General features: G+C 37.3%; 8 protein-coding genes, 3 long non-coding RNA genes, 1 other non-coding gene and 1 pseudogene across 30 annotated transcripts; 8 read left to right on the forward strand and 5 right to left on the reverse strand.

The window, feature by feature from the left end:
• The first annotated feature begins 25072 nt into the window (after nt 1-25072).
• On the forward strand, nt 25073-31017 carry LOC147502687 (uncharacterized). Of its 6 annotated transcripts, XR_015221775.1 has the most exons (15): nt 25073-25502; nt 25574-25740; nt 25810-25875; nt 25950-26015; nt 26092-26167; nt 26242-26319; nt 26472-26569; nt 26928-27001; nt 28226-28310; nt 28412-28569; nt 29310-29352; nt 29721-29786; nt 30214-30244; nt 30326-30403; nt 30589-31017. XR_015221775.1 is itself a non-coding variant. In XM_086607512.1 (14 exons), the coding sequence occupies exons 2-14, from the start codon at nt 25630-25632 to the stop codon at nt 30703-30705; spliced, it is 1116 nt and encodes a 371-aa protein (XP_086463638.1). In that variant the 5' UTR covers nt 25073-25502; nt 25574-25629; the 3' UTR covers nt 30706-31017. The 6 variants fall into 6 exon arrangements, 4 of the variants coding, with proteins under 4 accessions (XP_086463638.1, XP_086463641.1, XP_086463639.1 ...); XM_086607512.1 differs by lacking the exon at nt 30214-30244; XR_015221776.1 differs by lacking the exon at nt 26928-27001 and having other exon boundaries at nt 25212-25502; nt 28215-28310.
• A 92-nt stretch (nt 31018-31109) lies between these two features.
• LOC147502688 (uncharacterized) lies at nt 31110-38576 on the reverse strand. Of its 2 annotated transcripts, none has more exons than XM_086607511.1 (15): nt 38170-38576; nt 38001-38086; nt 37400-37554; nt 36982-37046; nt 36692-36865; nt 36490-36538; nt 35348-35617; nt 35114-35247; nt 34327-34516; nt 34104-34163; nt 33773-34024; nt 32662-32920; nt 32339-32544; nt 32145-32195; nt 31110-31896 (listed from the first exon to the last, which is right to left on the reverse strand). In XM_086607511.1, exons 1-15 carry the CDS (start codon nt 38379-38381, stop codon nt 31606-31608), a joined length of 2454 nt encoding a protein of 817 aa, XP_086463637.1. In that variant the 5' UTR covers nt 38382-38576; the 3' UTR covers nt 31110-31605. The 2 variants fall into 2 exon arrangements, with proteins under 2 accessions (XP_086463637.1, XP_086463636.1); XM_086607510.1 differs by having other exon boundaries at nt 32145-32231; nt 38170-38521.
• Nucleotides 38577-40170: 1594 nt separating this feature from the next.
• LOC147502689 (serine/threonine-protein kinase STY46-like) lies at nt 40171-53247 on the reverse strand. Of its 5 annotated transcripts, none has more exons than XM_086607517.1 (15): nt 52786-53247; nt 51579-51693; nt 50210-50325; nt 49957-50070; nt 49476-49548; nt 48482-48592; nt 47529-47579; nt 46153-46298; nt 45961-46065; nt 45176-45249; nt 44640-44833; nt 43336-43431; nt 41317-41397; nt 41133-41183; nt 40171-40936 (listed from the first exon to the last, which is right to left on the reverse strand). In XM_086607517.1, exons 1-15 carry the CDS (start codon nt 52974-52976, stop codon nt 40781-40783), a joined length of 1674 nt encoding a protein of 557 aa, XP_086463643.1. In that variant the 5' UTR covers nt 52977-53247; the 3' UTR covers nt 40171-40780. The 5 variants fall into 5 exon arrangements, with proteins under 5 accessions (XP_086463643.1, XP_086463646.1, XP_086463645.1 ...); XM_086607520.1 differs by having other exon boundaries at nt 53019-53246; XM_086607519.1 differs by having other exon boundaries at nt 52859-53246.
• Nucleotides 53248-54312: 1065 nt separating this feature from the next.
• On the forward strand, nt 54313-59713 carry LOC147502690 (putative pentatricopeptide repeat-containing protein At3g15130). Of its 8 annotated transcripts, XM_086607529.1 has the most exons (12): nt 54320-54861; nt 55015-55132; nt 55221-55279; nt 55758-55822; nt 55918-56011; nt 56095-56175; nt 56260-56371; nt 56445-56614; nt 57109-57166; nt 57261-57984; nt 58069-58466; nt 58553-59713. In XM_086607529.1, the coding sequence occupies exons 1-8, from the start codon at nt 54634-54636 to the stop codon at nt 56564-56566; spliced, it is 879 nt and encodes a 292-aa protein (XP_086463655.1). In that variant the 5' UTR covers nt 54320-54633; the 3' UTR covers nt 56567-56614; nt 57109-57166; nt 57261-57984; nt 58069-58466; nt 58553-59713. The 8 variants fall into 8 exon arrangements, with proteins under 8 accessions (XP_086463656.1, XP_086463653.1, XP_086463655.1 ...); XM_086607530.1 differs by having other exon boundaries at nt 54313-54861; nt 55921-56011; nt 58069-59713; XM_086607527.1 differs by having other exon boundaries at nt 54319-54861; nt 57238-58466.
• On the forward strand, nt 57580-58236 carry LOC147502691 (putative pentatricopeptide repeat-containing protein At3g15130 pseudogene; annotated as a pseudogene).
• Nucleotides 58610-60576, reverse strand: LOC147502692 (uncharacterized). Its single transcript, XR_015221777.1, has 2 exons — nt 60211-60576; nt 58610-59772 (listed from the first exon to the last, which is right to left on the reverse strand). It is a non-coding gene; the product is annotated as an uncharacterized LOC147502692 (long non-coding RNA).
• An 864-nt stretch (nt 60577-61440) lies between these two features.
• Nucleotides 61441-62687, reverse strand: LOC147502693 (uncharacterized). Its single transcript, XR_015221778.1, has 4 exons — nt 62349-62687; nt 62191-62247; nt 61902-61961; nt 61441-61632 (listed from the first exon to the last, which is right to left on the reverse strand). It is a non-coding gene; the product is annotated as an uncharacterized LOC147502693 (long non-coding RNA).
• A 5857-nt stretch (nt 62688-68544) lies between these two features.
• Nucleotides 68545-68616, reverse strand: TRNAD-AUC (transfer RNA aspartic acid (anticodon AUC)). The gene has a single exon. It is a non-coding gene; the product is annotated as a tRNA-Asp (tRNA).
• Nucleotides 68617-78795: 10179 nt separating this feature from the next.
• LOC147502695 (uncharacterized) lies at nt 78796-80973 on the forward strand. Its single transcript, XM_086604589.1, has 4 exons — nt 78796-79085; nt 79191-79459; nt 79506-80378; nt 80498-80973. Exons 1-4 carry the CDS (start codon nt 78796-78798, stop codon nt 80971-80973), a joined length of 1908 nt encoding a protein of 635 aa, XP_086460715.1.
• A 34273-nt stretch (nt 80974-115246) lies between these two features.
• LOC147502696 (uncharacterized) lies at nt 115247-115999 on the forward strand. Its single transcript, XR_015220044.1, has 3 exons — nt 115247-115437; nt 115549-115622; nt 115905-115999. It is a non-coding gene; the product is annotated as an uncharacterized LOC147502696 (long non-coding RNA).
• A 7454-nt stretch (nt 116000-123453) lies between these two features.
• LOC147502697 (uncharacterized) lies at nt 123454-124155 on the forward strand. Its single transcript, XM_086604590.1, has one exon. It carries the CDS (start codon nt 123454-123456, stop codon nt 124153-124155), a length of 702 nt encoding a protein of 233 aa, XP_086460716.1.
• Nucleotides 124156-124378: 223 nt separating this feature from the next.
• On the forward strand, nt 124379-124789 carry LOC147502698 (uncharacterized). The gene has a single exon (XM_086604591.1). It carries the CDS (start codon nt 124379-124381, stop codon nt 124787-124789), a length of 411 nt encoding a protein of 136 aa, XP_086460717.1.
• Nucleotides 124790-134350: 9561 nt separating this feature from the next.
• Nucleotides 134351-137812, forward strand: LOC147502699 (WAT1-related protein At1g68170-like). Of its 2 annotated transcripts, XM_086607532.1 has the most exons (7): nt 134351-134880; nt 135011-135073; nt 135920-136036; nt 136221-136476; nt 136546-136704; nt 136806-136957; nt 137280-137812. In XM_086607532.1, exons 1-7 carry the CDS (start codon nt 134681-134683, stop codon nt 137554-137556), a joined length of 1224 nt encoding a protein of 407 aa, XP_086463658.1. In that variant the 5' UTR covers nt 134351-134680; the 3' UTR covers nt 137557-137812. The 2 variants fall into 2 exon arrangements, with proteins under 2 accessions (XP_086463658.1, XP_086463660.1); XM_086607534.1 differs by lacking the exons at nt 134351-134880; nt 135011-135073 and adding an exon at nt 135576-135825.
• Nucleotides 137813-144179: the final 6367 nt, after the last annotated feature.

The raw sequence follows: 144179 nt of genomic DNA on the forward strand, positions 1-144179 counted from the left end.
CCGAAAAGGCTATGCCCCGCGGGGCTCTTTCAAACATGTAGGATTTGGAGCAAGTCCAAACAGTGTTGGAACTTAACTCCGGTGACAACTTTCGTCAGCATATCAGCAGGATTGTCATGGGTGTCTACTTTCTCAAGTGCAACATCACCATCCTCAACGACATCTCGTATAAAGTGATAACGGACATCAATATGCTTTGTCCGACCATGATGAACTTGGTTCTTCGCCAAATGAATAGCACTCGACTATCACAATACCAAAGCAACACATTTACGCTCCGATACCCAAATCACCTAGAAGACCTCGAAGCCATAGTGCCTCTTTCAACGCCATATACTCGCCTCGATTAGTAGATAGAGCAAGCTGTAGCACATGTAGCATAGACCTCAACTAACCCGGTGCACCATGCATCATAAACACATAACCCGATGAGTCGATAAATTCGTCTATCTAGATCACTGCATAATCAGAATCCACAAACCCAGTGACATAACAAGTGCCTCCACCATAAGCTAATCCACATCCAAGGTACCGCTTCAAGTACCTTAGTACCCATTTCGCGCCTCCCAATCTTTGTTTCCCGGGTTTTGCCATATACGCTTACAACACTAAGCGCACGTGAAATGTCCGGGCGCAGTGCACACCATAGCATACATCAAACTACCAGCGGCACTTGCATAAGGAACATTAGCCATATGCTTTTGTTCCTCCACCGAACTAGGAGAGAACTTAGTGAAAGCCTAAAATGCCCAAACTAAAGGTGTAGAAACCGACTTTGCATTCTCCATACCAAATCGCGGAAATTACTTTTACGAAGGTATTTCTTCCGAGATACAACTATCCGTCGCTTCTTCCTATCTTTGTCAATCTCCATGCCCGATATCTTCTTGGCTCCACCTAAGTCTTTCATCTCAAACTTCGAGCTAAGTTGAGATTTCAACTTGTCTATCTCCACCATGCTTTTGGAAGCAATAAGCATGTCATCCACATAAAGCGGGGAGATAGATGAAGTCGTTACCACGAAGCCTTCTAAAGTAGACCGTGATCATACTTGCCCGGGTGTACTCATGTTGCATCATGAATGTGTCGGCTTGTACCATTGCACCGGGCGATTGCTTTTAACCCATACTGATTGACCGATTCAATTTGCATACATGATCTTCTTTCAAGAAACGACAAACCCTTCGGGTTGTCTCATATAGATCTCTTCTTCCAAGTCCCCATGCAAGAAAGCAGTTTTCACATCAAGTTACTCTAATTCCAAGTTGAAGTGAGCAACTAAACTCAACAACACACGAATGGACGTATGTTTGACCACCGGGGAAAATACCTCATTGTAGTCGACGCCTTCCTTCTATGAAAACCCTTTGCTACCACTCTTGCCTTGTACCCGATCTTGTCGGTTCGGGAAGGACCTCTTTCTTTCACGAACACCGTTTTGCTGCCGATAGTCCTTTTGCTCTTTGGCAATAAAACTAGGTCCCATGTGTGATTTTTATCAAAAGATTCCATCTCTGCTTGCATAGCTACCACCCAATCTCTGTAATGAGCATCTCTAACGGCTTCCTTGAAGCTATCCGCTCATCATCTTGATATTCGGTGCATATGCCACTAAATCCACGACCATAGTGTTTCACCGGCTACTCATGCCCATACTTGTGCACTTCTTTAACTTGTCTCGTGGCTGGGGTCAACCACTACAAGTTCGCGGATGCTCATGCTCTTCTTCCTGTTCTTTGTGTGGTTCCATGATTTGGTACCTCATCATGATCTAACCGGTCATCTCACAGATCGGACAACTTCAAGCTCGGTAAAGCGAACCCTATAGACTTCACCATTACGCCCGACTACTTCCCGAACTGCATTGAAGATAACACGGAAGTCTCATCAAAGGTAACATCTCTGGCGACCCGGGGAACTTGTGGTCTTCTAGACACCACAATCTGTATCCCTTTACCCCATTTTCGCGAAGCCTAAGAATATGGCCTTCTTAGCTCTAGGATCTAGCTTGTCCGTCCTCACATGGTAGTAAGTCGTCGATCCAAACACTTCGCAAAATACTATAATCGGTGGGTTGCGACCACACCTCATAGGGTGTCCCCGCAATCTATGGTGGTGCTTGGTGACCTATTAATGCGGGTAACATGCCATGGACATTTGCATCGCCCAATACTCTTTGCCTTTGGGCATTAGACAATAAACATCTTGCTCTTTCAAGCAAAGTTCTATTCATCCTCTGCCATTCCATTCTGGCGTGTGCCTGGTCGATCGATTAATGTCCGGCAATTCCCATTGCGCCGCAGAACTCTTGGAAAGGTCCATAGGTATACTTTCGATTACCATTGTCGGACCGTAATGTCTTTACCTTCCTATCAATGCGATTCTCAACCCTTGCCTTCCACTTCTTAAATGTCTCAAACACTTCATCTTTCGATTTCATCATATACACCCACACATACGTAGTATGATCATCAATGAATGAGACATAATAGCGGTTACCTCCCTTGGAAGCCACCACGGAGGGTCCCTAAACATCCGTATGCACATAATCAAGGATGCTGTTTGTCGTGTGCTTGCTTGACTTGAACTTGACTCTGCTGCTGCTTCCCATAGACGCAATGCTCCACGGAACCCCATACTTGGCTTCTTCAAGTTCTTCAAGAACCTCGCTTGCACAACTCGGACAAACCGCTTTTCACTCATATGCCCTAAGCGCGATATGCCACATCTTAGTGCACTTTCGGAATCATTACTACATGCACCTCGCTACATCGCTTTATCACCGTACTACCAATCGTGAGTATACAAGGTTCCATATTTTTGACCCTTCATAACAACTAAAGAGCCATTAACAATATTTAGGACTCCACCGCCAGCCACAAGCTTGTGGCCTTTGGAATCAAGGTACCAAGAGAAATAAGACTTTTCTTTAGCTCGGGAACATGTCTCACATCGGTTAGAGTCCTCACTACACCATCATACATCTTGACCCGTATAGTTCCGATTCCTACCGTCTTACAAACAACGTCATTACCCATTAAAATGGAACCACCATCAATGCTCTCATAAGAAGTAAACCACTTTCTATTCGGGCGCATATGATAGGAACATCAGGAATCAAGAATCCACCTCTCGGTCGTATAGTCTTGTGTGGACACCAGAGGTGAACTAAATCCTCTTGAGCACTGAAGCATAATTTGCCTCAAATTTTTGCCTTACCTTTCTTCCGACCATCTCTCTTGTTCTCTTTCTTGGGTGAGGACAATTACTTGCGTAATGTCCTTTTTCATTGCAATTGTGTAGCCTTGTACATGTTTTAAAGGCTTAACGACTTGGACCTAGAATTATCATTACTTGAATAATTACGTTGGGATTTAATTTCCTCTTGCCACTAGCCCCTCGACTTGCATCAATGCTATTCTCTGCGTGTCTTCTTCATCAACTCATAAGAAAGAAGTGCACTGCACTCAACTTCGTCAAGATCGGCGACTTCTCTCGTTTATAAATGTAGTCATTAGATGCTCATAGCTTTACGCAAGGAGAATATTAAACATGCAGCTTGATCCTCATCATCCATCTTCATACCAACATTCAAATAATCCGCTAGGCGTCGGCGGAACTCACTAGCGTGCTCTTGCATCGTTGAACCATCGACCATCATGTACCGATAAAGACTGACAAAAAAGGTACATCTTGTTAAATCATGCTCTTGGTCATATACATAGACTCTAGTTTGAGCCAAATACCGGCGGCGGTATTTTCTCCCATCACTTATACATGACCTCATTAGCAAGACATAACCGGATTGATGAACAGCCCTGAAGATCGAACTCTTCCCAATCATCATTACTCATACTCACCGCCTTAGATTTAATCCCCCTTTAAAGCGCTTCAGGTAAACCTTGTTGGATAAGGATGTCCTTTACTTGGACTTGCCAAATCCCAAAGTTATTCTTCCCATTAAACTTCTCTACTTCAAACCTTGCGTTTGACATCTTGGGAGCCATCTTTCAAATTACACAATAACAAAAAAAACAATTTTACCTCCGAATTTAATCGAACACCTTGTCTACACAAATTTCGAAAGCACTAAACTCAAAATCCCAGTCGGTATGCCTAAGCTCCGATACCAATTGTTGTGAATAAATTAGCTGCGGAAACAAGCGTTACCATTACACCAAGCGGATCAATCTTACACAAAGATTGATCTTTCTCAATAGACAAGACTTCAACACCCTCCAAGCAATATCCAACACTTCCAATATCAAATAACAAGCATATGAAATAAAACAATCAATGTAAAGAAGAACAAACCACAAGGCCGAGATATATCGTGGTTGTGAATTTGCCTACGTCCACCTCGGGCAAGGAAGTTCCAAGCTTTTACTAGATGTCGGAGTGGCGATTACAAGTCTCTCTCAATTCACTCACAAAGAATGAACACTCAACTCACAAAAATTGTTCTCTTGTAATCACTCTTGGAAATTCGTAATAACTTTGGCGGGTCGCTAAATCAACTGAGTCATTTATTGCTTATAAATATTATCTTCCATATCGCTCGTTCATCTCTTTTTTCAATTTGTAATGTATTTGAGTATGCGGGGATGCAATTTTGTACTCTACTCTCCACTTGAATGAAAGCTTCTGATTGTATTGTGGAAAAAGGCTGTCTTGGGATACAACTCATTGAATGCAGGTTTGGGTTAAATACTGAACCCTAACCTTTTTCATAACAAAAAGAACAAAAACATTACATTTACTGCATTCACACTTCTTAACCAAATTTGGAGCTTCTTTGTGGTGCTTCGATTTCTTGCGAGTTTAGTTAACTATAAGAAAATAAGAGGTCGGATCTCTTAACACTGCATTTGACTAAGCCTTTCCTATTTCTTGCTCTCAACGTAATTTAATTGCTTGCACGAGTGTTCTTTGCATCATAGCATTGTCTTGATTACCTCCATCTCTATGGAATCGGAAAAACTTGAAATGCTTATTGCTTGCATCTTTCCTTGCATTACCTTTGTTACGATAATAAGGATATTTAGGTCATTCGTAAGGGTATTATAATCAACTGCTTGGGGCATATATTTGGGGTATGTATATATTTGTATTAGGTTTCTAGGGTTATTGAACAAGTCAATAGAATGTAGCCTTTAGATTTGTAATACCTTAACACTATTGTCTTTGCATCAGGTGTTGGTGAGCTCTTACTATTGATTCTAAACATGCACATTTCATATATTCTTCTAAATGTTGATTCGCTAAACCATAGACCTACTAGGGCATTAGGTTCCATGGTTATGACTTCAATTAGTTACCTGGAGTAAAGTATTTTACTTAGTTCATGTTCAAGAATTAATATGTTGCAAAACGTTGCAAACTAGTGATAGGTAGAGCAATAAAAATAGTGAGATAATGATTGTAAACAAAATCGATAAGTAAGATTAACTACTAATTGTTTACTTGGACTCGAGATTAGATGCCATTACTTGGGATTTCATTGCTTCTCTTTTTCGGATTCCACTCTTTTCTTCGAATTTCCTAAGAATCATATGAAACGAAAATTTGAACCAACTAACAAAATCCATATTCAACCAAATACTATATTTTGGAATTATTTATGTTCGGGTTACACACTTATCCAAAAGCTTGGTGCCTAAGTATCATCTAAAATAGATCATCATATTTGTCCATCACTATCCAAAATGCTATTGTAGCTATTGGACTCCACCCTACTAGAAAATTTTCCTAACTCATTACCATTCATTATGTGTCTTGCCGTGGTGCAACATTCATTCCTCCAAGGCTCCATGGAAGCTGCAAATCATTAACACTCAAAACTCACAAAGCATTATAACATTAGTAAAGTATGCCATTAAAAACGCTTCACTTAAAATTAGTATATACAAATAATTGTATATATCAATATGTTTGACATACATGATAGTATGTCATATGAATAGTCATATCCAAGAAAGTATGTCATGAGTATCAAATCATACTCCTAGGGTTAGATTCTTTACAAAATCCCATGGAATGTTGGTGAATTCAATGGAACCATTATGTTTTATTTGTCGGATCCCAAATTCAACTCTGTAAAGGCCTACCGAGCAGCAGATAAAAAGGCTTAAACTATCTGCATCAAGTATGTTGAATTGTTTTATTCGAAGTTTGGAATGGAGAAGGTTGAACGACTTGGACTTGGCATTTTATGATGAACGCATCAGGAAGCAGCCCGCGGTGGCTGCAAAAGGATATCTTCACTGGTCTCTTTATGAGGAAGGCATATTGGTATTTAACATTGCCCTCGAATCTTGGACGAGGATTGGGCTACCCTTGGACTAAATCCCCACCAAAGTCGCATGTTTTGGGTTTAATGGTACTATTGCTATTATGTTCGTGTTACGGGGTGAGGAGAACAATGCTCTTGAGAAATTAGAATTTAGGGTTTTACATGATTACGACAACAGGTTGTGGAGTGGAACTGTGGGCGAATATTCGTGGGACAAATTGTATTCACTATTCACTATATTACCGTCACCCTTTTTTCGTTGACCTTCCCGAGAAAATATTGCAGTTTTGAATGCAACGACGGTATCCTGGGGTGCGATTTGAGTGAAGAGAAGTTGTTATTTGTCAAAAGAATCCCAACCATCGGCAATCACTCCATTCTCCCATTCATGTGGGACATCAATCTTTGTAGTTTATTATCGATCACGGTTTCTTATGCTTGTTCTTTAAATAAACAATGTAGCCCGTTATACACCCCAATAATGCGGTTATCTTTGCAATTAAACGAGAACATAATCAATTTGTTTGTTTGTATGAGTCCTAATCAAATAGCAGTCATAATGAAATAGCTTAATCAATTTATGCAGGTTTGGTGTTTAGGGGACAACGACGATGACTTGGTGCTTTTGGTGGAACGACACGATGTGTGGACCGTAATCGGGTGTAGAATGGAGAGTACTTACACAAGCTCCCTTTATTTTAGGGCTAAATCTACCGTCTTAAGATGTATGATGCAGCCCTCACATCGGGCCACTCATCCGAGGGTTGTGTGTGTATTGCATCACGGCATCTTGATCCAAAGGCCCTCACATCCCTGCACGATACATCTTAGAGACCATAGATGCGTGCCATTGATGCAATACACGCTCACCCCTTGTGTGTGAGTGGCCCAAATGTGAGGGTATACGATACATCTCGGCGCCTGATGGATTTAGCCTAAAATAAAGCCAAAATAAAGTTTTGGAACCGTGTTAGACGGGGTTTGTGGGCGAGTTATCATTCTTTGTCATGGGAATGCGAAAGGTTTTGTCGGTTTTGAGGTTTGTGCGGGTAGGGGTTTTGCCTTTTCGGTTTGTGAAAGGTTTTCGTCCCTTCATTCTTCAATCAAAGGAAAGGCAGAGCGCTAGAAAGAAAGAAATTTTTTCCATCCTTTGCTATCAGGTGCGTGCTTTTAATAAAAATTTGATCTTTCTTCTTCTTTTTATTTTGCAATGTCAATGACCAGTGATAGTTTGAGTGGGGAAGTTTATGTTGATCAGTGGATTGAGAGAACTTTGAGTGATGAAGATGTTAGGGTTCGTAGTGGAGGTGAGGCTTCATCGTCTTTGCCATTGGTACTAATCAGGCAAGTCCTCATCCTACGAGGAGGAACCAGCAGGTATATTCACAATAATTTTAGATCTTCCGAACTCCTATGGGATTAAATCAAGAATCAAAAAATTCCAGGTAAATTTTCTTCCATTAACCAATGCAGATTTCCCCCCCTGACCCTCCGACCGTGATAATTTCCCGCAGAAAATTTCCTTCCCCGAAATCACTGAAATTTCACTCCCTCTCTCTCGGTCTCCCACCACGTCACCAAACTTAAGTAATATATCATTTTGGAAATCATTTTATTTTGGAGCATTTGTACATCTTTATAGAGCTTTAGTGCGGGCTATTAAATCGTTGAGTACTCTTGTACTCCCGAGTATCGGTGAGTACTGCTACCGCATAGCTTAATCCGACTAACAATTTAATCCCCGATCTGTCGGGCTCAAAAACTCCCAAGTACTTTCGGCCGATTAGGCCCGATTAACCAGTAATTGTGTTCACTATTTCAATGTTAAACATTGAACTCAACATTTGCTGATTCGACCAACCCTCGATTATGTAAAGTTCTACACTTTAATCATATTTATTTTAGTTGATTGAGTGTTTTAATTGTTTATTGATTGATTGGGTTCTTAATTGGCTTCATTATGTTGGTATTTCAAAGTTAAATATATTTAATAATTATTTGTAAAGAAATGTAGTGTTATGAAAAATCATCCAATTAATCCCCGACCGATTACACCTACTCACTACTCGCTCTTCAAGCGAGTAGCGATTTAACTGCACAGTTTTTAGTAGAGGTAGGGTGGTTGATTGGTACCTCAGAGAGTTATAAAAACTTTTTATTTCAGGTTTAATATGGCTCAGACAAATCGAAGTGGAAATGGTCTGAACTTTCAAGAAAGAAATCAACGTATCATGCGTATCATGCGTCGTTCTAGGCAATCTAGGTACGAGGCGCAGATTCTTCTTGAATCAATATATCAGATAGAGGCAGCAAGAACGGCCCGAGCTGAAGCGCAGAGCCATCGTGACTCCTCCCCAAATCGTGATGATCAACTTAGTAGATGAAGAATTAGTTTGCTTTGGGCCATGGTAAGGATCAAAATGGTGGTCCCTTTTCAGGTTGTCATTTTGGTTTATGGATTATGAATAGGATAAATGAACTATACGGACTTAGTTGGTAACTTGGTAAACACATGTATTATTGGCGTCATTTTCTATGTCGTACTACTTCGTCGGTATTAAGGTTATCAACCGATCGATTAAGTAAATATGTCTTTTATTTAGAGCGAAGGCAAAAGGTGATGAACAATGTTCAAGTCCCATCAACTAATGCTAAGAGGAATCGATCAACGCGATCAAGCAATCAATCCAATGCTAGAAAACTGCGAAAAATCCTTGGAGAGGGTATGGAAGAGGCAATTCATGGCATGGAAAGCATTGCGGTTTTACGAAAAGGGTCGTAATATGAAGAAACAAATTCTTTGGTTCTAGTGTTGAACATACAGAAGAAGCAAAGATCATTATTGAATTAGAAAATGTGCCTGACCTAGATAGCATTACTTTCATTAAAGCTTTAGAGCTCCTTGATGATGACAAAAAAGCAAGGGTGTTCATGGTGTTAAGGCTCGAGAGGCGTAGGGAATGGTTGCTATATCATCTAGCCAAAAAATGATTTGGAATGTGGGAACTAAAGTGGTGATCCATTTTGTGTTTGTTGTTGAAACTGCATATCTTTTCAGGGGTCATTCGGTGCTTTAGTTAGTTTTTTACCTATAAATTTAGAATGTGGATACTGGATGCTAATGTGATTATCCATTGTATATGGTGCTGAAAATGTATATTTTGTTCGGATCATTAGTTGCTTTGGTTGTTTATGAGTCCCATTTAGATGACTGCTGGGCAGACTCCCACAAAAAAACAATTATTAAAAGTGTGTCATTGGTTTCAAAAAATCTATAAAAAAAACAATTATTACAAGTATGTCATTGGTCCCCAAAAAATTGAATTCGAAACCCCAAACTTAAATGACGACCCAGCTAGGTCGTTTGGACTAAGTCCCAAACGACTTGACCACCGTTTGGGACTTAGTCCAAACGACCGACGCCACACGGTTAAGAGCCCAAAAAACAGAACTTTATATTTTTTCAAAGTTCAAATCCCAAATAACATGGCCACATCGTTTTGGACTAAGTCCAAATGGTGTGGCCATATCGTTGGAGACTTAGTCCAAACGGTGTGGCCATATCGTTGGGGATTTTTCTAAGTCCCAAACGGTGTGGCCATTTTTTTCTAAGTCCAAATCCCAAACAACATGGCCACATCGTTTTGGACTCAGTCCAGACGGTATGGCCATGTCGTTTGGGATTTGAACTTTGAAAAAAATTTAAAGTTCTGCTTTTTAGGTTCTTGACCGGTGTGGCCGGGTCGTTTGGACTAAGTCCCAAATGACTTGGCGAAGTCGTTTGTACTAAGTCCCAAACGACTTGGCCAAGTCGTTTAAGTTTGGGGTTTTCGAATTCAACTTTTTTGGGACCAATGGCATACTTGTAATAATTGTTTTTTTTTAGATTTTTTGAGACCAATGGCACACTTGTAATAATAGTTTTTTTTGTGGGAGTCTGCCCAACACAAATTGGGGTCCGTAAGTAACAAATACTTTAGATTTTAGAATGTGGGGACAAGAGTGATGATCCATTTTGTCCATGTTGCTGAAAATGTCAATTTTGTTAAGGATAATTTCATGAGGATTTCATTACTCATTAGGTGCTTTGGTTTTTATGACTATGTAATTATTGGGAGATACTCATGACTTAATGAAGTTAGAATTTATTTTGGATTTGGTACTTCTTGTTGTTATGTTCTCTCTCAAAAGACCTCAAAGAAACCATCTAAAAGTTTTCTCCAAAGAAAAGACTCTCTCACAAAGGAAAGAAAATGTCATATCTAACTCTCTCTCAACTCTCTCTCTCTCTCTCTCATTTTCTCTCTCTCTCTCTCTCTCTCTCTCTCTCTCTCTCTCTCTCTCTCTCTCTCTCTCTCTCTTAAATTAGATGCCATTACATGAGATTTCATTGCTTCTCTTGGATTCCACTATTTTCTTGAATTTCCTAAGAATCATATGAAGCGAAAATTTGAACCAACTAACAAAATCCATTTTCAACCAAATACTATATTTTGGAATTATTTATAGTTATTTATAAGTTCCTGAAGTTACACACTTATCCTAAAAAGCTAGGTGCCTAAGTATCATCCAAAATAGATCATCATATTTATCCATCACTATCCAAAATGCTATTGTGTTAGCTATTGTATTGGACTCCACCCTACTAGAAAAATTTTCCTAACTCGTACCATTCATTGACGTGCAACATTCATTCCTCCAAGGCTCCAAGGGAGCCAAGAAAATCTCAAAACTCACAAAGCATTATACGTAGTAAAGTATGTGATTAAAATTCACTAAAAATTAGTATAGACAAATGTATATATATCATTCTGTTTGACATACATGATAGTATGTCATCCGAATAGTCATCCAAGAAAGTATGTCATAAGTAACACCTTTCGAAGGTACTATGTTTCATAACGTTATATGTGATTATAAAGAACATACATAGTATAGTATGTCATGAAAAATATCATAGCGTACCATCATACATAACAAACTACATACCCAACGCAGTACGAATGTATTATGTAAAAATAATTAATGGAGCGATAATTAAGAGGATAATTAATTGTTAGATCTTAATTGTTTATAGTTTATATGGGCTTATAAATAAGAGTAATACTCGTCACACTCCGAACTATGATCAATCACTGTTCATAGTCCAATTGTGATATGAACAAAGAATGTTCATAGCTCATAATATGATTAACTCAAAATGATTAACTCTTAATATCATTGTTCATAGTCCAATTGTGGTAACTCTTAATATGATTAACTCAAAACCAAAACAATCACTGTTTATAGGCGAAATACCCTGATTACCACAAAACTTGAAAATTTTCAAAAATGGAAAGTTTTGGGATAACCACATATTAAGAAACTACTAATCAAAATATAACTAACTGGTACCGCCAAATAAAAACGGACTCTCCTATCAAAAGATATAGCAAAACAAAACTTTCCTAAAACGGCAAAAAGCGTGATTTTGAATGCCTAAACGATGGATTTAAGGCCGAGAGGGTGGTGCCCACGCAAAGCGATGGGGTTATGCTTATTTTGACGTTTCGATCAAATATGGCGGCGTCCATGTCTTTTTCGACTTTGTTACCCGCTTTTCAGTTCATTGACATATGCCAAGTTCATTGACATATGCATTGGCAACCCTCAGATTGCATCACATATGCCAAGTTCAATGACATATGCATTGGCTAATGCATCATCAATGGTTGTTCACATGAACAATTAGTGTTCATAGGTCATGTTAAGATATGAACAATGAGTGTTCATAGCTCATATTGGGGTTTGAGCATTGATTGTTCATACCCCAAATAGGTATGAACAACCACAAAGATAATCACTTTCATATATCAAAGAGGGGTGAGGAAAAATACCAAAATGCACAAAGCATGTGCACCCTTTTAACATATCATAGATTATGTATTAACCTACAAACCAAGCAACCTAGCAACCAAAAATACTTACATTTCACAAATTACATCTTATTTTTCTCTTGGACAATTTCTCGAGTCTTATTTTCCACGGTTTCTACACATTCTCTTCTGGATTGTTTAGGGCTATTTCTCTGGGGGATTTCCATCTCTCTGCTTTCTTCTTCCTCCCTTTTGTTTGAGAAATGTTGGGATTCAAAATCAATATCTGAAATAAAGATTTGGAAGTCAAAATATATATTATATATATATTTTTATCAAATTAAACATTATAATAAATCAAATAACATTAAACACTAAACCTATATCAAATTAAACATTAATATCACAATCATAACCTGTGAGGTATCAAAGAAAGACTCTTCAACTTCATTATCTTCGTCTCCTTCGTTCGAAGCTATATTCAACGTTGAGACATGCTTAGCCATTTCATCCATCTTTTCTATAAAATATGAATAAGCCTCAACACTACTCCCCGCATTGTAAGTCACTTGAGAAGCAACCTTGATACAGTGAGCCACTCTCAAAAGTTCATGGTTTTCATGGCCGGCCACTAATCCAATATGAAACTCCGCTCTATACGTGTTTGTCTTTTGCATCCACCGCTTCAAAAGAAAATGCCTTGGAATCTCTTCGATTTCGTAACGCTAAAAAATCTTTAACATGTGACCACAAAGTAACCCCATAAACTGAAAATACTTACATTCACAGTCTCCCTCTAAGGTTCCTCTATTGAAACTCACTTTCCAAACAGACTTCTTCTGCGGGTCTCTGAATTTCACCATGTAGCTTCGGTTCCATTGTTGACAATCTCGTCCCCATCAATTTTGTACTCCATCTTTGCCTTCTCTAATTGCTCCTTAAATATATTGAATGCATTAATCGTATAGACCTTCGCAGCATGCATAAGGAGGAAAGCATCTTTAGCCACAATTCGTGAACTATGCTCAGTGCGGTAATCAGCATCTCTTTCATTCCTAGCAATCAAAGCCAAAGATCTCTCATTACCATGTACAAACTCCATCAGCATAGTGGTCGAATTTACGAATTGGTCGTAACGAGAATTCATCGATTCACTCCTCCCAGTCATATGCATACCAGCAAAAAATGTGTCACTGAGATAACAAGGAACCCATTTCTCCCGCATATTATACATTTCTGTCAACCAAGGATTTGCAGACAACTCATTCTTCTCTATTATTGTACACCATCTTCTTTCAAAAACCAGCAATCTTATAATGAGGGAGAGACCCTAGCAAAAGGCCGGAAGCAATGGTGGGAGAATAGACCCAATTTTGTTTATAGGTTAGAGAATCAACACTCTACTTATTTCAGATTTATTTCTAAAAATTTAGGAAATGTATGTTGGAGTGGTCTACCGTGGCCCTCACAAAATGTATCTTGTTTTTTCTTTGCTATCTAATACAATTACCCCTTTAGCAAAAAAAAATACGAGGAGAGAAATAGTATTATTCGGTCGGTTGCCGATTGTCTCAATTTTAGTAAAGGATAACTTCTCTTGAAATTTCTGCATAATATGCCAAAAGAACGAACGATGGACGAAAGTATCGGGGAACACTTTTGCAATGGCTGCGATCATCGCTCTATCCCGGTAAGTGATGATTGCGGTTAAGCGCTACCACCCATGGCTACAAGCCGGGGCCTTAAACAACCATATGAATGTATCTTCGTGTCTCATCAAGTAACAAATACAAGCAACCAAATAACTGAATCATTTGCATGCCGATTGACTCCGATAAAAGGGGCAAAAGGCATAGAGTATGCATTTGTGCGTTATGTGGTATCAAAAGAGACAACATCCCGAAATACTCATACTGCTTTTCGAGACCTCCCATCAACCCGAGAAAAAGTTTATCAGTGAGTCCCATTTTGATCTAGATCAATAGCGTAGTAAAAACCGGAGATTCTCGGCACTCTTACGCAAGATAAAATATTTAAACGCGGCAGTTGCATCACCTTCTTTAGGCATCTTTCTAGTCAAACCATAATGATGGTTCCAGCAATCCTTATTTGTAATGCTAACCCAACTTCTTCCCCAAAAAAAAAACATTTTTTTACTTTACCGACGGGTAAAACCGTGTTCACCAAAAATCCTAGCTCATACGTAGTAAAGTATGTCATTAAAAACGCTTCACTAAAAATTAGTATAAACAAATAATTGTCTATATCATTATGTTGATGATAGTATGTCATCCGAATAGTCCATAGCCAAGAAAGTATGTCATAAGTAACACCTTACGAAGGTACTATGTAAAAATAACGATGTATGTGATTATAAATAACATACATAGTATAGTATGTCATGGAAAATATCATAGCATACCGTCATACATAACAAAGTACATACCCAGCGCGGTACAAATGTATTATGTAAAAATAATTGTAAATCTGCTTTTAATTAACATACATAGTATAGTATGTTATGCAAAATTTCATAGAGTCAGAGTAATGCATGTATGCGCGTGGTCTACTACCGGTACATAAGAATTAAGGATAGTTTTATAAACAGAAAGTATATCATACTTTATGCCAAATATATGCAACTAGAAATGGCATTGTGGAAGCATGCGACATATGCAAATGAGATGTCAACGATTGGAGTTTTACCTTATAAAAGTATGTCACTTAAAGTAAGTGACATATCGACCGTCGGTTTTGTAAGAAGTGACATAACATATAAGTATGACAGTTATAGTGTCATATCTACTCAGAGCTTATATACCGACATTATATGGGACGACACTAAATAAGCTATGCACAACACTATATAACAAAAGAAAGTTTATATACGACAATGTATAAGCTGTCCAACAAGAGTATGAACATTCGTTGTTCATAGTCCGACAAGAGTATGAACATTCATTGTTCATAGTCCAACAAGAGTATGAACATTCACTGTTCATAATTCAATGGTATGAACACTGAATGTTCATAGTCCAACAAGAGTATGAACATTCAGTGTTCATAGTCCTATGAACACTGAATGTTCATGGGTCAATTTGAGATACCCCCCTGTTTGAGCCACTAGGAGTGTGAACACTTAAAGTCCACTATGTAGTATGGAGGACAATAGAGTAGCATTGAAGATAAGATAAGGGTATAAAATATATTTCGACCAGTTATAAAATTTTGGCAGAGAACAACAAATTCTAAGAATATTCAACTAGTATATCATACTTTATGGATGGTACAATAAAACAATTGTTTAAGAGGATAGTATGTCAATAAGAGTTTTATACGTTTGGTAGTAGTATGTCATAAGCGCTACAATCACTGATATATATGACTATATGTCATACTCAAATGTTATGTCACTTTTATAAGCTATGTCAATAAGAGTTTTATCGTTGGGTCTCATAAGTTTAGCAATCACAATTAGATATATGTCATTTTCGAATATTATGTTACTTTTTTATAATATATGCTAGTATGAGTTTTATACTGTTGGTAGTATGTCATAAAGTTTACAATCACTAATATATATGATACTATATGTCATACTCAAATGTTATGTGAATCGTTGATAGATATGACACTATATATGTCATACTCGAATGTTATGTCAGTTTTTATAATATATTCGTTTGGTAGTATATCATAAGAATCACAGATAGATATAACACTATATTTGTCATACTAGAATGTTATGTTAACATATGACATATTCCTCTGCAAGCGCTCCAACCTTCTGTTTTGTTCATAGTCCAATTGTGGTATGAACAAAGAATGTTCATAGCTCATGACTATGAACAATCATTGTTCATAGTCAATTGTGGTATGAACACTCATTGTTCATAGCATTGAGTGTTCATAGCTACCGAACTATGAACAATCACTGTTCATAGCTACCGAACTATGAACAATCATTATTCATAGTCGAATTGTGGTATGAACAAAGAATATTCATAGCTCATGACTATGAACATTGATTGTTAAGTAATGCAAAGATATCTGAGAAACATATCTGGGAAAGTAGAATTGTTCATAGTTCGGTAGCTATGAATAATAAGATGTTCATAGTCCCTTTCTCCCCACGACATTACAATCAAGAATTGGTTTCTTAATCTCATTCTGTAATTAGTACTAATCAGGGCAAGTCCTCATCATAACGAGGAGGAACCGGCAGTATATTCACAATAATTTTAGATCTTCCGACCTCCTAGGAGTTATGTCATATAATTTTAGATACTCACTGATAGATATGACACTATATATGTCATACTCGAATGTTATGTGACTTTTTATAATATATATACATTTGGTAGTATACTACAATCACAGATAGATATGACACTATATTTGTCAGACCAGAATGTTATGTAACTGTTTATGGAATATTCCTCTGTTTGGCGCTGTAAGAACGAACAGATCCATTTATGAACCGACATATGTCTGCTGATGGTCTTGTCTCATGGTGAGGGACAACCCCAACATCCCAACAATAAGAAACAACAGAATATACAAACAATGCTTGTCAATATAGCGTATAGAATATTGCTCTATTTCATTGATTAAACCAAAGAAAATAAGAAAATAACACCATAGATATCGCTACAAAATAATTTAGAAGCCAATCTTGAAATCTTCACCATTGTGCGATATTACAAAAATGCTTACAAAAATCTTGTTAGAAGATTAGCAACAACTGCTCTAAAGCTTAGCAGCATTGTACTCCTCTTTCCTAACGTCAACCATCCGTAATACGGAAAAAGACTCTCCCGTCGTCACTATAAAACTTTCCAACATTGAATTTCTCCGAAACCTTCCTCCCAACCTCATCCACGGGAAACGTTATAAGTTCAACAAGAGAAAAATAGTCACTCTAATGGTACAATCTAAGTTTAGTTTACTCCCTACTAGAAAAATTACGTCGGTAAAAATTGTGTCGTCATACCTTCCAAATCAGGACACCTACACTTTGTGTGCTCCGTAGATCGACACTTGCTACATTGCTTGGTCTTTCGAGATCCTCCTGCTTCATTACCAACTTCCACTACGCCCACCAAACAAGCAACATTACTTTGAACCCCATGAAAATAACAATAAAGAAAGATTTTCTTATGTTTATAAAAAGAAGATAACGCGCAAAATTATCACTTACATCCAGTATCTTTATTTAACCCGTCATCATCCTCAATTATACATAATTATATAGAATGTTTCATGTATTGTAGATGGGTGACAATGCAGTGAATTGCTAAACCCATATGTCACACGGTTATACGGAATGTCTCGAGGACTCTCGTGTAAATTATTCATGGTTATTTCATATTTTCATGTATACTATTATTAGTCGGTTACTAATGGACGGTGATGTCCTTTTTTTTAGCAATGTACTGGAAGACATTGTCAGTATGGCATTAGTGCTGAGTTATGAATTTCTTTGTTGCCTTTCCTACTCTCTTAATCTTACTTCAGTTTAAGGAACATCTCCAGTTTTTCTTCAGTAGTTGGTAGATTGTTAGTCGGCTAACCAAATAGATCATTTCTATGTTTCAATTGCTCGAATTTAATATCGGCATGGTATCTGGTGTCACACTGTCATTCCTTTCGTTCAGGTCTTATGTGTACGCTTCATCCCAGCGTTTCTGGAACACAGTTCTTTTTCAAGGATGCTATTTTCAAGGCATGATCCAAATATTGGGCCTACTCGAAATATATTGGAAATATGGATATTTTAAAATGGTCAAAAATGGCGATATATAGCTTCATTTGCGTTTTTGGTCAGTAAACGAAAAAAAATATTCGCGGGTAATAAACTTTCAACATCAGTTATCGGATAACAATTTTGGTCCATGCTTTCAAGGAACTATTTTCAGGCAATCTTACCTTGGATTGTCACGTTTGTTAACTCGCGGGTAATAAACTTTCAAGATAGATTCTCAACTTTCGTGTTAACCGAAAAAGATTCTCAACTTCTAAGCTCCACTGTCTCTCTCTATGAACAAAATTCAATCTGTGAGATTGAGTTCCATGATTAATAGTCCGACAAGAGTATGAACATTCATTGTTCATAGTCCAACAAGAGTATGAACATTCACTGTTCATAATTCAATGGTATGAACACTGAATGTTCATAGTCCAACAAGAGTATGAACATTCAATGTTCATAGTCCACTAGGAGTATGAACACTGAATGTTCATGGGTTAATTTGAGATACCCCCCTGTTTGAGCCACTAGGAGTATGAACACTTAAAGTCTACTATGTAGTATGGAGGACAATAGAGTAGCATTGAAGATAAGATAAGGGTATAAAATATATTTCGACCAGTTATAAAATTTTGGCAGAGAACAACAAATTCTAAGAACATTCAACTAGTATACTGCATGGCAGTGGGGAGTGAGCGGAGCTACGGGGAGAGAGAGAGTTGGGTGAAGGAGAAAGAGTATTGGGGGCGAAGAAAAAATGAGAGAGAAGTTGAGGACAGAGACAGACACCAACCAACTTGGTTTTTGTCCGCATACCCCCCCTTTTGCCAAGATCGTTCGCTCCGCTCACTCGACAAGCATGAAAAATGTCATAACTAAATCAAAATGAAAGAGAGATGAACTTACTCTAAGCCTACGATGGTTGGCAATGAAATTTCTAGTGGAGGAGTTGTTAACAATGGAAATTGGTGGCACTTCGTTACATTTTCTTTTTCGGGTTTGGGTGCTTGATCCTCCTCGTGTTCGTGGAGGCATGTTTAAAATGACGGTTTAGAACATTGATAGTTAGGGTTTAATGATAATTGTAATCTCCATGAAGTCATTGCTACATATGATATCCCAAACTTTATAAAAAATGTTATAAGAGAATGTTTGAAAAACAAAAGTTTGTGCAAAACGTGATTAAGAAACATTTGTCAGAGATTAAGATGTGTATTGGACTCTGGGTTGCTCGTTCCATTGCCAATTCACTAAATTAATGCAAGTTCAAACAAGTGCCAAAATTAGCTATAAAAACATGATTCAGAGTACACTGCAGAGAATCATAAACATACTCTGACTTATGTTTACAAGAGAAAAAAAAAATCTCTTTGCATTTACTGTATGACAGGAATATCCTTGCTAGTTCGCCAGTCCTAAATTCTTATTACGAATTAAGATAGCTTGTTCTAGAACCCATCAGCCCCTCGTTCACTTTGTCTTTGTAAAGGCAACCGGGTGTTCTTTTGTCACAACACAAGTGATAAAGCTCACCAAGCTCGACGCCTTTGGTTCCTACCTTAAACCGACAAAGCACTTACCATATTCTTGCATTTTAATGTTATTTACAGAGCACTTAACAAAAACTAGTTAATACCATTTCGACATATTATAATACATTCGCGCAATTTATGGCCGGTATATACACATACACAAAATAGATATTAAAGCCAAAAAACCCTCACAAGACAAGGATAGTTATGAAAGGTCTAAATCCATAACATTTTTGGAACCCTTTTATACCACTTCACGATCCTTGGTTCCATTATAGTTGCCCAATCCCAAGCTTCGTCCATGCAAATGACTCCCCCCCCGAGCAAGTGGCGGAATAGGACTATCATCTTCAAGCACGAAGTTTCACAAAATGTGTGCCTCCTCCAATGTGGCCTATTGCCGCTTATCCGACACGAAGTTGGATAAGGAGCAGTCCACAAAGGAAAGTATGACATACATTCTTTCTCTCCAATGACGACAAGGACACACCGAAAAGTATTAGCGGCTAAAAATCTCATTGAAGGAAGTTCAAACCATTCTTTGGGGTTCATCGATATGGAACGTACATCGTAGATTTGTCTTGATCGCTTCTTTCGTTCTTCTCCACCCATCATTGAAGTATAATCTGCCTCATGGGAAATCAACTCTGTCAACATAAGAGCCCTCCACGGTAATCCATGCATCACCTCCATTAGACCCCTAAGCATCGTGCAATCGCTTAAATCCACAATGTCCATTCGGTTCAACATCTTGCCAATCCACAATGAAGTCTCAGATCAATGGATTTAAGTCACGTAGCCCATCATCCCAATTAGACCCAATTTCAGGTAAATCTACAAACACTTGAATATGAGTTCTTCTTGGTTTTCTTTTGCATGGTACCAACTTCTTGGCTTTACTATTCTTGCTTTCTTGAGTTACAATTTGTTCCTCATTTGTTTTGTGCATACTCAAAAGTGAAGGCTCTCTTTGTGTCCCTTTTATCTTTACAAGTCTTCACACCAATTTTTATTCCAAGTGGCCTACCCCTCACATTGGTGTTGACCCGAGGCTCTCGCCTGAAAGTTGCCTTTGGATCACCTAGTTCTACACACTTTTTCAGCATCAAAACCTTTTGTTCATCCGGAGTTTAATGAAACTTCTTTCCGAATCGTGCAAGCTCGGGCTGAATATCAAAGAACCCATTAGGAAGATCAATCGGAGTGCTACTAAAGCTCGTCTCCACCTAGGGTGTATCAAAGATAAGGGGATGCTTCCCCTACCAATTAGAACAATTTCACATAACTCATGCGCACAAGGAAGCCCATACATACTCTTTTGTAAACACAACGACAACGAATTTCATCGTCCCAACTCTAACGGACCTTATTAACTCTTTTGCTATCAAATCCAATGCATCTCTAGAAATGTACCCTCTAAGTTGCACATATGTGTTTTGTTTGTAACGATGATCCCGAGAGATTCAAGCTCCTATTAAAAGAACTTTCAATTTTGTCACTTGGTTTGTCAGGAGATTATTAATCAAATTAAAGTTTCGGCAGAAGTTACCATTATTGCTAGAACGCAAATGCCTCTTCAAAGAGGAATGCATACTTTCAATTCGGTTACTGCTCGAAGTACCAAAATGCATATGGAGATCTATCCAAGCCGAGACAAACCTTTCTTTGTACTTCGAAAGCCACTGGTATTCTATGTATTCCACAACACCATAATGATCTCTGTACTCAAGTTTAAAACAACGTAGGTGTTCCAAGTACTCAACTTCAAGATTTTGTTATCATTTGTTTGAACATAAACATAAATTGTTCATACTCAACAAATTTCTCAAATGTTTTTTTGGCCTTTGTCTCGATGTTCCTCCTGATGTGAACTCGACACAAGAAGTGTGCAGCTTCAGGAAACACCATAGCTATCGCATTCATAAGTGCCAACTCACAATCAGTCGTAATTATCTTTACAGAAGTAGCTTTGTAGTCCAGAATATCATGCAACCTCTTCAAAACCCATAGGTAAGAACCTTCTTTCTCAATCTCCAAATACCCAAAAGCAATACAGAATGTCTTCATCGTGGATGTGAACCTAACAACTTCAAACAATGGCATCTTGAAGACATTCGTCTTGTACGTGCAATCCATGACAATGACCTCGGGAAAACACTTTGCCAAATGAATTGATTGGGGATGTGCAAACAACAAATCTCTACATTCACCTGTTATTGGATTATCCCTATGAAACTCTGTGTACCCAAATTCTTCTAAATTTCTTAGAAATTCTTGCATTTGGTTTCTTCCACTCAACCGAACCAATTGATTCTTGTGACGATAATTATATAAAGTGCTTTTGTTTGACAAATTATTGTCATCTCTCTGTTTCAAGAGGGGTAAAATTTCACGCGGTTTAACACCACTCAAAGACAAATCTGAACAATCAATTTTTCTTGACTTTTAACCTTCCTAATTTTAATGCACGACCTATAAGATGCTCCCCAATAGTATGATTATGAGTTCCACACATAACACTCAAGATCCATCCACCTTCATTTCAGAATTCCCCTTTCAACACAAATGGGATGACCACATTTCTTGAACTAGATTGCCTATATTCTTTGTTTTTTGTTCAATATTTTCGGCTTTACGGATGGTCTAAATTTTCCACTCCTTTCGCGAACTCAAGAAAACTCTAGGTCTTCAAGTCCCGAATTATCAGACCTTGATATCACAACCACAACTCCAACGGTCATACCAACCGCCGAACACCATCGGATCAACGAGTGACGATCTTCAAGACTGCGTAAACCCTTGATCTTAGATACTATTGATTTAAAATTGTTTTTGCTAAGTTATTGATAAAATAAATAAAAAATACAAGCTTTCAAATTACATTATTACCTCAATTGTTGTAAATGATTCGGTCATATCGGGATAACTAATTTCAATATTGTTGTAAAGTTCATCATCGAATAATAATAATTTGATTGCGGTAGTGTTAAAACCGACTCCATGTCACTTTTAACACTAATCAAAGTTATCATTTTGATTTTGGCGGAGAATTTATCTTGAACGTTGCTTCCAAAGACATGAGTCCATTCTTAAAGTGAAAATTTGGTGGGAATAACAACAATTTTGTGGGTGACTCAAGACTAACCTAAGAGAACAACAGAGGGAGGGGGAGAAATTTCAGAGAGCATGAGTGGTAGGAGTGTTCGTGGAGTAGTAAGTACGGTGAAGAGCTCGTTTGAATTACAATGGGGTGTGGAGAGAGTTATTTAAGGTTATAATGGTTATATTAACAAAAAATGGGGTGTGGATAGAGTTGAGAGTTATTTAAGGTTATAATGGTCATATTAACAAAAAATGAGGTGTGGAGAGAGCAGCACCATTTTTTTTTGGAATAAATTTGCCGTGTGTAGAGAGATAATCGGGGTGTGACGAGTATTACTCATAAGTTAATATTTCATAGAGTACAAAGTACGTGACCTACTACCCGGTATTGCATTGTAAAAAGCATGGATATATGTTATAAAAAATGTCATATAGGATGTAGTATATCATACTTTATGGTATATCGTACTCATGTTCTACAAACAAAAAGTATATCATACTTTATGGATGGTACAATAAAACAATTGTTTAAGAGGATAGTATGTCAATAAGAGTTTTATACGTTTGGTAGTAGTATGTCATAAGCGCTACAATCACTGATATATATGACTATATGTCATACTCAAATGTTATGTCACTTTTTATAAGCTATGTCAATAAGAGTTTTATACGTTGGGTCTCATAAAGTTTAGCAATCACAATTAGATATATGTCATACTTTCGAATATTATGTTACTTTTTATAATATATGCTAGTATGAGTTTTATAGTTGGTAGTATGTCATGTTTTACAATCACTGATATATATGATATTATATGTCATACTCAAATGTTATGTGAATCGCTGATAGATATGACACTATATATGTCATACTCGAATGTTATGTCACCTTTTATAACATATGTCAATAAAGTACGTTGGGTAGTATAAGAATCACTGATAGATATGACACTATATATGTCATACTCAAATGTTATGTCACTTTTTATAATATATGTCAATTAGAGTTTTATACGTTCGGTACCAATAATCACAGATAGATATGACACTATATATGTCTTACTCGAATGTTATCTCACTTTTTATATGACTAATAATGTTATCTCATATATGACACTATATATGTCATATTAGCTTTTCGAATCACGATAGATATGATATATATATATCATACTTTCGAATGTTATGTACTTTTGTTACTTTTGGTTGGATTAACTTGTTGACCCGGAATAGTAGTTTATGTGACTTTTTTGTTGCATTGACTTGTTCACCCGGTTTGTTCCGGTTCTACCCTCGCAAATGTGTGGCTAGAAAACGCACGCACCATTAGTTTCAGTACATCTCGCGCACGGTAGATTTAGCCTTTATATATTGGAACCTAATAGGTTTATTCGCTGATTAGAATTATTGTTATTATAATAAAACTTGCCGCCTTAACAGTAGAGATAATCGAGTGAGCGAAGCGAACGATTTTGGGAGAAGGGGGGCTATGCGAGACAAAAACCAACTTGGTTGGTTTCTGTCTGTCTGTCCTCAGCTTCTCTCTTTTTTTTTTTTTGCCCAAATACCTTTCTCCTTCGCCCACCTCTCTCTCCTCCCTCCCCATCACCCAACTCTCTCCCTCCGCCGCAGCTCTGCTCACTCCCCACTGCCACGCAGTATACTAGTTAGTAGTGTGCTCTTATGGTCAGTTTGGACTTTGGATGTGTAGATATTCAAGTGAGTGGAGTGAACATTCTGGCCCAGAGTATAAAATGTTATTTGGTTTCTGTCTGACTGTTCTCCATATCTTTTCTCTTTTTCTTCGCCCCAAACTCACCTTTATTCTCCCTCTCCCTCTCCACTGTTAGGGCATCTCCAATAGAGAGTGGAAAAATCCACCTCCACATAGGCTCCACATAGGCGCCATTAGGATTATACACTCTAGAGAAATCCCAAATACATAAAGTGTATATTTACTATTTGTGGCTATTCCAATGGTAGGTGGAGGCAAATGTGTAAAAATAGATAGCAACGGACTTAAACTGTCACAGCCCATTCAAAATAATGTAAAATAACTGATTTGGTCCGTCGCAAAAGCTTAAAACAAATAGTGGTCCACTTTCAAACGTCATTCAAAGCAACGTCCGTGTTTTTAAGTTTAATATATCACTGAGCGACGGACTTAGACCGTCGCAAACAGAAAAATAAAGCTTCAAACGTGTGTTGAAGTGACGTCCGAGTTTTTAAGTTAAACAGACGTTATTTTAAGTGACGTCCGGGCTTTTTATTAAATTTTGGGAGAAGGGGGGTTATGCGGACAAAACCAACTTGGAAATCCTCATCTCTTCCTTCTCTATTTGTCTCTCTATACACTATTCCACTCCTCCATCTTCCTCACCCAAAGCCACCCCCATCGGAGATACCAAGTTTTTTGATATTTGGGGTGTAAAATTTCCACTCTATATTGGAGAGAGTTTTTTGATATTTGGGGTGTAAAATTTCCCTCATTGGAGATTGGAGATGCCCTTAGCAGTTATACTAATAAGATTGAGGGCGAAGAGTTTGGCCCGAATAGAATTAGTCAAATGAGCGGAGCGAACGTTTTTTGCACGGGTGGGGTTTGGTAGGTTTATGTCTGTCCTCAATCTCTTTTCTCTTCTAAACACTTTTTCTCTCCAATATCTCTCTCCGTCAAGTGCGGCCCTGAGTTTTTAAGGGCCCTAGCCAAGCACTTAATGAAGGCCCCTAGTTTTGAGATCGAACAAAAAACATATATAGAGAGTTGATTAAAATGAGCTGAATTGATAGATTGGAGAAGAAGAAAGGAAGAAAGTGCCTTTCTACAGTACGTGAGCAAACTAGTGGTTTTGTTAGTCGGCTCTCGGCTACCCTCAGAGCCGCCCCTGTCTCTCTGCCCAGAACTATCTCTCTCTCCTTCTTCTTCACCCCGCGCTCTCTCTGTCTCACTCAGGAGCTCCTACTGTTTTGCGGTATACTAGTATTTAGTAGTGTGCTCTCATTGGGCTTTTAAAGCCCGGATTTCTAACTATTGGGCTTTAAGGCCAACGTTACTTCTTCCTTCCAGGAGAAAAAGAAAGAAGAAGAAGAAGAAGAAGAATGAGAGGAGGAGGAATAGAGGCGAAGAGTTTGAGAAAGGCAGTGGTCCCCACATCTCTAATACCAAATCCATCTCCAGCTAGCTTTCAATCCAACCGCTTAGCTCTTCATGTAATAATAATAATCTCTCTCTCTCTCTCTCTCTTAATTATGAATTAATCTTATTTTTATTAATTACAGGTTAGTCCAGATAGTTGTTGTTGTTCCATTTACGTGGCTTCTGGATGCCATACTTACAATTTGGAGGTACTGTAAAACAAATAACTTTTTTTTAAAATTTTTTAGACTAAAATTTTACTTGGGTTAAATTATTTTTGTAGATTTCAGTTGAAGATTCTTCGCTGACCAAAGGAAAGGAGAGTCTATTGATTCCTCAGCCTGCACAGGTGTTGTGTTGTAATTCTAATAAATTTCAAACTTGACTTAACTAATGTCAATGTAGCTTATTTATTTGTTTTGAAGGTCTTGAGTTCATCAATTGTTGACCGTTGTCCGCATCGTTCCGAAGTCCAGAGCGTGGTTCTTTCTGAAACAGATTGTAGGTGATTGAGTTTTAATATTCTAATGTACATGCATTTTAGGTCCAAAGAGCTTCTAATGTATCTTTGGCAGGTGATGGCTGTTTGGTTTTGGGCACTGTTGATTCTCATGGCCACCTTCTCGTGTCTCGACTGGTTACAACTAGTCCAGGTACCTGGTAACCTTTACTCTTTCCTTTATTTTCTTTCTTATATATTTAGGCAATGCTAGCCTCTAAAAGATTCTTATGTTATGGCCCCAAGAACTAGAGGATTTGGGATGTTCTGAGGACTTAGGTTGATGTGTGAACTATTATATTTCAGATTTTGACGGGGTTACCTACTCAGTGTTACCTCGGGATAGTGGTGTAGGAGAGGGTAGTTGGGCAGGTCTCTGCTTCAGTCCAAGTCAATGGTCCACGGTAAAGTTATTTCCTTCAAACAACTGCAGATTGCTACATGTATCGTTTCCTGCACTATTTCATTTCAGTGTGAAGCAAGATTTTTCAGTTGCATAGCTTCCAACATGTACTTCAATATACTAATTCTCGTCTTTCATGACGTAGATGGTACATGCATCTTTCATTTTCATTTTCTAGTTGTTTTAGAACAGTTCATTTAAAACTTTCAGAACTAGTAGTCTGATTGCTTTTAGTACTGTATATGTTACATAAGGCATGTGACATACTAGTTAGTTTTGTGGAGTAGGATGATGTTATGGTCAACTTTCTCTATTCGTGTGAGACGTGCATGCATTTTATTTAAAATATGTCTTTTCAGGCAGCTGTGGCACACAGCTTTGGTAAAAGTATTGATGTTTACGACCAAGAGATCCATATTAGGAGTTTACACACGTAAGTGTTCCCCACAGTGCTGTAGTAGTAATATATCTCTTTTATCATTGCCATATTCATCCTTATATCGATTCAGTTGATTAAGTTGCTTTAATCTATACGTCACATTATGCTCACATTCTCTCGTGAAAAAGTTCCAGGAGTAGCCATCATTACCATCTGTCCTCTACTATTGCTTTTGATGTTTTTTCGGATAAAAGTCATGGTTTCAGAGTTTCCCAGTCAAAGTCTCCAGGTTTAGACTTTCGATATGAACAACAGTGAGCACATGCAATAATGAGTATTTTCTGTGTCATATCTCTTAACCCCCTTTAATGAATGAAACTTATTCAATTTTATGTTAATGAGTTATTTGCCCATCACCGTTACAGAACATCTGTGCATGGTTTTTGCTGTCTTTGGAGAGTTGTGAGCTGAATTTCATGGAAACAAATCCAAACTCAGATTATGACACTATGTTTCTACTTCACCTTTTGGGACTTTGATGGGACTATCACTAAAAACAATCCCGACTCAACATCTCGAGGCTCTAATAGATTTTGTGATGGAATATTAGAGGACGAGCAGTGTCATTTGTTGTCTTATCCACAGATTTTTACTGATAAAGTAACTTAGTTTTACAATTTAAAGTAATGGTTGTGAAAAACTCTGCAGTACTGGTTCAGGTTCTGGAATGAGTGTAGGCTGTGTAGCTAAAATCAGGGATTTCAGGAGTACGTTCTAGTCTCATAAACCTTCCAAAGTTACCGCCAATTATCTGTGGTAGGCAAAAGCTACAGGTCTGGAATTAAAAGGTACTTAAGTGACACAATGCTCTGAGGTCCCATTTTACACTATTCTGGTTATTGGGAGCAATGATGTCTTATATTCGTCAAGTATGGCAATTTTCAGATCCTTGATATATCCCTTAGACAAAATCTATCGTTCTTGATCATTCTAGGGTTTTATAAAGATGTTCCATGTCCAAAATGCATGAAAGTGTCTGAAATAAACAAACAGATAGTTGTGTCTCAAAATCTATAATGTCGTAAAAGAGGAACTTACCATTATTGTGAGATCTCTACACCATTATTCTATTAAATTTCTTTACTAGTTCCGATGATGTGGCAGTTTCTCTTTGAAAGCTTTGTATGCTGTTAGAGTGAGCGCCATATTATCTTTTTTACATGTCTTGGTTTCTTCAAACTTCCTCTTTTCTCTGTTGATGACATAGTTAAGTTGCAGCCTTTGGTATCCATCTTCACTAAGCTTTTTGAATTCATTCCCTGCGAGTGGAAGTTGTTTATTAGCTGTTGCTGAAGGTTGCCAGGTATGCCTTCGGCGTATTTAGATCTTAGTTATATTGATGTGCATAGGGATTATCAGTCACTAACTTCCCGATCAAATGTTGTGCTTCACTTTGAAGTGTAGCTGTCTATATGGGACTTAAGAATAAAGGAGAATGGTGGTTGTGTACAAAGAGTGTGTGGATCTATGGGAGATATAATCTATTCTGTTTGCAGTGCCTCAACTGGGCATATTGCGGTAGGAGGAGCTGATCGTAGTGTAACCATATATGATTCTCGCAGGTAAGTGACAATGTTGTACTTTTCTGAAGTAGGTTTTTGAAACATTTTTTTTTTTGTTTGGCAAGTCTGTTTTAAATGAGATCAGTAACTCTTTGATGCTGGCGGGGTTCGATCCCCAGACCTCTGATATCATCACCCAAAGTTACCGACTTTGCTAGTCGGCACCTGCGGTTTTTGAAACATGATCGTCCATAGTATACGTTTGGAAGATGATTAAGTAACACTCCTTTGTTTGGTTGTTTGCATATTCTAATTAGGTTTCTTTTTCTATATTTAGAACTTTATAGTTGTGCATAGTAGCAAGTAATATACTAAAAACCTTTAGTTTGGAAGGATCACCACGCCTGTAATGTTAGGACTCATGAAACTTTGTCCTGGATTCTGATATCCATTCTTTTGAAATACAAAGAAGTTTTACCATGCAGAATCAATCGTTATAATAGAATAGTTCTGAAGAGCACCTATCCTTACCAGGGGATCTATCATTCCCTAGACTCTACTTGGACCAATGTCTGCATAGAAATGTTTTTCCACGCTAAATTCCATGTGATTTGAGATTAACTGTTATTCAACAGTGGTTGTAGTGTACATACATCTAAAGCCCTTGTTTAGTCTTCCACAGCTACGTCTTTAATATCTGTTATGAGCAAGAATGTAGTACAGGCAAGAGTGGGGAGTGTTTAACCAATGTACTGTTTGTATCCCACGTTTTACTAATGTGATTGACATCTTGGATGCAGATGGTCAGCCTTATCAAGATGGATGAATTGCTCAAAATATGAGGTGAGTGGATCATATTATGACAGTAGTCTTCTTCCTTTTCTGAGTCTGTAAAATGTTCAGTGTAAGCATAGTACATAGCAACCATGAGAGAGGCGGAGGGCATATGATATTAGGATCCCACGTCCTGCTCCCTTAGCAAGGCACGAAAGCGAGCAATAGAAACCGAAAGAAGTCCCTCTGCTTAAATAACTTAATTCTGTTTAGAGGTTCGCGTGTAGTCATGTTTGGCTGACTACATTCTGCTCTTTCCAATCGTTAGTAGTTGCAATGACGAGTGCTTTGTGCCAAATATATGAGTGCAACATATCCTCTGCTGCATCAAAATGTATCATCAGGTATCAATTGATTCTTTACTTCATCTATTGCAGATAACAGGACTTGCTTTCTCATCACTTGACTCCGATTACATATACGTACAAGGTGTTGATTATGAGGTAATTGCTTCATTTCTTTCAATTCTTCATGTTGACTACTTTGGGTTAATCTAAATATCATATGCAGTAGGAAATCATAATAGCATCCAGGCATTCCAGGGCTTGTGCAGTCAGAAATATTAATAGCATCCAGGACTTTTGTTGAAATCTTAACTGCCTAATTTGTAACGTGGTTGAAGGATTGCTTATTATACTTCAAGTGAATGCTGACGAATGAGTTAGAACCAGAATGCATGTTGCAACTTGTCAAAGTTGCTGCCTGTCCGACTAATATCATTGCTTCTGACTGGCAATGTGGTTCAAAAAGGGCCTTTTGATATGACACCTTCTGTATAATTACCCTCCGAAAACAGAGCATTGGTTACCATATCATATATGTTTATAGGTAACTTCATAAGCATAATGTTATTATATGATTTTCTCTCAGCTTGTGCTCTCTACCTAAGAAGGCAGAAAAGGTAGTCTCCGTTTTTGAATTGGATGGCATGCGCTATTTGACCCTCCTGTAATTTCTTGTAACACATGTACCGCACATGCAGGTCTTTTGTGGGAATTGGAGAGATAACAAGAAGGTGTTTTCATTTAGAGGGGACTCTAACTGGTTGGGATTTAGCAAGGTTTGTCTTTCATAGTGGTTTCATTCACTTTTCGGATCTATGATACTGAATTTGGAATTGGTATGCTTGCATCATACAGATATAACTTCATTATTTTAGATAACAAGGAAGCATTCTATTATTAGATCATTAATTCAGAAGTCTACTTTGATATACATATCTAAATATCCTCAACACTGCTGCAGTGCTCCAGTAATGATACTCTGGGCGGCTGGTGTGATTCTGGTAGTATCTTTGTCGCTGACGTTGTTGAAAAAGGGCTCCAACCAGATAACGGAACTGCAGATGGATTTTCCTCATGAATGCTTATTGGGGTCCCCTATTCCTTGGGTGTCTAACACATTTCAATTGTTGAATTTTTGTAAACGTATTCACCAATTATGAAAAAATGCTGGTGCTTATGAGGTTATATCAGCTGATCGATTTTTCATTGCTCTCAACAGCCTAAAGGAGATGGGTCTTGTTATTGGTAAATGGGAAACTTGTTATTGGCATCTACTTATATCAATGTTTCGAGGTTTAAATTCATGGACAATGATTCTACTGGAGGTGTAATAAATATAAAGCAATTGATCCTTAAATATATAAGAAAAAAAAAACGGTTCACAAGTGCAGTCCTGCTGCAAGAGGGTGATGTACCTAATTTTATTTCCCGTCTATTCAGATACTGTCAGTGTACCCAGAGAGAGAGAGAGAGAGTTCAAAGGAATAGAAATTGTCTTTAGTATTGAAACAAATTTGTTATTGTACAACAGAGGCCACCTAAAGGCAACGTCTTTGGAAGAACATAAAATTGAGATTGTGCTTAAGCCTTAACACGTGTTTTGTACAAACCTTTATTCTCCTGGGAAAGAATGCAGAACCTGTCGTACAACATCTAATCTACCAATGTTCCGTGCAGAATGTGATCTCCTAGGACTTGAATCAAACCCAGAACAAAAATCATTTATCCTATCCACCTACAATAATTACATTTTTTGATCTGTAACTAATGGAGCCATATTTTACAACCGCCCTTGTCCATGCAACGATGTTTGGTAGCCAGTGATATTAATAAATTACATTTACCCACTGGCTGCCACCTTGTAAGATCCCAACTTCACTTCATGTCCTCGAAAAAAATAAGACTGCTATGAGAAGTTGATAGGAGAAAAGCTGCATGACCAACCTATAAAAAGGACAATCTTCAGTTCTTCACCCCTTCAACGAAAAAGTTCTGGGAAGGACCACATTATAAACCTAGCAAAAATATCAGTCTCCAGGAACTCAATGTGCGCAGCACGACCAATCATGGTGTTCAAGTTCCTGCCATGAGAAGATGTGTCAAAGTTGACATCACAGCGTACAAACATACGCTGCTCGGAAGAAGGGGTTCGAATTTGGTCCAAGCAATCGTTAAGCATCTCCATGAAGATTTTACCCTTCTTTGAGTAGTCCCATGAAGAAGCCCTACACATTTCAATTCTGGCAGAATGATATGGAACATAACCATCCTGATTCATGAATCAAGGTAGCAGCATTAGAAAAGGCATGGAAGGCATGACTTGTGAAAAGACAAAGCCACATATCCACCCCTCCCCTTTAATCTCGAGGGTAAACAAATTAATCGAATGTTTTTTCTGATTATGATCTGCCTCTCTTTGAGTTGGACACGTTTTTCGGCCTCAAGTAAACATAAAGAACTGCTACCATTTTTGCGGAGAGAGATTCAAAACTAATATTGAGATGGAGAATATGTTACCTGAGGCGATGATAAGAGAATTATGTTCTTGAAGTGGTCCAATGTTTTTTGCTGAAAAATAAAAAGATAAAACTTTCGGTGATAAGCCTACAAAAGTAACAACTGTTCTGAGTTTTTTATGAGACCGTAGTTGTGCATTACTTGTTATGAGCGCATATAAAAGAACATCATTTTGCAGAAAATAATCTTATTACCTTGCAAAGCCTGAAGAAGAAAGTATTTTCGAGGTCTGGTTCATCAGTAAAAGTCAACTGATGGATACATTGCGATCCTTTGAGCTTCTTAAGAAGCCACAACCCAGAGTTAAATAAAGAGTTTGAGCTATACAAATAACCCAAGTGCGGCCCAGATATAGAGACATACGTATAGAGATACTTTAAGAAAGGTTCCATCCTGCTCTCTGAGATCAGAATAAAAAGAACGGGAAAATAAGTATAAGATTTTGAAAATTTAAGTAAGTTTGTATACTTAATATAAACATAAACAATGCCAACTAAGCCACGGATGCGTAGCATACCTGTCAAGGCAGTTCTTATTATGACGTTTCCAATTGAATGCCCAACAAAACTAAGTTTGATATTCCTGTAGCCACCAGATCTTGAGACTTTATCTATTTTCTTTTTAAGAAAAGCGATAACTTCTTCGGCCAACCTTAAGCCCATTTCTCTGAAGTCACCAGATGTTCTGTCTTCATTTACTTCCGACATGAGACAATCTACTCCAGGATCTATCAAAAGCCATTGGTTCCGTACAAGCCGCAAATCCAAATGATGCCCCTATTGAAGTATCAGTCAAGTTTGAAGGAATTAAGGAAATCAGTCTCCTGAACCATATTTTGGGCTATGCAGAATGTTGTAAACGTAACATAAACTTCAAAAAGCGCCAGATAATAATATTAATACCATGGAGGCTATATGTAGATGGATCAGAACGCAGTAAAAAAAATGAATCGATATTTTGCAGACATGATCAACATGGTAAGGTCATCTCCACAAAAAATCAGCCATTAAGTCATTGTAGAAGTGAACTTTTTGGTAGGGGTGTCAATTTGGGGTATATCAACTCGTTTGATATACATTGCAATCATTTTTTGCCAATGTTGAAAATTATCAAACGAGTTGAATTTTTGTAGAGATATTATTTATGGTTAATAGATCATATCCACAAAAAATTAAGTTTTAAATAATTTTGTAGGTTAGTAGATCATATCCACAAAAAATTAGGTTTTAAATAATTTTGTAGGTGAAGTTGTGGGTTGTTTTAGATTTGGTACTTATTTTAAGGTCCTTTTAGGAGCCGTGTATATATATATATATATATATATATATATATATATATATATATATATATACTGGAGAGGGATAGAGCCACTCCCAAAGCATACAAGGCTATATCTCATCCTGTTCAATTAAGGACTGATATTTTGTAGATATGATCTCCCCACTATGAATAAGATGCTCACCAAATTTCGGTTCATTTAAATATGTCTAACCTAATCAAATGTTATTATAAAATCGGAAAATTCTTGACCATTAGATAAACGTTCAAAATTGAACACTAGTTTTCGCAAGGTTATATATATAAGGCAAACAAAAATTTGTAACTAATCACTGGGGAAGAAAAATTGCCTGGAAGCCATGCACAAACACAACAATCTTCAAAATGCGACCAGTTTTTTTGGCACCAAAACTTGGTAACTTATTTCCAGAAACCACGGTTTCCATTCGTATGCTAGAGGTATCTTGCCGATCCAAAACATTGAAATATGAATTCCCACTCGTACTACGCAAGGGCATGTTGACAACTCGATCCACAAGTATTACAGGAATACCCAAAGGATCCCCAAAGATATGCATGTCTTGAATTGAACGGTTGTTAATCTGCAAAACCATGTAATATAAGAATATCCAATGAAATTACCAAAAGAAAAATAGAACACTCTAAATGTATGACATGTACCCTCATTTGAGCAATGCTTCGGCGATGACGCTCAGCACGTGTAATTGCAGTCTGGGCTGGCTGCACAAAGAACATAAAATGCTGACCTGTCAAATTTTCTTTTATCTTTATAAAATAATTCTCTGATCGACAACAATCTACTACATCGGAATTACAAAAAGTTAACAAGCATTTCTTGTAATAATATATATAATAAATTTTGGAGAGTTGTTAATGTAATTACATCATCGTTTAGTTTGCGAGACATCAAAACTTTTCCACGGACAGTATGGTGAGAAGACTCATCAAGTCCACTTCTTAGATAATGATGTGGCATCTCAACTTTAGAGTAGACCATCCATATCGACCACTCAGCTCTCCTATCACTGGCCCAAGCATCACGCAGAAACTCGAGGATCTTGGTCTTATTAACCCTAGAGTGAACATAATAAACGAGTAACTTAAATGATGTTCCAATCAAAAAACCAGCAATGCAACAGAATACTGAAAGAGCTTTGTGCATGAAGGGATTTTAATTGATTTTGTGCATATACAAGGCAACATTTTGAACCTAAGGTATATAGTCAAATCCAGTTGGCTCTGGAATTGGGCAATCAATAAATAGTACAAATGTACAAGAAAAAGATTTTTTATAAAAGCTTATAATCACTGACCACAGTTCAGATACCAATGTAGTACAGGAAAACATACAAACAAATGGGTAAATGACAATTTCATGGAGAGTGCCAAGCACATGAAGTGGAGTGGAGTACATGTGACGTTTGAAAGGACTGGAGCGTCATAGGCAGCCCAATAATGGAAGTTCATTTAGATGGTATTATTAGCATCAAAGTGTCAATAGGAATGGGGAATGCAGTGGAATCATTTCAACGTTGTTCAACACATACAGTGAATACAGGAATTTGAGCAAAACCAATGACCATGGTCAATTACTAAACTATCAGAAAGCATCAGCATTATTAAACTAGAAAATGCTTGTGTAGATAGTAGATGTCTTTGGAGTATATTACCTGTGAAATTTAAGGAATGTGTTCCATAGAACTGAAAGTTGATTGCCTAATGAGTGGAAAGCATCTAGCATTTCATCCTTAGAAACTGACTGGAGCATCCCATCACTTTCGAAATCAAGACTACCATTTGATATCTGCACAAAACAGTTGCACAGAAATTCAAAAAATAAAACAATGTCGGCATCACAAAGCAAATCAGGAGTACGGAGCTTCCTCAAAAGTGAAAACATGTACCTGAAAACCATTTTGGGGTTCACTTGTCACCTGTCTCGCTCTTATTCTGAACTCAGAAACTTCAGCATTCACAGCATCAAGATCTCCTTTAGTAATTGAACCAATTAACTTATTGTCACCCACACTGGAGGCTATATCAGTCAGATCAATTGCTCGACCAATCGCTTTGCTAATTTTATGTAGCTCATCTACAAGTATATCTCGTGCAGTCAGCATCGCTTTCATAAATGCAATTGATTTTGGATGAACATAAATCCCTTCACCGGATAGCTGCAGTCAATTAATTTTTCCACTGTTTATGGAGGATGAATAATGAAATATAGCAAAAGAGGGGGAAAAAAACACGTGGAAGATTACAAGACGTGGCAGATGGATCATAAATTCTTATGTGAAGGAACTTGGACCTATAAAAGTACAGCTTTTAGCTTTCATGATTAGCACAAGTTCAATGTACTGAATATTTTCAACCATATTAGTCATATGAATTACAACTGTGTCTGTTCACTTGTTAAGCACTAGGGCACACACTGACGTGCATACTATGAAGGTTCCCTCACATAAGAAAGTCAGTGTGATTATGAAATTTTATTCTTAGTTACCACAGTTCCACTGAGATCTTCCACCATTTTACCAACATTTACCCAGAATTTCCAATATTTTCACAAGTATTACAAATTTACAATCCACTTTAAATAATTTGAATTGTCTACAACTTAAAAAGTGTACAGGGTTTGTTTATCGATAAGAAAATGTTGCGTATCAGATCTAGACGAGTAAATTCGTGGTTAAAACAGAAGAATCCACTCGGTCAGATAACCAAATATTAATGCTCGTCTCAGGAAGCATGCCTATCATAATGCACACACCCATGTCATTCGAATCGTGTGACATATCTTAACACCGCTAATTAAGTATTCCAACATTTTCTTTTTTCATTCTTTTAAAATTATAATGAAAGGAGTATAGCTATTATTCAACATTGTAGCACAAGACAATCAGTTTCCATAAGGATTCTATATAGATAAACTACTAATAGAAATAGGGTGTACATGTGTGGGTGTGTGCATGAGCAACTACACGGACACACAATATCACAAGTAGGTATCAAAATAGATGAGGGAGAACATGAGAAAAACACATACCTTGTCATTCCTACTAAATAGTTCATAATCTTCCGTTGTGCCAGAACCACTGAAATATAAACATGATGAAAAAATAAATAAAAAAATAGTGAGAACAAATTTGTCGATGAGCTTTTTAATAAAAGGAAACAACTATGTATCTTTTTTTCTCCTCCTTATAAATTTTCATCAAATAATCTGGAAGATTGGAAAAATGACAAACCTATAAGTACCAGCTTTTAATAAGATGATGTGCACACTTAAATCAATAAGCACCGAGTGGAAGGTATCAAAATGCACTGGGCAATATGAATGCAAGCCTAAAAGAGCTTTTGGAGGAATTCGGAATTCATGGACAGCAGCAGAGATTACATCTGCGGACCCCTGCAAATCAGACCTTAACAAGTACTATAGTCACTATGTAGGTTTGAAAAGGAATAGCTTCTGTATTTTCCCATTATTAACCACTTAAGAGATAAACAAGTAGGAATAGTATATAAAATATCAACTTACCCAGTTTCCAATACCGGGGTGTACATAAGCTCAAACTTCAAAATGACTGCAGATGTGGATGGTCCCTACAAGTTGTACATGTTAATATGCGAGCTGATGTAATAGGTGAGATTCAATGTAAAATGGGAATCATAAAAGATACTGAATTCTCAACCACTGATTAGCAATCCAAGCACATTTCACACACGTAGCGAGAATCATGTGGGTGCACAAGAAGAACTCGATCCACACAAAGAGATAGTTGGTTCTTAACTAAGAAACGCCCAGCATACTAACTAAAGTTTAAAAAATGACATGTGAAAGTTCTAGATCGGTGAGGCGCTCAATGAAAAGAGATGAATGATGATGCATAATGTTTACAATCCAAAAATAACTGAATTGACTACTGGAAATAATGGCACATGCAAAAGGAGCATACCTCATACTTTCCAAGAGAAACGTTAAAAGAGACCATGACAGATAAAAGAACATCCTGCCTTGCATATTTGATCCGAAAAGGCTGGGTGCAGAAACTGTTGTCTGTATCATCAATCCTCCAAAGTCCATATATATTATCAGAGTCCAAATCAGGAGCTGCATCAACAATCTAAGATGTCACTGTCTTAGTTGCAAGTTGGCATAAAAACATATCAAGAGTATAGGGAGCCCTCAGAAGCTGAAATTTTTTATAGGCTTAAACATATCAACACATTGAAGAATAAAATCTCCTACATAGCTCAAATCATGTCTGACTGGGTCACTTCCTAGTGACAAATATATCAAACTCGAATCGAAAAAAGAAAAGCACACTAAGCATGGAAGTGGAGATGATACCATGACTGAAATCTGTTGTCATAATTTTTCCTTTGTAGGTTAGATTGTTTATTTGCTTCTTTCTAGTTACATACGGTTGAAGTTGTGGACTGTATTGCATTTGCAAAAAATTAAAGTCTAATCCTTCTCCACAATAAGAAAGAATGAGAAAGAGCATAACAAGGAGATCACAAACACAGTTGCAATTAACTAGAAATGATTATTACCTTCGTACTGAACGACTCTGGCTGGCGTTCCAGGAGAAGTATAATTACTATCCTCCCATCTCATCGTAATTTTAATCCGATACCATCTACAAAAATAAAAATAAAATACATTATGGATTAAAAATACACACACAAATTAAAAAATAAAAATAAAGTAACTAATTATTACCCTTGTTGAAAAAGGTCGAGATTGTGAAACCTATGAATGTAAATAGCAATTTCTTGAACAGTCTCCAACATATCCGGCGCAACTCGTTGTGGTTTTACATTAACCAATAATAATCTCTTCTTCTTCTTCTTCTTCTTCTTCTTCTTCTTCTTCTTAATATTAATAAAACAAACTAATTTCCTTTCCTTCAAACCAATTAACCATCTCAACATATCACCACGTGATCATTCAGCATTACTACTACTACTACTACAGATCTATTGATCATTTCCTCTTCTCAGCTGAGAAATTTAAATCTAGGGCTTTTTTTTGTTTGAGAGAGAGAGATGGTGATGTGGCATTTAATATAATAATAATTAACAAGTGAAAACGACGTGATTATTAGATTTTAGTTAAAATGTGATGAATGATTATTATTGGACGGCAGGGGAAGTCTTATTCTGTCTGTCTAAAAATAGTGGAGTAGTCAAGTGGACAATTCGTAGTACAACTCAGGTCTCATTATATAGCTGTCTTCACTGTTGTCAATTAAATTTTTGACTTAATCGTACTTCATGGATTCTTCCATCATTTAATGTTTGATTACTGTACGCATCAACTTTCTAGTGAAAAAGATTTTTGTTTTTTTCCCCGATAATAAATATCGTCTATTTCCCCATTCTGGGTTAGTAGTTAGTACTACTCAACTATAAATAAAGGTCTACGCTGCTATAAGGTACCTAACTTCCTAATAAGTTCCTAATCTTGCCCAAGATTAGGGTAGATATGGGAAATCATAGGACAAAATAATTCTTCTCTTTGGAGATATTTGACATTGTTTCACATGTAAATATTGTAGATATATTCAAAATATCAACAAATATTATAGATATTGTAGATATTTCTTGATATATCATGATACATTATTTATATTTATTTAAAATATAATGATAAATATTAAATAAAATTGTTATATATACAAAATATCGCTAAATATCCCTAAATATCACAAATATCGTAAATATTATTGAAATATCACCGATATTTGCAGTCGTATATATTTCTGAACATATTGTGATATTTATATATCTTTTTCTGAAATCTGGATAAATATCTCTAAATATCGCGATATATCAGGATATTTTGTACTATGGGGGAAATCACATCACAAGAGGATTTCCAATCGACGATCAAATGTGCCGTCACGTCCAAACTTACTCAGAAGTGCTGAAATATATCATCTATATTAGTTGTGTACATTATGTGGAGTGAATCAATTAACCTCTAATCTACTAATCATCAAGATAAAATTCTTAGCAAGGCCGGCTACCGAAGACTTCCTAGCACGGCCACCAAATCTTTTTACTTTGGGCTCCTATGAATGTCTAGAGTTTTTTAGAGCATTTCCAATGCAAGTCACAAATATTCACCTCTACAGTATTTTCTTTATTTTCCACCGTTTTGGTAAAAAACAAGGTGAGACTGCCCAATGCAAAGATGAAGAATAATCTCGGACGGGATGTTAGATTTCGTCTGAATGTAAAAATCGAAAAAAGGCCGGACGAAATGAAACATCCCGTCTAAAGTTAAAAAAAAAACCGAAAAAAAGTCGAAAACACGCAAGACGGAATCCAACAACCCGTCCGGAAAAAAAACTAATTTTTTTTAAAAAAACACACGAGACAGAATCCAATATTCCATTCGAAGTTCACAACTCAGCCACTATCTCGGTTGAAGGTTTCACTCTCGTTTTGATTTGGAAAAATAGTCACCGATATATTCACATTTGCATTGGGTAAAAGTTTTGAACCATAAAAATTAGAATAAAATCACATTCCCACCATATCCACCTGCATTGGGATTTGGGAAGCTCTTAGGGACTATGAAGTTACTGGGAAGCGTTATGCATTATTACCCCTATAGCTCACCATGTGCTTTAGACAGTGGGAAACTGGGAATTGGGAAATACTAGTTTATGTACAGCATGCATATAGAGCGCATAATTACATATCACTAACACGCTACTCAGAAGTAAGTTGCATAAATAAACACAAAAGAAAAACACATGTTCTGGATTCAGCAGACCAAAGGAGATCTTTCAATGGCAGTGTGTATTCAGCTCATATGGGAGTTACCCTGTTATGCAATTATGATACAAACACCCCAAAAAAAAAATGATCAAAAACTTAATCTTGGCTGCACCATTTCAACATTTTTCTTCGTATATCTCATAACATTTTCTGTACATTGGCCGTAGCTTCACAACATTTTATCTTTCCTGTTGTTGTTGTTGTTGTTGTTGTAGTATAAAACTGTGTCCCGCATATACTTCCCAAGTATATTGATCCTAAATGGGTGAAATATTTTCATGCTACTATGGTTGTGGGACATAATGTAGCTGCACAAAAACACCTGAAGCCAACAGATACAGAAGACCCTATGAAGCCTAAATTTTTGTGATAAGCAAGTTACCCATTTGATGGGAGGGAGGCAGAAAAGCAGTCACAATTCACTCAAGATATTCATGACAGGTGCCCCTCAAATACCATGAACCCAAGCATACAGCAGTCAGATACCACTCCTGTCTACAGAGCTATTCCATTTCAACGCAATTCACAATCTGACGTGAAAATCAAGGTGGCGCTTGCTGAACATCCTGTAGGAGCTCTTCAAGTTCAAATGCTATCTCTGAGAAGGATGGTCTGACACTGGGATCAGCATCCCAACACCTCTGCATCAAGTCCAACACCTTGGGATGACCATTATCAGGAAGCTCCGGTCTCAACCCCTGGTTTTGTAGCACACAAGAAAATACGAAATCAAACATAACAAAATCGCTAGAAGCACGATTTTAACGTTGTTTGAGTTGCCCCATCGCTAGAAGCAAGACTGGCATTTATAGGAAGTATACAAGGGACTCAAACTAACATCTCAAATTCTCAACCATCTACAGAAAAAATACATTGTTTAGTGAAATTGCTCACCCCTCTCACTCCTACTGCAGCTTGTAAAGGTGTCAATCCAACATATGGTAACTGCAGTGCCAATGTCATAGTTTTGGATTAGTTTCAGAAGGACAAGAAGAAGTTTAAAAAAGAAAATATTACCTATCATGAAACTTAGAAAATACATTGTGTTTTTAGAACTTGGACCCATAACAGAAAGTACCTTGGATGTACTAAGTTCCCAGAGGACTATAGCAAAACTGAACACATCTGCTTTCTGATCATATGGTTCATGATTTATAACCTTGCCCAAAAAAGAAGAATCGTCCAAGTGGACAAATGTTGTGAGAACAAATTAGTGGAATAAATTTCACCAAAAAGCACAAATTACATAGTAATACAAAAGTTCTGACTCTAAGATATTAGTATGACCTCTACCCCTTACGGAAAAGATATAGAGAAAAGGATTATTTGACATATTCTAACATATTCTAAATCATCAGAAGAAAAAAAAAAAAAAAGTTTTGACCTCAATTCTCTTGCTTGGAGATGCGGGCAACACTGATTCATCTTTTGTCATAGGCCTTGCTCGCAAACATGTTGAAAAGGTTATGATTTTGATGGACCGTTTAGCTGCATTGGATGATCCATAGTGTGAGTTAGCGCTCTTACGTGCTTGTGCTGGGCTCTCTAAGTTGGTCTTTACGATTCGTACTTGTCCACCATCCCTTTTTAGAGAGGCAGCTAAAACTTTTGATCGGCATCTCTGCAGTGTTCTCCAGAGTATTGCGGTTTCTGATGGTCCTGACTTCGGTGATTTGCAGTGGTGTTTATCGACACTCCTGTTACGTCTTAGTGGGTTAGGTGTTTATTGTGCCACTGATGTCTCTACTTTTGCTTTTGTGGCCTCCCATTGTCAGACTTCTGAGGGAGTTGTGGCCCAGTGCCTTTGGATGAGATTCTTAATGTTGCTAGCAGTGCATTGAGTCTATGTCTACCTGATTTTGACCTCAGTTCTATGGCTGTGAATGCTACCGTCCCCTCAAAACCACAAAAAGTTTTGGCGGAAGCGTTCTATGGTAAGATTGTTGTTGGTCTTGAGAGGGAGTTTGTGTTATCTGCTCGTCAGAAAGCAATCATTGGATGCTTGCAGTCAGAACATGCAAAGGATTTTCTACTTGTTATTCCGATATAAGGACTTGGACAGCATGTCACCGGTAGAGTATCGTTATATTCTCCGGTACCCGTCTCATGATTTTTTTGTACTCTGATGGTGGTCTATGCCCTGTTTGCATAGAGGACCATGCAACACATTGTAGACATTTTCCAGATTTCAAATACCGACATAATCATGTCAGAGATATTTTATGTGATGCATTTTGGATGGCTGGGGTACAAGTGAAAGAGGCTCTTGTGAATTTTCTCACTAATCCGAATGAGGGGAGATCGACACTTCGGCCTGCGAATGTATTGATCTACAGTTGGTCTGAGGGGAAGCATGCGTGTGTTAATGTAACTGGAGCTTTTCAATTGGTAGGTCTTGGGAATGGAGTCTTTGAGGTGGGAGAAGCAGCTAACAGAGCAGCGACAAGAAAAATTGAGAAACACGAGGAGGCTTGTAGAGCTAACCAATATTGTTTAATTCCTTTCAGTTTTGACACTTATGGTTTCTTGGCACAACAGTTTGTTGAGCTCCTTAAGAGATTGCAGAAAGTTATGGACTGCAACGTAATGACAGTTGGTTCTAACGAGTTTGTTTTTAGGATGATAGGATTTGCCATTCAGAAAGAAGTTGCGGCGCAGCTTGTTGCACGCTTGTCCTAATTATTTATAAAACTCGTTATCATTATTAATAAAATTTCCAAAAAAAAAAAAAAAAAAAAAAAAAAAAAAGAAAAAGAAAATTACTGCAACTCGTGTCAACTATTTCAAACCAAACTCCAACAATCGCATGTACTCTACTCAAATTTTGTTTTAAACCCAATCCAACAAGAAAATTAAGTAACACTAACACGGATACAGAGTGTCTGACACGGCGAAATATAAAAAAATGAGGTATATCACACACAATGTGTGTATGTGTCCGACACGGACACGTGGATACGTATCCAACACAGATTATTTTTGAAATATGCACGTCCAAGTAACATAGAGAAAATGTAGTATATGTATGTACAGGCGTTAAAGTTCAGTCCAGATTCAAAGAAAGTAAAGAGAATTGCAAATATTAAAAGGTTAACACCTCAGGTGCCATCCATCTATACGTTCCAGTCTCTGCTGTCATTTCCCCACCTTCACTTTGAAACCGCGCTACACCAAAATCTGTCACTTTTATAACCTGCCAGTACATAAGATTTGGTTAGTATCAGAAAAACTAGTTTCAGTTTTAAACCATTGATAGGAAAAACAATATTTATAATAATAATATTAGTAATAATAACTTCCTTCTGTTTTTGAGCTGCAGAATGAACACTTTCCAACGCAACAACTTCATAAATGGGTAGGTCCAAGCTCAAAATTGGAAGAGCTATAATAATAATAATAATAATAATAATAATAAAGAGCAGGGGGGGAAGAGAATAATATAGTACACGAGTTTACATTCTAGAAATGAAGAGAAGGAATAATTCCCAATGAAGAATATCTACTCACTATTGAGATCAACACATATTGATGTTAACACCACACACTAAAATTATTCTTACTTATTAAATTTTCTTTTTGGACACGGTCTGTTTTAGTCAACCTGATCCTAATGAAAGACTAAATGCTTGAGTTGCATAGTGTCATCACTAAATTTCAGTGAGCTAATAAGAAGATAATTAATAACAACAAAATTTTCAAGTACAAGCAGAACTCAAAACATAAAAACCATTTATCTTCACAAATTCTACATACATTTTGTTGTTATTAACACAAGTTTACATTCTAGAAATGAAGAGAAGGAATAATTCCCAATGAAGAAAATCTACTCACTATTGAGATCAACACATATTGATGTTAACACCACACACTAAAATTATTCTTACTTATTAAATTTTCTTTTTGGACACGGTCTATTTTAGTCAACCTAATACTAATGAAAGACTATATGCTTGAGTTGCATAGTGTCATCACTAAATTTCAGCGAGCTAATAAGAAGATAATTAATAACAACAAAATTTTCAAGTACAAGCAGAACTCAAAACATAAAAACCATTTATCTTCACAAATTCTACATACATTTTGTTGTTATTATCACGAGTTTACATTCTAGAAATGAAGAGAAGTAATAATTCCCGATGAAGAATATCTACTCACTATTGAGATCAACACATATTGATGTTAACACCACACACTAACATTATTCTTACTTATTAAATTTTCTTTTTGGACACGGTCTGTTTTAGTCAACCTGATCCTAATGAAAGACTATATGCATGAGTTGCATAGTGTCATCACTAAATTTCAGCTAGCTAATAAGAAGATAATTAATAACAACAAAATTTTCAAGTACAAGCATAACTCAAAACATAAAAACCATTTATCTTCACAAATTCTACATACATTTTCACTATTCATCAGAAGGTTGGCTGTTTTCAGATCCCTGTGAATAATGTTGTTCCGATGCAAATACTCCATCCCTTTGCAGACATTGATTGCAAACTTAAGCAATAGAGGAAGCTGCAAGATGTTATGATGCTTGTGCAAATAATCGTAGACACTACCTCCAGGCATAAGTTCTGCAAAAAAAGAAGAAACTAAATGTGATGTTATTAATGGGAACATGGCTATAGAACTGAAAATTTGATGTTTGGATCCTGCTTCAGCAAGATCATTGATTGTATGAGTTTGTCCGGTTGGGGTTTTCCTTTATTTTTTTTTGGGGGGGGGGTGGGGGCACGGCTCCCATTTGCTTATTGTAAAAAATATATATATAAAATAAAAAATAATATAAATATTAATGTTAAATAATAATAATACTAAAGCCGAAAAAATAGAAATTTCCACTTAATACTAGACAGAGTTTCATATGGATGATAATGAGCAAGAGAAAATGAAAATAAAAAAAGGATAGTGCACCTTAGAAAGAAGCTCTTTACCTGTTATAATGCATAAATCTGGAAGCTTCGTGCATGCACCAATAAAACGTACAACATTTCTATGTTGAACCTTCCTACAAATACAAAAAGCTTCTATCACATATAATTCATATTTCATAATAAAGATAATCTAGGATTATGACACACATGACACATAGAAGAGAAAGACTAAGAAACCAACGAAAACCATCAATTACTGCAAGCGGCTCAAATAACAACTATCATCTATCTTTCATCCTTACAGAATCAGTTTTCTATACAACATTAAGAGAGCCTTTCACCTACTTCATAGAAAGATCATAGATATCAGGGATCTCGATCGCTTTCTTTTAAATTTCAACACCCTATCTTTCATCCTTACAGAATCAGTTTTCTATACAACATTAAGAGAGCCTTTCACTTACTTCATAGAAAGATCATAGATATCAGGGATCTCTATCACTTTCTTTTAAATTTCAACACCCCCCACCCCCCACCCCCCAGCGAAGAAAGGATCATAATCTTCAGTTTAAAAGTAAAAGAAAATATAAAAGAAAATATATCACCTTCTAATTGACTGATTAAAATTACCTATGAAAGGTGAAAATATGAATTACAAATGTAGTTTGTACCCAAAGACCAATAACAATGGCTACATGTGTTCTAACAGAAATCAATTTCTCAAATTTCACTTTTTACTTCAAGATAATACAGTGATAAAGCTAGTAAAGGGGGAGCAGGTGCCCTTCACTTCTGAAACAAAATATGAATCAAGAGTTTTGAAGTTTTGTTGTTTGGTCATTTACCCTAGTATCATCACTTCTTGAGTAAATTCCTCCACGTGCGCTTTTAGATGTTCAGATTTAAGAATTTTAACAGCAACATCTTCTCCATGGTAAACTCCTTGATGCCTTCGCATACGAACAAAAATAAGGTGAGTACCAGAAGGATGCATAAATATAGAATGTTCATAGCTTTTTATATAGTACACAACTCACAAATTTCCACAAGATCCAGATGCAATCTTTTCCCCTATCTTTACCAACCTTCTATCGATCTCCCAGTTACCAGATTTCATTTGTGCTGCTATTCCCGCTAAAGCCTTCTCTATGACTGACTGAGAAGAGGAACCGGACCAAGAACCCTGTATTGTGAGTAGATTTATATTATGACTCCAACCAGCGAAAAGCAAAACAGCATTAAAAGTAGAAATGCAAGCAAACCACTTTTTTGGGATACAATCACACAACTACTATTCACAAGATGGACGTTAATAATTTCATTACAAAAAAAAGGATGATCTACAAGAATTAAACTGGAATGATAGAAGCTATGAATCATGCACAAGGATGTGTAATAAAAACAGACAAGTAACACTGTTCATGATGGACCGAGAAGAGCAAGGAAGAGAATAGGAAAAGTTATACAATTATGGATTAACGAATATTACCCCCAATACACACAAAAAAAACACGGTCAACCCAAGTTGACTTTTTTTTTTTGGTGTACTTAGGGGGGAGACCCTAATTTCCCCATCTAGTAAGGGGGAAATCCTAATGGTTGACCGTGTTTTTTTTGTGTGTATTGGGGGGGGGGAGACCCTAATTTCCCATCTAGTGGGGGGGGGAATCCTAATTGGCTCATCTAGTGGGGGGGGTAATACTAGTTAACCCTACAACAATTGATCGTTTACCCCTTCAAAAAGAAACTGAAAAAGTCATCACACTAATTTTGGAAAACCTAAAGTTTTCAGGTCCTTTTAGTTGATAATGTACACATAAATAATTCTCTGTAACCAAGACTAAGTTACTAAACACACATGACAGTTTCTTTTGCATATAACTGAAAACCAACTGTTGAAAATAGAAGTTCCAACTGTCAAGCATCAGGATCACACAGTAAATATGCTCAATCTATTGTCAAACTTCATATCACCCCCTATATAGACTTCAAAAAACAGTACCTCCTGATACCATAAAAAAAACAAATCAACTTACACAGTATATGCACAGGATTGATTACATTGCCAAAATCATCATTGTTTCATTCCCTTTTCTTGTACACCCCAATCTTCTGTGAGATGACAAACTTTGATGTTCTAGATGCCTTTCTATTCAAACCCTAAATGATTTACCCTGTCCGAAGTTTTGTGAACTAATTCTTAACCTGCTAGAGTAGTTGAGACCTATTTTAGAGGTGAATGCTATTGTTTCACTATTGACAGCTTATAAAGTTACTCTAGTATGGACATCCAGGTACATGTAATACGAAATGGGAAAGAGTGGAATGGAAAGGAGAACATTCTCTGCTCGTAGTAAAACACACTGTGGGTAGAAAAGGAAGCTCACAATATTAATTATGAAGAAGAATGTACCTCACTTCTGGACACTGCTGCCCCAACTGCTTCCTGCAAACCATCTGTATCCTGACCACATTATTGTAAAGTCAGTAACACTCGTGCTTGAAACATATCCCTGTCATTGAGAAAATTTTCTCACAATGCTCCTTACAATGTTATCGGGGATGGTTGGTACCATTTACTGGAGATGGGCCTCAATTTACTTTCGAAAAAATAAACTATAATATTAAAGAATCATTTAAAAAATCTAAAATTCTATTATAACAGAACTCGCTCTTACAAGTTTAACAGTAGCTTATAAGTTGTCTTAACCCAAAAGATAAAGCAGCATATGCAACATGTGAATTGAGAACACATGATCCTGTATAGGGTGTACTATGGAGCTCAATCATTAGAACATCAAAACAGAGTTTGTTTGTTTTTCTTTTGGCTCGGTATAGTAGTGTATTGCGTATAATCAAGAAAGAACATAATAGATATGTAGGATATGATATCCAACGAAACAAGTACAAAACAAAAGAGAAAGCATAGTATAACTCCCAGATGGATTTGGGATCAAATATCAGTTTCTGCAGATATGTATATAGAAATCCGTGCGCCTTAAACTCTTTTTTTTTTTTAAAAGGGTCCACAGCTACTCAATAGAAGCCACCTATCAAGAGGTTCTTCCATCTTTTTTTTAGCAATGTTTAATGTGCAATTAGGATTTAGAAGTGGGATTTGGCATGGATTCCTAGTTCCGGAAGGCAAGCATACTACTTTTCCCAATTAGAACGATATTAATTTGGATAAGTCGGGCCTATAAAATGAACAAGATATATCGGAAGGCCGGTATCATGAATTTCAACAAATTACTTATATGAGATTTGCTCAACCACAATATGTAACAAGACAATCAATCAAAAAAAATTAAGGTCAAAGAGTCAAATACTTAGGTTTATTACTTATTTTAAAAAATCATAGTCTACCTCTGTGTGCCATCCATCTACCACAAACACATCCAAAGAGAAGCCGTCAACAGTCGAAAACACATGTGCTTCACGGATATTAAGCCCTATATCTGAAAGCAGAGCAGAAAGCTAGCAGACAACAGCCAGTCGTTAGAAGCTTCCCACATAATCTCCATGCAAAAGTAAAACTAAGAGTATCTTTTTTTCTTTCTAAATAGCGGTATTCAATAGGTTTTTGAAGCAAATGCACCATTCAAAATTGAGCTGATGAATATGAAGAAACTATAGAACATTAGTTACACAAACAAGTGAAGCAAGGGAAGGGAGATCAAAACTAACCTAGTCTAAGATATACAAGATTAGATCCAAGGCAAAACTCAGTAAGGGAACCTAAGTGCTTATATAAAGGAGTTGTAAAAAGTTGCAACTGTCGAGGTGTCAAATAAATTAGTTATAGTATTTAGAATTAAATGACATAATAAGGATTGATAGAAACACCATACATGTCAAGATTCAAATTTGGTATTTCTTGCTTGAAAATTATAATAAGTTCACACAAAGGATGAAAATCTTCACATGGACTTAGTTAAATAGAAAAGAAGGCGTGTGTTAAAGCACCCCGATGGTTCGTTTGATTGGAAACAAATTACATATATCTAGAGAATCTCTCAAATCAACTCAGATCATTAATTATATAGTTGTGAGTAGCGTGTGAAAAACGGTGAGAGACAACTTCACTTCTAGTTACCATCAGTTTAGTGTTTTAAAAATTTTGGTTGGCACTCAATCCATGCTTGTCTGCTTTAGTGAAGGATGAAGTGACTGCTCACAACCAAGAACAAGCCACTTAGTATATTGTATTTAGAGATGACATACATAAAGGCTACTATAGAACTTTGGAGAGGTGCTTAGAGCATAACAGTTTGAAAAAAATAGCAAATAAAGATAAAACATAGGGAGTGCAATATGAAGGACCAAAATGATGCACAATTAGAAAGAAGCGGATTGATACCTGACTTAAAAGCTTAGGCTTGTCGATGGTAGAAAATGTGATTTCATGTATTGGAACATGTAGAATTTCCTGCCTGCATCATGATTCCTTTACTGAAGTTAGTCACTTGATATGGGAATTGAGCACATGCAAAAAAATGAGACATCTTACTTTTAGCAACACATACGGTGAAATTTTATAATGTCCTTAGCATAATATGCCAGTAGCATAATACCTTATGGGTAATGACATCTTAGGATTTATTATTATGTATGAAGTGGATGGCATCTGTTAATTGATAAGAAAATGCTCCTAAATAATTTCTTGAATTGACACTTGGAACTAACATTTCCATTTCCTATATTTTATTCTTCCAGACATCTTAATTCTTACCACCATCTAAACACAAAGGACACTAACACAGTAACACAAAGCCTCTTTTACGGAAAAAAAAACTTTCAAAAATAACTAAAATACTATAAGAAAAAATAGCAGTGTATACCCTCCAGCTATATTCTGCATGAGATGCAATCTTCCAGTGCCTTTGGCATTCTTCCGAATATCCAAATTTAAGTCCTCCAGCTTTGAGCATGGGCTAATCACATTGTCTACATGTCTGCAATATAGAGTTTCACCGAGCAATAAGAAGAGATGTGCACTCAATCTCCAGTGAACTTGATGGTTTGCACACTGAGCACTATTTTGTAGAAGAGAACTAGCTCATGCACACCCAAGGGAATAACACTTCTGAATACCTGGAATTTGATGGCATATTTCCTTCAGGTTCACCATCTACATCTGGCATTGAAGTAGAAGGAATTGTTATACATTGTTTAAGATCATCATTTCCTTCAGGTCTGGTCCGAACATTCTACACAACACAACGTGAGCAAAATATTAAAACAAGAACCGCACCAAGAAAGACACCAAAGATCACAAAACTCAGAATATGTGTGGACCTGAAAGATATAGTCCGAGATGGAAACACGGGAATAGATGTGAAACATTTAAACTTGCAAACGTATACATGGAAACACCAAAGCACTTTCTCAAGTAACATTTATCTTGAAAAAATTCTAATTTTATAATTCAACTTGCTATCCTGTAGATACTCTCTTTTTTGTCGCTTAAGTGAAATATTTAATACACAACCAAAAGAAGAGTTGTAGAATGTGACACCATGCGCTATAAGGAAGCGTAAAAGAAATACAACAACAGCACAACAGCAAATTACACCACAAAGTTGACCTCCAGTCCTCCATCCATCAAAGACTCCGATCTAAACACAAATATCTGAATGGCATAACCCTTCAGTCTTCCTGAATTTTCTACCAGAGGAATATAACTAACTTAAACTGACATGATTATTATTCTACGTAGACTAATGAGATTGCGATCTCCTGAAAATACATTAACACATTTGTGGTGCCGCCTATTGCTACAAGTTCATCTAGAGTTACCCAAGTCTTTCTACACCTTGATTAAAAAAAGGATCGGAATTGACCACGAGCAAACATATAACAAACAGCATTTGATGATTCTGTGGAATAAATTTAGCTTGATTTCACCAAATATTAAAGCGGGTCAAATTGCATATTTGGTTATTGGCTCTTGTTGAGGTATTGTTACAATAAGGAATCTACTTACTCACATAGGATTCAGGAAGCATATGAAGATATTATGTTAAAGATGAAAATTTAGCTCCCAATAGTGTACTACCATAAGTTGGAGGAACTTCTTCAATATGTCAGCAGAAAGCTGCTGTAGCGCGAGCACTTCCAATAGATGGAGACTTCATTTATCTATCTAACCATGTTTACACACGTGACTGCTTTCATTAAGGTCTGGATGTCCTGGGTTTTTACATATTAGAAACGAGGATTATAAAAGCCGTTCTTGAGAAAATACATTCATTATCGAAAAAAAATTCACACTTGTAGATGAGCAATCATGTTATGATACAATGGCTTGCTTAAGTTTCAACTTTTCAATGTACCAAAATCAGAAATTCTTCATGGGATTGACTTACTATTGACAATCATCGACAAAGCTATGAAGTAGTAGAATCCAACTACAGGAACATATAAAACTCTACCCTGAAGAAGCCTATAAGCGAAGGAATACCTCCATAAAGCGGACATGGAAAACAGGTCTCTTCTCTGGTTCCTTTGCAAGAGCAAGAAGCTTTTGATGTAACAAAACATCCTCCACCCTATCCAAATTCACATCTAGTGCATAGCTGTAACATAGAGAAACATGAAGTAAAAATACATCAAAAGGAAGGTGCATGAGACCTTGTGAAGAAGCAAAAGAACGCGGAAGAACCCGAAAGAGCACAAAATATCCGTGCAACATGAATCTTGTCTGCTTCCTATTCAATATACTATGATATTTGGACAAAAATGCTCATAAGATTTCAGATGTTAAGACCGAGCGGCCGACTAGTTACACCACTTCAGAACAATTTTCATCAACAGTCAAGAAAACATTTCAACTTTGGGAACATGTTTTGAACCCCTTGCATGCATTTTAAACCCAACCTTTCACGGCCATCCAATCATGATAATCTCATTAAACCAAAATTACATTATACACACCATCTATGACGTATAAACTAAGGAAAGAAAAAAGGCATGCACCAAAGGGTCATACTGCCTTACTGTTTCTGGCTTTCAATCATCAAAGTATAAAAACCAAAATGTATAAGGAGAAAACAGTCTGAAGCAGTCTCGAGACTAATAAAGTCAATGAAGTTTTTAACTCTAGCCAAAAAATGTTAGTTCTTGACTATGAAAGCTCGATATGTTTCCAAAACTAAACTATTTAAACTCCAACCAATAAATTCAAATCAAACAACAGGACCTAACCTCATTACCCCTATAATCCTAAGCCATTACACCATTAAATGTAACATTTGAGCGGCCAATTGATCAAAAACAACTTTGCGCCATTATACAATCAAAAGTCAAAACTCTACGACTCTAAATCAAACCAATGGCACTTCGTTAGCACCAAATCTTGAAACAAGAAATACAAACTCAATAACCAAATCTAACTCAGTTTCACTACAATAAAGATTGTTTACTTTATGATAAAGACTAGCAATCAAACTTGTACAGTTCCAAACCAATGACAAAATCTTGAATCGACCAAACAAAACCTAACTCAGTTACACTATCACAAACAACCAAACTTAATCTCATTACACCTATAAAGTATAAATCAACCATTTGATGAAAAACAAGTTCAAGATCAATGACAACAGTCTTGAATCATGAATAAACACAAGAAAACCTAACTGATCAAGAGCAAAGTAAACGAATATGATTACCGAGCAGGTAAACGATGGAAATGAGCATCTAATTGATCACGAAAATCAGTATTACAAATAGCTTCTTCATTACCATTCTCAATTAATCGATTATAAACATCATTCTTTACATCAAATCCACTAACAACAACAAAATTTCCTCTCACTGGTGAACAACTCTCTCCTACTCCTTCTTCTAAATCTAAATCCATCCTCAAAATCTCTCTCTCTCTCGAAAAGAAAATAAAACTTACTTTCTTTTTAGTATTTATAGCCGAGAGGAAAAAAAAGGAAATAAATGATTCAGTTGAAGAATATAAAGGATCTTTGACGGTTAAATGGAATCTTTAGGGAGAATATAATGGATAGGGAAGGGAATGTGGGGAAAGACTGAGGGTACTTTTGGGAAGTGGTACTGTTGTAGTAAGGAGGAGAAAGAATGTTTGACTAAAAAAGTTAAGTTAGGGGTGGAATTGGGAGAAGTGGACACACGTTTTATTTGTGTGTGGGCTTTTGTTTGGACAAGGGAATAAAATGTAAGTTTGGTCTGAAAAGGGAAGTGGATTGGATAAGGGTTTTTTGGGTTTACTGCTAAATTTGGATAACTTTTGAATAAAAATGTTTGAGGTTCTATATAAGGTGTACATGTGGGTTTCACGTGGCTAATTACTTTCAAAGTGGCTCTTTTTGGATAGAGTCAGATTTTGTTGGATTTGGATCAGCATGAGATGACTTACACTGTAAGTGCTAATCAGGGCCCAATAAGCCTCTTTTGAAGTTTGAGGGTGTTTCTACCTAACTTTAAAAGAAAGATTCACAAGTGTGCTTTGGAAAGATGATTTAGGCTCGCAAGAAGATGCTAGAGAGATGCTCTCTCTAAAAATATAAAAAAATTGGAACAACCTGAGTGTGACAAAAAGAAGAAAATCGAGTTTAACAAAATGGACTTAAAGTGACTAGAAATGGTCAAGTCGTATTTAAATACTAGTTCGACCAAAAATATATCATAAAATTTCTTTGACATATAGAAGGTAAATGCACTACTCGTGTGTATGAATGGTTGAAGCATAGTGTTCAAATTTTTAACCATAGTCGAGACTTCAAACCTAATATTGCAATGGAGTTCACTATCTTTTAACCCGCTAAAAAAACATCTAAAATAGGAGTTGTGCACATCTAAAAAAAACATCACTATAGAAAAGAGGAATTACTATAATGAACCAACGATTCTCTCTTCTTAAGTTGGGAGAAAACATATTCTTTACTTCTTTTCTAAGTTATTAATAGAAATTATATTTTTTATTCTACTAAAAGTTTGGATTTATTGATTAGGATGTTCAACTAATACGTAGGTTGTTTTCAAGATTTAACGAACTTTGTATAAACATCAATTGTTCTTATAGTGGCTTTCATGTTAAGGGTTGAAGAGATTCATAACTGTTTTGATGTGATCCTTTGCTTGGGAAGATTGATCTTCCTTATTAGGGGAATCCACCTTTTTAACTCTCAAATATCAAAATGTTGTTGAAAATTATGTCGAGCCCCAAAAATAGATTTATAAAATGATACGATTGGTAAAGATAGTCTTTTCGTAATGGAGAATCTCTTTATAACAAAATCAGTCCAAACGAAAATATTAAACTCTGTCAGAAAATTGTTTTAAAATTTGAAAAATCTAGACGGTTGATTCCAAAGTCCGACCTACATCCAGCATTCCAGCAGCCCAAAACTTGCCTAAGTCACTGGGCCGGGATCTAGCTTGTTATCCAGGTCAACCCGATTAGCTACCAGTCGACCCGTATCCTAAACCTAACGGGCCATTTTGCGGTGAAGAAATATCTAACCCGAGAAAGAAGGCAGAGGTGAGATATGGAAAGTGAAATAATAAATGAGTACGTTATAAGAGAGAAAATAGGAGAAGGCTGTTTTTCAACAGTTTGGAAAGCTGAACACAGATTGAGTGGCCAAGTAGTTGCGTTGAAACAAGTTAACCTCTCGAAACTCAATAAGAATCTTAAAAACTGCTTAGACTGTGAACTCAGCTTCTTATCAAGTGTTAAACACCCCAATATTATCCGGCTTATCGACGTTATTGAGGTTAGTTTTGTCTTTTTCTCTTCCAAGATCAAAACTTTGATTGATTTCTAGTTTAACTTGTATGTAATAAGTTTGTTTTGTAGATGCCCAAGATGAAAATTTTATGTTTTTATGCTTTATCTCATTTGTGTCACTGTTGGATGTGGTTTACAGACCGAAGGAAGCATATTTCTGGTTCTGGAGTTCTGTGCTGGGGGAAATTTAGCTTCTTACATTCAGCAGCATGGAAGGGTTCAAGAGGAGATTGCAAAAATATTTACACTGCAACTTGGTAGTTATTGGGTTAGAGAATTATTATGTTAGGGGTTCTTGCTTCCTGTTTGTGTGTTTGACCAGATTTCCTTACCTCTACATTTCAGGTGCTGGTTTGAAAGTCTTACATGCACACCACATCATCCACAGGGACTTGAAGCCTGAGGTACATATATGGCTGGAGTTCGAGCATGACGAGCTGAGCTTTTTAGCATTCAAATAGTTATAAAATATGTAAAAGGTTGGGTTCATAAAATAGTTATACAAACGAGCTTGACCAAGCTGAAAATGAGATGATCTTGAATAGCTCGATTAGTTACCTTTTAGGGATCGTATTCAAGCGGAACTTTATTATGTTCAGACTCATCTAGTTTAGTTGAACAAACAAGCTTGAGTGAGCTATAGACGAGCTGAAGTACCGAACCCGAGCAACTTGGCTTGTTTTTGATCCCTAGATAGAAACCTCACAGAAATCCCATTCTAGTTATGTTTGTGTTGACTCATCATTCAGGACCACTTCCTGCACGAGCCACATCTTCACCACACTGGCTTGCTTAGGACCTTCTTTCCAGTCATGAGTCTTCTGTTTTATGGCATGAGAGATTATATTTTCTTCTTATTGGCTTAATACTTCCTTTGAACAGAACATTCTACTGTCGGAAGCTGATAGTGATGCTGTGCTAAAGATTTCTGATTTCGGTCTCTCAAGGTGAAACTGCAAAAACTAATTGTATGCATACTTTTAGCCAGTAAGGTATGTCTTGATTTCTACGGATCTCATGGTTCCTTTTTCTTGCGGAACAGAAGGACCAGTCCCACTGACTATGCTGAAACAGTTTGCGGGTCTCCATTCTACATGGCTCCTGAAGTTTTGGAATTTAGAAGATATGATGACAAGGTGATGAACTTGATCCACGGGAATTTGGGTGGGGGTTGGGTTGTCATTCGTAAAAAGGACTGAAATACTGAGTTTATATGTAGGTAGACATGTGGAGCGTTGGTGCAATTCTTTTTGAGCTTCTCAATGGGTATCCACCTTTTCACGGCAGGAACAATGTTCAGGTAACCTTATCACATCCATATTAGAAGACATATCATCTTCTAATCAAACTGCTCTAACCACTGGAACGATTGTGTTGACTTCAGGTGATTCAGAATATCAAGAAGTGTACATGTTTGCCATTCTCTCAGAGCATCCTTCCTTCCTTGCACGCTGACTGTGTTGATCTGTGTACTAGACTACTCTCTAAAAATCCAGGTTTGTATCATCTGCATCAACTTCTCATCCGTTCACATGAAAACCATAGTTGATGATCTGTGCATCTGTGCAGTGAATCGATTGTCCTTTGAAGAGTTCTATCAGCATAGGTTTTTGGGGAGACAAGGAGCAAGCAGTAAAGCCTCTGTGCATGCACGACGAAGATCTTCTGAATTGTTGGATATTTTTAAATAATGCTTATTATCAAGCTGAATAACGGATCAAGGGAGCGTGAAGTTTTAGGTACTTTTTTCAATTATGTTAAACTACTGGTGACCAATGTAGTGTCCATCAAATGCCATTTGGCCAGTAGCTTTGAATCGGCAATTTCTAGTACTTTTTTACTCTATAGCCTATGTTCGCACCATTCAAACTGCATCATGGGTTTTGTCAATATGTATTCAGCTCAAATCATCATTTGTATCCTTGGCAACAACAGCAGCATAACTATTCGAAAATAGGAAATTGGATACTGTTTGTGCACAAGTTCTTCGCATTTGCATATTTGAGCTAGCAATTGGCAAGCATTGAGAGGGGCAGTTAGTTTGTCCTTTCCAGTTAGTGTCGCTCTAAATTTTTTGTTCCTCGAGAGTTCTTATTTCAGTTTGTCGATTTTTGTTTATCTATTCTATTAATTTATTTTGTGATATACGAATGAACTCATGTTTCCACCCTTTTCTCAACTTTGTTGCTTTCTGCTTCACCTTTATCATTGTGTATTGCCTTTTCTTGGATAGGTTGGTGCTGGTTCTGATGAATGTAACAATCTGGCTAGTTTTTTTGTGAATAGAAGAGGTAATACATCCTTTGTAATTATAATGGATTGTGTATATTCAGTGTTGAATGCCCTATTAATGCTTCTACAGTTGAATTGCTCTGTAATTTTTAGGTGCTTCCTCTTCTTCGTTCAGCACCTATTGTGTTGCAGTATACTCGTTATGGATCCTTAAAGGTCTGAGACTGGTTCTCTCTACGCGTTATAATAGCAGATGGTTGGTCATTGAAGATAAATTTGCTAGTAACCCGATAAAGTGACTGGCAGTGATTACTTCTATATCTTACTTTCTGTAACCAAATCAAATTTTTTTTTGTCGATGCTACTGCAAATTCATAAAATGGAGCGTCAAAGTTTCACAAAGCTCCTGAGAAATTGTTCAAGATATCTATCGTTGAAGCAGGGATTTCAAATTCATGCAAGTATGCTAACAATGGGTTTTGCCAACGATCTGATTATGAACAATGACCTTATAGATATGTACGCAAAACTTGGTGCAACCACAATGGCCCATCTAGTCTTTCATAGAATGCCTGAAAGAAATGTGGTCTCCTGGACAGCTCTAATGAGTGGGTACTTGTCACAAGGTAATCCTATGGCATCTTTGTTGTTGTTCTGTAAAATGGGGTATTCAGGAATCAAACCAAACGAGTTTACGTTGTCAACCAATCTGAAAGCTTGTTCTTTTGTGGGTATCCCTGAGAATGGAATGCAAGTGCATCTCCTCTGTGCTAAAACAGGGTTCGACTCATTGCCTGTTGTGGGAAATTCAATTATTGATATGTACTCAAAATGTGGAAAAGTTGAAGAAGCAACTCGTTTATTTCACCAGATGCAGGTTAGAAATCTTATTAGTTGGAATATAATGATTGCTGGGTATGCCCATGAACGACATGATCATAAAGCTCTCTTGCTGTTCCAGAGAATGCAAGAGGAAGGTGAAACCCCTGATGAGTATACATTTGTGAGTCTTTTGAAATCATGTAGTGTACGTGGAGCCATTTCTGAGGGAGGCCAAATTCATGCTTCCCTTGTGACAAGAGGATTTCAGGTTTCGTCTATGACGATTCTGGCAAGTGCGCATAGTTGATCTCTATGTAAAATGCAGGCGCTTACCTGAAGCACGACATATTTTTAATCAGATCGTGCATAAGAATGTTATTTGCTGGACTGCAATTATTGTGGGTTATTCTCAAGAAGGAAATGTACATGATGCAATGAACTTATTTAAGCAGATTAGGAAGACCGCAATTCAAGTTGATGGTTTCATTCTCTCAACCATGATAAGCATCTTTGCTGATTTTTCCCTCATGGAACAAGGTAAGCAAGTACACTCCTACACTATTAAAGTTCCATCTGGTTTAGATGTCTCAGTAGCTAATACCCTCGTTGATATGTACCTCAAGTGTGGCCTAACCGAAGAAGCTGAATCGTGTTTCTGTGAAATATCCAAGCCCAATGTAATCTCTTGGACAGTTATGATCACTGGATATGGAAAACATGGTCATGGAAAACAAGCAATTTATTTCTTTGACCAAATGAAGTTAGAGAATATTGATCCAGATGGTGTAACGTACTTGGCCGTGCTTTCAGCCTGTAGCCATGCTGGTCTAATGAAAGAGGGCAACAAGTACTTCTCAAGGCTCTGTGGGGATCACAAGGTCAAAGCAAAAATAGAGCACTATGCCTGCATGGTTGATCTACTTGGCCGAGCAGGTCGCCTCGAAGAAGCTAAGAATCTGATAGAAAGCATACCACTTGAACCGAATCCAGGGATATGGCAGACACTACTAGGAGCTTGTAGAGTACATAGAGACTTGAAACTCGGAAGGGAAGTTGGAGAGATTTTGTTGAATTTGGACGGTGAGAATCCCGTGAATTACGTTATGCTATCAAACATCTATGCTGAAGCCGGTGAGTGGAAGGAATATGAAAGAGTCAGGGAGGTAATGAAATGCAAGGGTCTGAAGAAAGAGGCAGGATGTAGCTGGATTGAAATAGACAAAGCGGTGCATTACTTCTATGGAGGGGATGATACCCACCCACTGACTGAGAGGATACATGAGATGTTAAAAGAGATGGAGAGGAGGATGAAGGAACAGACTGGCTATATGTATAGGGTGACGTTTGCATTGCATGATGTCGAAGAGGAATCAAAGGAGGATAACTTGAGAGTGCACAGCGAGAAGTTGGCAATTGGGTTGGGTTTAGTTTGTGGGGGATTGGAAAAAGGAGGGATTATGAGGATTTTTAAGAACCTGAGGGTCTGTGGGGATTGCCATGAGTTCATAAAGGAATTATCGAAGGTAGTGAAGAAGGTTTTTGTAGTCAGAGACGCTAACAGGTTTCATAGGTTTGAGAATGGGGTGTGTACGTGTGGAGATTATTGGTAATCTTTTTGTTTTTGTATTTGTTTCAACATAGAAAAGAAATTGTTAGTGTTATTTTCGAATGTCTGTACATGACGTTTGAACCTACCGAAATAAGCTCAATGTAAGGTTTGTGATGCTCCATTCAGCCGCCAACTATGCTTTGCTGAACGAAGCTCAATAAAATGATCTTCACAATCTACACTGTTACTTAGGATTTCCACTAGATGGGAAATTAGGGTCTCTCTCCAAATACACTGAAAAAAAACACACGCTCCCCTAGGTCAACCCAATTTGATTTTTTGAGAGAGAGACTATGGAATGATAGATCATTAGGGAATTTTTATAGCTTAAAAAAAGAAGAAAAAGAGAAATATGAAATTTTCTGAAAAAAATATAAAAAAATAAATCAATCGAACCTCACATTTCAACAATCTAAAGGAATAATAACTACATAATATCCATTAAAAACCATTGACGAATCTTACTTAATATACTACTCAAATTATGGACAATATTATAGGACCTTGGTGGATTTGAACCACCATCTTTTGGGATGTATTTTACATTCAAGTGTTTTCCATTGAGCTAAAGATCCACTTTAAAATGCCAATTTGCAACATAACCAAAGTTAAAAAAGAAATAGACAATAAATATTTAAAAAGGAAATTAAATTGTTATTGACCAGACCGTACCTTCACTCTTGGAGAAAAGACATATTACCAATAGCCCCTATATCCGACGACTCTAGCTAACACTTTACCTGTGAAGCACTAAATAAAAACAACTAATTAAAAATAGTGAACTTGCTAGTCAACCTATAGACCTAAGCACATTACGCTTCCGTGTGTTGTATATCACCTAACAAAATGGTTAAAAGATTTATATCACTCTGTCACTTTACCGAAGCAAAATTGATAATACCTTCTCTTCTTTTTTTTTTTTTTTTTTTTTTTTTTTTTTTATCTGCCTCATCAATTGATTGGGGCTTTAAAATTTCTATTGTAAGACCTTTAAACCTTGATAATTAACGGTGACTTAGCGCACAAACAAATCATTTAAGCCAAGACCATCTTAAATTCTAAAGCATCCAAGATAAATAGGCATCCCAAGCGCGTAAAGCTTGATCAAAAGTTCTACGTGTTTGAGTCATAAGTGTCTAATCAGTCAAGGTATTTATGTACAATATCCAAATCCTAGGCATTTTGTGCATGGTGATTAATGCACGTTCAAGTGTTATTTAGAAACTCATATTCATGTTTTGAATTGAGATTTCTTACACTGATCGTCTTATGAAGCTCACGTAGATAAGAATTCCAAAGCTTATAGCTCCCTCGTAAGATTTCAACACTTTTTTATACATATAAAAGAGCACGCTTATAAGCATGGACCCAAATATCGCCGATATATCCGATATATCGCCGATATATATCGGTATTTTGGTACACCGACATCGATATTTCCGACATATATCCACCGAATATAGAATTCTTTTTTTTCCGATATATATCGGAATTTCCGATATGAAACTTTATATCGCCGATATAATCGATATTTCCGATATAATCGATATTTCCGATATAATCGATATATATCGGTTGACTTTTTGACCATTTTAAAATATAAATCCGATATTTACAATATATTTCCGATATATATCCGATATTTCCGATATTATATTTCCGATATTTCCGATATTTCCGATATTTTAAATAGTTTGGACTGGTTACCAAAAAAATGAATATATCCGAAATATCCGATATATCCGATATATATCGGTTTTTGGGTACACCGATATATTGATCGATATCGATATTTTGGGCCTTGCTTATAAGCACCACTCTCTCACACTTGGTATTTATACACTTAAAGTGTTCTAAAACACAATACAGTTGCACAAAATAAATGGAACCAACAAATAAGCGTTAGATAAAATTAGCAAATTGTTACCTTGAATTTGGAATCATATATTGTTTCTTCTAATACATGTACTTTTATTAAAATACAATAATAGAATTCAAAAAATAAATGGCCATGATATTGAAGCTACCAATAAAATATGATTACTCGGGCATCATCTTTCCATTAGACAAAGGACAACCATTGATTTTGATGACCTGGAATTATCACATAAGTAAGATGAATAATTAGTCATGTTTCTTTGAATGCATACATAAGAAGAAGAAAAAAATTATAACCATTAATTATTTGTATACACATATGACAACCAATACTTTTACAGTTGCAAATAGATAGTGGTGTCAATGTTCGAACCATGAAATTTAATTTTGCAGCTTTCGTACCTAGCTCTTTGAATTTAGATAGGAATATAAGAGAATCATCTAAGCTAACAAAACCAATTAGAAAAAGATTCATATGTACTTACCTGAATTAACCTATTTGATCTTCTTGTTCTTTTTACTCTCTGTTTCAATCTTAAGTTTTCCTGCAAGAGAAGAAAATGGTTAGCAACGCAACAATAAGGTCATCGAATCAACTCTAAAGTTTGCCTCAAGCAGTGCACTCCATCGCCATAACATAACATACATAATCAATGGAGTTTCAATGGTATCCCTTTTAATACCATTCCGGTTTTCAATCTTAATCGAACAGAAAACACAAAGAAAATGCCTCATGTGTCAAACTAAGAAAATCACATCTAGTCTTCTACTTACCTCCATTGCTGCTGAAGAAGATGTGAATATGTGAGACTAACCAAGTATAAATCTCCCCTGAAAATAAATAGTCACATTTTCAAGCCATAACTCTGAGATCACCAATCCTAACAACGATATATGCATCATGATAAAATTCAAAAAAAGAAATTGCTTACTTTATTGAACTGTGCCTAGAACGGCTTGGTGCCTCCTTCGTTGTGATTTGGGGTTTCCCTTTTTTGTGGAAGAAGAGAAAAATTTGCGTTCTTTATAGTTTCAATTGAATAGATTTCAAAACCCCAAAAAATGAAAAACATGTGTTTAAAAATAAATTACAAAAAAAAACTTATGAATCATCCTTCATCAGTGGGAGAGCTCTTCAATTTTCGTCATTGGAGTGTTTTGGGTGTTTTAAGTTTTTGGTTAATAGTGGTCAAAAGCTTTTTTGGTTTTTTAGGTTTCATAGTTTGAAGTCGAAGGAGTCTTTGTTTGAGAATCAAATTTTGTGTTTGTGTAATCCGTAGTTATATCGCGAATTGGTTTAAAGAATGGGTGTGGAATTGTTTTTTTCTTCATTGTTCATATCTCGAGAACATCTTGATAATCTCGACCAAATCCTACGTCTAATATAATTCAGAGTAGGGGCTGACTTGCAATTAATCAAAATTATGTCTTGCTTTTTAATTAATATTGTGTCCCCACTTAAAAATATGGCTGACGTGGCTTCCTGAAATCCCATATGAGCAGTTTCGCCCACTGTGCAATAATAGATTTAGACTAGATTTTGGACCCGGGCATACACCCGGGATCTATTAAATATTTTGTGTGCTGAAAAGGTTTTACAAAATGTCTCACACAAATTTTCGAATCAGAATATATTTTTATTGAAAATAGACTGAAATACGTTAATGAGCAGCAATTATGGTGCATAAGTACTTGGAAACTAAGGGATCAAATTGAGATAACTTCTTTAATTACTTTGTGGTTTAGGATATTAATCTATAATTTTCAAATAGAATTATCTTAAACTCGATCTAACTTGTATAATAGTTTTCTTAGATTTATGGTGATTTAGCGGCAAATTTTCGAATTAAAAAATATTTTTATTGAAAATAAACCGAAATACGTTAATGAGCAGCAATTATGCGATTATAGTGCATAAGTACTTGGAAACTAAGGGATCAAATTGAGATAGCCTCTTCACTTTGTGGTTTAGGATGTTAATTCGTAATTTTCAAATGGAATTATCTTAAACTCGATCTAGTTTGTATAATAATTTTATTATATTTATGGTGATTTAGCGGTAAATCATCACCACTCAGCTTACGTACTAACGTGTACAAATCACTAAAACAGATTGATTGTTTCTGTATCCTCAAAGAATACACTACTCCCACTTGAAAATATTTATCACATGAACGTGTCCTACGAACGGGTGCCGTTATATTAAATTATTCCAAAAAAATATTAGCAACTATGCATAACTATATGAGATATGAAAATTATATTAATTACTCATTTAAATTTCTTGCACCACTCTCTATAAAAAGGAAGCATCAAACCTTGATAAAACTCATCGACTTCTTTTTATTGTTAGGTTTAACAATAGAAGTTTGATTGAAGTTTTGTGAGAATGCCCAATGTGGCGAAGATAATATTGAAGCTACTTGAATAGCAATGCATTCTCAATCACAATAAAAGAATTATGATAAATACTACTTAAAATGCAAAACTATATTTGTCGAGACATTTATTCCCCCTACATATAATACAAATATGTTTTAGGGTTATTAGTTCAATGCATTTGCATCAAGTTTTTGATTTTCTATTAATTATTCTTTGAGATTAGTTTAATGTAGTACGTTGCATCCAGTTTCCAAATTCTCATTAATTATTCTTTGATGTTAGTTCAATGCAGTTGCATCAAGTTTCCGATTTCCCGTTAATTATTATTTGAGGTTAGTTTAGTGCAATTGCATCCACTTTATGATTTCCCGTTAGTTATTCATTAAGGTTAATTCAGTATAGTTGCATCCAATTTTCAATGTTTCGTTAATTAGTATTTGAGATTAGTTCATTGCATTTGCATCCAAGTTCTAATCTTTCGTTAATTACTCTTTGAGGTTAGTTCAATACATCTGCATCCAGTTTCTGATTTCCCGTTAATTGTTTTTCTAGGTTAGTTCGATAGTTTATAATTTCTATACAGTTTGCATACATGTAAGAGTCTGTTTTTATAAACTTACTTTGGTTTTAGGTTCCTAATTACTCGTAATTATTCATGTGAGAAAGCTAATAAAGCGGACATTTATGCTTTGAGGTCAGTGTGATGCAATTACATCCGACTTCCGATTTCTAGTTAACTATTTTTTTAGGTTATTTCAATGCATTTGCATCCAATTTCTGATTTCTTGTTAGTTAATATCTTATTTTAGTACGTTTAATGCAGTTGCATCTAGTTTTTGGTTTTCCGTTAATTATTCTTTGAGGTTAGTTCAATGCAGTTGCATCCAATTTCCAATTTTATGTTAATTGTTCTTTGAGGTTAGTTCAATGCATTTGCATCAAGCTAGTTTCCAATTTCTCGTTAATGATTTTTTGAGGTTAATTCAATGAAGTTACATCAAATTTATAATTTCCCGTTAATTATTCATTTAGGTTAGTTTAGTGCAGTTTCATCTATTTTTCAATATTTCGTTAATTAGTCTTTGAGATTAGTTCATTGCATTTGGATCCGGTTTCGATTTCCCATTAATAATTCTTTAAGGTTAGTTCATTACATCTGCATCTAGTTTCTGATTATTTATGCTTTGAGATTAGTTCGATGCAATTATATCCGGTTTTTGATTTCTCGTTAATTATTCTTTGAGATTATTTCAATCCACACAATCGTATCTTCCCCACTGATAATGCTCACCTCTTCTTCCATTCTTTCAAATATGTCAGTGGCCTGTACCCTAATATGATTAGGTACATACCACCTTCCATTCTCAATGAACACCGAAAGCTTGCTGCCAAGATTGCAAGTCAAGTTATATTTTAGAGCTTGCGGAAACCTCTCCTTCAAAATCCCCTCTAGGTGCCAAGGATCTAACCAGAATGATGTGCTTTCTCCATCTCCAATTTGATGCAGTGCAATGTGTTTTGCTTCATCCCTCTCTTTTAGAATATTTTGCCAGCTCCAGGAACAGTCGTTGGCTATATTCATACTCCAGAAGTTTCTCTATTTAATAAGATTCTTAAAAACCTATTGAACCTACAGAGTTTCATTCTTGTTTATGATGTTCCATAAGTACCTTATAGTAGCTACGTGATTCATCCTTGAGAGATCCCTTACTCCTTGCCCTCCTTCCTCATATTGATAACAAATACTCTCCCAACTGATGAAAGCATGGGATGTTGCACAATCTGGTCCATTCCAAAAGAAATTTCGACATAGCTTATTAATATCCTCGATAATCCTTTGCGGCACAATAAAGCATGAGAACCAATAAACACTCAAGCTATTCAATACTGATTTGATGAGTTGGACTCTTCTTGCATAAGATAGAAACTTGCCTCTCCAACTTTGAATTCTATTAGTAACTTTAGAAATCAGAGGAAGGCAATCAGTTGAGGTTAACTTGTTGTGATAAGGGGCATGCCCAGATATTTAACCGGTAACTCATTTGTAGCAAACGAAAGAATCTATTGTATAGAATCACAGCTGCTTTGATCAACTCCTGCAAAGAATACTTGACTCTTCCTTACATTCACTTCCAGTCCCAAACATCTTGTGAATATATCAATATTTTCTTTCAAGCACTTAGCTGCATCAGTATCTCCATAAATGAAAGCAATAAGATCATCCGCAAAGGCAAGATGAGTGATGACAGGCTCATTACATTTATGGTGGAGCTTGTATCTTCCTTCCCTGACACTGTGTATCATTATCTCTGAGAAAAGATCCATTACAAGTACAAACAGGTAAGGTGACATGGGGTCACCCTGCCTTATCCCTCTTCTGCCTTTGAAGTACCCATAAGGTGAGCCATTCAACATGATAGAGTATGATGGAGTCTCCACACACACTTTCACCCACTGTATGAATTTCCTTGGAAGGCCAATTCTCTACATTGCATATTCCATAGTCTCCCATCTTACTGAGTCATATGCTTTCTTAAGATCTATCTTGGCCGCACACCTTGGAGGGTACAAATCCCTATGGTAGTTGTATAACAACTCATGAGATAAAATGATAGTCTTGGATTGCTCTTCCGATAATAAATGCAGACTGATTCGATGCCACCACCAGATGAATGAACTTCTTCATTCTAGAAGTTAAAATCTTAGTAATACATTTATACATCACTCCACAACATGAAATGGGCCTATAGTCCGTTAAAGAGGATGAACTCTGTACTTTAGGAATAAGTGTGATACATGTAGAGTTTACTTCTCTAAGCATCATACCTGATTTGAAAAAATTATGAATGCCTTGAATGAATTCTTCAGAGATTACTTTCCATGTGGCTTTGAAGAATATAGAAGAGAAACCATCACTTCTCGGAGCTTTGTCATTACCAATACTTGATAATGCCTCGGTTATCTCATTCGGGTTTATGCATTTGCATCCAGTTTTCGATTTCCCATTAGTTATTATATAAGGTTTGTTTGATGTATTTGCATACCGTTTTCGATTTCCCGTTAAATATTTTTCAAGGATTTGCATTCAATTTCTAATTTCCCATTAGTTATTATCTGACGTTAGTTTAATGCAATTGCACCCAGTTTCCGACTTTTAGTTAATTACTTTTTAGTTTAGTTTATTGCATTTTCATAAAGTTTCCAATTTCTCGTTAATTACTCTTTGAGCTCAGTTATGTATTTGAATCCAGTTTTCAATTTTCTTTTAATTATCTAATGTGGTGTGTAATATGATAAGCACCCAAAAGTGTATTATGAAACCCCGTTGAGACATATATATTTGGTTAACTATGTATTTAATAATCATGGAATAAATATGTTTCATACTTTTGCAGGTATTCGCAGTAAACATGGAAATATGGTTTAAACCTGTGATAAAGCACGAGGAACGACATATATATGAATTCTTCCAAATCCGCACAGAAGCATCAAACTTCCGAAGCTCCTACCTCTTGAACCTGGGACTCGAATCGACAAGTGAGCTGCTTTCGGCATAATCGTAGGCGATGAACTCTACGCGATAGGGGAAGTTGTAAAATTGCCCAAAGACCGGACCGCCATTTGGACTACACATAGGACCCACTATGTGGGCCCACAAGATTGGATGAGTCATCAATCATGGAGCATGTCAAGACAAAAATAACAAATTATTGGTGCAAAGTTGACACCTTGCATGTAATTAATTAGATTAGGTGTTAATAGTGAAAAAAGGCAAGGTGTCACTTTGTTTTAATGTGGTGGATAAAAATGAAGTAAATGTGGTTTGATGTTTCACATGGGAGGAAATGAGATGTCTTTTATATGGAGAAGAAAACAAAACAAGGGGGACACTCCATTTACTCCCTTGACTTCTTTTCCTTACCTTGTATTATTTTAGTTCCTTAGCCATTTTATTATTTAGTTTTTAGTTTTGTAAGAAAAGCTTGTATAGTTTTAATGGAGGAAACCTTGGTTTTCTTCTAGTTGAAAAAATAAATCAAAAGCAAGTGAAGTTAGATAATTAGTATTCTTTTTTCTTTTTCTCTCTTTTTATACTTTCTAACTTGTAATCCTTCATCCCAAGGATCATGAGCTAACTTCCCCTTGGGGAGTTAATCAAACTCATGTGAGGGAAAAATCTTTGTTGTTGGTTTGGTGGGTTGTTTAGGAATAACAACTAGACCTACACCCTATCCCAAAATGATAGTTGGTGTAGTGTCTAGTTAGGGATCAAAGTGATGAGCTTAGAGATAAGTCATTGCTTTGATTCCACTTGCTAGCATGTATGAGCTTAGAGATGAGCCATACATGTTAGGGATCAAGTTTTCTTCTATTAGACTTGTCTATGAGTTCTAGGAAGAATAAAATAAACTTATTAAAATCAACAACAAAAGTTAACTTCACATGAGGAGGATTAACTCTCCATATTTTCTTTTAGTAAATCGTATTGTGTTTAGTTGCATTCACTTGAAACTTAATTTTTTTATGTTTGTGTAGAAAAGAAACCTAATATTAGTATTTAAACTTACTCACTAGTTCCCTAAGAGTAAAAACCAAGTTGTAGTTGTCCTAGACTTTAAGTTAGATCGAATATTTACTCCAACTATATGAACACAAAATTTTGTGAGCAAGGAAACTTTGAAATTTCACTTTTGTCAAAATTAGAAGAGACAATCTCTAACGTAGTAAAAGTGGATATCAAAATGGCGCCGCTGCCGGGGATCGAACCTGGGTCACCCGCGTGATAGGCGGGAATACTCACCACTATACTACAACGACCTGGGATATCAAAATGACCTAAATTTATGCATCACTCTGGGATATCAAAATGGCGCCGCTGGTGTTCTAAAGGCATAGGACAAGTGCTACGGATTGGACTTTACTCCAAGGGGAAACACCCCTCTCATCCTCCCTTGTTTTTCCTATTTTTCCGTTTTTTTTCTTATTTCTTCGTCGTTGAAAACCAAACGAAGTGACCTGTCTAAAAATTTATTTTTCTGTACTTCCATGCACCGAAAGTTAGATTTGGGAAAGTACACTTCCGGGCGACTCTAAGGGTCTTTGTGAAAAGTTGAACTCATTGTGACATCATTGACACGCGCGGCGCGTGATATAGGACACGTCTGCGCAGTAGTTTAACCATAAGATCCCGGGTCTATTATTTGTTTTGTTAGTACTCATAATTTACCTCCAGCATCCCCTGATCTATCTTGATCCATATCCAGGCCTCACTCGGACTCAGAATGAAAATTCGACTATTCTATTGGGATTAATCACGTCGACGATTTGAAACGTTTGTTTCATTTTTTTTTTGGCGGACTAGTGGGAAGCTACAGGTTCCAAAGTTTTTTTTTTTTTTTTAATTTTGTTGCATGAATGTCATGTACGTAGTTATTATAAATTAGTTTATGGATTATTATTTACGTCTTAGGTTAGAAATATGCATGAATCATGTTAATACGCCCGTAAATATTTATATGCGATTAAGTGGATATGAATTGCATATTAATGTATATGTACATACCAATGGTACTGTTTTGCATGGTTATCTATATTTATATGTATAAGTGTCTATTATTGCATGTTTAGTATTGCTCTACATATACGTACACGGTATTGTCTAATAAGTCGATTTTGTCAAGAAAGAGGAGAATATTCCAACGAGGGTTAAAATCTGAGTTGGGTAAGTTGTTTCTAAACCCTACGGGGTAAAGCCGCTCTCTATGGGACACTCTAATCTCAATGAGTATTGTCGAAATCGAATTATTATGCAATACAAGAGTCGATTTTAGTTTATGTATAATACCTTGCATGTTTAGTTTTGTCGATTTTTTTTCGTGACGATACTATATTAAGATGCTAATGTATTTAGATCCGTATGAGTGATTCAAATTTGCTCATATCTTGTTGATATCGTTTTACGTAATATCGATTTACAAATTAGTGTACATATCATTACATCGATGTATATTTTTGCTGTACATATGGAAGTATTTATCGATGACACAAGCTTGCCTATTCGTATAGCTATACGTATGAGTAGAGTATCTTCACATGCTACTGCACCTAGTATTGTATGAGTCAATCGTATTTGCATGTTTGTATTTTCACCCTTGCATAAATCTTAAAAATAAAAATAAAAATAAAAAATAAAAATAAATAAATAAATTAATTAAAATTAATACCGACTTTGCATAAATTTTAATTCCATAAATCTTAATCATATTCCAACGGTGTCTAGGAAACTTGAAAGATTGAGGTTACTTAATTAGAACCGTGCTCGCACGGAAAGCCTCCCTCATATCTCTCTTGTGACCTGGCTGTTGGTTTATGCACACGTATTCCTAGCTTCACTGCTATATTAGCAGCAGCTTAGGCCTACGTTGAATCAACTCTAATGCTTAAAGATAATAATAAAATTTGAGTACTACTAAATTCCTTCTGTAAATTAGATCTAATTTTATGCTTGCATGAGATTAAGGTCTGGTTCCACTAAAGAAATTGAACATACCTATCGTCGAAAAAAATACGATAAGCAATTGCGTAAGTTTTCACCTAAAAATTGTTCTTCTTCTGTTAATTACCTTCATCACGATCCTTCACCGCCATTAACTTCTGTCGTTATGGCCGACGATCCTCCACCAGCTGAGAAGCCCCTGTCGGACTTCTATACTGCATTACAGGAAGGACCTTCTTCCTCGTGATCAAACTTGAGGACATTGTCGGTGATTTTCAGATATCCGCCAAACGCGTTTTTAGTTTGTTACCTATATATCATGGTTTGGATCACGAAAAACCTTACAATCATCTTCGTAGGCTGCAACAAGTGGCCACAACATTTCACCATCCAGCAGTCTCTAAGGAACAATTCTTGCTTTAGTTGTTTCCATTCACTTTAGCGGAGAAAACGTCAATTTGGCTAGAAGGACAACAGCCACAATCCATAGACACATGGAATAAATTAGTTCAAGCTTTCATGCTTCAATTTTACACTAAGAAGAAAACAACTGAAATGCTTCAAAAAATTCAATTCTTTCGTCAAAATCCTCATGAATCCTTTAGGGAAGCATGAAGTCGTTTCACTGATCTTCTATTAGAATGTCCTCACCACCAACTAGACAAAGCTGTCCTTGTTCGTTCATTCTTTAATGGTCTGTCTGATCATCAAAAAGAAACTCTTGATATAATGAACGGAGGTTGCTTCATAGACAAAGGAGCTACTGAAGCTTATACTTTTCTTGAAAAACAAGCGAAAAAAGGTACACACTGGGGTAACACTGAGTCGTCTAGGTCATCAAAGGACAATGTTACAAAGGCCACATCTATTTTTGAGGTAAAACCCGATCCCAAATTAAAAAATTTGATAGAATCCCTAACTAAAAAAGTAGATGCCCTTGCAGTTCAAGTAAACGATCAACTACCAAAACCAGTCATGAACGTTGACACCTCCCCATGTGTCCTTTATCTTAGTCCTGACCATCCTGATGCATATTGTCCCTTGTTATATACTTCCCCTACTCAACAATCGGAGGAGGCATGTGCATTCAACATTCCCAATGCACTGTGGAGACAACATTTGAATTTTGCTTGGCGCCAAAATAACCAACAAATGGGGGCTCCTCCAGGTTTCGCTAATCCACCTGTTCGACCTACCAACAATTTTATTCCATACCGCCAAGGAAATAATCAACAATACCAACAAGGTCAATTTCAAAATAATTCCAATGCTAATTATCAAACCAACGCAGCAACCTTGTTCCTAATTTAATCCAGATACCAACTATAATCAAGAACTTCTAAGCAATAGAGAACTACTACACGTTGCACAACCTGCGCCCAGATTACGAATAGGATAAACGAGACTTTCTTGGCTTACATGAACCAACAAGTCTCAAATTTTTAACGTCTATCCAACAATCACTTCAACAATTGGCGCAAGAAAAAGAGTAAAAGGCGTTTCTGCCTGACAAGCAGTTCAAAACCCTAAACCAGCAAACACGGCCTTTGAACTCACCAATGCACCTGGTACAAGCACCCCCAACCAAGGTGAGGTGCATGTAATCACTACTCTGCGATCTGGAAAAACAATAGACAATCAAATACGTATGCCAGATAATCAACCAAAGGAATCCGAAGGTTCCAATGAATCTATTTCTAATAATGAACCTACGGAGGATTCCCCAGATCCAACAAAGTCAACAACTCCGAATGTAGGAAACAAGCAAGTAGACCCCTTTGCCAAATTCAACCCTAAGGCACCGTTTCCTGCACGCTTGGCAAAGAATAAACCTGATGAAAATTTTGCTGAAATTTGAGAGACTTTTAAAAATTTGACAATTAACTTACCTTTTCTCGATGCCTTAAAACTATTACCAAAACATGCAAAATTTCTGAAAGATATGTACACCACAAAAAGAAGAACTAATGTTCCTCAACAAGCGTTTCTCACCGAACAGTTTCCATCCATCACCGAACACAATGGTATAGTCAAATACAAGGACCCTGGCAGACCAACAGTTCCATGTACCTTAGGTGACAAATATACGGCTACTGCGCTTCTAGACCTAGGAGCTAGTGTGAACTTACTTCCATATTACTTATTCAAACAACTAGGTCTTCATGAGCTCAAACCTACCACCATGACTCTACAGTTAGCCGATCGTTCCATAAAGTATCCAAAATGAATTGTGGAAAATGTCCACGTAAAAGTCCAAGACTTTTTCTATCCTGTAGACTTTGTTATTTTGGATACAGAAGTTGCATGTGATTCCATTCCTATCATCTTAGGACGTCCGTTCCTAGCAACTGCTAATGCTTTTATTAACTGTATGGATGGTTCAATGACCATGTCCTTCGGAAATCTATCGGTCAAGGTGAATGTGTTCAAGTTGATGAAATAAATCCCAGAGCCTGACATTGATGGTGAGGTCAACAGGGTTGACAGCATTACATAAGAGTATTTAACAAACTCTTTTCTAGAAGATGAAGTGTACCAATTTCTTTCCTTTTAGCTTAATCCGAAGTTTGAGGGGCGATGATTATACAGGGAAGTAAATGAGTTATTAGAGTCAATACCATTATTTGACCCTACGACTATGATGTCCAAGAACTTGGATGAACATCAATCTTTTTTCTTGATGGATGATGACTTTCCTCAAGAATCTTTAATACCCACTCCGCCCACCCCTGATTTAAAACCTCTTCCTTCGGAATTAAAATACGTACAACTTGATCCAAATGGTCGTCACCCAATTATCATTTCTTCACAATTGACTGATGATCAGGAAGCTCGTTTAATTAATGTCATTCAACAACATCGTTCTGCTATTGGATGGTCCCTCGATGACATTAAAGGCGTTGAACCTATTGTGTGCACCCATCGCATACACCTTGAAGAAAATGCTAAGACGTCGCGTGAACCATAGCGTCGACTAAACCCTACCATGAAAGATGTGGTGCGAGAGGAAGTTTTAAAATTACTCGATCGCGGGTATTATTTATCCTATCTCGATAGTGTTTGGGTGAGTCTAATACACGTTGTTCTAAGAAATCGGCATTACAAATAAAAATGATAAAGATGAATGTATTTCCGCCAGATATCGATTGAAATGGCGAATATGCATTGACTATCGCAAACTTAATGTCGTCACTCGTAAGGATCACTTTCCACTTTCATTCATCGATCAGATGCTTGAACGCTTAGCCGGTCATGCATATTACTGTTTTCTTGATGATTATTCAAGTTATTTTTAGATAGTCATAGACCCTGCTGATCAAGAAAAGACCACGTTCACGTGTCCATTTGGTACATTTGCATATAGACAAATGCCTTTCGGCCTTTGCAATGCACCTGGTACTTTCCAACGCTGCATGCTTCACATTTTCAGAGATATGGTTGAACGTTTTATGGAAGTATTCATGGACGACTTCTCAATATATGGAGATTCTTTCATGAACGCTGTCTATCAAATCTTGAAAAGGTTTTTACACGTTGTGAAGAGAAAAACCTTGTTCTCAATTGGGAAAAATGTCATTTCATGGTTACAAAAGGAATAGTTTTAGGACATATCATTTCAGAAGACGGAATTGAAGTCGACAAAGCTAAGATAGAAAAAATTGCTTCACTTCCTATACCAAAATCAGTTCGAGACATTCACAAGATTTTAGGACACTTGAGGTTTCTATAGGAGATTTATTCAAGATTTCTCAAAGGTTGCTTTCGACCTTTAACCAATCTCCCGCTTAAAGATGCCGTTTTTTACTTCGGTTTCAATTGCAAACAAGCCTTTGAGATTTTAAAACCGCGATTAACTACCGGCTCCCATAATTCAACCACCGATTGGTCTAAACCTTTTGAATTAATGTGTGGAAGCGACTATGCTATTGGAGCTGTACTAGGGCAACACCGCGAGAGATAAGCCGGTTGTCATTTACTATGCGAGTAAAATCCTTAATGAAGCTCAACGTAACTATACCACCACTGAGAAAGAGTTTCTCGCCGTTGTATATGCTTTGGATAAGTTTCGTCCTTACCTAGTGGGTTCTCCAACTATTGTCTACACTAACCATGCGGCACTTCGTTATCTATTAGCGAAAAAAGATGCAAAACAAAAGTTGATCCGATGGATTCTCCTTTTGCAAGAGTTTAATCTAGAAATTAGAGATAAAAAGGGTTGCGAAAATGTGGTTGCAGACCATTTATCACGACTTGTCAATGATGTTGATACTGATACCGAACCTATCTGTGACTCCTTTCCAGATGAACACTTGTACTCTATTTTTTCGTCCCCTTGGTACGCTGACATAGTAAATTACTTAGTTACCGAAGAAGTCCCTTCATCTTGGTCTCAGAATGACCGGAAAAAGTTCTTATCCACTGTGAAATTTTATTTCTGGGATGATCCCTACCTCTTCAAGTATTGTTCCGACCAACTAATCCGCCGTTGCATCCCCTATTGGGAACACAATGATGTGTTATCCTTCTGTCATGAACAATCTTGTGGTGGTCATTTTAGTGATAAGAAAACTGCGGCCAAGGTCCTACAATGTGGATTCTATTGGCCAACACTGTTTAGAGATGCACATGAGCATTGCAAAGCATGCAATCGCTGCCAGCAGCTAGGACGATTACTCAACGCAAGATGATGCCCTTAAATCCCATTTTAATTGTGGAAATCTTTGATGTATGGGGCATCGACTTCATGAGTCCATTTCCAAATTCACATGGCTTCATATACATCCTAGTAGCAGTTGACTATGTGTCAAAATGGATTGAGGCATTGGCATGTCGTGCTAATGATCATAAAACGGTCGCGTTTTGTTAAGTAAAAAGAAAATATTTTTCTCGATTTGGTGTTCTAAAAGCTATAATTAGTGATGGGGAAAACATTTTGCAATAAAATTTTGAATCTTTAGTAAAAAATATGGAGTCACGCGACAAAGTGGCAACTCCGTATCATCTTCAAACCAGTGGTCAAGTAGAAGTCTCTAATAGAGAGATCAAATCCATTTTGGAAAAAACTGTCAGTCCATCTAGAAAAGACTGGTCTCTACGATTATCTGATGCCTTATGGGCATACAAAACAGCTTTTAAGACACCTATAGGGATGTCTCCTTATCGCCTCGTTTTTGGAAAACCTTGTCATCTGCCGGTTGAACTTGAGCACCGTGCTCTATAGGCCATCAAAAGCCTCAATTATAATGCTAACGCAGCGGTAGAGAAAATTACGATTAAATGAGCTTGAGGAAATTCGGAGTGATGCCTATGATATCTCGAAATCCTATAAAGCCAACATGAAAAGAGTGCATGACAAGCACATATTGAGAAAAGATTTCAAAGTGGGTCAAAATGTTTTGTTGTACAACTCAAGATTACACATTTTTCCAAGAAAATTAAAAACTCGATGGTCTGGTCCTTTCACCGTCTCTGTTGTCACCCCTTATGGGGCTATTTCTTTGAAAAACGTAAATGATAACAGCGAATTTCAAGTAAATGGCCAACGCCTTAAACATTATCATGAGTTGCGCTCTCCAGATGTCGAAGAGACTCTTCTCAATGATCCAGTCTACATAGACTAATAGATTCGATAGTGTACTTCTTTCCATGTGTTTAAACAGAGAAAGTACGCCATTTGGGTAGCCGGGCCCTCTTCTATTTTCTTTTCTAAAAATCCCTAGAGTGTGTGGTTACAAGCGCCGGAACCATAGTCCACAAAAACTCTACTTCAGAACTGAGTATAAATGTCTTCTGATAATCGAGTAAACGTACCTCCTGGAAAACAATGGGTACCAAAAATTTCAACTCCTTCTTTCTCCTCCCTTTTCTATTCTCTTCCTCGCGAACTCCAACTCATCATTTGGTCCAAATCTCACCCATCTCGAATAGGTAATGGTCGTAGTACTTTTGCTCGAAAGCGACGAGCGAAAATGATGGGGTGGTGTATGAACTGTCAAACTCCTTTCTGTCCAGGTCTTGATCTTCTATCCGAGATGAGCCGGTATAAGGTATATTATTGTCTGACACCAGCTCAGCAGGATAAACTTCGTCGTCGTCCTGTTGATCCCACAGGTTGGGATTCGTCTTGAGGATCTAACGTTAAAAGACTCACATTCGTCTGGAGGATCTGACGTTAAAAGACTCACATTCGTCTTGAGAATCTGACGTAAAAAGACTCAACATGTATATACTCATTTTTTTTATTTTTCCCTTAGCACCAAGCATGGTGCCGAAAGAGAGTCATGATATGCAACATCGGACATTTCATAGTTCGTGCAGGCAATGGATTCCACCAGGCCAACCCCGATCGGTTTTCTATGTGGCTGTATCAAGGGGCGGTTTGAGGCTATACCATATATACTAAGGGTAATATTATTATTAGACCATTGCACATTGGTCAGGGATGGTACCATCTTGAACCCTAGGCCCCCAAAATATAAAGGTTAAGCACAAACCGGCCGGATTCGGGTTAAGCCTGCATAATATGAAAGTGCCCTCGAAAGTTAAGTCGTTGTGATGTGTTGTTTTATTTGGACTGCCGGTGTTGTTGACACGTTCCTCTAGACTTGTACATTTGTATATAAAAATTGTAAATAAATAAATACCAAAATAAAATAAATAATAAATAAAAATAAAAATAATAAAATAATAAAATAATAAAATAATAATAAATAATAATAAATAATAATAAAAAGGTTTGAATGTGATTTTGTCATATTCCAGTGAATGATATTTTTAATACCGATCATTTTGATATATCATTGTTTCAATTTGGAGTTAAAACAAATCGAAATTCCACGTTTGAAATTTCGGAACACTTCGGGACATAAGGAGAATTTCTGGAATTCATTTGGGTTTGGGCCAAAAATTGGACCTGACCCAAAATCACGGACCCGTTTACAAAAACCCACACGCTGGGCACCCGCGCCCAACCCTCACATTTCTTCCCCTCAAAATCCGGATCTTGGTCTCCCTCACACTCACCTCACAAGACGCGACTAGACGAACCTAAATTCAACCCAAGACGCTGGCTAAACTCCACCAATTCGAACCCCCTTCCTCCAACACCATCTCCTCCATCACTCCTAGCAATTTCCACCCTCAGAAATTCATCTAGATCTTCTATGGCAAAGACGAAGGAGAATCACAGTTGAGAGAAATTTTGAAAATCTCTACAATTCCGGGATGTTTCATCCATTTTTCGATGAGGAAATTGCTAGTAGAGAGTGGGAATATCTCTTGCATCAATTCCAGCCGTTTATTCAAGATTTGGTGTTGAAATTTTACAACAATGGAGGTTTCCGGGTGATGAATTTTGGATTACGGCGGATGGGTTGGAACGTGAACTCACGTATTTGGAGTTAATATCGAATCTGACCTGATTCCAATAAACTCGATAGTCCGACCACATTTGTTGTCAAAATATCCGACTCACGAGGGACTTAATGTTTGACACGCTTCGAGGGAGAGTACAATAATGGCTCAAACTGCGTGTACCAAAGACTCGCCGACGAAAACCAACTAGCCGCCACTCAATGGGGGGCGACAACATCATTGGAACTTCAAAGACGTCTGACGTGAATAAGATGACATTCTTGCACCTGCTATGGATCCTCCAGGAGAAGAAGAACACTTTCTGTATGGTCCATTTCCTGGGCCATATTCTTACGACCGCGTCAAACAAGGTTAGCTCCTCTTTGCTGTACTTGTTACTTTCAAGCCTTTTATGCTTAACTTAGGGTTCCAGTCCGCTACTCCTTTCATTCCAACAAGGTCTTTCGAGAATTTTGGAATTTTCGAGACTTGTGTTCTGGACCACTGGGACCCAATAGCTAGAGATGATATTGAGCGTGATAACGTACCTCCTCTTCCCCCTTCACCACCCAACTGTTTTAATGAGGCTACCATGCACCGAATCAACACTCCTATGGAAGACTTGAGACACATGAACACTAGTATACGCAGGATGTTCCTTCGTCAGGAAGATATGCTTACTTCCCAAAATGACTTCCAGCCATAGTCACAAAATTCGTCGATTTTTTCAAAAAATCGTAATATATCACCGAATAGGGTAGTCACCGAATTTGGATACGAATAATCTTATAAAATAGTCGAGTTGTTGGGTTTTCTCGTTTTTTCCCGATTTTTAGCAAATACCCCGATTTTTAGGGATTTCTTGTCAATCTCTCTTCAAAAATTTCCAACTAGAAATGGAAAATCAGGAAATAAGAGGATTCTTTGGGATTTTTAGATTGATTTCTGATTTGCAATCAACCAAAATCGTCAAAAAGAAGTTAAGAAGCTACATCATAATATTATATCGCCTCCAATCCCTCCATCACTTTCAATTATCATATCGCCTCCATTCCCTCCAATCCCTCCTTCACTTTCAATTGCAAGTTTGCAATTATTAATTGAAAAGTTGAAAGTTGAAAGCCCATCACTGGTAAGCTAATACAGAAATGACAAAGAGCAAAGATCCCATGTGGAGTCATGTTACTAAGGATGAATCAAAGCTGAAGTGCAATTATTGCAAAAAGGTATACAATTGTACAATTACAAGAATGAAATCTCACTTGGGGAGAATTCCACACATGGATATAGAGCTATGTAATGTTTCACCTGAATCTGTGATGCAACTTGCTCGATCAGCAGCACAAGAGCTTGGTAGGAAAAGGGGGAAAACAAAAGGCATTAATAAGTATATGAGAGCATCTGTTGACAATAGCCAAGTGGAGAAGACTAGTACTAAGTAGCTGACTTTGAATGCAATGTTGAGGAAAAAGGAGAAAGAGGAGGCTGATCTTGAAATAGCTAGAATGGTTATTGCTAACAACTTGTAATTTAATCTTTTAAGATCTCCGGAGTTCATAAATGCAATGGAAGCAGTTGCAAGGCATGGTCCTGGCTATGTACCCCCAAGTAGTGAAACTGTTCGAACCAAGTTGTTGTCTAAATTGAAACAAGAAGCAGGAGATTTTGTTACTGAAGTGAGAGAGTCATGGGTAGAATCAGGATGTACAATAATGTCTGATTGTTGGATGGATAACATGCATAGAAACCACATCAATTTGCTAGCTGCTTCCTCAATGGGCACTGTGTTTTTATGTTCTGAGTCTACAGAAGGTAAAGTGAAGGATGCTACATTTATTTATGATTTTATAAAAAAAAGGTATTGATGAGCATGTGGGTAGAGAAAATGTTGTTCAAATTGTTGCTGATAATGGTTCAAACTATTCTGCTGCTGGAGTTCTTTTAGAGATAGAGATGCCCCATGTATTTAAGACAAACTGTGCTGCTCATTGCATAGATCTCATTTTAGAAGACATGGATAAATTGCCAAGTTGGAAGATTATCATTAGTGATGCAAGGTCTCTTGTTAGGTTTTTGTATGGGAAACAACATGTGTTAGCACTCATGAGGAGGCATAATGAAAGTAATAGAGAACTGAAAAGGCCCCTCTCATGCGACACGATTCATAACAAATTTTTAATGATCCAGTCTTTGATAAATGAGGAGCAAGCTTTACGATTTATGGTCGCATCACAAGAATGGAGAAACTTAGTTAGACCTGTAGAAGGGGATACTGTTGTAAAACTTATTAATAGTGATGTATTCTGGAGTGACACAAAAGAAATGGTTACCACTGTGGAACCACTTATAAAAGTTTTGAGGATGGCGGATGGAGAAGAAGCAACAGTGGGATATTTATATGAAGCTATGCAAAGGTCAAAAGACTCGATTGCTACGTTTTATAAAAATGAGGAGAGTAGGTACAAAGTATATTGGGATATAATTGATGCTAGGCTGAAAAAACTTCACAACCCTCTCATGGCAGCAGCAGGTTTGTTGAATCCTCACTTGTATTTCGATAAATTGGTCAAGCATGATGACAAAACACATAAAGGTGTGATGGAAGCTCTTAAGAAGACGGTCCCTCCTGAAGATCATGAAGCATTCAGTGACCAACTTGTAGATTACATAGCCTTGCAAGCCAACATATTTACGCCATTAGCACGTAGTCTACTTCACAAAAAACATCCCTGTAAGTGGCTGAATTATGTTGATTATATTATTTTTATCCCTTTGGTGGCAGTCTAATATATGTACTTTAATTAACTTTGTTTATGTATTATTAAATATATATGAATACTCTTTGTTTAGGTGATTGGTGGAAGGTGGTGAACCCAGCTTTTGCTCAACTTAGAAAGGTAGCAGTGAAACTATTGAGTCAGCCTTGTAGTTCGTCCGCTTGCGAAAGAAATTGGAGTGCTTTTGAGGTTGCACATACCAAAAAACGCAATAAGTTGGATCCAAAGACACTAAATGATTTAGTGTTTGCAAGAGTCAATTTGCACCTAAAGAAGATGAAAGAAAAGATAAGAGGAAAGTCAGAACCACTATACTTAGAGAAATTTGTTGCATTTCCTGAGTTACTTTCGACGCCAAATGCTCCTGCAATCCCAAATATTCCTGATACAGCTACAACTATAGCTACAGTCCCAATACCTCTTGGCCAAGGAGTTGTCAATATTGAGGATGATGACATCGACTATGCAGAAAATGATGGAGATGACATTGATTTGGACTATGATGACATCCAACATGATTATGCGACTCGCGATTTTCTATTTGATTAATGTCTTAAGTAAGAAATAGATTATTGAAAATAAATTTCCTATATGATATTATTGTGGAGGCAGTAAGGATTATCAAATGATGTAATAAAAATTGTGGAAGAGGTTTTAATATTATTTGATCATTAAAAATTATGGCTCACGAATTTTTCCCGAATTTTCCCGAATTAGCGATTTCATCTCCGAATTTGTGCCGAATCCCGAATTTGTGACTATGCTTCCAGCAAGAAATGCGCAATCGCCAAGGCCGTTTCTAGAGAATGATGTTGGCAAATCAGCGGCAATTCCAAGATCAATTGCTACAGTCTATAGGCCACATTCCGACCGGTCATTTCGGCCCGTGGTTCGTCGTGGCTAATTTAACGAAAAACGGGTTCATCTTCTGCTAACCCGGAGGATTCCCAGTAGCTGTTTATTTCTCTTGGTTTAGAAATGACTATGTCATTTATTTCCCTTATGCATTGCATTTTTAGTTTTCTTGTGATAAAAATATTATATATCGGTTGATTTCTCATAATTTTGTATCTCCAGACGGTTTGAATGAGAAATTATTTATGTTATGCAATTATTGTACTTTATAATATGTTAGTTTGTTCCTCGATGCATTGGGCCTACTCTCAAAGCCCAACAATCAGAACCCAAAGGACTGATCCAAACGGTCAGAAGCCCAACGGTCAGATCAACTCTCCTTTTCCACCTTCACTCATCCCCTTCTCTCACTCTTTACACTTCATATACAAATTCTCATTTTCTTGATCATAATGAATCCAATCGAGCGATGGGAAAAGGAGCAATGCGAATGGGCTATCACAGTATTCGTGATAGCATAACATGATCCAGAACATCTAGATCTATGTAACCATTTTTTTTTTTTCTGGCTTTCATTTTGTATATTAGTATGGTGTGTTAAATAATTCTCACACATTTGTACGGGTTACGTATTAAATGGAGAAGTTTCGTATTAAATATTTGTGTATATTAGTTGTCTCTTCCTCTCTAAAAATAATAATAATAATAATAATAATAAATAAATAAATAAATAAAATAAAAATAAACAAATAAACAAACCATAACAAAGAAAGACCATCCAAAACTCACCAAATTAATTAATTGATACTCATGTTGTTCAGAGAAAATCGCGCACGTTACAAAGTACGCATAACACTTGTCACATATGCAGCTCGATTATTCTATCCATATGCTATTACTGAGGTCTGATAATCAATTATGAAATTACGTGTAAGTCTAACTACCCTGTGAAACTTTCCTCCGTATTTTTTAACATTGAAACATCTCATTAATTGTTTTTGAAAATCTGACATAATAAGACTTACTATGGATCCCCATTGTTGCTGTTCATAATCACATGGGTCATTAACTACACTTGGAATCCAGATTGGTACAGACTCATAGATTGGCTATAAATCTCTTCTTTTTCAGCCATTCTCATTCAAACAATTCTCACTATCCTTCCCTCAATAATACTACCAATGGATCAACCAAGAAAAATAATGCCCGAGAAAGACTACCTAAAAGTTTTGGAAGATGGCCGGTTTTATCCTTATTTTGACACTGAAATAATACGTCGGGGATGAACGCCTCTTCTATATCATTCAGCAGCTTGTTATTCCCAAGAATTGGTTTTGATGTTCTACTAATTTATAGAACCTGAGAATGGAAAATTCTACTTCAATGCTTATGGACGACGATTGGAATTGACTAGGGAAATTATCTCTGACATACTTCAAATACCAATGAATACCCAGGAGTGCCTTTTTCCAGAGTCATCATTTGATTCTGTCAAAAGTTTACTAAGAGCTACCATATCTTATGGCGAAGTGGGAAATAGACATCACGTTGTTTCTTCAGCTCTTTGAAAAGAATCAACGAAGTCGCGGCTCCATCGGGTTGGGACACAATGTAATCGGTACATCTCACCAATCGAAGTCACAAAGACTCAACTTCACCTACTTTGGATTTTTGCAGACTCAAAGAGATGATTTTTGTCTAATCCAACACCTCTGGAACGTGATCACCAGAAAAACAAGAAGGTCAGCACCTCTACCTCTACCCACTTTAGTCACGCAAATTATGATACATTGGGGTTATCCGGTCATTTTCTCGTAAACACCACTTCAAAGAGCACATATTAGCGTACTCCAAACGTTGACTACTCCACCGGGTTTTGACTCTCGATACTCGGACGGATGAACGAGCGACCAAGCTCAAACCCTGACCGTTTCTTTGATGAAAATGCCATGCTAAAGTTTTTTAACCCCATGGAAGACATTCAATTTCTTCATCACGGCATGCGGGGACTACACGCTCGTCAGAATATCATCATTACAACTCTAAAGGATTTCCAAGAACGTCAAGCAAAGCATGATGTTAAACAGGAGGAAATCTTGGAAAATCATTCTCGGTCCTTGCAGAATCACGCTCTCCTTATGGAGAATCAAACTACACTCTCTGCCAGCCAAGGGGACATTCAGATGTAGCTCGGCCAACAAATGGAAGAACTAAACAGTCTGGTGCACGATATCCATCTCCAAGATCAACATAATAATCCATAATTTTCTAATATTACTAAGTCAATAAATAAATAATCGTATATGTTATTACATTTTTCGTCGTATTATGAATTTTGTCTTACCTTTGTGTCTTCTTTTGTATGAAATGCTTAATAGGATTGTCATCATTTGCATTGCGACTAATATAATTTAACATGTGCTTACAGGAGGGTCTATTCTCTTACATACTCATTTATTCATCCAGTTTGCCTTTGTCGTTACCTATTTCTTTACTTCATCCACTATGACATCTTCATCAATTGCATCTTCATTAAACATGGTATCTCCCAAACTCATTCCTGAGCAATCCTTTCAGTCTATGATGGATTCCAATACCTATGGCCATCTTTTCCGTGACTACATTACAAACATCGGGTGGTCTTCCCTAATTTTTCAACCTGACCAAACTTATTCTCTGAGTTTGGCTGCATACTTTTATGCTAATATGGAAGACACACTAGCATTCAACCATGCGCATGGTTTCTACTTACACGGGTTCACAATCCAAGTTAGTGACACACCTCACATCTTTTCTGAACAACAACTTGCCCTAACTTTGGATCTTCCATACCACTTAACCTCTTTGATCATGGCATTACATCTATCATAATTCTTACCGTTCCTTTCAGTGGCAAGCATTTCGCGACTCTTATGGTGATGGTCTTGAGATTAAAAAAGAAGGAAATGGCCATGTGCCATGGCGTGACATCACCATTCCATTAGCAAGCATGACCATGAACATGGGGATTACGATATTATTTGTTCTCCTGAACATTATGGGAGATTGGCATTTTTCTACTGCCAATGAGGCTGCCTGCGTCGTCTTCAGTGCACTGCCTCAAGGTTATACATTATTTAACATCTTAGGTTGTGTTATCTCCAACCTGAAACGAGTTCGCACTTTTCAGGACCAGTATATACTTTTACCGGTCACCGCTTACCAAATCATGAAGACACACTTCCCACAGTTTGTAGCTACTTTTCATGACTGGGTCAAGGTAGATTCTATGTGCCCGGCAAACAGAATCATTCATTCATTGAGGTTTCGGCAATGGAAGCGTCCCGCTTGGTACCTGAGGCATGTTCGTTATTACCCGAAGGATGAAAATATGAAGAAACATTTGAGGAAATCTGGAGATGAAGAATGGGCACAAATTTGGCAGACTATTATCTTTTGGCGCGATGCTAAGGAAATGCATTTCCTTAAAGGGACGCCAGACCTTCACATCCTACTGGATGGTAAAGTTGAGCTTGCCACTGTAAATATATCTAGCTAAACCTTATGTTTGGTGTGCTATTGTTTTTCATGTTTCGTATGCTATTGTTTTTCATTATTTCGTGTGCTATGTTTAGTGTGCTATTGAACATTTTATTGTTCTTTTGAATAATATATTATGTTCTCCAACCTTTCTGTTCAAAGAATCTAGCCCTAATTTTGCTCACGGTCTCGGTATTTTTTCTCTTTAATTATTGATACTCGAGGACTAAGCATCATTACATTTGGGGTGCTTTAACCCAGAGCAAATATTAGGCAAATTGTAACTCGTATATAGTTTTTATTTTCATGTTAATAATTGTACTTAGTGACAAAGTCTTGTTTCCTTTTTAATGATGAAAATTGTCTAGAAATCTCACATTAGTATCCGAATTAGGATTTGTTTTAAGAAACTTAAGATAATCGTGATGCAATAGTTTATACATCTTTTCATGAACATTCATATAATTGAGTATCATCGATTGTACATAGCAAGTAAGTTTCGGAACCAACGGTTAGTTACTTAAAATATAAATCCTGTGAGAATCTAACCAAAACCTTGACATGAGTGATTTGTGTGTGATGATGACACGAGGAGTAGTTTTCCCGATTAGAGAAAATCACGCATCTACTTACTTGATCACCACCCGAATCCTAGGCGAGAATTTAGGCTATCTTTGGATCGACATAGCTAAAAATTCTTAACTGTTACAAATTTTACCGCTAGTCACTCCACTGAACCTTTCATCAAACCTTTCACTTTCACAAAAAAAAAATAAAAAAATAAAAAGAAATTTCCTTACCCGTCTATTTAACCAAATAAAAGAACCTACCTAAGTGATGAGTATGAGAAATAGGATGAAATGTGGAAAGAATAAAGAGAAAGACTTGTCCCAAATAAAAGTCAGTTACTTGCTTCAGGAAAGAAAAATAGAATCATGTTCTTAAGCCATCTAAAAAAAAATCCATTAGAGGCTTAAAAACAAGGTTAGAAAACTCAGTTAGAAGAAGGAAAGAAAACAAGAATTTCTCTAGTGTAAATATATGAAGACCCTATTCTCTCATACTCATAAATTTTGATTATCCATTTCCATTTTCTTGTACACTATCACCTAAGCCCCACAATACCTAATAAAGACCTCTAGCTCAATTAGGAGTAGGTTGGTGTGATAATAAGTAGTAGATGTGATTGATCGATATCGGCTCCTCTGACTGTCATTGAGATGTGAGGAAACGTGTGCCCATTGCACACTGGAGTTAACAAAACCTGAGTGGAAAATTTTTGAGTGAAATTATGTTTTGACACATACCTGTGAGAACCCATTTAGGTACACTTTCCAAAGGATTCAGAAACAACCCTGCTAGTACATTTCAATGAAAAGTTCACTGCATGCATGATCATATGTAGATGTTTTAATTATTGAATACATATTAACTTGAGTTTCAAAGAAATCAATCCTCGTTCCCTGCTAAGGATATGTATGGATATCTGAGATTAATTTAGAAAATGAGTTTGTCACTGAGTCGTTGTAGTATAAATGAAGCTTGTGAGTATCTTCTCTGGAAAACTCTCACGAGGCTATAACTCGTCCACTAGGGAATTCCTAGTGGTTTAAGGCCTTGTTGCATATGGTCAATGCAACCGCGACTCGTGAAACGAGAATTAGTTAGGACTACACATTTTTGGCCACTTATCCGTTTTAATGTCTCTTCTTTGCTCGAGGACAAGCAAAGTGCTTTGGGGTAGTGTGATAAGCACCCAAAAGTGTATTATGAAACCCCATTGAGACATATAAATTTGGTTAACTATGTATTTAATAATCATGAAATAAATATGTTTTCATACTTTTGCAGGTATTCGCAGTAAACATGAAAATATGGTTTAAACCTGCGATAAAGCACGAGGAACGATATATATATGAATTCTTCCAAATCCGCACAGAAGCATCAAACTTCCGAAGCTCCTACCTCTTGAACGGGACTCGAATCGCGACAAGTGAGTTGCTTTCGGACAATCGTATGATGAACTCTATGCATAGGCGGGAAGTTGTAAAATTGCCCAAAGACCGGACCGCCACTGGACTACACATAGGACCCACTATACAGGCCCACAAGATTGGATGAGTCATCAATCATGGAGCATGTCAAGACAAAAAAGACAAATTATTGGTGCAAAGTTGACACCTTGCATGTAATTAATTAGATTAGGTGTTAATAGTGAAAAAAAGGCAAGGTGTCACTTTGTTTTAATGTGGTGGATAAAAATGAAGTAAATGTGGTTTGATGTTTCACATGGGAGGAAATGAGATGTCTGTCATATGGAGAAGAAAGCAAAACAAGGGGGGACACTCTATTTACTCCCTTGACTTCTTTTCCTTACCTTGTATTATTTTAGTTCCTTAGCCATTTTTATTATTTAGTTTTTAGTTTTGTAAGAAAAGCTTGTATAGTTTTAATGGAGGAAACCTTAGTTTTCTTCTAGTTGAAAATAAATCAAAAGCAAGTGAGTTAGATAATTAGTATTCTTTTTCCTTTTTCTCTCTCTCTTTTTATACTTTCTAACTTGTAATCCTTCATCCCAAGGATCATGAGCTAACTTCCCCTTGGGGAGTTAATCAAACTCATGTGAGGGAAAAATCTTTGTTGTTGGTTTGGTGGGTTGTTTAGGAAGAACAACTAGACCTACACCCTATCCCAAAATGATAGTTGGTGTAGTGTCTAGTTAGGGATCAAAGTGATGAGCTTAGAGATAAATCATTGCTTTGATTCCACATGCTAACATGTATGAGCTTAGAGATGAGCCATACATGTTAGGGATCAAGTTTTCTTCTATTAGACTTGTCTATGAGTTCTAGGAAGAATAAAATAAACTTATTAAAATCAACAACAAAAGTTAACTTCACATGAGGAGGATTAACTCTCCATATTTTCTTTTAGTAAATCGTATTGTGTTTAGTTGCATTCACTTGAAACTTAATTTTTTTATGTTTGTGTAGAAAAGAAACCTAGTATTAGTATTTAAACTTACTCACTAGTTCCCTAAGAGTAAAAACCAAGTTGTAGTTGTCCTAGACTTTAGGTTAGATCGAATATTTACTCCAACTATATGAACACGAAATTTTGTGAGTAAGGAAACTTTGAAATTTCACTTTTGTCAAAATTAGAAGAGACAATCTCTAACGTAGTAAAAGTGGATATCATAATACCAACTTCTATTGATCCATCTGTAGTGTCCTTGCAAAGGTCGGTTACTAAGGAGTTTCGTGATTAAAGGCCAAGATTCAAGAAGACAAAGCCTTTCTAAAGCCCGGTCAAAAGCTGAAAAGTCGTATTTTGAAATAAATGAAAGACACAAGTCGTGAGAACTTCTGAAGGCCGTATCTTTGGACTCAGACCTTGGAATGGGGCCTACCTTATGTCAAAATGACCGACTCGGAAAGAGCTTTCCAATGGTCTAAGCCTTGATCCAATCAGAAGAGCATAAGTGGATAAAAAGTCTGTTGAAGCCAACTGCAGCTGAAGAGGCCTTTTTGGACTGAAAGAAGCCCATGCACGATTTTTGGATCTGGACATATAAAAACAAAAGCTTAGCTCTTTGTTAATGGTAGCTAGTTAGACCTAAAACCATATAGATAATTCTAGATCTAGTTTTCAGTAGATTAATTAAGTTTTAGTTCCATTTTCAATTCTTGTTTTAGATTAAGTCTTTGAATCATTGTTCTTGATTGATTAGATAAATAAAATAGTTATTTTTTCAATTTCGATTTTTGTCACCTCAATTTATAGATCTAGTTTTAATTCTTGTTGATTATCATTTCGTAGTTTAAGTAGATTGAAACATTGTTAGTTAATTTAGTTAAGTTAGAATTTTAATATGATGAGTAGTTATAATTCAATGGGAAATGATGGTTTGATGACTCAAGGCTAAAACCTCCATTAGAGGGGTTGATGAAGCCTTGATGAAAACTTAGTGGTATAGTGTAGAAGCATTGTAGAATCTATTCCACTCTAGAAGAAGGTCGTGATTAAGCCATGAGAATGGGTGGGGCGACCTCACATGCTAGTTAGTATTCGTAGAAATGCCATGAACACTAGGGATTAGAACTTCGAATTTCTTGCCATAAGAACGTAAGAATCGAGATACAAGAATCTATGCTAGGTTATTAAGTTGGATTCGAGGTGGATTCAATTCCCCTCTAATCCTTTATCTAGATTCAAAACAATCATATTTCCATAGCATTAAGTAGTTAAATTCAACATAATCAATTTCATATAGGTATCGTAGTATAACACCCTTCGTAAAGCTCTCATTAGACTTAAGACCGACAAATTAGACTATAAAACATTCCATGCTAGAGAACTAGGAGTGGAACGAATTTGTTACTCCACTTTATTTCGATAGAATTGAGAGTAGAAACTTTGATAAATATAGACACGTAAATAGTTTTAGTTTACTTACGTTTTGAGTTCCTCGTTAATTTCGTAGGTAAACTATTCATTGTATGTTTTATCAAATGGCGCCGCTGCCATCTTAGTTGCACTTTAGCATTGTTTTCATAGTAGAATAAGTCATTTTTAAGTCCCATTAAACCCACCCACCCTTGTTTGATTCATACTGTGGTTATCTGTTTTCCGTTGAAAAATTCGCGACAAAATTACACGAAGCGATGGCGCTTATAAAAGCGTTTACCGCCCCTCTATAACCTAGAACCTTGACCCACCCACCCTCATACCGAAGCGACCAGCCCCATACCGATAGCGACCCGCTAAGTTCTTGGAACAGGCGCAGCGAGCGCTTCTAAGCGCAGCGCACCCGCTCTAAGCCAAATTTTCCGATTTCTACTGGGGTTTGTTTCAAACTTCGATTTTTAAGTTTTTCAGTGTTCTAACTTGTTATTTACATCAAACGCGTAAACAAGGCGTTATTCATAAGCGAAGCAAAGGACGCTATCAGGTATTCCTTTCTTCCATACCCGTGATCTCCGGTTAGAGGTTTATACTAAAATATCAAGATTGTTTGGAGTGTTGTCGTGTTTAGACTTAGACTTGCATGAGATTAAGGTTTGGTCGGAGAAAAACACCAAACGTAATTAACCGTTAGCGTCAACAAACAAATCTATCGAGTATACCAATCACTACACCTCTAGCTACTATTCCACCAACCACACCGGACATAATGGCTGAAGAAAGAGAGACTCCTCTCTCCGACTTTTACAAAGCCTTGAGCGATAGCCCTAAATCTTGCATCGTTCTAGCAGACCCAGTGGGGAATTTTCGAATTCCCCCAAACATATTTATTTTGTTACCCGTTTTCCATGGTTTAGACCATGAAAAACCTTATCAACACATGCGTAGGATTGAACAAGTCCTTACAACATTCCATCATCCTACGGTTGGTGCGGAACAAATTAAACCGAGGGTATTTCCCTTCACCTTAGCCGATAAGGCGGCGTCTTGGTTAAGCGCCTGGCGCTAAACTCATGGACTCGTGGGCTAAACTTGTTAATTTGTTTATGGAAATTTTACCCACCCCTAAAGACGGATGAGATGCTTTCCAAGATTCATTTTTTCCGACAAAATCCTCATGAATCATTTTCGAGGCTTGAAATCGTTTCACCGATCCGCTTATAGAGTGTCCACACCATAACCTAGCAAAAGACACGTTAGTATGCGTGCCTTTTCAAAAGACTTCAACATCACCATAAAGAAGTCCTTGACATAATGAATGGGGGTAGTTTCCTAACTAAAGGAGCCTCCGAGGCTTACAAATTTTAGAAGATCAAACTAAACGTAATAACAATTGGGGGTAGGGATGATATCCCCCGCGCTGTTAGTTCTTCTTCAACAGTTAAGGCCGCCGGTATGTTTGAGATGAAACCCGATCTAGAACTAAAAAATTTAATCGAATCTCTAACTAAAAAGGTTGAGGCTATTTCTGGGCAACAAAAGCCTATCCCCCGTCATGAATGTTAACTCCAACCCATGTAATGTCTGTTTGAGTCATCATGAGCACCTGAATCCTATTGTCCTCGCTTTATGAACAACAACAATCGAGCAAGATAATGTTTGCTCCATTAATAGCTATCCTATTCCTAATGCCCCATGGAGACAACATCCCAACTTTAGTTGGTGAAACAATCAACAAGTTACACCTCCAGGGGTTTAATAACCAAAATGTTAGGCAAGCAAACAACTATAATCAAGCTCCACCTAGGCAGGGGACGGGGACAAAGTCAGGGAAATTATAATAATTATAACAACCAAGTGCAACCCACGACAAGGTTTAGCACAGTCAAGGGGTAATTATAATAGTTATAATACCAATAGAGGTATCGTTCCGGTTAACAATAGTAACTATCACAACCCACCCATAAATAATCAACGTGAGATAGTTCCAGTTGTACCACCTGTGACTACTACACCATCACATCCGGATCGTATAGACGCCTTTATACAGGTTACCCAACAACTTTTCCAATCAATGACTCAATCAAACCAACAGATCTTACAATCCATAAATCGGGCATACAACAGTTAGCCAAGAGAAAGCCCAACCAAAAGGTGTGTTTCGGACAAGCTATACCAAACCCTAAAACAAAGCAAAAACAGCCTTTGAGGTAAACGGTAATACTAGCACGGAAACTACAATCGTAGGTGATCTTAATGCCATCACCCTCTCCGCTCGGAAGAGTGGTTGATAACAAAGTAACTATGCCTATAGTTACCCCATCAAGATACTCCTACACCGGATATCGAACTAGATGCGAAATAGAAACTGAAGAGCCTACCACCGTAGAGGTACCCGGTTAAACCACAACCTAAGAAACAGAAAGCCAAGGTTACACATCAAGTCGAGCCATGCGCTTAAATATAGAGCTTTAAACCACCGTTCCTAAAAATTAGCCATGCTAACCAGGGATACCAACTTTGAGGAGATTAGGAACGTTTTCAAAAATCTAACGATAAACCTTCCTTTTCTCGAAGCTATTAAAAAGCTACCTAATCATGCTAAATTTCTTAAAGAGTTGTGCACTACTAGGCGTAAGACCAACATACCTAAAGACGCCTTTCTAACTGAACAATTCCCAACTTTATCCAAAAATAATGGAATTGTTAAGTACAAGGACCCTGGTCGTCCTACTGTAAAATGCACCTTAGGAGATTCCCACACGACGACCGCATTATTAGACCTGGGGGCGAGTGTTAACTTACTCCCATATTATTTGTATAAACAAATAGGTCTACAGGAAATGCAACCTACAAAAATAACGTTGCAATTAGCGGACATGTCAATTAAGTATCCTAAGGGTGTAGTGGAAAACGTGCTTGTTAAGGTTCAGGATTTCTACTATCTTGCTGATTTTGTTATCCTCGATACAGAAGTCGCTAACGACTCTGTACCAATCATCTTAGGGCGCCCCTTCTTAGCAACTGCCAACGTACTTATAAATTACCGCGATGGTAAGATGTCCTTATCTTTTGGCCATCTTACAGTTGAGGTAAATGTTTTTAAAATGATGAAACAATTACCGATTCGTCTATAAATGGGGAGGTTAGCATGATCGAGAGCTTAGCTCAAGATTATTTTAACAACACGTTTCCTGAAAACAATATGTACAAATTCCTTTCTTTTGGAACTTCAGATTTTGTAAATGACTCCTACTTAGAGGAAGTCAACACCATCCTTGAGTCCACACCAATTGTAGACCCTTCGATTGCTCCACATATTGAGTATGAAGACTTGCTACCTAAGCAAGTATTCATTATGCAAAATGAAGACCCCGATGAAACATCTATTGATTTTCCTTCCACCCCAGTGCTTAAACCTCTTCCCCCAGAATTAAAATATATTCAACTTGATCCGAATGGTAGTCATCCGGTAATTATATCTTCTCTGTTATCTAAGAATGAAGAGACACATTTAATCCGGGTGATTAGGGAACATCGGTCTGCGATTGGTTGGTCCCTAGCCGACATTAAGGGAATTGACCCTAATGTTTGCACTCATCGTATCCATTTGGAGGATAACGCGAAGACTTCTCGCGAACCTCAACATCGCTTGAACCCTGCCATGAAAGAGGTGGTTAGGGAAGAAGTCTTACGCTTACTCGATGCGGGTATCATATACCCAATCTCTGATAGCGAATGGGTAAGCCCCATTCATGTAGTTCCTAAGAAATCGGGAGTTACCATGGTTTCGTGAGCGGAAAGGGTGACTATGTTGTCACACAAGGTCCTATGAAATGGCGGATCTGTATTGATTACTGACGCGTTTAAATGCTATGACACGAAAGGATCACTTTCCTTTACCTTTTATAGATCAAATGCTCGAGCGCCTAGCTGGTCATGCTTTTATTGTTTTACGGATGGCTACTCGGGCTATTTTCAGATTATTATTGATATTGATGACCAAGAAAAGACTACCTTCACATGTCCCTTTGGAACGTATGCCTATAAGCGAATGCCTTTTGGCCTTTGTAATGCTCCGGTACCTTCCGGTGGTGTATGCTTCATATATTTAGTGACATGGTAGGCTTTATGGAAGTTTTCATGGATGATTTTTCTATCTATGGAGACTCCTTCACAGATTGTTTGTCTAACCTCGTCTAAGGTTTTGACACGGTGTGAAGAAAAGAGCCTCGTTTTTAAACTGGGAAAAGTGTCATTTCATGGTGAAAAAGGGCATAGTACTAGGTCACATCGTGATCTAGTGATGGCATCGAAGTAGATAAAGCCAAACTAGATAAGATAGCGACCCTACCTAAACCCACTTGATTTGTCCGTGATATTAGAGCCTTTCTAGGCCATGCAGGTTTTATAGGCGGTTTATTAAAGACTTCTCGAAAATAGCTAGGCCCTTAACTAATCTGCTTTTGAAAGATGCAATCTTTGATTTTAATTTTAACTGTCGCGGGCTTTTGAAACTTTAAAAGCAGCTTCTAACCTCTGCACCAATTATCTGACCTCGATTGATCTAAACCTTCGAACTCATGTGTGATGCTAGTGACTATGCGGTTAGTGCGATCTTTGGGACAAAAACTAGATAATAAGTCCATTGTCATTTATTATGCTAGTAAAACCTTAAACGATGCTCAACGGAATTATTCAACTACCGAAAAAGAATTCTTAGTCATCATTTATGCTTTAGATAAGTTTAGTCCTTATTTGGTTGGTTCTAAAACTTTAGTTTACACGGACCATGCGACCTTTTAAGTACCTTCTTGCAAAGAAGGATGCTAAGCGTAGATTAATCCGATGGATCCTTCTCCCGCAAGAGTTCACATTAGAAATAAAGGATAAAGAGGGGTCGAAAAAACGAAGTTGCCGACCACTTATCTAGACTCACAAACGACGATCAAAGTGATTACGAGTCCATACCGGACTCTTTTCCCCGATGAGCATCTCAGATCGCGATTTTTCAAGCACCATGGTATCCGACATTATAAATTATTTAGCGGCCGATGTTATGCCTTATAATTGGTCAAGAAATGAACGTAAGAAGTTCTTGGCCGAGTTAAGTTATACTCTTGGGATGAGCCATACCTTTTTAAGTATTGTGCGGATCAGATTATTATTCGTTGTATTCCCCGGTGGGAATATAATGAAGTCCTATCGTTCGCCATGACAAAGAGTGTGGTGGCCATTTTAGTGGGATGAAAACAGCCGCTAAAGTTCTTCAATGTGGATTTTATTGGCCTACCCTTTTAAGGATGCCCAAGTGCATTGCAAGGCGTGTATTTGTTGCCAACAACTTGGGCTTAATCACTTAAACGTAATATGATGCCATTAAATCCAATCTTGATAGTAGAAATTTTTGACGTTTGGGGCATTGATTTCATGGGTCTTTTCCCTGTTTCCCACAGTTTCATTTATATTCTAGTTACCGTGGACTACGTGTCTAAATGGATAGAGGCCCTAGCTTGCCGTAGCAATGACCATAAGACCGTTGTATTTTTATTAAAGAATATATTTTTCTGTTGGTTTGGCATTCCTAAAGCCATCATTAGTGATGGTGGAACATTTTTGCAACATGAGTTGTTGCATCCATAGTGAAAAAGTATGGAGTTACACACAAAGTAGCAACTCCTTATCATCCACAAACTAGCGGACAAGTAGAAGTTTCTAATAGGGAAATCAAAAGATTTTAGAAACAATCTGTAAACCCCGATAGGAAAGATTGGTCGGCGTCTATCGGATGCCTTATGGCTTATATAGAACTGCTTTCAAAACTCCTATAGGTATGTCTCCCTTTAGACTTGTATTTGGGAAACCATGTCATTTTTTCCGTTGAATTAGAGCACCGTGCTCGTGGACTATAAAAAGCCTTAACTTCAATATTGATGAGGCAGGTGTCAAACGCAAGTTGCAATTGAATGAGCTTGAAGAAATCCGTAGCGATTCTTACGATCTCGCATGAAGGATTATAAAGCTAACATGAAAGCGTGTTCATGATAAGCAAATCTTGCGCAAAAGAGTTTGTGGTCGGTCAAAAGGTCTTGCTTTACAACTCCCGCCTACATATTTTCCGTGGAAACTAAAACCCGTTGGTCCGGTCCGTTTAAGTTTCTTGAAGTCACCCCTACGGGGCAATCACCTTGGTAAATCCAAATGACAACGGTACCTTTCAAGTTAATGGTCAACGGTTAAAACATTTTCACGAACTTCTGTCCCCTGATGTAGAGGAAGTCCTTTTACAGGACCCAGTCTATGAGGATTGACCTTTGTCAATGGTGCACTTCCTTTCACTTACATATAGTGGTAAGTGCACCATTCAGGTAACCGGGCCCTCCCTATGGAGTGTGTGGTTGTAAGTACCGGATCCAAAGTCCACAGTTAACATAATTCACGTTTTCCACTTTTGCATGTTTTCTCGAGTTTTTTAGTCATGTTCCTCTATGGGGTGAATTATGTATTTATTGTTTTCGTTTTTCTTATAATAAACTAATAAAATATATATATATATATATATATATATATATATATATAAATAAAATAAATAATAATAATAATAATAAAATTCTTAATCATAGAAATAGCAATCCAACAAGTCTTGGGAATCTGACTTTAAACGACCCGCGTTAGAACAAATTTTGTGATTAAAAATTTGTTTGGGGGTGGGCAATCGGTCTTTCCATCTGGATTGCTCGAACTTTTCATTTGCGTTGCTTAGGCTCATTACTTGTAGTTCAATTGGTTTGACGTAATCTAAAACTTAGATTTCCTTCGTTCGCATAACTTACGTCACACACGCACTTCGAGGCATTTTTCCACCTTCTTATATGTCACCCATGGCTGAAATTGAGTGTTTTATGGATCATTGGATTGGAAATTCTCTACTGATCATTTCCATAACTCATTCGCCAAAATCGGGCCAGTAACGAAGCGGCAAATTCAATTTGAAATTGCGCGGAAACTCGGAAAATTTCGGAATTCAAATTGGGCTTGGGCCCAAACCGGACGCACGTCTGTGCGTCTCCTTCCTTCCCAAAATGCACACTTCTTTCCTTTTCAACTCGCCGGTTACCAAGGTTTAAAACAAACCTTAAACACCAAAATAAAATAAAATAAAATAAATAAATAAATAAATAAATAAATAAATAAAAAAAGAAAAGGAAACCTAACTACACCCACGCCAAGAAATTCAAATCCAACTAAAATCTTCTCCAAACCATTACCACCACCAACCTAACTCCGAAAAACAGCCACCAATTCAAGTAACCACCGCCACCACCGTTGTTTTCAGTAGTTTTTCTTCAAACTCGCCTCCCCCACAGTCTACAAAACCATTAGTTGTCTCAGAAACTTCAATGGCGCCACTGACGAAGAATTTTGCGAGAGCACGCGTTTGTTTTCGGCGACTTCGCCATTTTTACGGCGGAGATGATTAGGAGGCATTGGAACGACTTGTAGTACTCAACCGAGGAGTTCTATCACTATGATTTGGTAGAACAGTTTTACAAGAAGCGAGAATTGGAGGGGGATAGGATTTTCATAAAGGTAGCAGGAACAAGGAGGGAAGTAACGAGACAGTTGTTGGCTAAACTGTTAGGAATTACGCTTGAAAGCAACCTGGTAACGACAATTCGGGGAATCCCGGTATCTTTGGAGTTCCCGCTTTGATGAAGGATACTGTCATGGAGGGTGAATACAATCCGACATCTCATTGCATCCGCCAGTCAACCCTGAGAACCAATCAACTGGCTGTAGCTCAGTGGATTGGTAGGAACGTCCTCGGGAAAGACAAAGTCAGTGATATCGGCCTGCAATGTTTGTGTTTGCGTTCTCGGATTTTGCAAACAAATAAGTATAATTTCTGCATCCTCGATTTAATGTTTAATGTGATTCGAGGAGTGGGGAAGAGCTTGGCGCCTCTTCCCGTATTGATCACTAAGATCATGCTCTCCTTTAGAGCTGTCACAAGATCTGCTCCTATTAAGATCAAATTGCATTCTAATGCAAGTATCTATACGGATTGCATCCAAGAGACTTGGCCGTTGTCTGAAGAAAAAATGGTTGAGTCGGAGGATGAAAGGGAGGATATGACATGTCTGGATGACGATGCATTAGATAAATTCAACATAATCAATTTCATATAGGTATCGTAGTATAACACCCTTCGTAAAGCTCTCATTAGACTTAAGACCGACAAATTAGACTATAAAACATTCCATGCTAGAGAACTAGGAGTGGAACGAATTTGTTACTCCACTTTATTTCGATAGAATTGAGAGTAGAAACTTTGATAAATATAGACATGTAAATAGTTTTAGTTTACTTACGTTTTGAGTTCCTCGTTCATTTCGTAGGTAAACTATTCATTGTATGTTTTATCACTTACTATGTGGAATCTTCAAAGATTATCTACGAACGGGTGTTGTTATATTAATTATTCTAAAAAATATTTGCAAATATGCAGAACTATTATATATTAATATTATATTGATCACTCAACCAAATTTCTTGTAATGTGAAAACCTCACTCTCTATTAAAAAAAAAACTCACATTTGATAAAACTCTTCAACTTCATTGTTTAATAATAGAAGTTTGATTAAAGTTCTGTGAGATTGCCTAATAAGGTAAAATTCATATATATTGAAGCTACTTGAATAACAAGGAGTTCCCAATCATACGAAAAGAGATAAGATAAATACCATTTTAAATGCAAAACTATACTTATCAAGACATCCCCACAACATATAATCCAACTATGTTTTGAGGTTAGTTCAATGCATTTGCATCCAATTTCTGATTTTTCATTATTTATATTTGAGGTTAGTTCAATGCAGTTGCATCCAATTTCCAATTCCCATTATTTATTTTTTGAGATCAGTTCAATACAGACATGCAATTGCATCTAGCTTATGATTTCTCGTTAGTTATTCTTTTCGATTAGTTTAATACATTTGCATCCAATTTCCAATTTCCTGTTAATTGTTCTTTGAGGTCAGTTCAATGCATTTACATCCAGTTTTTTATTTCCCGTTAATTATTCTGTGAGATTAGTTTAATGCATTTGCATCCAGTTTCCAATTTCTTGTTTATTGTTTGATAAAGTTGCATTTGCATATAGTTTCCGATTTCCCGTTAATTATTGTTTGAGGTTAGTTCAATGAATTTGCATCTAGTTTCCGATTTCTCGTTAATTATTTCTTGAGGTTTGTTCAATGCATTTGCATCCAGTTTATTTTTTGAGATTAGTTCAGTGCAGTTGCATCCGATTTCCGATTTCCCGTTAATTATTTTTTAAGATTAGTTCCACGCATTTGCATCATGTTTCCAATTTATAATTAATTTTGCTTTGAGGTTAGTTCAATGCAGTTGCATCCAGTTTCCGATTTTCCGTTAATTTAATCTTTGAGGGTTAGCTCAATGCATTTGCATCCAGTTTCCGATTTTCCGACAATTAATTTTTTATGTTAGTTTGATGTATTTGCATCCAAGTTTTGATTTTTCGTTAATTATTCTTTAAGGTTAGTTTAATGCAGTTGTATCTATATTCTAATTTTCTATTAATTACTTTTTTAGATTAGTTTAATGCTTGTATTTGCATCCAGTTTTCGATTTTCCGTTAAATATTATTTGAGGTTAGTTCAATGCATTTGCATCCAGTTTTTGGTTCCCCATTAATTGTTTTTTTTTTTACGTTAGTTTTATTCAGTATTATATATTTTTAAAAATATTTGTCATTATTGCTTTACTTTTTTTTTTTTTTTTTATATATATTATATATTTTGTGATGTTATTTTTTGTATAATTGTTTTTAACTATGTTTTGAGGCCGTGTTAATGATATATTCGAAATAAGTCAATGCTTTATTATAGACACTAAAATTGTATTATTTGTAATAGGGAATTAGTTTTTACAAATCACCTATTTTTTTAGTAATTTTTTTTTTATCAAATATATAAAAATTGGAACACTAAAAGTGTTTGACTCGTAATAGGAAATTACTTTTTACAAATCACCTATTTTTTAGCAATTTTTTTTATTTGATTAAATATATAAGAATTGGAATACACTCAAACTCTCCAAATATAAGAATTAGAAATACAGTCAAACTCTCCAAAGAGGTTCCATGTACATGAAATTGTAGGCTATTAGAAAAGACTATCTTTCATATTAGAGTGTCACATAAAAGAGAGAAAAAACTAACTCTCATATTAGAGTGTCACATAGGAAAGAGAAAATCCTCCATTAAAAAGTATCTGCTTTAGTATCTCTACTACTAGTATATCTATAATGATCGTGGCCTCTTAAATTCATCCGGCACTTTTTCTAACGCATAATACCCTTGATGAATAATAAAATCATATGCCTAGCTATTTATTAATGAGGACTACTTTGTCTTTTTATGTGTTTATAAATTTTCAGTATCGATATTGTCCTTAAATAAAATAATTGTTTAACACCTTCAAATAGGGTTAATCAGTCTTTTCATGTGGGAGTATATTAGAAAACCAAATCCACGCCATTCTGAATTATACGCTTTACAATAGATTTCATTTAATTAGCAATAATTGGGTTATTTAATAAGAGGTTAGGAAAATGAAAAGTCTAATCCGAGAATACGAACCGATTCTTTTCCATTCTCTCCCATATCTATCTTTCTCTTCTTCATGTCCCCCTCTCTCTCTCAAATAATGGCGATTTGATTATTGAAAAAGAGTCTCTCTGTTGCCATTTGATTTTTTCAAAAGGTAAAATCTTTTTCTCCTTTTGAGCATGTAACCATTGTTTAAGAATCTCTCCAGCCTCCCAGAGATGGTGAGGCAAAGGTGACCTTTCCTAATTACATAGTTTATGTTAATCAATGTTACCTAATTAATCTTTTATGTTCGATGCAGGTATCATGTCCCCCCCTCATGGCTGAATCCAAGCGGTAACCTTTTAATCATATTTGAAGAATGGGGCGGTGACCCAAATGGTATTTCTTTGGTTAGCCGAACCGTTGACAGCGTTTGTGCTGATATATTTGAATTGCAACCGATGTTGTTAAGTTATCAGAGGCGAGTCTCCGGAACAATCAACCAGCCATTAAGGCCAAGCTCATTTAAGGTGTCCTCCTGGGCAGAAAATTTCGTCTATAAAGTTTGCTAGCTTGGGAACTCCCCAAGGGGTCTGCGGCAGCTTCAAGGAGGGGAGTTGTCATGCCCATAAGTCATATGATGCTTTTGAAAATGTAGAAAATTCGCATGAGAATGTAAGCTTGTGTTTCCACATTCCTTTCTTTATTATAGAAAGTATCTAGACATTGAGTCATTTCTAATCACTATACCGTTAAATAATAAGCTCCAAAGTTATAATGATCATCAAGACAGAGAAAGGAAAATAGGATGTAGGGTCCTCTCCAAAACTAGCACGGATAAGATTTTGGTATACTACACTTTCCAGCAATCAAAAACACCAATGATCAGCATATTTCATTTTTTTTTAGCAAAAACCAAAAGGTGTCCATTTACTGGCAAAAATTATCGAATGAACTGGCGGGTTTACCCTATCGCTCACCTAACGCCGTATCGAAAAAATAAAAATAAGGGTGGGTTTGTTTTTTTGGTGAGTCTTGATATGTGTCAATTAATTTCTTATTATTGTTTAAGTTTCTCAATACGTTATGAAGACATACTATTTAGGATAATTGTTGTGTAATTATTTTGTATTTGAATAAAAACCACCTTTTGTCCATCTCTAGCTCGATTTTTTTTTTCTTCTAATAAATCTATACTAAGCTTGGAAGGGATTGTAGAATTAGCAGGTGGCTTCCATCCAGAGTGTTGCATCAGTGAAATGAATAGTTTGACTTGTGTGATGGATTTCTCAAAGATCTTTCTTTCCGTGTTGGGTTTAACAGATTGAATGGTGATCCAACTGGCATCGTTGAAACTGAAAAGCGGGTGACATTAAGGGAGACTAAAATGCGGATATTCTAAGAGTACTCGAACAAGAAAAAATGAAGCAACTGATTGCTCAACAAACCTCGACGAACAGGTTGCAAATTTTGTCCAAAATATAAATAAAAGGCCCTGAAAAGGTGATGTATGCTTACAAGTTAATCTTAAGCTACTAAGTGCAGGGACACAGTGGATATTGATAAGAGCCCAAAACTGTAGTTTTAACCCTGTAACAGTCATACTTTTAGACCAATTATGTGAGTAATAATTAAGAGTTAACACTGATTACGTGTTTTTATGCATTTCAGGCTTCAAAGTCCATTATGTGCAGAAATGTGCCACTTTAGCGAGATAAAGGAGCAAAGGTCGGTTACTAAGGAGTTCCGTGATTAAAGGCCAAGATTCAAGAAGACAAAGCCTTTCTAAAAGCCCGGTCAAAAGCTGAAAAGTCGACGCGGGCAGAAACAACACACAAAGTCAGCAGAACTTCTGAAGGCCGTATCTTTGGACTCAGACCTCGGAATGGGGCCTACCTTATGTCAAAACGACCGGCTCGGAAAGAGTTTTCCAATGGTCTAAGCCTTAATCCAATCAGAGGAGCAAAAGTGGACAAAAAGTCTGTTGAAGCCAACTGCAGCTGAAGAGGCCTTTTTGGACTGAAAGAATTGGGTTTTGGGCCTGATTCTCTGGCCCAAAACATGGCTCCAAGCCCATGCATGATTTTTGGATCTGAAAACATATAAAAACAAAAGCTTAGCTCTTTGTTAATGGTAGCTAGTTAGACCTAAAACTATAGATAATTCTAGATCTAGTTTTCATTTAATAAAATTACGTTTAGTTTAATTTCAATTATTGTTTTAGATTAATCTTTAGAATCATTGTTCTTCATTAGTTTGATAAATAAAATAGCTAGTTTGTCAATTTCGATTCTTGTCATTTACAATTGTTTAGATCTAAATTCCCTTATTATGGAGAAGGCTAGACCTAGATTAGTTAGATTATTAATTTAGTATTTGAATCATAGTTTTATTATTCATTATATTAATAAAATAGTGTTCTCCATAATCTAGTTTCATTTCCATTAATTGTTTAGTTTCAATTCGTAGATTCAATTATTTGTCAGTATTAGTATCATTCAATTATTGCATGAGTAGTTTTGAATTGAGTTTAAACAAGTAAAGTTTAAATCTTTATATCATGTCTTGTTTGAATTCCATTGGGAATGATAGCGTGATGATTCTCGGCTAAACCTCCATTTGAGGGGGTTGAGAAGCCTTGATGAAAGCTTGGTCCCGATTATCGTAGAGTAAAATTAAGTAATTTCCTTTCCACTCTAGAAATGATTAGTTCACCATGAGAATGGGTGTAATCGTTCACATGCTAGTTATGAATTGGTAGAAATGCCATGTGTAATTAGAAATTAGGAGTAACCAGATTGTTCTCGCGGGCGATTCAATTCGGATTACTTGACGATTAAATGGTTAGTAAGATTAAGTCGAGTTAAGGTGGAATCAATCCCCCTCAATTCCTTATCATAGAATCGACGTAGCATTCCCATAGTTGTTCTAATAGTCGACTAGTTGCATCTTGTGGGTAGTTGCATCGTAGTCTAGTTGCCATTTCGTAAATCTCTCATTAGACTTTAGTTAAGAGTAATTATACGTAGAGAGCACAGCATGCGGAAGGACTAGGAGTGGAACGAATCATCTACTCCACTATATCTCATAGGATTGAAAATATAAATCTTTGATAAATCTTAGGCACATAAAATAGTTTTAGTTTACTTACGTTTTGAGTTGCATCGTTCATTTCGTAGGTAAACTATCATTTTTATGTTTTATCAAATGGCGCCGCTGCCATCTTAGTTTCACTTTCGCATTGTTTTCGTAGTATAAGTACTCTTCTTAAAGTCCCATTAAACCCACCCATCCTTGTTTGATTCATACTGTGGTTGTCCATTTCAGCATTGAAAACTTCCGAGAAAAATTTGCACGGCGCACTCGCAGCAAAAAGAACACACTGCGCGCTCAAGTTATCGAAACCGGCGACCCGTACCAAACATCGTAAGTTGAATCCCGACATCGAAGCGACCAGCGCTTCAAAGTGAGCGCACCGGCGCCCTGAGCTGAATTTTGCCGGATTTCCACAGGTTTGATTCGAACTTTGATTTTTCAAGTTTTTCAGTGTTCTAACTAGTTATATACACTGAACACGCGTAAACAAGACGCTATTCATAAGCGAAGCAAGGACGCAATCAGGTATTCCTTTCTTCCACACCTCGCATCTCCTGTTAGAGGTTTATACTAGTATATCGATTGTTTGGAGTGTTGGACGTAATTAGCTAAGTTTGGTCTTAGCCTTGTATGAGATTAAGATCTGGTTGAAAAAAAAGACCGAGCATAATTACACAGCAACATCAACAAGCACGCCTATCTAGTATACCACTCATTGCACCTCTAGCTACTATTCCACATACTCTACCTGACACAATGCCCGACGAAGGAGAGACTCCTCTCGGACTTTTATAAAGCCTCGAGCGATAGCCCCAAATCTTGCATCGTTCTAGCAGACCGGTGGGGATTTCCAAATCCCCCAAATATTTTAATTTGTTACCCGTTTTTCATGGTTTAGACCATGAAAAACCTTATCGGCTACACATCGTAGGATTGAACAAGTCCTTACAACATTCCATCATCCTACGGTTGGTGCGGAACAAATTAAACTAAGGGTATTCCCTTTCACCTTAGCCAATAAAAGGCGTCTTGGTTAACCGCCAAAGCGCCTAATTTGTGGACTCATGGGCTAAACTTGTTCAAATTTGTTTATGGAACATTTTTACCCACCCCTAAAGATGGATGAGATGCTCTCCAAGATTCATTTCTTTTCGACAAAATCCTCATGAATCATTTTCGGAGGCTTGGAATCGTTTCACCGATCTCCTTATAGAGTGTCCACATCATAACTTAGCGAAAGACACGTTAGTTTGTGCCTTTTTCAAAGGACTCTACACCACCATAAAGAAGTCCTTGACATAATGAATGAGGGTAGTTTCTTAAGTAAAGGAGCCTCGGAGGCTTATAAATTTATAGAGGATCAAACTAAGCGAAATAACAACTGGGGGGGTAGTGATGATATCCACCGCTCCGCTAGTTCTTCTAATACCGTTAAGGCCGCCGGTATGCTTGCAATCAAACACGATCCCGAGCTTAAAACTCTAATCGAATCACTCACTAAAAGGTAGAGGCCATTTCGTTCAACAAAAGCCTATCCCGTCATGAATGTAAATTCAAATCCATGTAGTTTCATTGGAGCCCCGAAGCATCCCGACTTCCAGCGTCCTATAGCCTATGAACAGGCTTGTTCCATTAATAGTGAACCTAACGCCCTTGGAGACAAAATCCCAACTTCGGTTGGAGAAATAACCAACACGCCACACCTCCGTGGTACAATAATCAATATGTTAGGCCAACGCATACGTTTTATCCAAGCTCCACCACGACAAGGGGCGGTCGGGGTAATTTTAATAATTACAACAACCAAGTGCAACCTCGACAAGGTCAAGTACAAGGTCAGGGTAGTTATAATAATTATAATGCTAATAGAGGTATCGTTCCAGTAAATAATAACTATCAAAATCCACCCATAAATAATTCACGCGAGATAGTTCCAGTCACACCACCCGTGACTACTACACCCACACAACCGGATCGTCTTGACACCTTCATACAAGTGAGCCAAAAACTTTTCCAAACCATGGCTCAATCTAACCAACAGCTTCTACAATCCGTTAATAATTTAATCCAACAGTTGGCCCAAGATAAAGCCCAACCCAAATGTGCGTTTCCAGGTCACGCAATACCTAATCCTAAAACAACAAACACAGCCTTTGAGGTAACCGATAATACTAGTAATGAATATGAAAATGTAGGTGAGCTAAAGGCCATCACCTCTCGCTCTCGGCAGAGTGGTTGATAACAAAGTAACTATGCCTATAGTTACCCCACCAAGATACCCTACACCGCTATTTTACTAGATGCGAAATAGAAACTGAAGAACCTACCACTATAGAGGTACCGGTTCACAACACAACCTAAGAAAAACGAAAGCCAAGGTTAAACATCCGGTGATACCATTGCTAAAATATAGGCGAAACCACCGTTTCCACAAAAATTAGCCATGTTAACTAGGGATACTAATTATGAGGAGATTAGGGACCTTTTCAAGAATCTAACTATAAACCTTCCCTTCCTCGAAGCTATTAAAAAGCTACCACACCATGCTAAGTTTTTAAGGAGTTGTGTACTACTAGGCGTAAGACCAATATACCAAAAGCCTTTTAACGTAACAATTCCCAACTCTATCCGAACATAATGGAATTGTTAAGTACAAGGACCACGGTCGTCCCTCTTGTCACAATGCACCTTAGGAGATTCTTATACGACGACCGCGTTATTAGACCTGGGGGCTAGTGTTAACTTACTCCCGTTTTCTTTGTATAGACAAATAGGTCTAGACGAGATGCAACCCACTAAAATGACGTTGCAATTAGCTGATCGGTCTATTAAGTATCCTAAGGGTGTGGTCGAAAATGTGCTGGTAAAAATTCAGGATTTCTACTATCCGACTGATTTTGTCATCCTCGATACAGAAGTCGCTAACGACTCTGTCCCGATCATCTTAGGGCGTCCTTTCCTGGCAACTGCCAATGTGCTCATTAATTGCCGTGATGGTTCAATGTCCATGTCTTTTGGCCATCTTGTTGTTGAAGTAAATGTTTTTAAAACAAAAACACATGTACCCGATTCGTCTATGGATGGAGAGGTTAGCATGATCAAGAGCTTCGCTCGAGATTATTTCAACAACACGTTCCCTGATAATCATATGCCCAAATTTCTTTCCTTTGGAAGTTCAGACTCCAACATTTTCATCCCTACACTAGTCGATACACATATTATGGATGAGGACGAGATAGATGACTTTCTCAAAGATATAGTGGACTACCATAGTAATGTGGATATGACCAACCTAGATGAGAAATTCAAGGAGTTTCTTAGAGCAGGTGATGATTCACCCTATCAAGAACTACTTTGCGCAACATCCACCTCGACTCCCCTCCTTCCACCCTTTCAAAGGAATCTCGAGTTTGCACTCGATCCTTTTGTTTCTTCTGTGCTTCATAATTTTTTAAATCCACCTAGTAAACAAATACTTCAGAAGAACAAAGCATTTGACACCTTCATTTTCAGACTTGAGACAGTCCCTACCTACACCATGAATGAGTTTTGTGCTAAACCCACATCCTCATTGTTTACATGCTTTCCTTCTACAACTTATCCATATCCACCATATCTTCCACAACCATTCATTTTTCCACACTTATTTACTAGAACACCCTCTCGTTCAAAAATGAAAAAGAAGGTGCATGCTAGGTTACGTTATAGGGTTAACCGACTTCCCTTTCAGTTCACTAGGTTGCGTCATAGGAAATCTTGGTGTTTGATTATGTTTGGATATGTTTTCTGTGATATTTATTTATGGAATGATCCACAACTATTTCAATTGTTGATATATGATAAACTGCATGTTCATACATATGTTTAGATAAAGTCTCGAGTATCTGACTATAAATAACTCAATTTTTTTTGTGTTTGGTGCATTCCTTTCATTTCCAGATATTGGTGAGTGCACCATTAAGGTAACCGGGCCCTCCCTATGGAGTGTGTGGCTGTAAGTACCGGATCCTAAGTCCACATTTAACATAATTCACGTTTTCCACTCTTGCATGTTTTTCGGATTTTTTTGAGTCATGTTTTCTATGGGGTGAATTATGTCTTTCTTGCTTATTGTTTTTCCTTATAAAATAAAAAAAAATATATATATATATATATATATATATATATATATATATATATATATATATATATATATATATATATATATATATATATATATATATATTAAAGAATAAACATAGTAATCTAGGAAGTCTCGGGAATCTGACTTTAAAAGACCCACTTAAAAAAAAAAAAAAAAAATTCTAAACTTTGTTGTAAAAAATTTGTTTGGGGGTGGGGTGTTCGTGTTTCCGTCCTAGAATGTTTTATGCCCCATTAGAGTTGTTTAGGCCGTTTAATTGTAATTCGATTCGGGTTGACATATTCTATGAATTTATAGTTCATTCGTTCACATAACGTATGTCATGCACGCACTTCGGGGTATTTTCCACTATCTTATATATCATCCACGGTCGGAATAGAGTGTGTTATGGATCGTTGGATTGGAAATTCTCTTCTGATCATTTCCATATCTCATTCGCAAAAATCGGACTGGTAACGAAGCGGCAATTTTAGTTTGAAGTTGTGCAAAAAATTGAAAAATTCGAAAATTTCGAATTGGGGGCTTGGCAGCCAAGACCGACCAGCCAAGACTCAAGGCCTCTTTACCTTTGCACCAACAGTCGCGTTCTTCACTTCCAACCCACCATTAACGACCACCAAAGCTTCAAAACCTAAAAAAAAAAATAATGAATTAAAAAGAAACCTAAACTAACCCATGCCAACCATCAAAAATCCACTTCAAATCTTCTCTAAAACAAAACAACCACCAAATCCACCAACTTACATCACCAAAAACCACCGAAATTTACAAATTCAAGCTGTCGCGCCACCACCACTGTTTGTTTCATTCGGTTGACTTAAATTCCAACCCCACATCCCATTTAAACCCCCCACTACATTCCTAACACTCCAATGGCTCAACAACATCGAATTTTGCCGGAGCAAGCATTTACTGGCGACCACTTCGCGCCGTTTTACGGTGATGAAATGATTAGTAGAGACTGGAATAGCTTGTGGTACTCGACCGAAGCCTTTTACCACGAAGACTTAGTCCGACGGTTCTACAACACGAGGGAGTTGGAGGGGAGTAGAATTTTTGTTATGGTGGCGAAGAGGAGGAAGGAAGTAATTACTGGGTTGTTGGCTGAGATTCTAGGCATTCCACCTAGAATCCATTTGGATGTCACGTTACAGGAGTCCCAATATAATGGGGTAGAGCCGTTGATGAACGTGACAGTTACCGAAGGGAACTACAATGCGAGCTCGCATTGTGTTCGCCAGGCATCCCTTAGAACCAACCAGCTGGCTACAGCTCAGTGGATTGGTCGGAACGTCCTAGGAAAGGAGAAGATCAGCGACATCGGTCTGAACTACCTCCACATTTTATGGAGCAGAAGTACGAGTTCTGTATCTTGGAGTTTGTGCTTAACATGATTAGGGGAGTAGGGAAGTCTGTTGCATCTCTCCCTGTGTTGATAACCAAGATCATCTTTGAAGTTGAGAGCGACTCCGTCGATAGGATTTACCTCACCCTGCACCGAAATCCTCATATCTATAAGGATTGTGTCCAACGAGTTTGGAGGTTGCTTGAGGATAGGGAAGAGGATGAGGAGGATGGTGGAAATGGGAATGCCTCGGAGGATGAGGAGGACTTGACTTGTTTTGATGCTGATGCCTTGGAGAGGTGTTGGTCAGATGCAAAATGCATGGCCGTAATTCATCGTGGCATGCGTTCACTCAACACTATCTGCGAAGACCTCCAGACTCGACAGGCTACTATCCATCATAACTTCAAGATCCGATCCCAGCGGGAGGACGAGCGGTGGGAACAGATGAGGACTGAGCTAGAAGCTCAGCGCCAGTCCCGGGCCGACATGCTTGCACAATTCCCACCTCACGGGGATTCTCTTTCTGAAGACACACCATCGAGGCACGAGCGTCGTCGCCGAAAGACGAATGGTGCTGGCCCATCGGGAGCTCGGGGAGCCATCTCTCGAAGTGTGCCCTCCTACCCGATACAAGCAGAAGTGGTTAGGGATAGTATAGTTTGATGTTTTTTTATTTGTAGTTTTATTATTGTTAGTTGTTTTAATGTAAGTTTTAATTTCGTAATTTGGATTTTGTAGTAAAAGGGCATTTAATGCCAATATTAATATAATGTCGTTATTTTCATTGTGCGTGGTTGTTTAATATTGATCCCACCTTCCCAAATTGTTTGGGGGTGGTGTTATCTATTCCAGGATGATTTTTATATGACCTTCGTTTTAAAAGTTATTGCGGAGTCAGGGTGAAAATATAGCCGTTTAGGCATATCTATGAATAAGTATCATGGTAGGATGAAATCTCGATAAAATAGGTAGATTCTATCCTAAATTCAACCTAAAAGATACTAGGTTTGTTTTAGAATCAAGAAAATGAGTTGTTTCCGCCGCGGGTTTGGAAATTTTAGTATTTTCGGAAACTGCCGTAAAAACTTTTTGGCAACTTTCCGATCCGTTTTAGCAACTTAAAACCTATATAAACTTCATTCATTCTACACTCACAACCCACACTACACCTAACTTCCATCACTCACCTTTCACTCCCACGTTTCCCACGTTTCGTCTCATTTTTCGATCTTCAACACCTCTGGGCCTTTTGTCCCTTGAGGAGCGAAGCGCGCTGCGCCACATTTGTCGATTTTTGTGCGAGGCACTTTTCGCTTCAAGGTAAAAAGCGACTCACGCTCAAACACTGGAATTCCAAATCATCAGAGTGCACTCGCGCCCAATTGGAGCGCACTCGAGCCCTGACTTCCGTGCACCAGAAAAATTCCAGTTTTCTGCGGGTTGTTCCCAGATCATTTGCAGCTATTCCAGAGCGTCATTTTGAGATGACATCTCCTACATTGATACCGGAACAGTCTTTCAAAGATTTGTTCCAAAGCACTGCTTATGGTGCTTGGTTTTGTGAAGGCGATCACATACGTTTGGCCGGAAACGCTTATGGTAAGACCCAATGCACTTTATTCTCGCAACACTAGCATCTTATTTTTACGATAACTGCATTTTCTTTGAGACCCGGATGGAGAACAAGTGTTCTCCATCAACATTGATGATGAACCAATGGAAATTACCAGGTTCTTGCTAGCATTTGTTCTTGGACTTGCTATGCCCGCTGAAATACAAGACCCATGGTGCTATTGGGTAGATAATATGTATGTCTACACTTATGAGTTTTTGTATCAATCTTATGGGGCAGGCATTTTCCGTATCGAGGACCAAGGGGAATATAACGTCGCCTTTGGTAGCCTGTCTATGAACATAGGAACTGTTATGTTTTGGATCATGCTAAATATTTTAGGGGAATGACGTTTTTCTTCTGTGAATGAAGCCACTTGCAGCGTCTTCCTTGCTTTAGCCACTAGACATATGTGCCATGACCTTCCCCGAACCTTGATGTCTAGTTTAGCACGAGCCCATAGCATGAGGCATAAGTATCTTCTTATGCCTGTTCTAATTTCCCATATTATGTTATGTTTCTTTCCTATTTTTTGTACACGTTTCACGGATTGGATTACGGTCATTAATCGCATGCGACCCACCAATAGTATTATTCGATCTTTCCGTGCAATGACTTGGCAAAGGGTGGAGGATACAACCTCATCGGGTTGCACCCTACACCCCGTCCAGATTCAAGTGGCTTTAATAGGTTAGAAATAATAGATGATAAATGACGGGAAGCCTGGCAAATTATCATGGCATGGCAGGACGCGAAGGAACCTCACTTCTTTATAGAAGAAGAGGAAGAGGAGGATGATGAATAAAGCGGGAGATAATGTAAGTTTTAATTCTAGTTAGTGTCTGCTTATGTCCCAAGCAATTTGATTCTTGTTAACCCCATAATGGGTGGAACTCTTATAGAGTTGCGTCAGTTTTTTATTTCCTATATTAGTACGTTCTAACCTTGTTTTGCAGATGTTCCTGAATTTCATGCGCTTCAATGGTATTTTTCCTACCCTCTTTATTTAAATGCTTTGAGGACAAAGCATGATTCTTGTTTGGGGGGGCATAGAAACACGTGTAATTAAGACATCTGTTAGGATATAGATAGGTATAATATGCATTTGTTTTCTAGTTAAAATTTTAAAAATTCAAAAATATAAATAAATAAGTTCATGTTATACACTTACGAATATTGGTATTATTTTCCTTCTCTATGCTCTTAATAATCTAGAAGTCTCACGTAGCTTTTGCATTAGAATAATTTTTAGAAACTTAGGTTAATATGTAGGTAATAATCTTTGCATCTATCTATAAATATATTACATGAGTATCTATGATTGTTAGCAGTAAGTTTCTGAAATCTAGGCTAGAGTAATTATTCTACAAATCCTGTGAGAATATAGCCTAAAGCCTTATATGAGCGAAACATTTGAGAAATGACACAAGGGAGAAATAAAATCCGGATAGAGAAATCACACGTCCACTTGCTTGATCACTATGCCATATCCTAAGCGAGAATTTAGGCCCTCTTTGGATCGATATAGCCAGAAATTCAAACCTATGAATTATTTTTCGCTAGTCGCCCCTCTGATGCCTTCTTTAGCCTTTCATAAACCACAAATCCTTTACCCTGTTACAAAAACAAAACAAAATAAAAAAAAATCAACCTACCCAATCTAGATAAGTCTGAGAATAGAATGAGGAAGAAAGAAGAAGAAAAAACCTGTGTAAACAAAAGTTAGTTAATTGCTTCAGAAAATAAGAAAAGAAGTTTCCATCCAAAGAAAAAAAAAAAAAAATAAAATAAAAACTCCAAAAAAAATAGAATAAAAGGAGTCAAAAGCCAAAGAAAAAGAAAAAAATATGGCTAAGGATGGAAACAAAGTGTAGAAGCAAAAGTAAATAACAAGGTTTTCTCTAGTTACATAATATGAAGACTTTATTATCTCAGACTTGTCCTTTTTGAATATCCATTTCCTTCCTTCTTAAACCATCTCCTAATCCCCGCAACACCTAATAAAGACCTCTAACTCAATTAGGAATAGGTTAGTGTGATAATAAGTGGTAGATGTGTTTGATCGACTCCGGCTTCCTTGTTGTCATTGAGATTGTAAGGTAAAGTGTGTCCACTGCACACTGGAATAGCGAAACTTGAGTGGAAAAAATCAGAGTGTTGTATCTTGACTATTATTGTGAGAACCTACTTAAGGACGCTATTCCGAGTTTCAGAAACAAACCTGCTAGGCATTTCATAGTATTACTCGTTGTATATATGTTTATTGTAGATGATTGATTATTATGCATATATTAGCTTAGATTTCGACTTGATTACTCTATATGCATTGCTAGTGAGAGGTATAGTTAATTTAGAGCATGAATAAGGAAACAATAGTTTTATTTCTTAGTCGTTGTAGTATAGATGAAGTTTGTGAGTACCTTCATCTGGAAAACTCTCACGAGGCTATAACTCGTCCACTAGGGAATTCCTAGTGGTTTTAAGGCCTTGTTGCATATGGTCAATGCAATCGCGCACTCAAATAAACGAGTAGTTAGAACTCCATTTTTGGTCACTTATTCTAATTTCTCATATTTGCTTGAGTACAAGCAAAATGCTGTTTGGGGGTGGTTTGATAAGAGCCCAAAACTGTAGTTTTAACCCTGTAACAGTCATACTTTTAGACCAATTATGTGAGTAATAATTAAGAGTTAACACTGATTACGTGTTTTTATGCATTTCAGGCTTCAAAGTCCATTATGTGCAGAAATGTGCCACTTTAGCGAGATAAAGGAGCAAAAGTCAGTTACTAAGGAGTTCCGTGATTAAAGGCCAATATTCAAGAAGACAAAGCCTTTCTAAAAGCCAGGTCAAAAGCTGAAAAGTCGTCGTCGCGCGTAAAACAAAGACACAAAGTCGTGAGAACTTCCGAAGGCCGTATCTTTGGACTCAGACCTTGGAATGGGGCCTACCTTATGTCAAAACGACCGGCTCGGAAAGCGCTTTTCAATGGTCTAAGCCTTGATCCAATCAGAGGAGCAAAAGTGGACTAAAAGTCTGTTGAAGACAACTGCAGCTGAATAGGCCTTTTTGGACTGAAAGAATTGGGTTTTGGGCCTGATTCTCTGGCCCAAAACATGGCTCCAAGCCCATGCACGATTTTTGGATCTGAAAACATATAAAAACAAAAGCTTAGCTCTTTGTTAATGGTAGCTAGTTAGACCTAAAACTATAGATAATTCTAGATCTAGTTTTCATTTAATAAAATTAATTTTAGTTTAATTTCAATTATTGTTTTAGATTAATCTTTAGAATCATTGTTCTTCATTAGTTTGATAAATAAAATAGCTAGTTTGTCAATTTCGATTCTTGTCATTTACAATTGTTTAGATCTAAATTCCCTTATTACGGAGAAAGCTAGACCTAGATTAGTTAGATTATTAATTTAGTATTTGAATCATAGTTTTATTATTCATTAGATTAATAAAATAGTGTTCTCCATAATCTAGTTTCATTTCCATTAATTGTTTAGTTTCAATTAGTAGATTCAATTATTTGTCAGTATTAGTATCATTCAATTATTGCATGAGTAGTTTTGAATTGAGTTTAAACAAGTAAAGTTCAAATCTTTATATCATGTCTTGTTTGAATTCCATTGGGAATGATAGCGTGATGATTCTCGGCTAAACCTCCATTTGAGGGGGTTGAGAAGCCTTGATGAAAGCTTGATCCCAATTATCGTAGAGTCATCGTAATTTCCTTTCCACTCTAAAAATGATTAGTTCACCATGAGAATGGGTGTAATCGTTCACATGCTAGTTATGAATTGGTAGAAATGCCATGTGTAATTAGGGATTAGGAGTAACTGCATTATTTCTCGAGGCGATTCAATTCGGATTGCGACGATTCGTCGTTAGTAGGATTAAGTCAAGTTAAGGTGGAATCAATCCCCCTCAATTCCTTATCATAGAATCGACGTAGCATTCCCATAGTTGTTCTAATAGTCGACTAGTTGCATCTTGTGGATAGTTGCATCGTAGTCTAGTTGCCATTTCGTAAATATCTCATTAGACTTTAGTTAAGAGTAATTATACATAGAGAGCACAGCATGCGGAATGACTAAGAGTGGAACGAATCATCTACTCCACTATATCTCATAGGATTGAGAGTAGAAATCTTTGATAAATCTTAGGCACGTAAAATAGTTTTAGTTTACTTACGTTTTGAGTTGCATCGTTCATTTCGTAGGTAAACTATCATTTTTATGTGTTATCAGATATGTTGTGCATGACTATTGCTGATAGCCCTGTGTTCTTTTAATTTTTGTATTGTTGAGTTGTTTCCAAATTTTCTTCATTTAGGTTTTGGCCAGCTACACTGGGGCTCAGACGACTCAAGATCGACAAACTTCTTCATGAGGAAAAACATATTAGGTGTTAGTAAGAAGGTTGGGAAAAGGTATTTCTTAGATTTTCTTTCACACCTTCTTTCTCTTCTAGCTAACACATTTTTGCTAAGTTAATATGCACTGTTCCACTATTTCTAGCTTATGTTTAGAACCTGTATATGAAGTTCTTATGCACACCTATTTTTTTTTATCCGTTTGTTATGATATGCGTAATTTTTATCTGTATGGAATATGGAATGGAGAGGATATGTGGCACCAGAGATTGGGTAATCTCTACTCTCTGTCCTGTATCAGATTGTGTTGTTTCGTACCATTACTTAATTTTTCTGTCCAGACAACTACTTATGTATACAATGGTCACGCCTAACTCTGTTTTTAGTCTTTGCTTATTGTTATGGATTTCATACTTTAGTATGCCTTTTCTGTGGTCCTGCTATCTATAAAGTACATTCTTTGGAAAACAAAATTGGTTTTGGCTCAAGACTATGAGAGACCAGAAAGGGGAGCCAAGTGTGCTCTCCCAGTTTTGGGGTTTTTGTTTAGCTATTCATGAATAGCAATATTATTTATTACTGCCAATGTCATGATATTCCGCAGGATTATTGTATTTATGCATTCAGATATTACAGCTATTCATTTTCTTGAGAAAGATCTATACGTAATAATATTTGATCAGTAGTATAATATTCCTTCTTCATTTTCTTGGGTAAGAATAAAGCGTGAATCCAACAATTAATTTAGTGGCGGTGTTGTTCATTTCAATCATTTTTGAGGTCTTGCAGAAGAATGCAATGCTTGGACCTTGGAGGTGCGTTAACTGGGGAAAATTGTATCTGCAGGCACAAATAGTAGCAGAGACAAAGTTGTTATGGATGCCATTGCAGGAGGTGCCATTGCTACTGCTGCGGAGATCCTTAACTAGCAGGGGTTTGAAACTTGAGAACATTTTGATTAATTTTAAGGATTAGGAGGTTAAACTTTGGACAAAGTCAGCAATTTATCATTCCAACAGAGGCGTATACGCTTAATGTATGTATGTTAAAGTTTGGATTGATTTGCCTACTTTGAAAGAACAATGTTTATGATTGAACTTTAATTTTTATCATTTGTTAACAAGATTACGCATAACCGTGGTTGCAGGTCTGCACAACACCGTATAGAGCTCCTGAATTGCTCCTAGATTTCAAAGATTATACGATAGTGAGTGATATGTGGTCTTTGGGTGCATATTTAGGTAAGAAGTTTAATACGAAAGCAATATTTTTGTTAAAAGAGCACCAGTTGGTATTAAACTAGATGATTTGAATCAATTATTGTGTGAATTCATGAATCTAGGTGAACTGGTTAGTGGAGATACACTCTTCGAAGCACATAGGGCTAGTATTGAGGCTCAGTTTAAGAAAATTTACATTGATTAACTTTCCATTTTCTCCTTATTCCTTTTAAAACTTTTTGAAACTACCCCCAATCTTACTGAAATATCTGTCATATCGAAGGTTATTGGGAACTCCAGTTGACAATCTATGGCCAGGGACAAACAAGGCCATTATAGCTTCAAGTGATATTATTATCGCACCAAAATTGTATTCACACTTTCCTCTACTTGATGGCATTGGGTATGCACCTTTTACAATGTCTATTCTTATACCTATAGTGTCATATAGGTTTAAAATGGCAGGCTAGATTTACTGGAGATGATGCTCCAAGTGTGAAGTGCTCAATTTTGATTTGTTAATCTTGCAGCATAGATACCTACATAACCCTCAAGCCCTTAGAAGAAGGAAGGTCAATACCATCAAGTGAATCAAAGCTGAATAGCTTTGTCGTCATTGCTTTAGTAGCTCATATCTTAACATTATGTTATTATACAGTTTACTAAGAGTGATAACAAAAAGTGTTATTGCTTTCTTAGTGTCCCTTCTTTTGTGCATATACATGCCAGTTCTTTACAGAAACTTAATTTAAATTAGGTTGATAATAATTGCAACTCTTTTTGTTTTTGAGTGTGTCAGCTGGTAGCTAGCTGCTTTTAGTTCCAACTATCTACTAAAATACATTTGCTAATAAAAAAACAAAATGTATGTATAAGCGATCTAAGCAAAATTCTATACATTTTCTTATGAATTTGTTGTTGTATCCCTATAATCATTGGATTTCAGTTTCTGTGATGATTGAAGTTGCAGGTTTAGCCAGCATGAGTTGTTCACCGAAGCATTTCATGTTGCCATAGTTCTCTTCAGACAATGTTCAGGACTTACCGGACTCGAGCTTATACAGTGTTATTTGGAGATAGTGGATTTAGTCCATTATGTGAATTTGAGTGAAGCCTCTAAAGTAGCATTGATTAATTAATGCCTAATCGACATCTAGGCGCAAATGGATTTCGAACTGCTAATTGATTTCAAACTTCTATCGTTTTGGATTAATGTCTTTTTCTGACCGGTTGTAGATTTGGATGTGAATGAGTTGGTGAATCGGTTGCATTAAGAAAGAGGAGAAAATACAGACATTAAATCCTACTCCCATGAACACGATCATCGTGAGGACTACTCAAATCACCAGGAATATTTCCTTATCAAATTTTAATTTTTTGATAACTGGAACTTCTGGGATTCTTTTGGGTGTTTTTTTTCACTATTTTTTATTTTTGTGTATGTTTCTCAAATCTGTGAGGTCAGTTGTTTTGGTTAGGATTTATGTTGTTTTTTAGGTGAACATTGTTGAAGTGTGATTTACTGATATCTATGGGGTCAGTTTAGGTATTTGGTGATAGTGTAGTGGTGAAGGCTTTCAACATGTTCATAGCTAGCTGTTAGTCTGTGTCGGATATCGAAGTGGTTTTGTTAGTTGTTCATTTTTTTATGGGAAGGAGTTTCTTAGAAAAAATTAACATGGTTAAAAAGGAATTTAGAAACTAAGATCGTAAGTTTATTCTAGGGGTACCGTTGGCCTTGAGAAATATGTCCGGGGGTCTGCACTGGAGGCAATCCTCCGCAATCTGCTTCATTTTTTGAAGCCTGAAACGTTCCAAGGGGATGTAAAAGCTATTAACAAGAGAATTCTATCTGTATTGAATAGTTGGGAATCAAGTAAGGTGGACTTGGGCATGTTATGTGCTCTTCTTGCTCCCATTTGCAGTGGTCCCCCAGAGCAGCGCAAGCGGACAGTTCCTGATGCTCTCCTGTGGCGATATGTTAGTGAAGGTAGTTCAGTGGTTAAGAAAGTAGATGCCATGAGATATATCGAATTGCTTAGAGCAGTTTACCTTCCTTCTCAGTCGACCCATAGAACGTTGGAATTTTATGGAGAAGTTGATGTTTCAACAGTTTCTTTTCCCAAGTTCCTGTAGATGTTTGATAATCCGGATTGTGGATTTGGGATCATGGACACCCTGGTGAATCTTGAAAATGGAGACACAATTCGTTACTACAACTTTTCTTGATCATGGACACCTTATTACTGGGTCCTGCTTCAAGGAAACAAAATCTCACTTCAATATATGTAGTAAATGCTACAGTGAAGGGAAGGTGTCGTCTGCCATCAAGTCAGTTGAGTGTAGCTTCAAAGAGTATGGGAATGAGGCTGAAGCAATTAAAGATAAGTGCACTATCTTAAATTTGCATTCTAGAAGTTGCAGTCAGGGAGTTTCATAAATACCCTGTGTATTAACCTACCAATTTATTCAACTGTGCAGTGTGCATTATAAATTTTTGTTTTGTTTGATCGTCACTTGTGCCCTTCTATAAGAGGTATATCCTTGGAATAATATGTTATGTAGTCCCATCTTTTTATTGATGGCTCCAATATAGCTTCATCATTAGCAGTTCTGTTTGAAAATCAATGTAATATTCTGTGTGTCACGCTATTCGGTTATTAAATTAGATTTGCTTGAGCTTCTGTAAAACTTTTTAGACGTAGAGCCTCTGCTCCTAAAAGATTCTCCTCTGCAAGATGCCTAGATCCTTCCGGTTAGCCTAGAACCTTGACACTAAATTCATGACATGGAAACACTAAATTCTAGCACTGGTAGGCCTTATTTGGTCACCATGAACTAAGCCTTATTTGCAGCCACTTAATTATAATGACTTTTGATCTTATTCGATCAGTAGCTCATTTAACAGCGCTTAGACTGCTCCTGGTTTACATTTACATGATTAATGGTTCAAGAACCAAGAAAATTGCCTCGCTACAAATCATTCCTTCTGAAGGAAATTCTATTAAAGTTTACTCGCTCGCATTCTATCTAATGGAAGGAACATTCCAGGACGTTCAAGTTCTTCATGCCTTTGCTAATCTTGTGTAATCATGTGTACATGTTGTACACTTTATTGGTTCGTTGATGTGGAGTCTGCCTTGATGCCTTCGCAAGGGTATCCTTGTTTGAGTCGTGTTCAAACTAGAGATGAAATTGTACCAGTTCAGTGCACTGGACCTCAGCTAGTTTCTCTAGCACCAACAAAAGATGCGTCTATTGGAAGAGGTTTCCCTTCTGCTATTAAAACTCACATGGAGAGCCAACGTAACGGGGGATAACTTATTGAAAACAATAACACATTTGTGAACTCTCAGTCTGAAGTCCCCCATCGGTGGGATAGAGTTAGCACACCTCAACTGGAGAGTGGGGCCTCTGCGCTAGAGAACGAACCACAGGTATGAACATTTATTCAGATACTCATCTGTAAATCTCATTCATACTTGAATCTGTACATACCTTGCTTTATGCCTTTCTATAACTGTTTTTTATTTACTATACTTCATCTAAATCAATTAGCATGCTGTTAATCAAGAGTTCCTGGAGTTTCATATATTGTCACAACACGTGAGTAGAATCAGGTTTCCCATTTAATTAGGTGGTCTAATAATTGTGAGTTCAAGACACAACACACGTACGTACACACTCTCCTATAACAATTTATTGTGTGCTTTCTCTCAAAATATGCTAGCTTCCAAACACTCCAATTTGAAAATTAATAAAAAATGGCAAAGTAAAATTATGTTTACACTTTTCGACAAGTTTTGTTTAACATCACGTGCATAGCACGTGCATCTTGCTAGCATGGACACTTCCTGGACTAGACAGTGCTTGCATAGCACGTGCATCTCAGTGCTAGACAAGAGGAGAGACTATCAGGAAGGGGACCATTGAGTTTATTCGAACCAAGATCAATGAATGAGGACTTCCACTAATTAGGTGCGAATTTTGTAAAAAAGTTATCAAGCCCCAAGTTTATCCCAAAATTTGTTTTTCCTCCGGGTAGGAGTTGCTGTTAACCTTTTTATTGAAGTAAAGGCTGCAATATATATGTGAAAGAAAGTGGATCCAAGCTAAGAGACTTAATGGCAAGCAAAGGGGTTTTTTTTGGGTAAAGCAAGCAAAGGGTTTAACCCTGTGAGAGTCCATCCTTTATGGAATTATAGGGGTCAATCTGGAACTGCTTTGGCGGTTTCAATTTTTTGATATTTTTCTTCTTTAGTTCATTTGGAATGAGAATAAATGCTAAATCAGTTATAAACCAATTTGGTAGTTGGTAAAATATGCCTTGGGGAAAAGGTCAGGAATGATGTTTGTATAGCAATATGATTATGTCAATAATATTTCTCAAAGAAACTTATAAATTTTTGGAGTAAATTTATGTGTTCTTTACACACTGTTTTGTTTTGTTATATATATATATATATATATATATATATATATATATATATATATATATATATATATATATATTATATATATATATATATATATTATATTTATTATCTTTTGTATTTATCACTTTTTCACCTCCCTTAACTAATCTTCATCTATAATCTTCATGAATAATGTACAATAAAAAAAAAATTATGGTATATTACTATATTTGGTGGTGATTATTGGAGAAAATTGATGATAAATCCAACACCTAAAATATCCATGTTAGAATAGGAAATATCTAATTCAATGAATTATAAAAAGGTCATCCAATTATAATTCTAGATAACTATAACAATCTGAAATTTAATCTCTATAAATGAGTAAAGAAATATTTTCTAACTGAATTAAGTTCATCCCAAAGATACTCGGTTAATATTGGAGTATCAATGGATATGATTCAATGGGTTGTATTCTTGATGATTTCTTGCATATATGTGAGTATGATGCATTCCATTTCATAATGCAGTTAGTATACGAGAATCATTCCCTTTGACAATTGCTAAGTTTATGGTCGTATCTGGGACCCAGTTTCAAGCCAACGCCCAATGCATGAACACTCATAAGAAGAACGTACTTCCATCGATTCCTCATCCGTTTCCCTCTATCTACGAGTAGCTGCTTGCGAGTAGATGGTTACAACATATCATCTATTATAGTGGAGGACAAGTCAGAGTGACCTACTTCTTTTTGTTATTGGTGTACTTTAATTCTTATATTGATGTAATATCCTATGAGACTAAGTATGCTATTGTAACTCCATTTTGGATGATTGATTAACAAACCAAATGACTCGGCTATGGAGGGTATGTCCCATTATTCCAATTCAATACCTACGGTTGCAAATTACCTATTTACCTAAGGTTTGGATACTGATTTCAGTGAATAAAGTTACATAGATGCTCTTGATGCACTAACCTTTTATATTTGTTGTTTGCAACGTGCACTTGCTAGGATGAGAAGTTTAAAGTACATGTGATTTGGAGCTATACTTAAAAGTTTATTGATTACGTATGTCTGGAAATCAAAGAAGAATGGAGTTCCATTCAATTCAAATTTTAAATGGCTGCTGTTCCGGCCCCCACAAATGTGGCCCAATAAAAGCACAATTCAATATAAAGCCCACGCTCAGAGCCCATCCTCAGAGCTTATCTACAAAAAGCCCACGCTCAGAGCCCATGCTTAGAGCTTATCTACAAAAAGCCCACGCTCAGAGCCCATGCTCAAAACGTACATACCTACACAACTTCGTCCACACCCACCAAACTTCAGCGGTTCTCGGCTTCATCCCACGGTGCCAGTTCTCCCTTGATTCTCCACCTTCATCCCACAAAGCCGACAGGTTCTCCGGCCGGTTCTCAACTTCATCCCACGAAATGCGGTTTTCCCGCCGGTTCTCCACCTTCATCCCACAAAGCCGACGGTTGTCCCCGCCAGGTTCTCCCCAACTTCATCCCACGAGTGACAGTTGTCCCGCCAGTTCTCAACTTCATCCCACGAGCCGACAGTTCTCCCGCCAGTTCTCCAATTTCATCCCACGAGCTGACAGTTCTCCCGCCAGTTCTCCAACTTCATCCCACGAGCTGACAGTTCTCCCGCCAGTTCTCCACCTTCATCCCACGAGCTGACAGTTCTCCCACCAGTTCTCCAACTTCATCCCACGAGCTGACAGTTGTCCCGCCAGTTCTCCAACATCATCCCACGAGCTGACAGTTGTCCCGCCAGTTCTCCAACTTCATCCCACGATTGGAATATTGGAGAACGAGGAAGTAACTATTACCAATCCTACATATAAAATCCAACCTTCGTCATTTTTTTAGAACTACGCATCGAGACTTGATCCCAAGCAATACATTTGGGTACGTAGGCAACTTCGAAACCGAAGTCCAGTCTCATCTTTTCCCAACCACCATCTCCTTCACTATCTCCAAAAAAAACATTACTTCCGACCCTCAACTGGTGTGTTTTAGCAAATCTTGGTGAAATATATTTGGCGCCGTCTGTGCTCCTACCCTCAACCACAAAACAAAAGTTACGTCAATGGCTTCTCGAAAAACAAACAACGGTGAAAGTATCCCTTTTACCGCACAAGTTCAGCATTCACCTTCTGTTGGGAATTCACTTTCCAAGTCCGATGGTCCTCGGCCATCTGCGACTGAGAGAGTGGGTATTCATGTATCCGATCCATCAACTCAGGTAGACCGTCATCTCCGACAATTGGAGAGCAATAATAACAATCTGAAAAAACAACTGCGTCAACTTCTCAAAGATGATTCAGGGTCCACGGCAAAAAGTGTTTGGGATCGTTTGAACACTGAAGCATCTCTATCAAAGACTCCGAGTACAAACTCCCACACCAAGAGAAAGCAGGCGAAGTTAAACTTAAAGGCTTGGCAAGAAACAAAATGTGCAACGCCGAAAGCCTACACTTTCCAGTGTAATCGTAAGCGAATCCACAAACTCCTCTGCTGACCTTGATGCCGACCACCCTGTGAGGGATCACCAACTCACAAAAGATCTCATGTCGAAAACCGGTTTTGCCGATTCGAACCGTACTAAGGGAGATCAGGCAAAATATCCATATAGGTCGGCAAGATAGACTACCCAACCAATGAAAAACCAATGAAGTTCCTACCCCAAGCTCTAGAAGGGGTAGGCAAGCCACTGCAAGTCCTCGTCGCAACAGCAGTATGCGCCGATCTCGACAGTAACACTATTCACCAAGCAGTTCCAGTTCACAACCTAGTCGCTCAAGTTGTAGTCCCAATCCAAGAGCTCATTGTCGGCCAAAGTATATTGACAATGGTAGCCATGGAGATGGAGACTCACTTGCATCAGGTCAAGAAAATGGTTGTGACAGTCCAGCACTCCGTCCATATTCTCCCGATATTCACCATAGGAGACGAAGGAACCGAACTCCTCTACTGGCTCGGTCACATTCACCAACATGGATGGGTCGACGAGAACTCACTCCCCCTCCTCCGAAGAAATCTTGGCCAAAATGTCCACAGTTCGGTCGGGACCATCGTCGAGAGAATATTCCATTTTCTGAACGTCGTCTCCATGAGATGATACTGAAGGCTGTTAATGATAAGGAGTCATGAGAAAACAAAATTCGAAATCTCGCTATAGAAAGTGGTATCGATTCTCCCTTCTCTCTCCGAATCCAAACAACCGTTCATCACAAGGACTTCAAGCAGCCAGAATTCGAGAAATATGATGAGATTGATGGAGATCATTTGATACATCTTGTTAATTACAGAAACAAGATGATCTTATGGACTTTCAACGATTCTCTTCTTTGCAAGTTATTCCCGTCCACACTCATTGGAATTGAGTCAATGAGATGGTTTAACATGCTTCCAGAAAGATCCATCCACAATTTTACTAATCTGGCTTACAAGTTTGCCGAGCATTTTCGTCACAACTGGAAAGAACCGAAACATATTGATTCTCTATTCAGTATTAAACAACAAAAAGAAGAAAAGCTCAGTAAGTTTGTTGCGAGATTTCGGAAAGCGCCTATTGAAATCTCATATGCATCTGATATTCTTGTCATTTATGCCTTCAAGGAAGGCATTAATTATGATAGGGACGATATTTACAACTCTATTGTAAAAGACGTCCCAACAACTCGTTATGAACTTTTTTCTCGAACTCAACAGTTTATTCGAGTTGAAGATGATGCATCGGCACGAGTTCACAGAGATAGGGATCGAATAAGCAAGCCGCAGGAACAGAGTAAAAAACCGAAGTTTCAACAAACAACCGATCAAAAGTCCAAGAGTGATGGTAGGCCACAACAATGGAACGACAAAGAACAAAAGAAACTTCCAAAGTTAAAGCTTACCGCCCTCAATGAGAAGTATGTTGTTATCTATGAGAAGATTAAGGGAAAGAATATCTTATCTCCACCTTTTCCTCTCTCCGAAGATACCAAGGCTACACGTGATAAATCCCTGTGGTGCAAATTTCACGATGATTTTGGTCATGAAACTAAACAATGCCGATCTCTAAGGGGTAGAATCCAAGGTTTGATCGAGAAGGGTATGCTCTAGGATTACGTGCTGGGTAAAATGAAACAAGCTTTAGTCGTGACCGCACATAATGTAATCAAGGTCGGTCATGCCAGAGTTGATTCAATGTCTAACACCCAGCGCAAGAATTTTAATCACTCCAAGATCACTGATCTCAGCCACCACTATGTTTATAGTGGATATGATTTTCTCCACGGAATGGGGTACTGAAACTTATGAGGAAGGACCTCACGTTGGATCGACAATGACGATAGGAGTGCACCATCCTCATTATGATGCCGTTGTAATACAAGCTTTTGTTGGAATTCATCGTGTGCAAAAAATCATGATCGATACAGGTAGTTCGGCAAGTGTGATCTACAAGCGTTGTTACAAAGGACTCAACCTCCCCGAGAAAATGATAGTTCCCGATCCAAATCCTATCATTGGCTTCGATGGGACAGCAGCAACATCAGTTGGTAGATGCTCTCTTTCGGTGACATTAATGAATAAGGAAGTTACAATTGATTTTCTTCTCTTGGATTGTAACTCCTCCTACAATGTCATTCTGGGAAGAGATTGGATTCACTCAATGGGAGCTGTCGTTTCTACTTTCCATCAGGCTATCAAATTCTGGTGTGACGTATGGTATGCAAAGTTCGAAGTGATTAGATAGCAGCTTTGAAGTGCCATGAGTATGTACTCGAAGATTATAAAGATTCGGAAGTCAAGGGTAACACCATCCTAAATGTCGATGGGAAAAAGTAGCAATTACAGAATTCCATTGGCCGGGTAAACGCTATGGAGTAGCGTTTAGGTGGCCCCCCGACCATCGACAGACTCCTCGAAGTACAGATCGGCAACAAGGAAGAAGAAACCACTTTTATTTCTGCGGAAATTTCCAAGAAGGAACAGGATGATCTCATTGAGCTTTTGAAGAAAAATTGCACAGTGTTTGCGTGGACGGTCGAACAAATGCCTGGGATTGATCCTTCACTTGCATGTCACAGGCTGGATATCGACAAAACACAAAAGCCAGTGCGTCAGAAGCCTCGCCGAATGGCTCCAGATCGAAAGCTCAGAGTGAAAGAAGAGATCGACAAACTTCTAAGTGTTAATTTTATTAGGCCTGTACTATATCCGAAATGGATATCAAATGTAGTAACAGTCCCTAAGAAAAATGGGAAACTTAGAATCTGTGTTGATTTTACTGATGTCAATAAAAAATGTCCTGTTCACCCGTATCCCTTGCCTCGTATTTCTGAAATGGTTGATGCCACTTCAGGGTTTAAACGAATTTATTTTATGGATGCCTCAATGGGATTTTATCAAATTGCATTAGCTGAAGATGAACAAGAACTTACAACTTTCATAACAGACCAAGGCTTATTTTGCTATAAGGTAATGCCTTTTGGTTTAAAAAATGCACCGGCAACATATCAGAAATTCATTAATACATCATTTTCAGACTTTTTAGGCAAGTTTTGGAAGCTTATATTGACGATATGGTCATCAAGTCGCATGAAGAGTCATCACACCTTCATCACTTGCAAAAATATTTTGATCGGCTTATGCATATTCGAATGCGTCTAAATCCATCAAAATGCGCATTTGGGTTAGCATCGGGAAAATTTCTTGGATATCTTATGACCAAACGAGGCATTGAAGCTAATCCTTATCAAATCCAAGCAATTACTGAAATGCCCTCGCCAAAAACCAATAAGCAAATCCAGCAACTTACGGGTAGGATAGCCGCTTTGGGTAGATTTATCTCAAAATATTCATATTGGCTCCACCCCTTTTTCCAAGCCATTAAGGGATCCCCAAAATGGACAGATGAGTGTGACGTATCTTTTCAGAAAATGAAAAAATACCTAGTACAGCCGCCAATTCTTGCTAGTCCGACCACCGGACAAACAATTGGCATCTATTTGCAAAGATTAGAAATAGGCGTGAGTCTTGAGTCTTATTCATTGATGATGAAAATGAACAACCAATTTTCTTCATAAGTAAGACCTTTACAGCTCCAGAAACAAGGTATTCATAGATTGAGAAAATAGCTCTCTCACTTGTCCATAGTGCACGAAGATTGAAGCCTTATTTTCAAGGACGTATCATCAATGTCTACACTGAATACCCCTTGAGAAAAGTTCTTTGAAATGCTGATTCGAGCCGATTAGCAGAATGGGAAACATATTTGAGTGCCTACGAAATTATCTACAAAGCCCGATCATCTGAGAAAGGCCACGCAATTGCATCACTTATGGCCGATTTTCCTGTTGATGACATACCGACCATGGAAGAGTAGTTTGACGAACCTCATCCTAGTCCACAACAAGGATCGGCCGATCCATCCACAAGTGCTGACCCTTCTTTATGGACTATACACACGGACGGTTCCAAGAACAAATCAGGTTCAGGCCTTGGTTGTGTTTTGATCCGACCTGATGGCGAGAAAATTGAAAAATTTGTTCGCCTCGGATTTTGCGCATTAAACAATGAAGCTGAATATGAAGCGGTTCTTTATGCAATGCGAACGGCACTTGACCTGGGGGAGACAAAGATCAAGTTATTCACTGACTCAAAGCTTGTTGCGAATCAATTTGGCATATCTTTTGTTGCTCGAAATGATAGGATGGCTGCATATGTCCAAAAAATGCATGAGCTATCCATTCATTTCAAATCCATTGCTGTTCACCAGCGCTCTCGCAATAATAATCGTCACGCCGCAGTTGATGTTGACAATGAAAGAAAAATCTATATTGATTTCCAACCTTTTCCAAGCATAACTGTTATAGAAGAACATGTTCAAAACTTATATATTGCTCATCTATGCTATTTCCAGACGACATATCGGAATTTCGAATTCGAGCAAGTCAATGCCGTAACAACAAGGAAAAGAAAGAGAGAAGAGCTAGCTTAATCGGCCGGCACAAGTTCAGAATCTCACTCAGAGGAAGCAGCTCAAGAAGATTTAGCCGACCATCAAGGTTTGGCCGATCAACGTGTTGAGAGTGATTCTCCACTCACACATGATGCCAACCAAGTCAATGTTGATATGGAAGACGAGTCCCACGAAGCAGATAATTCTCCAGAAGTACCACATTTGGATCTCCAATCTATCGATGGTGATTCTTCACCAGATGATTGGAGACCTATTTATTTAGAATTTCTACAACATGGAACTCTACCTGAGGATTCGTCGCTTTCCTACAAAATTAAGAGAGATGCCTAGAAATTTGTCATAATTCCAAATTCTAAAGGAAATCTCCTACTTTATAGGAAAGCAAATAATTTCAGTCCTCTTTTCAGATGTCTTTCCAAAGATCAAGGTCATCTAGTTCTCGAAGAAATACACTCCGGACTTTGTGGAAACCATTCTGGGGGACGTAGTCTTGCACATAAAGCCATGACTCAAGGATACTTGTGGCCTAACATGCAAAGACACTTAGCGGAATTTGCCCAAAAATGCATACCATGTCAAAAACATGCAAATATGGGCAAACTTCCCGTAACAGAACTCCACCCAATTCTAAGCCCTTGGCCTTTTGCGAAATGGGGCTTGGATATTGTGGGACCCCTACCAAAGGCTCCTGGAAGTGTACGATTCTTATTAGTTGCGACTGATTATTTCACTAAATGGGTAGAAGCTCAACCGCTTGTCAACATCTCAGTAACAGATGTACGACGTTTCTTATGGAAAGACATCGTTTGTCGCTTTGGAATTCCATCTAACATCGTCTCTGACAACGGTAAACAATTTGATGCGGAAGAAATTCACAAATTTTGCGCCTCACTAAAAATTCAAGATAATTTCTCCGGCTCCATATTATCCACAAGCAAATGGACAAGCGAAGCAACCAATAAGGCGATTCTCTCGACTTTGAAGAAGAAGCTTAATGAAGCAAAAGGAAATTGGGTTAAAGAGTTGCCAGCAGTGCTTTGGGCTTATCGCACAACTCCAAAGCATTCTACCAATCTTTCCCCTTTCAATCTAGCTTATAGCATGGATGTTGTCCTTCCAACATAATTAATTGCACCAACTACAAGGACAGAAGTAGTACAAACTGGAAACAATGACGCTACTCTAACTTTGGTGGCAGACTCAATTGATAAAACTCGAGAAGAAGCTTTACAATATCTAATAAAATATCAGGCAGCCATGAAATGCAAATATGATAGAAAGCTTTGCCTCAAGAGTTTTGAACCAGAAGATTGGGTACTTAGCCGCAAACAGAAGCTCATTGAATCTGGGAAGCTGTCAGAGAATTGGGAAGGACCGTTCATTATTGATAGACCAGCATCCAAAGGGTCTTATTTCCTTCGTCGAATCACCGGAGAAAAATTTGCCAAGCCATGGAATGCTTTTCATTTGAAAAAGTTTTATCGTTGAATGTTTGTTTTTCATTCATTGTAATCATTTCATAATTCAATAAAATTCGATCCATCTTTCGTTTTAACTAGGGATCAAATATCCCAAATTTTATTATCATTATACTATGAGGACGGCGACCCCCCAGATTTCATTATGTTATCATTACACTATGGGGGCGGCGACCCCCCAAATTTCATTATGTTATCATTACACTATGGGGGCGGCGACCCCCCAAATTTCATTATGTTATTATTAAACTATGGGGGCGGCGACACCCCAAATTTTATTATGTTATCATTAAACTATGGGGGGCGGCGACACCCCAGATTTCATTATGTTATCATTACACTATGGGGGCGGCGACCCCCCAAATTTCATTATGTTATCATTACACTATGGGGGCGGCGACTCACCAAAATTCATTATGTTATCATTAAACTATGGGAGCGGTGACACCCCAAATTTCATTGTGTCATCATTAAACTTTGGGGGCGGCGACACCCCCAATTACGTTATCCTTAATACTTATATAAATTTTGCCGAATTACCTCAAGGCCAGATTATCCAACTCTTATATATTTTAACCGACCTATTCTGATTACCAATCTAATAAAAAATATATAAAAACCAAATATCATGAATACAGTGACATAATCGAGAAAGAAAGAACCGTAACTCACATCATCATAACAATAAAAAACAAAAACTTCACTCAAGATGTTGCGGCATAATGCTATCCTCCATTGGAACTGGAACACCTTTTAGATCTGACGGTGATACATCTTCCAACTCCCTATAACACATAGTATAATAATCTGACAGCTGCTGCAATTTTTCCCGTTTCTCAGAATCTCTCGATTTCCAAAGTCCAACACTTGCCGATACTTCACGCAACAACGCCCTAGATTTCTTAGTTTTAACTGCATGCTTCTCAATCATATCATCCTTCTCTTCACACCCAACCCTAAAATTTTCCACCCTCTCATGATATTCATCTAACTCCTTCTTCAAAAATGCATTATCTTCCAATAGTACCTTGTAGTCTCTTCTAATCCCCTCAGCCTCGCAAACTCGTTTTGCCAATTCCAATTTCTCACATTTTAAAATCTCAACTTCATCACTCAAAACCTTACTGTTCATAACTTGACCTTTTTTCATATGAATAAAACAAAAAAAAAAGTGTGTTAACGTGAATAGAACTTACCTTGCTGCACACAGGTAAAACAAGAATATGAAGAAGAAGACAGGAACTTTTATTCTTCTCTTCTCAAGCCTAACTTTCTCAATCTTTTAAGTCTGTGAGTATTTAAGACATCAAGTTCTCTTTTATATTTACATTCTAATTTAGAGAATACTAAACCAATAGGACTCTTTTCTCTCTGCTGAAGCCCAATACATCCAACACTTGGTTTCCTAGTTCGCCTCTTATTAGCTTAGTTCAATCATTCTATCCGATACTAATGTGAACCAAGTTCAAATTAACAACCCAACAATTATATAGATTTTGCCGACCCTATTCCAAAAAAAAAAAAAAAACAAACAAACAAACAAGAATATATGTTCTAGCCATTTAATTACCGCTGGAGCTGAATTGCTGCTCGAGTTGCCAATCATTTGAATTGCCGCTCGCAATCCTGCCGCTCGCACCTCTCGCATTAACGATACCATAGAAGCCGCCCGCATCGCTTCCATTGCAAATCCTATGAATTGCAATTGCCGACCCAAAGTGTAAGACATGCCGCTCGATCTCTAGGAGCCGTTGCTTCGATACTATTGCCGATCACTCGAACCGCCTAAAGCAAGTGCCGATCAAGTTGATGGGTAGAAACCTTTCCAATTTAATCCTTTGCCGCTCAATGCCGCTACTTGATTTCTGCGGGCTGTAGTAAAGTTGAATTGCCGCTGTATGCCGCTGCTATTTCTTCAATCCAATTCACTCTCATTTCTTCATACACATTTTCAGTGAAAAAGAGAGAGAGAGAGAGAGAAAAAGTCAGCGAAGCATGGTCTGTTGGTGAAAGGTTCTTTTCTTGCTTGTAGAATGGGTGTGGAAGACAGTGAAGGGAACGATGAGAGTAACAAGAACAACAGTCATGAAGCATGGTGCATTAATTTGCATACTATGAAATGCTACTGGACCTCCAAAACGTGTTTAAAGAACCTAATGTTGGTCTCTCCGGGCTTGCTGAGTTCTGGGAGCTGGTTTGAATAAAACACGGCGAAACAGCAATTGGGAGCACTGGCCTTTGAGTCAAAATCAAATGGAGTATGCAGCCCTTGATGCAGCTATACTCGTTCATATATTTCGGCATGTTCGCAGTCAAACTAATTCTTGCAATGTCAATGATGGGGAGACCAAACTCGAATGGAAATCACACAAAGTTTCTCACATAGATGACAACCTCAAAATACCCAAGACAAAGAAAAAGCCCAAAATTAAAAAGGAGCTTGGAGGTCGAACCAATGTGTTTTCACACATCGCGAGATATACACGCAGCATTATGCAAAGACACTAGTTTCTACGATCTGAAACTTGCAGAGATGACTTTTTCACTGTTCAATTAACAATTATTGCCGTTTCTGACTTAAAAAATAAATAAATAAATAAATAATTATTTTTTTGTCACACAGGTTTTGTCCATGTAACAAAGAGATGGCGATGTTCCGGCTCCCACAAATGTGGCTCAATAAAAGCCCAATTCAATATAAACTCACGCTCAGAGTTCATGTTATAAAAAAACCCACGCTCAGAGCTTATCTACAAAAAGCCCACGCTCAGAGCCCATGCTCAAAACGTACATACCTACACAACTTCGTCCACACCCACCAACTTCCGCCAGTTCTCCAGCTTCATCCCACGAGCTGACAGTTCTCCACCTTCATCCCACGAGCTGACAGTTCTCCCGCCAGTTCTCCAACTTCATCCCACGAGTTGACAGTTCTCCAGCTAGTTCTCCACCTTCATCCCACGAGCTGACAATTCTCCTGCCAGTTCTCCAACTTCATCCCACGAGCTGACAGTTGTCCCGCCAGTTCTCCAACTTCATCCCACGAGCTGACAGTTCTCCCGCCAGTTCTCCAACTTCATCCCACGAGCTGACAGTTCTCCCGCCAGTTCTCCACCTTCATCCTACGAGCTGACAGTTGTCTCGCCAGTTCTCCAACTTCATCCCACGAGCTGACAGTTGTCCCGCCAGTTTTCCAACTTCATCCCATGATTGTACAGTTCTCCCGCCAGTTCTCCAATTTCATCCCACGATTGGAATATTGGAGAACGAGGAAGTAACTATTACCAATCCTACATATAAAATCCAATCTTCGTCATTTTTCCAGAACTACGCATCGAGACTTGATCCCAAGCAATACATTTTTGATGCGTGAGCAACTTCAAAACCAAGTCCGGTCTCATCTTTTCCCAACCACCATCTCCTAAAAACATTATTACTTCCGACCCAACAACTAGTGTGTTTTAACAAATCTTATTTAAACAATTTTGCCGATTAAGGTGCGCTTTCGGGCATAATGTTAATTGTAAGTGTGCTCACCCAAATTATATTTACACTCTTCGATAAGTTTTGTTTGACATCGCGTGCATAGCACGTACATCTTGCTAGTATAAATAATAGATGGATAACCCATTAACTTATTGTTTAGCTTAACTGATGTAATAGTTCATATTTACTTTTGCTCAATTAAATGCTTCTTTGTTCTCCAAATTTGACAAAGTACTGTTGAAAGTGTATCCTTGTTTGCCTTAATCTCAGCTTAATTTTTTGAAAAAAAATATCAACTCGAGAAGCGCTGAGTTACTTTTGAGGATGCTTCAATCATTTTATGATTTTTCAACTTGATTGGTTCCAAGTTTTTCGTATAAGCATAAAATCACCTTTCTTCCTTTCAGTTTTAAATTTGTTTCGGACGATTCTCAAGTCCTTTTGAGTTGACCTTTAGTCTTTTACAGAGAAAAATAGAGAAAGAAGATGCTTAATGAAGGAATACTAGTCCACCAAGTTGTATATTAAAGAGTTTATTAGAAACATTTGTACGATAAAAATAGACATTTACAACGAGGAATCCAGATGCAAATGTGTGGGACGCTATTTTTACCAATGAAATGGCGGACATCTTTTGAAGTGTGGTATGATCGCATATTCGCATGACTCGGAAGTTTTTTAGTTGATCATCCTACATTTGGTCATGGTCCTCCTTATTCATCATTTCACCTTTAGCCCTTATGCTACTATTAATAAAATATTGCATATCTCTACTACTTATAAGTAGCGTGGGTGAGTTAGCCGTTTGCACTGTAATTCTATTCTGCCCAACCGCTGTTTTATGGACACGTGTCCTATAAAGCCATATAAGCCGGTCAAACAAAAAATCAGTTCTAAATTTTTTACGGGACAAAACTGTTTTGTCCAGTTCTGTCTCTGAAATCTGAGTTCTGTCTGTTTTTTACTGTTTGTTTTTGGTTGGGCTCTACCACAAAAAAGTGAATAAAATTTTTAAAAAAAAATTAAACCAATATAATTCACGTGCTAATTGCTAGTATAAGTTATAAGTTGTTTAAGTTGTAACTCGGTTGTAACCAGTATTGCTTTATGGACACGTGTATAATGTTAGTCTTTGAGCCAAAACTTTGATGGTTTTGTGGGACAAAAGTTTGATCAATTCTGATTTTAGTGTGATAGTGTCTGACTTTATAACATAACTTTTTGTTTGAGCCCTACCGCTAAAGCAACATTAGAAAAAGTCAGACAAATATACGTCACGTGCAAAGCACATGAATAATTTCTAGTCTTATTAGTTTATTAGTATATACTCGTTACAAAGTAACCCTGTTGGGACCTAATTGGGAGTGACTCTCAGGAACAGACGGGGAAAAAATAACTCTCACAACTATTATTTTTTTTAATCACTCACAAAGACTAGATAGATGAAAGGTCAAATTTACTTTTGACGCGAAATTAAAAATGGCTTGGGTAGATTAAATGTCAAGTATACTCTTGACCCGATAATTAACATCACGACCCAACCGAAACGACCCGGTGTATATAATATGAACAATAATTATTCACATTTATTTTGGGGTATAAACAATCATTGTTCATACCTATTTGGATATGAACAGTTATTGTATGTGTATGAACAATCACTATTTGTATGAACAATTATTGTTCATTTGGAATATGAATAACCACTGTTCATACCTCAATATAATATATGATCAGTAAAAACACCTATTATAATATGAACAATTATTATTTATATCTCAACATGAGCTATGAAAATTTTTTTGTTCGTATATCAACATATTGTATGAGGACGTTCACTTATTTGGGTATGAACACTCATTGTTCATAACAAAATGACAGAAAAAATAATATCAGAAAATATTTATTTCAAATCCGGGCTATTTGTCCATATATACTATTTTCACCTGAAAATTAGTTTTTCGAGTTATTTTCACCTAAAAATGGGTTATTTTCACCTGAAAACTGTCTTTTTGAGTGATTTAAAAAAATCCTGGTTATGAGAGTGATTTGCACCTAGGCCTATCAATTGGTGAAAAAGAACGGCATGAAGGTTGTACAAATGCTACTCTAGAAACAGGTTGCTTCTTAGCAATCCTCCACCCCGTTGACAACTCTCACAAATCTCCAATGTTCCATGTTCACAGCTTCACATGTCGTCCATTTTATTCACTCTTTCCCCAGGTACTGGATGGATCGGAGCAATGTTCTTGATCATATTAAATTATTAAGCACGTGTCTGATTACTATTTACACGTATCGTAGTACACGCATTACATGACGTAAGGAAATATTAATTACAAAAAGCATATAACACCCCCTCATTTTTGCATTTTTTTAGGCTCAATACGAAAAATAGAAAGAACCTAGTTCTTGCTAGCTAGACATATTAACTCCTGCACTCTCTCCTCTTTTTTCTCTTTGTAAGTTACTGTGAAGCGTGTTTCAAAACTTGCATAGCAATAAACAAGTGTCTCGTTCTCTCAAAACTCTTCTAGCAGCTAGCGCTCGATCTTCTTGAATTTCCTGAAGCTTTATTTACACATTTTTTATACATCTACCTATATACATTTTGTTTTATTTACGTGAGAAAGCAAGAAGACTTGTGTTGATCTTCTTGCGTGTTTGTTTTGATTCCGGGGTTCTTTCTTTTTAAGACATGATGAGTTGTGATTTTGGTAATGTTTTTCATGGTTTGAAGCCAGCAATGACAATGGTTTTGGTTCAAACCGTTTTTGCTGGTGTGAACATATTTTATAAGCTGGCTATTTTTGATGGAATGAGTCTGAGGGTTTTGGTTGCTTATCGTTACGTATTTGCTGCTGCTTTCTTGGCTCCTCTTGCTTTCTTCATGGAAAGGTAAGTTTCATTTTTATTTGTTTGTTTATTTAATGTAATAGGAAAAAAAAATATAGCTGATGATATTGTTTTATTATAGCATGATGCATGTTGAATTTTATTGGTTTTGGTTGGCGTTCTTGTTTTGCAGGAAAAGTAGACCAAAATTAACATGGATGATTCTGTTCCAAGGATTTCTATGTGGTTTATTTGGGTAAGTGAAAAAAAAAATTAGGAGTATGAAATGAGATGTGAATGAATGAACTCAATGTTACAATGTAGATAGTTGAAATATTTTGCAGAAAACAATATGGGATTAATTCTTTGGAAAAGTAGCATCTTCGAAAGATCATTTCTGCATGTCAGTTTTGTTTTCCTTAATGTGGCCATATTCACCATTGATGAAAAGATTCACCACTATGTTTCTCTTTCTTTAATTAATTACTATTTTATAATTAATCAATACTATCATTATTATAGATATTGACAGTGTTCTGTTGAAGTGTTGATGACTTGATGTAAGATTAGATACATAGAAATAATGGTTAACAGAGAGACAGATGGATGTCACAGGCCTCTATAGACAGTTCGCGCGTGCTGCTTCTTTATTGCTGTTACCGGACACTTGGCAATTCTCAAAGTCCACTAGCGAGTAGCTTCTACATTAGAAAGGCAAAGAAAACATGTATTTTACAACAAAAATCACGAGCTTTCTTTTTGCAAACACGGGGCTAACCTTGTTCGCAGTTGAACAGGACATTGACATATTCTAGTTAGGCTTAGTGCAGTTGAATTTTAATGTTTAGTAGAAAATTTCGGTTAAAGTAAACAATTTTAATTTTTAGAAAAACAAATGAGGAATCTTTTTGCAAAAAAATAAATAAAGTACTGATATGATGCAATTTTAATGGCTAAAGTTTTAAATTTGTTTATCTAAATGGTGTTTGGTCCATTGTTGGGGAGGTGGTATGGTATTTCAGCGAATTCTTATTTAACTTTCATAGTTCAATAACATAATATGGTTATTGAATATTTTTTCTGTCCTCATTGAATTTGTTAGGGGTGCTTTGGCACAAAATTTGTACGTGATGAGCCTGGGTTTAACGTCGGCAACATTCGCTTCAGCAATGGCTAACCTCGTTCCAGCTATTACCTTCATCATGGCTGTTACTTTCGGGTAAATTCTCCACTGTTCATAAGTTTTCCTATTAGTAAGTGCTGAAACTTTTTAGTTTATTGTTGATAAATTTACTAACAAATAGAAATAAACGACAAAGCTGGTTGTGGCAATAATAGCGGTGTCACAATTTGATGATTCTGAACCTAACCTATTGTTTGCAAGTAAATTTTACGATTGACAGGTTGGAGAGACTGTGCATTAGAACTCTGGGAGGAAAGGCTAAGATATTAGGCACATTAGTTGGCATTGGAGGCGCAATGCTCCTAACATTCTACAAAGGCATAGAGATCAACTTGTGGTCAACACATCTCATTCAATTGCATGACCATCGGCAGAGCCACGGGGCAGATTCACATGTTGAGACTGGTAACCGTATATTGGGTGCGTTACTGGCTGTAGGCAGTTGTTTGTCTTATGCAACCTGGTTGATAATTCAGGTGAATTCAACACGATATTTTCTAATTCAGTTGTAGTACTCTACTAATCCAACTTCCAATATATCGCAGACTAAAATGAGTGAGAAGTATCCATATCAATACTCAAGTACGGCCTTGATGTGTGTGATGGCATCAATCCAGGCGACCCTTTTTGCTATATGCATTGAGAAAGATTGGTCTCAGTGGAAGTTAGGTTGGAACATTAGACTTCTCACAGTTGCATACTCGGTATATCATATTTACTTATTACCTGTTTGTTTTGATATTAAATGTGATGATACTTAAAAATTAAATCTTATAGTGTTTGATCATCACTGGTTGTGCAACAGGGAATCTTTGCGTCTGGCCTAATTGTTACTTTAGTTGCGTGGTGTGTTCGTTTAAAGGGGCCATTATTTGTCTCGATTTTCAATCCATTGATGCTTGTGCTGGTGGCATTAGCAGGATCTGTTATCCTCGCTGAGAAGCTACATCTTGGAAGGTTTGTAGTATTTTCCTTTTATCTATCTTACAACAAAATTCTAGGTGAGTGTTTTTGTATGTGCATGCAGCGCTTATGTTTTTTTTTTGGTGAAGCATGCAGCGCCTATGTTGAAAGTGCTTAATGATCTTAGTTTTAGTGCTAAAATAATGTAAAATCTTCAATAAATTTGGAACAATTACTTGAAATTTCGCCGGAAGTTCAACTGTATGTATTGATAAGCTTTTGTATATTTGTTGGACAAAATCATGAACATTATGAGTTAATTTAATTATCAGTTTCAGGAATTTTAACACCAATCTGTTAATGTTTGTGTTTACAGTGTATTAGGAGCTGTGTTGATAGTAACTGGGCTATACTTGGTCTTATGGGGTAAATCCAAGGAAATGAAACGAATGTCGACATCGCAGCTAATACCTTCTAAAAGCTCCAGAGTATCATCAGAGGCTATCGAAGTCATTGTTGGCTCACCAAACAATAACAATAATACTACTTTTCAATCCGAAATTGCTCTGAATAACAGCGCCGAGATTACGAGCTTTCGCTCTTTGGGCTCAAACTTGGAGACAAAGGACTTTGACTTGGATGATATAAAATAGTTCCATCACTTAGGAGTTGAGCATCAACTTGGATGATATAAAATAGTTCCATCACTTAGGAGTTGAGCATCAACTCTTACTATAGCTGGTTCAAAACTCCAAACAGGACTTTTGTATTAAATTAAGGTTATACCGCTATCAACAGAATTTTGTTCCCTTTTTTCCCCATTTTCTTTTTCATTTTTGTTACTGTGTTTGCAAAATGTAATAGGAAAAATCTGTTACAGAAACTTCAACTAAGGTACATTCAGAGCAATTACTCGTCTTGTTTGTAGTGATGATCAATTTTGTTTTGCCTTGTGCGATTTTTTTCCCTCGTCATTATGCTCGTTGGAAAATGGCTCGTGAATGAGCACAGTTGATTGTGCATTTGGTCAAATCGAGAATGCCTAGTCTACTTCGCCATGTCCAGAGTGCAGCGACATGGCATCAGAAACTTATTAGAGCTTCATAATATAATGTAAAAGACCAAAAAACCAAATGCATATCTACTCTGCAATTTTGCATGGCAAGTTTGGAATTCGGTCTTCTTTTCAGTGCCAATAGGCAATAGCCCAATACCAAGGACAATGCCAGGTTGCAGCACCTAACTGGCTAACTCAAAGATAAATTTTGATATAAATTGACTTGAAAACGAAAACAAGGAGTGGTGTATATACTGGTAATGGTATTACCGTGTTAGGGAGTTTGTGGGTGAAAAAGTTGCATATTTCTAGCAGCATGTTCTGTGGTCAATGGTCACTCCGTCATTATATATGTAGTTGATACCCTAGAATTTTTGTCCCTGTACAAAAATTGTAGTAAAGCAGGTATTGGGTCTGGCACTCTGGCCTTCAACTGCGGCTTTAGAGATGATATCGGAATCGAGCTTCATTGTGTTCAAGCTTACCGCTATGGGCCAGATGCCTAGATCGCAGTTCATTGGAAAGATGCAATTCTTCTTTGTCTTTCTTCACTTATGAACTCACTAATTAATTTTTTTGCAGTTCCAAAAAATTAAGCAAGTTAATAATTATTGTCCTCTTTCACTAGAGGCAAGTAGGCAACCACCATCTCCCTGTATTTCGCCAAGTTGTTTATTTCTTGGCCACTAACGTGGGTGCTATTACACATGGACAAACAAACTCTGAAACTCATAAATATTTCCGTGCAAGTGTCTATATCGTTGTTCTATATTGTTGCCAAAATAAATGCAACGATATTCATGCCTCCCTCATTTCCTGAAGCAATGAACCCAGGTTACCCAGTGTCCGTGATTCCGAACGAAACCTCGGAATTCCGTCCAATATTTCGGTTGTTCAAAAAATCAAAATTCTAAATATAGAATTGAAATATTGATTATTTCAAAATTAATTGAAATTCCAAATATAATAGGGGTCGAAATTTAATAAATTTCGGTTTATGAATTTGTCGGAATTCCAAAAATTCCGAAATCCCGAACTATGAATGAACCTAGCTTATTTTGGGTATATACATATTGCATACCACTTCAGTCTACTTCCATCAAGAAAATAGAGAAAATGGGCCACAGTTGGGGAAATCTTTTTCATGAGTTGAACCCAACAATGATGATGGTGTTGGTTCAAATTGTAGCTGCTGGTGTCACAATATATATATATAGCCCCGCTCCTAGACGAATGTCCGTTTATGGACTTTAGTTAAAAACCGAAATTTCAAAATATAATCTCGCGAAAGGTTTTCTCAAAACTCTCTCACTCACTCCCTCTCTCCTATTCTCTCTCCAACTTCTTTTTTTTTAGAGCCAAAGAGTTAACAGAAAGTAGAAAAGAATCCCAGTAACGATTTCAGTTTGTTTGTATTATTTCTTCAAATCCTTAATCTTTTCTGTTCTCCCAGTTTTTTTTTTTTGATAATTGAATTTTATTAATGGAAGGGATCAATTACATACCTACATATACTTACCACACAAACCAACAGTCTTGATGTACTATGGTGATAGAGAGGATCACCCTTAGCACAAACATAAAAAAAAAAACAAAGAGCTACACTAACTAGAAGAATACTCCAACCTGAAGGATATCACTCCACCAGTTACAAAGCACTATTTATGATCCCCTGCCAGTTAAACACCAAGTCCCTAAACCTGTAGTCGTTCCTTTCTAGTGTTGCCGAGGACCAATACCATAAGAAAGCCTTCAGCCGTAGTACACTTGTTTATGAAGACTCTATTGTTTCTTGATTTCCACAAACCCAAATCACTACGTACGGAGTCATTCTCCATACCTTAGCAGCGAAGCTATGGAGAATTAATGATGGAATGAATACAAGAGTGATGGTTGCTTATAGATACTTGTTTGCAACAGCTTTTTTAGCTCCTCTTGCTTTTTTTCTTGGAGAGGTTATTTTTTAGTATTATCCTCCTACTAGATGAGCCAATCAGAATTTCCCCCAACTAGATGGGGAAATTAGGGTCTCCCCCCTGAGTACACACAAAAAAAAAAAGTCAACCAGTTAACCCTATGTGTTATTGGCTCCTCTTGCTTTTTTTTTTGTGTGTACTCAGGGAGGGAGACCCTAATTTCCCCATCTAGTTGGGGGAAATTCTAATGGGCTCATCTAGTAGGGAGTAATACTAGATAACCCTATATGTTATTATTGATTCTTGTCTGTATTTTTTTTTTGTTACTTTTTTTCGCTAATTAATAATATTATTCTTTTCTAGATGGTCGGGGTATATGTTCTTGAATATAGTTTTTGCAGGAAAAGCAAACCAAAGTTAACTTGGTTGGTCGTTTTCCAAGCATTTCTATGTGGCTTATTGTTGGCTTTATCCCTCACATGAGGAGGAAAGGATTTCATTCTGCGTGGAAATGTTTGAGCGCGACCCGTGCTCAGATTGGCCTTGACCAAGGCGCGATCCGCGCCCATGGCGTGGAAGACATCCAGTACCTTCAGCGCGACCCGCACCCAAGTCTATTTTCAGAAGAAAATTGGGACCGCGAGTTTGCAATAAGAGTTAGAGTTTTTGGCAAAACCTAACACCCAGAAAACACACAAGAGGAAGCACAAAAGTCAGAGAAAACTTAATCTTGAAAGCTATCAAGATTGAGAGATAACCTTTACAGAGATACAACCTTGTAAAGAGATAAGAGTGATCTAGTAAAGTGAGAGACTGAAAGGAGAGATTGTAATCTTCATTCCCACTTTATAAAGAACTAGCTTTTGTGGAAGTAGGCACCATTGGCCGAACCACAGTATATCTTTGTATTGTGGTATGCGTTTAATCTTGCTTTACATTATTATATGCTGTTAAGTTGGGCATGTTAATATAGGTTGTAGTTGATATTTAGAATTTGTCTGGAGTTGAATTGTGTTCAAATACAAGTTATTTGTGTAGTGGGGGAATCAATTGGTATTGGTATAAACCCCAACAAGTGGTATCGGAGCCAGGTTAGATTAGCCTAGGGTGTTATCCAAATCTTGGTCGGAAGGTGTTTGACAAAATTCCTGAGAGAAGATTTGAGTTTAAATAACTTGTAGAGATGGACAAGTCCGTGAACACTCACATGACGAGTCTGAATAGGAAGAACTACACCATTTGGAAAGCCAAGATAGAAGACTTGCTATACTGCAAGGACTTAACACTACCCATTGAGAATGAGGGAGTAAAACCAGAAAAGACTGATGAGGTTGAGTGAAAAAAGTTTGACAAAAAAGCGATTGGATACATTCGACAGTAGATTGACGACAGTGTCTTTCACCATGTGTCCCAAGAGACTACAACCTTCAGCTTGTAGAAGAAACTCGAAGACCTTTATGAGAGGAAGTCGGGCAGAAACAAAGTGATGGTCATTAAGAAGTTTGCTGACACGAAGTACCAAGAAGGTTCTTCAATGTCTGAGCATCTTAACGAATTACATAATACCATCAATCAAATGCATTTGATGAAGATTGATTTGGGAGACGAAGTTGAGGCTTTGTTTCTATTAGGCTCTCTACCCGAAAGTTGGGAGACATTAATAGTCTCTCCACACGGAGCAGCCAAGGATGGAATTGTTACCATGGAGATGGCTACCACGTCTTTGTTGAATGAGGAGACTAGAAGGAGTTCAAAAGGAAGCTCCTCTCGCTCAGAGATCCTTGTCACAGAGAAACGAGGGAGAGATAAATACAGAAAACCATCTCGTTCTAGAGGTGATGACAAAAGTAAATCTAGGGGTGAAGCTAGAACTCCTAAGGCAGAGAGGCAATGTTACTATTGTGCCACCAAGGGCCACTTCAGATATGAGTCCAGAACACTGAAGAGGGATGAGAAGAATAATTGTGTACATGAAGACATGGTGCAGAGGAATGGAAACATAGGCAGAGATACTACTGCACTAGTCGACGACCTAGTGGGAATTGTGTCAGATTGTAGTGTATGTTGTCTTAGTACCTCATGTCAGGATACAGAGTGGGTGATAGATATAGGAGCATCCTATCACGTCACACCGCACAGGGGATTCTTCACTACCTACAGCTGTGGTGAATATGGTGAAGTGAGGATGGGTAACAGTGGCGTCTCAAAGATTATAGGCATTGGAGATGTTCATGTAGAAACCAATGTCGGCTACACCTTGACACTCAAGGATGTAAGACATGTCCCTGACATACGGTTAAGCCTAATTTCGGTTGGGAAATTAGATAACGATGACTTTGTAAACTCGTTTGGTAACGGGGCATGGAAACTGAGCAGAGGTTCCATTGTAGCAGCCAGAGGGAAGAAAACTTGCTATCTTTACAAAACACAGGCTAGTTTATGTAAAGCAGAAGTGAATGCGGCAGAAGAAGAAGCTTCCTCTGAACTGTGGCACAAGAGACTATGTCATATGCTAAAAGGGATGGAAGTTCTTGCTAAGCAAAAGGCCTTGTCATACATCAAAGGTACACATTTAAATATATATATTCACTGTTTGGTAGGAAAGCAACACAGGGTGTCTTTCCAAAAATTCATGTCTCACAGAAAGGACAATGTCCTTGAACTAGTGCACACAAACTTATGTGGTCCTATAAAAATGAAGTCCCATTGGGGAGCTTCATACTTCGTGACCTTCATTGATGATGCATCAAGAAAGATATGGGCCTATAGTCTGAAGACCAAGGATGAAGTACTTGACGTGTTTGAGAAATTCCACAGCATGGTGGAAAGAGAGATTGGGAAGTTGTTGAAGTGTATTCGCTCAAATAATGGGGGTAAGTACATTGGGCCATTTGAAGAGTATTGCTAGAGTCATGGGATTCATCATGAGCAGACCGTTCCCAAGACACCGCAACATAATGGAATTGCAAAGAGAATGAACCGTACTATTGTAGAGAGGATGAGATGCATGTTGTCTCACTCTAAGCTACCTAGAACCTACTGGGTAGAAGCAATGCGTACAGCCGTGCATGTGATCAACCTATCGTCGTCGAAGCCTCTGAATAGTGACTATCCATAGAGAGTATAGTTGGACAGAGATGTTGATTATGGATACTTGAGGGTATTTAGGTGCATGGCATTTGTGCATATTCCGAAGGATGAGAGATCCAAGCTTGATGACAAAGCCAAGCAGTGCATTTTTCTAGGTTATGGAGATGAAAAGTTTGGTTATAAACTCTATGATCCGATTAACAAGAAGGTAATCCGAAGTCGAGATATTGTGTTCTTGGAAAACCAAACCATAGCAGACTTTGAGGAGGGTGAGAAGCTACAGGCATTCACCAATGATCTTGTTGATTCAGAACCAAAAGTTCATACTGTGGAACATGCAGAAGGCATTGAGAATGTAGAGAACTATGAGCCTGAAGCTCATGATAAGAATCCTATTGCTCGTGATGGGATAGAACTTATTGGTATAGAAGATGCAGATGAGATGCATGAACCACTACCAGAGCAAGCAAAAGTGCATCCTCCTGAGGCACCAGCAGATGGGGCAATGAGGTCAGACAGAGAGAGACTAGCTTCAACCAGGTATCCACCACATACGTACGTGCTACTATCGGATGGTGGAGAACCTATGTACTATCAAGAGGCACTTGAGGGTACAAACAAGGAGAAGTGGTTGAAGGCCATGCATGACGAGATGGATTTTTTACATAAGAATCACACTTATGAGTTAGTTGAGAAACCGCAAGGACGAAAAATTCTCAAGAATAAGTGGATATACAAAGTCAAGCATGAGGAGAACAATCCTCACCCAAGGCACAAAGCTCGCCTTGTTGTGAATGGATTCGGTCAAAGGAAAGGGATTGACTTTGATGAGATTTTCTCTCCTGTAGTAAAGATGACTTCTATCCGGGTGGTATTGGGTATGACCGCAAGTATGAACCTAGAGGTTGAGCAGCTAGATGTTAAGACAACTTTTCTTCATGGAGACCTTGAAGAAGATGTCTACATGGACTAGCCAGAAAGGTTTGAGGTCAAAGGCAAGGAGCACCTAGTATGCAAGCTGATAAAGAGCTTGTATGGGTGGAAGCAAGCACAGGCAGTGGTACATAAAGTTTGATTCCTTTATGGCGAAGCAAGGATACAAGAAGTCTGCTTCTGATCATTGTGTGTTTGTTCAGAGATTTCCAGATGGGGATTTCATAGTGCTATTGCTGTATGTGGATGATATGTTGATAGTTGGCCCAAACATCAACAA

Source organism: Coptis chinensis, chromosome 4 (genome assembly GCF_015680905.1).
Source record: "Coptis chinensis isolate HL-2020 chromosome 4, ASM1568090v1, whole genome shotgun sequence".
Lineage (NCBI taxonomy): Eukaryota > Viridiplantae > Streptophyta > Magnoliopsida > Ranunculales > Ranunculaceae > Coptis > Coptis chinensis.

Excerpts from the sequence above, each read along its gene's own strand:
- LOC147502688 (XM_086607510.1), bottom strand. The coding sequence starts at position 38,381 with ATGTTGAGATGGTTAATTGGTTTGAAGGAAAGGAAATTAGTTTGTTTT. Across the intron at positions 36,866-36,981 it reads ACCCCGGTATTGGAAACTGG|GTCTGATTTGCAGGGGTCCG; the intron begins GTAAGTTGATAT and ends GTACTTGTTAAG. Across the intron at positions 32,232-32,338 it reads TCTTCTTCAGGCTTTGCAAG|GCTTATCACCGAAAGTTTTA; the intron begins GTAATAAGATTA and ends TTACTTTTGTAG.
- LOC147502699 (XM_086607532.1), top strand. The coding sequence starts at position 134,681 with ATGATGAGTTGTGATTTTGGTAATGTTTTTCATGGTTTGAAGCCAGCA. Across the intron at positions 135,074-135,919 it reads TTTCTATGTGGTTTATTTGG|GGGTGCTTTGGCACAAAATT; the intron begins GTAAGTGAAAAA and ends TGAATTTGTTAG. Across the intron at positions 136,705-136,805 it reads TTCTCACAGTTGCATACTCG|GGAATCTTTGCGTCTGGCCT; the intron begins GTATATCATATT and ends GTTGTGCAACAG.
- LOC147502689 (XM_086607517.1), bottom strand. The coding sequence starts at position 52,976 with ATGGATTTAGATTTAGAAGAAGGAGTAGGAGAGAGTTGTTCACCAGTG. Across the intron at positions 41,398-43,335 it reads ATAGATGGATGGCACCTGAG|GTTATAAATCATGAACCATA; the intron begins GTGTTAACCTTT and ends TTTTTGGGCAAG. Across the intron at positions 41,184-41,316 it reads GGGAACTTAGTACATCCAAG|TTACCATATGTTGGATTGAC; the intron begins GTACTTTCTGTT and ends TTGGCACTGCAG.
- LOC147502690 (XM_086607522.1), top strand. The coding sequence starts at position 58,364 with ATGAACTTATTTAAGCAGATTAGGAAGACCGCAATTCAAGTTGATGGT.
- LOC147502687 (XM_086607512.1), top strand. The coding sequence starts at position 25,630 with ATGAGAGGAGGAGGAATAGAGGCGAAGAGTTTGAGAAAGGCAGTGGTC. Across the intron at positions 25,876-25,949 it reads GCCATACTTACAATTTGGAG|ATTTCAGTTGAAGATTCTTC; the intron begins GTACTGTAAAAC and ends TTATTTTTGTAG. Across the intron at positions 26,570-26,927 it reads GTCCAAGTCAATGGTCCACG|GCAGCTGTGGCACACAGCTT; the intron begins GTAAAGTTATTT and ends ATGTCTTTTCAG.
- LOC147502695 (XM_086604589.1), top strand. The coding sequence starts at position 78,796 with ATGACAAAGAGCAAAGATCCCATGTGGAGTCATGTTACTAAGGATGAA. Across the intron at positions 79,086-79,190 it reads GTGGAGAAGACTAGTACTAA|ATCTCCGGAGTTCATAAATG; the intron begins GTAGCTGACTTT and ends TAATCTTTTAAG. Across the intron at positions 80,379-80,497 it reads ACTTCACAAAAAACATCCCT|GTGATTGGTGGAAGGTGGTG; the intron begins GTAAGTGGCTGA and ends CTCTTTGTTTAG.
- LOC147502698 (XM_086604591.1), top strand. The coding sequence starts at position 124,379 with ATGACGATAGGAGTGCACCATCCTCATTATGATGCCGTTGTAATACAA.
- LOC147502697 (XM_086604590.1), top strand. The coding sequence starts at position 123,454 with ATGCTTCCAGAAAGATCCATCCACAATTTTACTAATCTGGCTTACAAG.